The sequence below is a fragment of the Aphis gossypii genome, chromosome 2, assembly GCF_020184175.1.
Source record: "Aphis gossypii isolate Hap1 chromosome 2, ASM2018417v2, whole genome shotgun sequence".
Classification (NCBI taxonomy): Eukaryota; Metazoa; Arthropoda; class Insecta; order Hemiptera; family Aphididae; genus Aphis; species Aphis gossypii.
In genome coordinates, this window is record NC_065531.1 from 79,542,907 (window position 1) to 79,675,070 (window position 132,164).

Genomic DNA, 132,164 nt, shown 5'->3' on the forward strand with positions numbered 1-132,164 from the left:
CATATTAAATTTGTTATTCCCTTATTCATTTTAAGGTCTGCAGATATACAGTGAGCTATCGCAAAGTTATCTGGGCAGTTAATATACTACCTTTTAATTCTTTGATATTATTGGTATTATTTGTGCAATATAATGTATTAGTGTCATTAATTTTCAATTGAGTATTTATATTATTATTTAAGATAATATTATTGTTTTTGAAATCAATTAAAGCATTGTTTTTGATCAAGAAATCATTTCCAAGTATAATTAAACTGGATAAATTTGTTACTACATGGATATCTACATCGAAGTTTTTATTGTTAATATTGATTTTTATTTTGGTTATACCGATCGCACTTATTGGTTTATTATCCGCTCCTAATAGCTGCATTGCACTAGGCATTATTGTATATTCATTTGTTAGTAATTCTTGTCTAATACAGCATATGTTTGCTCCCGTGTCAATTGTTATTGGTGTTAATTTATCATTAAATATGGCATTTATGTGCAATGTATTTGATATACTATCTATTTTATTTGCTTTTTGAATTATGTCTCCTGCCGTAAAGTTTTTAATACTAACAACTGGATTTAACTGATCTTTTACTTTTTTTGTTTTATTTACGTATAAACTACAATTATTAGCCAAATGTCCGAATTTATTACAAATTTGGCATACAAGGCGTGGTTTATCTTTGAAATAACATTTATCTTCAGAATGATTGTTTTTTAAGCAAATTGAACATTGCCTTTTTTGGGTTATGAAGTTACTGTAATTATAAGGTTGGTAATGAAATCGAGTTTTAGTGTTAGGAGCATTGGGTATAAAGTTGATTTTATTTATTATTTGTTTTTGAGACGTTGTAATTAACGGGGAATAATTATCAGTTGTATTTAATTCTGCATTTGGTGTTTTATACTCATTATTAGTTGAGCGACAATTTATTGCAGAATGTCCAAATTTGTTGCATAATTGACATGTTATATGTGCTGAATTATTATTTTTATAGTTAATGTTATAATCATTGTTGGTATCGTTATCATTATTATATCTAAGGGTTGAATTATTTTTTGTGAATTCATGTATATTATTAAAAAAAATTTCTTGTTGCTTGTTATTATTTATCTGATATGAGATTAATTGCTCTACAGTTGTTTTTAAATTTTCGATTTCGTCACGTAATTTGTTGATTTCATTATCTTTTATTATGTCAATTGTATTTATTTTTTGTGTTTTATTTTGTATTATTTCTGATTCAATTTCAAATGGGCTTTTATTTATACTTCCTATGGTCATGAATTCTATGAGTTCATATTTACGAATATTTCTTTTTAATTCATCTAGTGTTTTATTTTCTAATATTCCTATACATCTTAATATATCGGGCTTTAAACCTTTAAAAATATTTCTTACTATTTCTCCCTGTGACATATGTTTGTCGATTCGCCTACACAATGATTCTACTTCATTAATGTAAGAGACGCTTTGTTCATCAGGAAGTTGTTTACGTTTTTCGAGTATTAATCTAAGCATATCAATTTGGAAAATAGGTTCAAATTCTAATCTAAATTTTTTTTCAAAATCAGACCATTGAATATTTTCAAAAGTATCCAAAATATTGTCATAGAACGTGAGAGCAGTGCCTTCTAAATATATAGAAATATATTGAAATTTTTCGTTTTCCGACCAATCGTTAATTATTGCTGCTCTTTTATAATTTTTTAAGAAAGAATCAATGCTTTCAGATATATTGCCTGAAAATTTTCCAGGTTTAAAGAAAGGTTTTCTATTGTCACCCATTTCTAATTTTATATTTGATTTATATTTTTATGTTGTTAATTATTGTGTTAGTATAATGTTTTTATAAAGCATTTAAGATTGTATAGTTAATTTATTATACAATAAGCATAAATAACTTATTGTGTAAATATATATATATATAATATATTATTCATAAGTATTAAAAGCAAACAGAATAGTTAAATTAAAATGTTTTACATAAATACTAGAAATATTGTCTGTTAATTTTATAATATATAATGATCATTCAAATATATATTATAATTATAAGATGCGCTCAAGCACACAAGTATATATAAATAAAGCGGTTTTTTTTTTTTTTGTATTAAATGCTTGTAAATTCTCTAAGACTTACAAGTATATATATTATTTTTTTTTTGTTATGATATTTACGGGTTAACATAAAATGTTTTACTTAAATACTAGAAATATTGTCTGTTAATTTTATAATATATAATGATCATTCAAATATATATTATAATTATAACATGCGCTAATGCATACAAGTATATATAAATAATAAATATAGCTGTTTTTTTTTTTGTATTAAATGCTTGTAAATACTCTAAGACTTACAAGTATATATATTATTATTTTTTTTTTTTTTATGATATTTACGGATTAAAATAAAATGTTTTATTTAAATACTAGAAATATTGTCTGTTAATCTTATAATATATAATGATCATTCAAATATATATTATAATTATAACATGCGCTCATGCACACAAGTATATATAAATAATAAATATAGTTTTTTTTTTTGTATTAAATGCTTGTAAATTCTCTAAGACTTACAAGTATATATATTATTATTATTATTATTTTTTTTTTTTTTTTTTTTTTTTATGATATTATGATATTTACGGGTTAAAATAAAAAGAAGTAAGATTTTCTTAAAATTTAATTTGATTATATCCCGTTTTTAATTAGTTATATATTTATATATACTTTTTTTTTTTTACTTATGTTAGTAATATGATATATAAGATAACTAAGTATTTTAGTAAAGTGTACTTGATCAATTCTCAGTTTATTTGAAAAAATGAACTGAACTTCTGTTGGGCGCCACTTTGTAATAACGCAAAAATAAAGAAATTAATAATATAGTAATTAAAAATATAAATATTAGTAAAAGTAAAAATATTAATATGTTAATTAATATTTTTATTTTTATGAAAGTAATAGTTTTGTTTTAATTGAAGTAATTAGAATAAATTGTATCGGCAACCACAAGGGACACAAGCCTTGAATGATTGCCTCAAATATATTTGTAAGTTATTAGAAGTCTATTGATTATTTTAGCCTATATTTTATTACTCTAAATTTGCGGAATTACCTTCCTCCTGATGGTCGGAGGGTTCTCGAGGTCGAGCTTCGAGAACGATCAAGTAAACTCTACAATGCTATTATTATTTAAATGTGGGTGCGCATGCACCTTACCTTGTCCGCAGCTGTCTCTGGTTGTGGTCGACGTGACAAGGATGTAGTTTATTAATTTTTTTATCACTCAAGAAAGAAATAATTTAACACTTTGACAAATTTCGTTATATGAAAAAGAAACAGCAAAGTTATCGCAGGCAATGTCCTTTGAGTGGTTGTGAGAAATTCAGCTGTGCTCCTGCACTTGTCTGTCTGGGTGGTGCTCATGCACTTCTCACTATGGAGGGTGCTCATGCACTGATGAGAGGAGACGATTTCGGTCAGGCCCGCCAGAGCCATCGGCGGCGGTCCGATCAAAGGAGTCGGTGTCCCCAAAGAAAATCGTCCTTTTCCCTGGTGAAAGCGACCCCGACCGGACCATCCCCTGTCTCCGGCGGCACATGAAAGAAGTTGCATGTGTTGCGCTGCGCCGTTATAATCCCGTACAGTGTCCTGTACGTGACTAGATAATAGGAATCGTTCCAATCACCAGTGACTTGATTTATTGGGGTTATTTTAGATTTTATTACATGCGTGCGACAACTTGACCGTTATATATTTTATTGAATGAAAATAACGGATTTACAAAATTCATGATATGTAGAATCGAGCATATCATTACAAACCCCTCCCCAGAAAATTTTTGAAAATACGCCACTTGGTCGGTCAATGAGTAGTGTGGCCACGGGCCGGCCGCAGGTTCGCGAGCTGCTCGAGACCGCGGCGGCATCGGAGACCGGCCACAACGAGGACGACGACGGCGTCAAAACACTGATTTGTGTAGCTGGCGGCACACGGGGCACACACAACGACGAAAATGTAAAAGGAAAAACTGTACCAAACACACAGCACACAAGGTACAATATTATTATAAAAATTATTATTAATAATATAATCCATTATTAAATAACGGTTATAATGAAATAACAAATTAACAAACATCACACTATGTACTCGTAGGTCCCAGGATCCAATATGTATTTCTATTTATTTTTAAACTATTAATGATATATAATATGTATGTTGTATATTATACAGAATACATTCCCAATGATATTATATGAAAAATAAAAACAAATTTTTCGATTTCATAAATAATATTTATTAAGTATATTAAATGCTATTTGTTAATTTATTACTTTGCGTTATTTATATTTCGCACAATTTTTTTTAAATACAACAAATATAATATAATGCATTTCTGTTATTAGGTATTTATAGGTGTATGATCAATTATTATTAAATTATCACGTTAGTTTTTGAATGTCATTTAAACTGTTTAAAATGAAATTTATATATTTTTTTTATACGTAATTCAAAATGTAATTATGGATAATTTGATGTCCATTAAAAGATCGTCTATGTTTTTTCAAATCAACAATGATTGACAATAACATTTCTTTTAAATTGTTTAGAAGCTTCGAGGGACTCATGCGTTTCATCACTTCATTTTTGTACGAAACCAGCATTTGCGTGATTTTCTCAACTAACCCACTTTGATCGGATTTGATGTAGGCGTCAATAAAAGAATTGATTCCTTCATCGATTCTTGATTTGGACAAATTCTTGTAGTTGACACCGGTCGTACTCACCTAAAAATTCGACGTAGAATATTACGGTACAAATGTACAATATGTTTTATAATATAATCATTATAATAGGTATATTAAAGGGAAGGGAGAACTAGGGAGTAGAATTTATCTTCTTATTTTAATAGAGTGTTCGCTCTTAGATATTTTGCTATAAGATCTTAAAAGACAGTTTAAAGTAATCATTAATAGTATAAAATTACAATTTAAAATTTATAAACGGAAAATTTAAATGTACATTTGAAAAATGCTTATGTTGAAAATTAATAAAACAATGAATTGATTTTCGTATTTCTGCTTTCAAAAATTTCAAAAACTTTATCACTGTTAATATTTATGAGCTAATCAAATAACAATGAAGAAGTCAAGTTAAATTCTAGGTGTTTGATGAATTGAATCCGTTAGAGGAATGTATTACGAAGAGAATAAAAATAATAAGATGGAGATTGACTCCTAGAAAAAGATTACATTACATTTGTGAATATTAATGATTCACTTTTTTGTCTAGTAAATAAAGTGGATGTAAAGGAGAGGTCTAAAATTGCTTCCTTTATGAACATCAGGTAAAAAAATATGAGACTTAGAAATGAAATTACTATTCAAAAGTAAATACAGTGTGAAATTTCAACCAAGATAAAAGATTTCTGATACCAAATGTCTCGATTTTATAATAGTGTATGTATACTGATTATTACCAAAACACTTTCCAAGGATACATCCATTGTTTTGTTTCTATTGCTGAGCCGACAATCATCTTCCGAAAAGATAACCATGTTACAGTCCAAGGATGTCTCGACTTTAATATACAACGTATTAACAGCAACGCTAGGATGATATGATTAATTAAAAATGTTTAATATATAAATTACGATTTATGATGCAAAGCCATAGTCAGGCCTCCCTGACTATCGTTTAGGGTTCAGACCTATCCCTCCCCCAAAGTTATAATATTTTATATCATATTCTTATAACATTTTTATAATTTCATATTTTGTTACATAATATAACATTTTTATACTTAACCCCCTCCCCAAATATTTTATTGACTCCAGCCTTGTTTGAACGTATTAACAACTAGTTGATAGTAAAAATACGTAAGTTATAAGTATGTATTTGTTTACTATCGAGATTTATGATGTATGAGTAATGCATGGATTTATTAACAAATATTATATATATTATATTGTATATGTGTAATAAGTATAAGTGTTTCATAAGACGTAGACTATATTATGAAAAACCATTACTATTTACATGAATAGTGAGTCTATTGACAAGAAAATATTGTCAGTGAACTTTTTCTGCTGTACCTATAGTAGGTCGAGTGTAAGCACTAATTATGTAGTTTATTGTAATGACCGTAAATTGTAATTCAACAATAAATTATTGTATACAGACTTTATTTCTAAAGGTGTTTTATTATTTTATGTATTTATGCAGCTATTATTAATATGTTTTTTTTATATATTTTTAAATAGTGTCAATAATTGCTTTTAACAGATTCCAATATTGCTTATCATTTAAATTAAATCTGTGTTATAAATAAATATTTAAACATTTATTCGATTTTTGTATCAGTAGATTTAGGCTAAAATGTATAATGTTCTAGATTCTATAAGACTCTTACGAGTCTTATTGTTGGCAATCTTAACTGTTTTGAAATAAGATTATTTAAGCGAATGGTGATGAAAGTTAAAATATTAGTATTTGGCTTTACAATTTATTATTATTTTTAATTTATCACAAAGACATAAAACTTACGTCATGTTACCGGCACCAGTAACGGGAGAATTATCGACAATTCCCTTCAATGTGTAGTCACCTTTAATTGCCAATGCAGGTATAGTGACTTCAAATAGAGTTGACATGGCGCACACATCAAAATCACATTTTTGTATCATTACATTTTCCAAACCTTCCAGTAAGATATTATTCATTTTAAATTCTGAAATACTGTAAAAATAATTGAACTGTTATTCAATATGTTACTCAAACAGTCAAATGGTAAATCGAAAATGTACATACAACGAGTAATAAATACCAGTTGCTATTGGGTATGTGCAATTTTAGAAATACAGATCTATAAATGAAAGTTGTTAGAATATTTTATAAAAATATAGATTAAATTTGATATATTATTTAAAATTTTATTTTGTGTTTATATTCTTGGAAAAAAAGAAAAAAAACGGTGACTTAATTTGTAGAACATGATCTATATAATCTATTAATACTATTGTTCTATGATATACGATATAGAATATTTCTATTTTAAGCTATTTGAGCTTATCTAAAAAATATCAATCACATTTACAAAAAAATTTCGTAGGGGGAAGGAGAGGGGATTATTTAAAAGTAAAAATAATCTTTAAAAAAAAAATATTTACATGTTGAAAAAAAAATATACCCCTCTGTGTATAGGTAATTATAATATATAATATGCAATATTAAATAAAAAATATAATAATGCTCCGGTTAAATAATATTATTAAATATACATATTGTATATTATATACAATATATTGAATAGACTTAGATTTTGTATTATATTTTATTTTTATTTTTTTTTTAGTACTTGCCTCATGCCGTTCGATTCTGGTTGAACAAAAACTGGCAATTCAGGAATGTGTATGTGCGCTAACGATTTCTGTTGATCGGAAACCATAACTTCCAACAGTGCCTTCAAGGATTTGTTCAGTATTCTCGAAAACATTGCCTGTCCTGAGTTGCACATTCCCTTTAAAACCGCTATGTCTATTTTGTATCACATCGGAAAAAACAAACACCGAATAATTAGAAAAAGATCCACACTACAGCATGTTTAATAATGGCCAAATAATATGCGTGCAATATGATGAATTCAGAATCATTATAATGTTACCCATGTTAATGTAGGTACAAATAAACTTTGCGCATTATCATATTGTTCATTTCGATAATTTTTTTTTTTTTTGTAGACACAGTTATTGATTCGATTTTTAGGTAACGCGTTGTTTAGTCGTCCGTTTAGTCCGTTTAGTGGTAACGTAAAAGTATCATAATGGTTCACGAATTATTTGGGTAACAGCATATTTAATAACAGAGCCGGAAGTGATTAGGAGTACCCAAAAGCGCAAATTATTTACTACCTTTCAGCTTAAAATTCGACTATCATAATATTCAATTTTCAAATATTCAGTCCCACAAGATTAAATAATTGAAGGGTACGGTGAAGGATGACTCATAATCACATCCAATCCATTTAACCACCCATAGATTTTCATCGAAATATGTTTGTGTATTTTAACATGACTATTATTTAAATTTTAATTGAATAAGGGCTTATTTTTTAATTTAAGTTTTAGTACTACTAGTTAATTAACCATTAATTTAACTATAGCTAAAGTGCTGGTTAAATAGCGTACTGTTTTTAAATAGTACATCGTAGCTAAATTCTTTAACTGGAGATTTAACCAAAATCAATGTACTTTTAAAAATGGTTATATTTTAATAAACAAATTTTATCTGTTGATATCAATAAATAATAATTTTATTATAAACTGATTACCATTTATCGGTGCGCTTCAGCATAACGTATTTTATTCAAAACCAAATAATGTGTACTGTATATAATAGTTATTTAGTTATCATAATTAATTTAAATTTAAATTAATCTCTAATCTAAAAAAATGACTAAGAGGAAAAGATTCAACAATTTGTTTATTATTGAAATGAAACTTTTGCATTAGAGCAATAAATAAATAAAAATGATGAAACATGAAATATTCAAATTTGTAAGTTATAAAAGTAAAAAATAGCTAGTAAGAAAGAAATAGTTGTAGAATATAATAGCTAAACATCCGGCTATTTATAAACTATTTTAAGTGGACCACTTCATAGATATGTGAAATTTTAGTAAGTAATAATGAAAATATTGATAGATAGAGAGATTAATTATTGCAAAACCAAAATATAAATACAAAAATATAGTGACAAAAAAGTACGGAATTAAATTCCATTTTCAACTAAATTGTTAAAAAGTAAAACTAATTATTAAATTGAAAACTTGTAAGTTATATCCTTCAATACATTTTATATGAATCATTAACTATAATGATGGTTTTAAAAGATACTTCCAATAATAGTTCTTAAACTATTATTTGCGTTGTGTGCATAGGTACGTACTAAATGATTTTTGATTTGACTGCAGCCTGTCGATAGCCATCAGAGCTTTAGAAGAATAATGCATCATATCTTCTATTGCCATGGTCGTATAATTGGTGGGCAATTCACTGAGTCTGTGAATCTCTGAATCGGAAAGCTTAACGGCTGATGTTGCATTTGGTGGCAGCGTATTACACAAAACGACCAACACGTGAGCGAGAACGCACGTGAATATTGCTTTTAACATCATATTAGTTTTTCTTCTATAAAAATAATACAGTTTATTTTTTTTTTAATTAATTTGTTATTACAGTACCGTGGTATAGTAGTGTGGGCTGAAATATATACAGGTATATTTATTTTTTTATTCCGTAATTAGAACTACTATCGTAATTATTATTAATTCAATATACACATACAGTGGAGGTACAGGATATTTTATGAACACCTGTTAGATAATATAAAATAATATTGAGACTACACTCAAGAAACTTCTATTATTATTTTACTTATACTCCTATGCAAAACGTAATTCAAATCCCAATCAGTTTATCAACCAAAAACATAATTTCAAAAACTTCCTGCAAGGAATCCTTTTAAGTACTAGATAGGTGGCTAAAAACTGGAATCACGTCACGTGAATAATTAAATAATTTAAATTCTTCACGTTTCTCAATAGTGGGATTTCCTTTTATATTTTTTTTCACTATTATTTATTCATTAAAAATTATCCACTATTATTGTACTAATTATTGCAATTTTTATAGTTAATTATTAACTATTGTTAAAGTTAAAAAATTAAAAAAGTATAGAATGTATAAATTCACTTATAACATATAAATAATATATACTAATAATAATGTTAAAGGTGACGATATAATGACGGTACCTGGTGTACAGACGGGCGTCGATGAATAATGAAGTGTATTTGGTCAGTCTGTCGGTTCAGAGTGATCGAGTGTTTTGATGAATTTGCTATTAACATTAAACTTCCTTAATGGCAGCTCTTATATATCATGTTTTCCAAGTCAAATTAATTTGTTAAAAAGAAATAAAAAAGTTTATGATCAAAGTAATAGGTGTACCTAATGCGATTACACAAATATAGTATAAAGAGTAGATAATGCATAGTGCCGATAATAAAACGGTAAGTTTTTAATAGAGACATTTTATCCCCGAACGTAAAAAAGTACATTAATTATTATATACAAAAGTATTATGTACTTAAATATACATATTCTTATGTAATAAATAGGTATTCGAGTAGTTTTAATATCATTATTTATTGAACATAACGTATAATACTATATAGCAAATATCTACTATGTTCATTGTTCATATCTGCAGTCTGCAGAACACTGAATCTACTGTAACGCTTGTTCATAATAAATTTTATTTTATTTTTTTGCTGTTTAAAAAAACTATATTTTCTTATATGATTACATTGACATTGACGTTAGGTTGAAGGTATTTCCGAGTATTATATAATAAAAGAAAACATACAGCTTAATTCATTTTTCGGAAAAATGTATTGTACAACCTTATAAGGAACACAAAATCAGAAAGTATCTTGCGATAAAACTTTCCGGTTGTTGTATATAATTCAATACCTTCATGATTAATTATGTAAATCTAAGACCAGATTAAATGGGTAGTGGGCATTTTCTCCAAGCATATAAGCTTTTTAAAAGTACGTAATTTTTACGGCAGTTATAGGTAAGTCTGCATAATATATATTTTAGTATAATACTTATGTATTTTGTTTATTATACCTATGTCCTATATATAGTATATAAATTATAATTTATGTATCGAAGGTGGGAAAAATATCAGCCGTGGGAAGCAACATGTCTGAATCCGATCTTGTGTGCATTGTTGATTTACGATTATTATTTTTTGTGTACATTGTACACTATACAAATATAAAATATATTATTAAGGCGTTCGAATATATTGTATTTTGTGTTTTGAAACATATCATTTTGTATTTAAAAAAATGTATTTTTACATTTTGTTTAACGCTATTATTTTGTGTATTTTTTGACATTCATTTATAGTTTTAAACTTTGAATTAGTACATTAAGTTTGAAATTGTTTTCAATGGTGTTACGCTTTTAAAGTTTATTGTATGATAATTTAAGAAAATACGTTAGAATTTATTTTAATTGTAATACTATTTTGTATAATATAATATTACGATAATACATTAAAATTAAATTAAAAATTTTTAAAGAACAAAGATTTATCGTTGTATTAAATTACTGATTTCCATAAAGATAATTTTAACTAAGAATAACTTTACATTTTAATGTATATTTTCTTAATGCGTGAATGAGTAAAAAAAATATTATGTGTGAGGGCGAAGGTACTAAAAATGTTTTTATTAGACTGATTATTTTTACGTTATTTCAAATAAAAGAATAATGAAATGGTTAATTATAATTTCAAATTATAATAATTACCACGTAAGTAAGCAGTAACTATTTTAGATAGTTAACAGTTAACGACTCGCTCCTATAAAATTAATATTTTATTAGTTACATTGTTTTTACTATGTGTTTTATCGTATAAATAAATAATGCAACTGGTATATCAAGTGCTCATTGATTAAAAATGCTGCTTATAATCAATGTTAGTTATTAGGTATAGTCGTCTAAAAGCTAAAAGAAAAGAAGATTTTAACATTTTGTACGTTTTAATAAATTTATAATAAATTATATTAACAGTATTATGCAATACAAATACTAATAATTACAAATTTCAAAAATTTATTGTGGAACTACATGAAATTATAAAATTAAATTAAATTAAAAATACAAAAAAAATAAACATAAACATATTGTTAATGCTATTACAAATAATAATGTAGGAGATAAAGAGTTCTCAAAAAAAAAAAAAAAAAAAAAATGAAAAAAAAAAATCTAAAAATAATAATATATTGATTGGTAATTAAATTATTTTGGTTAAAATTGGAAATAACCTTTGACGGTAAACAGACACAGACGTCTTTAAAATTAACTTCATATTAAAGTACTGTATAAAATATTAGCATACTATATTAATTAAGACAGTTACACAAAATATGGAGTGTTATTTAAAAAAAAAACAATACGTGTAGAACTATATTAACATTGCATGTTTTAAAGAAATGGTAATATACGACATATATAGGTATTAGGTAAAATAAGTACAGTAGGTACACGTATAATAAATTATATATTATTTATATCGTGACTTAATATATTTTATATATTGTAATATACATTTTCTTCACGAATAAAATGTAAAATAATGAATTAAAGTAAACTCATTTATGTCATCAGAAAAACGATTTCATGTTAGTGGGTAATTATAATAGTAGAGCACATAAGCTCAAAGCTCGATAAACTTTACCTTTAATGAACTTATGTATAGATATATAGTACATAATATATATACCTACGCAATCTTTAATATTAACATTGAATACATTATTTTTTTAGTTACTACTCGTATATCTACAAAAACAAATTTCGATCCCATTTATTCAATAATAAGAATACAGGACTGATCAAATTGAAAATGACGAGAAGCATTTTTCTACCAAGTCCAAAAATTACGATAGTCGGTAAACATTTCATAAAAAAGTGAGTTATGACTTTATGAGAGTTGGTAGAATTAAATATATTTGTAATGAAAAAATAGGGCTAAGATAAGTAATCGCTCTGTTGTCAGTAGTTGTCGAGTGTACCTTATTGTCACCGCAATGTAAGTGTTAAATTTAAATTAAATGATACATAGGTACGAAAGACAATTCTGAATATATAAACAGTACCTTTATTAATAGCTATATTACTAAGTATATTTATATTTATATTAAAATAATTAATTTTACCATTAATAATATATAGTAATTTGAATAATTTTACATGTATAAAATAATAAAATACTATACATTTTTTATACGTTAAATGTTTCAAGTATCTTCGAATAACATTTTAAATAGTATAGGTGCAATAAAATAACTAAAATCGTTATTATTCGTTTAAATATTTAATTTAAATCCATATTTGAATTTAAAATGTCTACAAAAAAAACTGTGCTTATATATTTTTATTATATATATTAAATTACTCCAACTCGGTAAAATCGTCATCTGTGATCAAAATAGTGACGGCGGTGATTGTCATATCTCACGATTTATCTCTTCTGCTTTTGCCGGTGCTTTCTTGATTGGTTATTATTTATAAAATCACCTAGTTTGAATTATTAATCCAAAACAATATGTGCCGTTTTAGTCCATCACGCCATTTGGCATTGTTACGCGGGCAATAAAATTATACGATATATTATAATAATCATATTTTATCGTTATTATCGAACGCTCATATATATAATAATATTATAATATACCATATTATGGTCGCCAAGAATAGAACGATATGGCAAGTTTGCACACGTCGCACCTCATTTCCACCGGTGCATGCCATCTGTCGGATCCGTTATCCTCCGTAATACATACCTATAACCTCCGGTCGCACAGACGGCGAGAGATTATAGTAGCTTCATTGTAAGCCTTCCGGCGTAAAACGTATATCGGTGCGGAGCATTTTTCGCGACGATCGGTATGTTACGTCAGACCGTGTCCGGAAAGCTCACGCGTTATATGCAGTAAATAATGTTCAAGGGATGACCACGTATAAGATGTGTATGCTAAATAACTAATAACATTTTATATAATAACTATATATAAAAAAAAAAAATTACATATAGTACGAAAATGCAGTATTGTACATATTTCAAGTGACGAGAACTGCAGGCACAAAAACAAAAATATAAAACATACCTATTATAAAATCGATAAATGCATGAATCCGCTGAGAATCTAAAATATTCGACAACAATTTCAAATCTGGTCTATGCGAGAGTATTATTTTAAAAACGTTGTTTTTTCGCATCTGTTTTCCCTTTTAAATTTCTTGACAACTTTGTGTGCATCACGTGTACCTACTGCTGGAAAATTCGAAAAACGTACTATTGTGAGTTATGATTATATGAATTTTATATAATTTACATGACATATGCGAAACTTTTCAATTATTTATGCTGCTCTAAAAACTAAATAAATACACTTAACATATACAAAAAGTCAATAGTAAAAAGTGTATTATTCCTTTACTCCGATTGTCGGAATCTGAAACGAATAATATCTTTATTATAATAATCAATAATCATATAATTTTATTGAGGATCAGAGATACTAAAAAAAATATTTTTATGGTTCATTATCCTTTATTATTAATTCTCGCAAATTTATGACGTGGCAAAAAACCGTATTCGTTCAGATGGTCGATTTGTCGTAAAACTATACTGCCATAATATTATTATAAAAGAAAAAAAATGATATTTCTGTTTTCGCTGGACTTTTTATCGTTATTACTTATGACTTATAAGTGTACTAGACGCAAGTTTAAAGCAAATATAATAAATAATAATACTTTTTGTGTTTGTTATTTTTTATAGTGACTTTAGCTAGTCACCTAACCTATAGTAATTACCTAACCAGCAATTTTGTTCTAGGATATAATAGGTAATAGATAATGTTAAAAAAATAAATCCTATAAGCCATAAGGACTACAGTTTGATAAATGTGTAATAGATGTTTTCGATATAAAAACATTCTTCAATTATTTATGATCGATCTTCGTAAACGTGTTTTGCTGTATTTTTCGCGTGAAGGATAAAGATAATAAACCCCAGAGTTTCATCATTTTAATAAATAATTAAATTTTTCTTTAATGGCTGGTGGTAGTTAAAGCGGCGGAAATGTCATGATCTTTTATTTTGTCAAAGCTGTTTGGTTTATATTAAGATTAACACAAATTATTGTGTAGCTTATGATGTAGGTAATAGGTATAATACAGTTTCCTGGTAATAAGTTAATAGCATTTCATTTTGATATTTTGTATTGGTAGCGATTTAAAACTTTAAATAATATATTTTGATTATTTAAATGTGACAATGATTATCATTATAATAAATTAATCTATTTTAAATCGTTTTAACTATACCTAATAATTAAGTGACGCTCCTTTTTATATTTCTTACAATATGGCGCTTCATAAAGATCTATAAGAATAATTTTAGTAAAAACTTAATTGTTAGTAAAACATTCCACAATTAACTACCTCACTTTTATAACCTTATTATAGAAATAAGAAAAGTTTAAAATCTTATACTGGTAAATCTTGCAAGTTGCTAATAGGCACTAAAGTAGGGTAATTTTTCAAATTATATTATAATGTTGTTAATTGTTTTATTAAATTATTAGTCTTAAATCCTAATAGAATGACGTGTAAATAGGTAATTCTATCAAAATAATTTTATTTATATTTAATTACTTTTATCACGTTTGCTTATTGTTATTATCTAAAATATCGTAAATATAACTTATAGAAAAAAAAATTACTTACACATAATGGCTTTTATTATTAGTCCTGTCGGATGGTGAGTTATTCAGTTACCCTATTTATAAATCATATAAAACTACTTGATTTTAGCTAATAATTATTAATATATATTACTAGCGAATTATTGCGTTTGAATAAAAAATGCTAAATTATATTCTACAGTAAGCATTATACGGTATGGACCAAACGTCAATTCTCCTAAAATGTATGTAGATTAATAGGTATAGCTGTGTCCGATAGACCGGATTTGTTAGCTTTTTCGAGGTAAAAGTAATTTGAGCTATAAGAACACACATAATATATTATATTACATTTTGATATCCTATCCGGCTCGGAAAATTCAATTAGCGTACAAAACGTAAGTACACATACATATTCAATACAAACATAGCTAAGGTTTTCGTAATAGTATTTTTTTTTTTTATTCGATTTAGGATTTTATCCCTGTAGACAGCATGTAATGTTTGTGTATATAATGTTGATATGGTGTGAAATATCATTACAGTATTTATATTTTATATTTTTATTATTTTATATTATGTATATCTTAGAAACATGTGGCATCTTAAATCCGATCTATAGTATTATCACTATGTTCCACCACATGTAGGTAATAGTTACAATAATTATTGATTACTCATAAAAAATATAATAATAATATTTTTCCCTACCTCTTATACATAGTACGTGTACCAAACCAGTCTCATTTTATCGGTAAATCTGGAAATTGAAATATCAGGTCACTGATTAAGTAAAATATACTAAACTAACATTTTAATTTAATATGCAATATTTTTGTGTAACATTTTTCAGTTTAACTCGAGATAAAATCAATCAGAGCGTTGTATCATTATTATATTTATATGTATATAATTTTATTTTAAGTTACAATTTGTTAATAATTTAAAGAAAATAAAAGCTATTGTTACAATATGTACGGTTAAACTGTTTAGTTAAGTATAAATACGGGTATATAATATATTTTGTGTCTTGTGTGCAATGTGCATGTAATACCATGTTACCGCAGTGGGAAAAAATTGAAAATAAATCCTCGCTGTATAATGAAATATAATGGAAATTAAATATTTTTAATAATTTTATACTATTTAAGTACGACACATGTACGTATACATATATCGAGCATTTTTATGCTATGAGTAACATTGCTGTCGTTACCTATTCAATTTAGCGGGGAATCGATTTAAATTAGAGGGTTCATTATAAGTTTTATAATCTGTATATAAAAAAAATTCTGCCAGAAAACAAAATAAATTTTTTATAGGTAAGCATTTCAAGTTTAAATATTTACGACATTTGATATTCTTAAAATAATTAGGTATTTCTCCTTAAATAATTTTTGATATTTTATTGTATTTGAAAAAAAATATTAATAGGTAACACCTAACAACAAGCTGATAGATACTTGAAATTTTCATCAAATGTTTATATTATTATTTTAATTATATGATAACATTTTAAATATGTTTTATTTGTTTTTGAGTTATTTATAGGCATGAAAAATTTCCATTTTTTTTTACATTTATGTTAAAAAATTATTTGTTGAGTAGAAATTTTTGAAAAATGAATACAAAATCTCACAAAAAATATTTTAATATCTGTATAAAAATTGTTGTATAGGTACGTATCGCAAAGTCTGACGTTGGTATACAACAGATATTTTTGATTATTGATTCTCAAACCGTTAAACAAGTAAATATCGACACCTGCGGCGAAAGCTTATTTAATTCTCTTTTTGGTGACCACGATAACGAGTACTACACAAAAAGATAATTTAAAAAAAACCCTACAGGATTTACACTTTATAACTCTAACGTTGCTTTACTCTGGAAAAACTTACCTCAGAAACGAGTACTGGAAGAAAGTATAACAGTGTTTTGCTACCTTTTACAAAAGTGTTTTTCCAACGTTTCAGTACGTATATGTACACTCGAGATTAGCTATAAGAAAAAAGGTAAAAGTATTTAAAAAGAAAAATAAGTCAATTTTAGTTAAAACAAACTGAAATGTAATAAACTGAATTTTATGATTAGAAACAAAACAATTAAATTTTAAGGCCGGTCGTTAACCATGACATTTTACCACTGTTCTACTGATCTACTGTTCACCACCGGTAATCAGGTGTCATTATTGTGACCGTCGCGCGTCGCCTTAAGTCGTTATTGAAATTTTGTTGACTCGGCATTCGTTGATTTTTGTTTCATATCAAATAATTATTTGGAGGTAAGTAATATAATATTTTTTTGAACCATATTTTATATAAAATAAAATATTAAAAATACATGGCACACCAAAACTGTCGGGCGACCGCCGAGCCAGCATAGTGTCTATCACAACGATCATCGAGAGCATTACACTCCTGCGAACCCATCGTTCCCTCTGGTTCACGCCTAGTCGTTGTCCTAACCTAACCTTACCTAAATGATCAGGTCTTCAAACGAATTCTTTACTTCGGCTCCCTCTCGGTCACTTTTCGATCCGTCGTTACAAATGTCCACAGCCGTTGATTTTTCGATACTATATTATACCTACGTTGACTCGACGGCTCTCCGTCCAGTGACGAATCTTAACCTCACACCGTCAGCAACAAGCGACATATACGACGACATCGTTAATATTTTCTTCCACAGTGCTGTTGTTATCATCAGATATAATCATTGAAATGATTTATTTGATTATTTGTCATAAAAATGCGCTCACGACGTTATCAACCGTTTTACTGTACGATTTTTGCGAGTTTTTGTGAATGGGCTGTGTACACTATTGTATGCACGTCTGAACTCTGTATTATTAATCTAAGTTGATTGGAATATCGTTCGACAAAAAATATTTATTTTTATATTTTTTTCTAAAAATGATTATTAAATTAAATTTCTTCTAAAAAAATAAGGTTATGTGGCCCATCACATAAGAACACATATGACAGGTATAATATATATGTAACAATATTATAAAGTGGAGGTCGTTATATCTTTAAACATTATTTTATTTTTTATTACAACTGTTCAGCTATTAAATAATGTGTAGGTATCGATCGTTGAGCAATATTGAGAAAAAACTACTATACTAATAACATGTATACAAGAATTATATTTAAAATTTAAATATTATAAATTTCAATAAAATATACATTTATCTATTGAATTTATCAACACACAAATATATATATAATTTAATATAATAATAATTAATAATTAATTTTATAATTATTAATTACGGAAAATTATTTAATTTTCAATTGAAAAATTATAACTTTAAAGCTGGGTACCTATATAAATGGCTGTATATAAATTATCTAGTTTTTAAATTATATTCTTTTTTACAACAAAATAAAATAATACCCCATTTTTTTAGAGTTTTGAGTTTGTCTTGAATATTAAAACCAGTTTAATGACAAATTTAATAAATGTGTTATTGAATATTTATTAAATGTTATAAATTTTAAATGTAATCTTTTTAAGTTTTAATTATTGATTAACCATAGTATTTGTTTGCCCAACACTATCGTCGTGGTTCTAACCCCCAGTACATTACCACCAAAATAATAAAGAGATTATTATAACGATGCAATTAAAATTTGGCTAAAAGGAAACGTGATGTTTTATAGTTTTATATTCTGTAGTGCACAGCCATACTGTCATACTGATATATAAATATAAAGAATAAGAATTTTCGCATGTTCTACGTAACAATTATTCCGTGGGTGTTTGTACAGTGCAATTCACATATACGACAAATAAATAATAAATAATAATATGTTACTGTTACACATAAAGGCTTATTTTTCCCGGCAACAGTTGAATCGATACGCAAAACCATTACGAAAAAAACCTTTCAGATATTTAAATTTGCAGTACACATTTTCCATGCAAGGTTTAATGTGACATAAATGACTAAAACGGAATTTACGAGGTTGTTGCTATGTCCCAACTGAGACGGTTTTGTTAAATTATTCAAATTATCAACAAAACGTATTGATGAATTATATGAATTTATTTATTTATTGATACTGATGCGCCTAATTATTAGAAAATACATGACGTAATTTACGGAGCAGCATATGCAGCAAATGTTACACCACGGAATTTCTTTTTTTTATTTCATGTTGAGAAATTATCGAGTGAAGCAGCTATAAACCCATCAACAGTTTTTCAGTTATTGCAGCTCATAATCAGGGATGAGATTTTATAATTATTAAAACCATACAAATACATGCTATATAATATTATGACCTTGAAAAATATTGCGAATAATAATATGCAAATAAAAATGAAAAAATACTTACAAAGAATAATCAAATTAATTATGATGTTTAAGTATCATCTAGGTATCAATATAAATTAAAAAAAACTTAATGTAAATAATTTATTAATCTTGAAAAAATTCCAAAATATACTTCTTTTTATATAATAGGTAATTGTAGTAATATAAAACGTTAAAAGTAATAAAAACGTGCATTTTAATAAAAATGAAACAATATAATAATATTATATACCCCCATGGTCCATAGACATGATAAATCAACAACTTACAACTGTATATTATTATTTTGTTGTAAATATTGTGATCGTTAATAAATCGAATTGATTGTTTTTGATAATATGAAGATAATAGATAGCAGCACATAACAGGGTTTAAGACACTTTCTTGAGATTAAGTAAACAACTGAAAAATATGTCAATACAGTGCAAAATAAATGTATCATAAATTCATAAATTTGTATACATTTGTATACTTGTGACGTACACATATTTACCGAGGCGTTACAATTCGCAACAACTCTTTTGTTAAATGTATTTCTACGAAGTCGCTCTTCAAAGGGCTAGTAAAATAAACATTATATTATTGTGTCTTTGCTATTTAAATAAGATTTATAAAGCAAACCATGCAGAAAATATTAATAGGTACCTCGTAATTAATAATATTAATAACTTTGTACATACACGAATATGTATGTAATAATATGGTGTTTATTTTATGTAATCAGAAAGTATAAAACTCTATTCGAAAAACAAAGATATAATCATATAAGTGTACCAACGAGGTACTATACGAAAATATTTGGTATTCACGCAAAATTAATATTTCATACATATATCTGAACGTGATATTATTTAGTCGTTTGGTTGTGTTTTATTTTTTCTGCAAATAATTAACGAACAAAATAAAAAGCGCAACTATAATAGAACAGGTATAAGGCCATATAGGAACAATTATTTCGATTTTTTTCTATTGAATGATGAAAAAAAAAAGGTATTCTAAAATGGCACTTTGGTAGGGGGTGTAGCGCCTCCTCTAGTTTATCTTCAACAGTTGTTTTAATCTTCCAAGAATCATACGTCATATTTTATTGCCCCACTGTCAATTGTCATAACAACTTTTTGTTTTTTTTTTCTGTACTCATGCCTATCTCGAGAGAGAATATAGAAGTCTACAATAAAATAAATTATTACACCACTATTAAATAATAGAATGATACCACCACTACAAATTAAAATAATATCATAATAAGAGGACGTCAGTGCAACACTATATTTTGTTTTTTCTACACGGCTCACTGGCAACTTAGCAAATTTGTGTTAACTTGAACCAATTACAAATTGTTAACTTTTTAATAATAGAGCGAATTGACCTATTGTCAATTACAACCCACACTAACTATATTTGTACGAGTACCTTTGATTTTTTACAATATTTTAATTTCTCTGTTGTATAGTGATCATTTTTAAATCGTAATATATCACATGCCTAGTACCTACCTATACAGATAATGTTCTTACCTTTAAATTAAATGCCTAATAATAGTTCAATTCATTTTATTACTAAAGGTGACAACAAATTTTGTTTTATGATATTTCTATATAATTTACCATGTAGTGTTTGATCCTAATTCCTAATAGAGAAAACAAATGCTAGGTAATCTCCTTAATTAATCTTATACGTTTTTAATTATAAGTATAAAATATTAATAGTTGACAGATAAATAACCATAATATGTTTTGTTTGGTGTATACTGTATATTGTATAATAACTATGGCGCAGTTTATTTAGTTTTGATAAATTATATTCAAAAATGATTGTGTTATAATACAAACAAATAATTCTATTTATTATAAAAATTCTTGTACTAACCTAACCTCATATTCAAACAAATTGTGATTATGGTATAGGACTGTAGCCTGTAGATACTATATCGATGTTGTCAACAATATGATAATAAATAAATATTTGATAATGAATTCAAATGAGTGCAATTTAAAAATTTTAGAACAAGGTTTTATTATTTGGTTAAAATATTTTGAACTATTGACCAATATTATTAAGAGTGAATAGTCAATAATAAATTTTTTTTTCAAAGAACAAGTTTAGCCATTATATTTTTATTGTTTTTCTTACTGTGAATATAAAATAAAGTTTACTAATTCCATTACTGTCATTAAATTACAATTACTAACTTCTGAATCGTTTAAAAAGATATACACTTACCGTAAAAAAGTTGGTAATAGCATTTAGTTTATTTTCTGATGGTTTTTTTTTTTTTTTTTGGAAAATTATAATGCGATAATATCTTTTAATTATCATTAACCTATTGCAAATTTAAATAACAGAAGAGAAGAATACAAAATAAAATATTTAGAAAATATGAAAATCGACAATAAAGTAAGTAAATAAAATAATAATTCTGGGTTGCTATAAACATTTAAAGAATCCGTTAAATTGAACTATTAAATTTTTTTGAACCATTAAATTAATCAATTTTTCATGCAACCCGGTACAATATACATAGGTAATAGGTAATAATAATTTATAATTTCTAAGTATGATACAAGACATTTTACTATATATTTTTGTCTGGTAAATAATCGATGAAAAAAATTTATTAGGTTAATTAACCCGTTTGGTTTTCATTATTGAATAATAAATATAACTTCTCCACGCTTAGTCACAGTAATTTTATATGTGATCATATTAAATCATAAATAATTATAAAAATTTTATTGAAGTTTATACATTTATACTAACTCATGTAGTTATATTTTGCAACTAAATTTATGAATCAATAAAATAAAATATATCCATTAAAAAATAATAGTATTAAATGATAAATAAACTGAACAAATCGCATACCTAATAAAAATTAAAAATTGAACTGATGAAAACAAACATAACCTACTTTTTTTATCCCCATAAGTATTATCCATAATACAATTATTCAACAATTTATGCTAATCATTTATGAATGCATTTTTAATCCATAAACTTTGTTTGCATTACTGTTTATTTTTCTAATATGATCGAGCTTATATATTTAATATATTATACATTTTAGCAATATAATAATATTCATTTAAACTAGTTTTTTATAATTTATTATTATAAAAAGCTAAATTACATTAGCCATATGCTTATACATGATTATTGTCTGTTAATTATTTATTATCATTTATCTTGAGGAATAAGAGTCAGTTTTTTATTGAAGTAATTAACCTTTTAGTATTTTTTGGTATTTTATATTATTATGGAAGTTTTGCACCTGTTATTTAATTTTGGATTAGTTTTATTTTTAACATTGTTATTTTTTGATTTACCGTATTAATTTTCAATCCCCTATAAAACACGACAATAGTGCTGTGACAGTGATAAATTATCAATAGATATAAGAATAAAAATTAGGGTATGATTACTATGATTACTATAATAATATAGGTAAGTCGTAATATATTGATGAATCAAATTATCTAATTTATAAATTACGTAAAAGTGTGTTTGGTTCACGAGGTTTTTCTATAAATAGTAATATATATATACGCAATTAAGAGTTGGAGCCATTTGCATTTAAATGAGCATTTGATTGAGTTCTTTAATTATATAAATTAGTAACCAGACAATTAACATTCAAGTCCCAATGCATTCAAACAACGGCATTGACATAGTTATTAGTTCAGTAAGTTATACATGAATATAGTTGGAAAATATAGATAAAACATTAAAATAAAACATCTTTGCCGGTGAATTTTGAATAAAAATTATAATCATACTTTGACTTGAACACTTGACTTCTGACACGAGTCGTGTATCGTTTGATTGGATGTTATTATTAGAATTGCCCACAGATGTAATAATATACCTGCAAGATAATAGGTACATAATATTCAGTATAATTTAATAATAATAATATGATATCGACCTTGATTGGTTTCTAAATGATATTTAAATTACATTTATTATCAATTATTTTTCAAGCATTCATTTTATAGGTAGATACCGCTTACATGTTTGACTATCGGTCGAACAACTCGAACAAGTATTCAAAAATCACTTTGGATAAAACTCAAATGCACTATATGGTATTATGTAAAATATAACGAAATACAAATTAATATTCTTCATTCAATATGATAAAGTACGTACCTATACACTTTATTTGATATTTACTGTTGAACATTTCTTTTCATTTTTAAAGTTATTCATTAGCATATAAATTTATGAATAAGTGTATCGTGAATATTCCGTATTCGAATGTTTTACGAACACTGCGAACATTTTTGTTTGCCTTGAACATTAGTGTGATGCGATAACGTGCGAATGCTGACTATAATAACATTGCGACTCAGATTTGTCGCGAATCGCTCCGGTCATTGACAAATGGCGAATAGCTAACATTTGGCAACATTCTCAGCTGTTTGTCATAACACGTGGTGTTGGATTGGTACATCGAACAAACATACCACGACAAAGTGTTCAGGCCAAAATTGAGGCATGATTTATTTTAGTGTTAAAAAGAGATCCGCTCGAGAACTCGCGGTAAATTGTATACATGAGTGCGCCTCGACGTGCGGGGATTGCGGAGACAAAATCATCTAAGTCGTCGTTTACGGTTCCCGGACGACGCCATTATAAAATGATTTAAAACATCTTACATTGTATATATGCAGTAATTGGTATGTGTGAGATGGGAATTTGTGATTTATGAGTAACAAGCGGAAAGGCTTTCACTTCTAAGTATATTTTTGCATAAACATATTTAATTAATAATAACACTTATGAATTTAGTAACATTTTAGGAAAATTAAAATACAATCGATACTATTTATTTTACAGATAATTCATAGGTATATCATAATGTATTATGTAGGTACAGTGGGCAGCAGATCTTTGTCTTTCAATTTGAATCAATGACATATATAATAGATACTTTAAAATAAGTTTAAATTTTAAAAATAATACTCTATTCTATGCTAAGCACAATTTGATAGTTGCTACGCACATGGCACCTTTAAAGTATAGAAAGGCACTGGTGCCAGATTTGAAATATGAAACATCTCTTGAAGACAACAGGAAATTTTGCAACAAAATCTAGTAAATCTAGTATTCAGATATTAAATGATTTAAGATATTTTTCGGAATCGAGCAATATGTACCAGTGGGGTGTTTGTGGATTTATCAAGTTTAGACGCACAAGTAACGTCAATAAATCGTTAAACAAAATCAAGAAAATGTTTTGTAGTACCTATAGTTGAATAGTCCTAAAACAATATGCTGATAAAAACGTGAACACTACTTATTCACTTTTGTAATGGACTTGGAGAATGTATGGTTACGAAAGATGAATTTATATAATATGATGGGAAGTGACGTATACATTTCGGATCTGGTCGTTGCCGTGTTAATTACATGCTAAGTATTAATTTAGAAACAATTTGGCAAAAAATATGCTTAATCTATCTCCATCCATATTTTTTGATACTACGTCTAAATAAAAAGCAAGCTAAAAACAAAAGTTGGTATGCAAATAGGCAGGTACCTACGTGCAAAATATTTGCCATTTTTTTTTTAAATACTTATGTGGGATAAGGGACTGAGGACTTATACATTTTTTAAAAAATGAATCTGGCATGTTCATGGAGATTATATTGCGAAATCTATTTGTAAATAAATGAATGTCCCAAATCTTAATTTTTACTAGGAAAATGCTGGAAAAACGTATCTCTGGTTACTTGTTATTCTAGCTCACTAGGGTTATTCGTTTTTTTTTAGTTATAACATCGATAATTAATCTCTAATTTAGTTAAAAAACATATTTTGTAGTCTTTACTTTTTTTAATTTTTATAAACGATATAGAAAATATATCAGGTATTTTAAATTTTCACTCTTTGCGGATGATTAAAAGATTTATTTGCCTGTGTCATCTAGTAAAGACGCTAACAATCGTCTATTAGATCTAAATAAAACTGATGTACTGCTAATGAATTTTCTATTAATATATTAAAATGTGTGTATATTTCTTTTTATTGTCATCGGCCATTATTGGATTTCAAATTTATGATATTTTATAAAGAAATAATAAAAGTGGATCAAGTTTGTAATATAGAAATATTTTTTTATAAAGACTTAAGTTTTAGTTAACATATTTATTCAATTTATATCAAAGTTCTTGGAGTAATCCGCTTTTTCAAAGAAATTGTGCTGAATTTAAATATATAAACTGTTATATTGCATTTTCCTGTACATTTTGTAAGGTCGATTTTAGAATTTTAATGTGTGATCTAAAACCCGTTTTCGTATAATTAAATTGAAAAACTCAATAAATTAAAAAATAAGTTTTATTCATATTTTTTGGTGTATAAAATGGGCTTTATAGGCATCTGAATTGATACCTGATATCGCTAATCACTCGTATAAAGTATTTCGATGTTGTATTAGTGTATAATTTCATTAATGGCTAAATAGATTGCTCTTCGATTTTATCAGAAATTGTTTTCAAAGCTTTAGCTTTTAATTTAAGAAATAAATTTACCTTTTATCCCTTTGGTTTAAAAAATTATTTAGTTAATAGTCCGATGTGTAGTTTGCCTAAATACTGTAATGACCTAATCAACTTTGATTTTAAGTTCTAATCTATTAAAAAACTAACTAGAGTAAAAATTTTAATCTCTTTAATTTGTTTGTGTTTTTCCTGATTATTAAGTAAAATTCTGGAAATTATAATTTTTTTAAATATAATAGGGATTACCTTCAGCAATACATTATATATAATTACTGGATTAATTGTATCGATTATTGTTAAATAAAATATAATTTATATAAAAAAATAATAATAATATATTAGTTTATTTTATAATTTATAATGAAATACTTAAGGAATAATAAATACTTTTTTTAGAAAAATTGTTTATATTTTTATTATAATTTGACAATGAATGGTGATAATATATTTTTAATTTTATAACTACTTATAGGTATAATATATAATTGTCAAGTTTTTATTTACATTTTATATTTTGTTTAACAATTCAAGGTCATAGTTTGGTATTTAATAAGATGGTTATCAATGTACTAAAATATATTTCAACTATATAATTTAGGTAAATGACAAAATGTGACTAATACATTATCATCAGTAACATTTATACACTTAATATACATAATTATCAAATAACGAGTACAACACTGAACTTTTCAACAGTAAACAATGGTATAAAAAAACTGGACACTTATCACTTATATGTATACCTTCTTATATTTTTACTCAAAGTACATTTTTTTTTTATGCATTGAAGGTAAGTATTTTTAATGGACTAAGTGAAGTAAAATACATATTAACTGCAACAAAACATGCTGTACATTAAATGTTAGAAGATACCTACAACCAATACTTTTTATTTTTAAAGGTGTTTTTATAACATACAAATATTATATTAAAATTTAAAACGTGCTATGGAGAAAAATGATATTTCCGTCGTGAATAAATAGAGGTATAGCGAAGTATTCATCTGTGTATTACATGTACAACGGATGTAGTTTATATGTGGAAGTTGCTCAGTGTATATAAGGAAGTTAAAAGATCGTACTTTGAGATTAAACGTGTAAAAACCGGAAACCTCATAGACAAAACGTGTGATATAAATACTGAATATTCTTGTCCGTCTTGTTCACCGTCCCATATGCAAAGTAAGAATTTTAATACTTCAGGCGAAATGTAGAAAAATTATATCCTTCCTCCACCTGTTATCTTAGTTGGGCACTACTATAGGGAATTTGAGGTTTTTTTATCATGCCTATAAAATATACTATAATAGTGTTAAATATGTGATGTGCTATTTTTAAAAAATAATCATGCGAGGGGGGATACGGTACGAAAATTCTCCTTCCATAAATACGCCACTGCGCATGATGTCACGTTCATCATATTGATGAAGATGTGAACGATGTAATCGGAATGAATCAAATGAAAAATAAATAATTTCAACATGTGAAATTAAACCTTAGATTATTGATTGAATTATCGGTAAGTCATATAAAACTAAAATACTAATTGTACGAAATTAGAAACATTTTTGATATTAAGTAATTTTTCTATAAACTTTGTTTAAATTGAGATAAAATATAATGATACATTAAGAATTAGTAAGTTTATGCTTAGACGCAACTTTAATAAATATTTAATTAGTAAATTAGTTTATATTGCTTAATTGATGTTAGTTACTTAGATTTTAATAATAATAAAAAAAAAATGTTCTTTAATAAATATTAAAACATTTCTATAAGTTATGCATGCAACAAAAATTTAAAAAAAATATATTCAATCGAGAATTTTTGCATGTTTATAATATAATAATTATATATAAATATTAAATATAATCAGAACGTTTAAAAAGTTATGGAAACGATCATTAGACTAATTAGGACTGTTATACAATTATATGATATAATTAATGAAGTTATTAAATATCATACATTATTAATGTGATACAGCAGTGTAATCTGTTATTACTTCATGTAGTTATTCAAATATGCATAACGTAATTAAGAGTTTCCATATACTTATTGAACACCTGGTATTTAAATATAATATAAAGCATATTATGCAAACTTACTGTTTACATATTTTGTTATATTACACTATTACAGCCTTTGCGAAGCTGTCAGTGTGGAAAATTACACTGATGCCATAGGTATATTTTAATTTTCTAATAAATTGGAAAATTATGTAAACATCAAGATAATGATTAGGCACATTACTGTCATGAATCAATTTAATAATGAACAATATAAAAATGTAAAGATTTAAATATTTTAGCAAACTGATTAAAAATGTAAATCTTAGCTTAGAGTTTTGATTTTCCAAATTAAAAGAACTATTTACGTAGTTAGTGCCATTATAGAGTCCAAAAATGGATTGTCTTTAAATTCCTGACTTTTAACAAATTAATATTTTCGAGCCTTATACATATATTTTTTTTTTATTTGTGAATAATTGCAAAACTGATATTAAGAACAATTTAATTTTCATTAAAAATGTATTTTTTTGTAGTATAATAAGATTATATAACAAATTGTATAGATAATTCTCAGAGAGGTATATGAGTGGAAAAAAATACATCACCGAGTTTCACACTATACCTAATACTTATTTTACTTTTTAGTCTCGTAAAGTCTTAACTTTATAAATATACATGATCATTTTAAAAGTGAACTTAAACTAGCCAAAATTTTATAAGGAATAAATTATTTTGTTATAATAGCCTGTGTTCCATCCATAAATGAATACAAATACATCCACACACTGCAGCATAAGAGTACATTTTTCAAATATTGTTTATTATCAATATACCTACGTGATATGGTAGTTGTCGTCACTCTTATACCGGTCAACAATCGTCTAAATCACGCAACTTATTAATTTGTATATTATAAATAAAAAATAGAATATAATAAAACTCGACTATAGCTTGAAACGTGCTTCAAATAATAGAATTGGTTGAACCTACATTTTATCTAGGGTTCAAATTTAAATTGATTCTTAAATAAAACGATACCAAAAGAGAGAAAAACAAACTTAATAATATACATTTGGATGAATCGTCGTACTGTTGTATAGCTCATATGTTAACAAAATTGTGTAAATCCTTTGCAATCCTAAATTCTTAGACCAAAAAACGCCTTAGTAATATATAGTATTTACTATTTACAATATTTCATATACAATTTGACAAAAAAATGGTTAGATTTTATTTTGTTCAACGATTGTTATAAACTTAAATATAGAATGAATGTGTTAAATTTGAATTCAATGATATATTATTATATACGAAAAATAATTCTGAACGCAGACGGTCTGTCAGCCTTTATGAAAAGTATATTGATGTGATGATATGTTTTTGATATTTTTATTTAAGTAATTTACGATACTACTAATAGTAATGATAGTAGATTGGTTTAAGGCAAACATATTGAATTTTTTTATATTATTAATATTTAATTTTAAAATTTATTATAAATAATACAAAATAATCATTATAAATTTATAATAGTTTATACGTATAATGTCCCCATGAATATATTTTTTTTAATTATGACAGGATAATTACCGAACATCGTTATTCATCGTTTAAATATGTAATTTTTCAAATTTGAACTTATTATAGGTAATAATTATACGTCTATAAAAAATAAAAGTTATTTATATATATTTTTTAAATTTTTTGATTTTAGTATGAATGACCTTCTTATGAGGAATCTTGTATTGTATAAAATTGTGTCGAGTTTTTATGAATTTCTAATTACAATATAGTTAAAAATTTCATCATTTTTCTAATTATAACATGTAGAAAAAAATTGTGTCCATGTATTTTTAATATTTTTATACAGATACAAGAATACCTTATGTAGGATAATCATACATATTACATTTTTAACTTTTTTGACACAACAATATTTTTTATTGATATTCAAAAAAAACAAATTAAGTCAAAAATTTCAACGTTTTATAAATAACTTAAAAATACTTATTGTAGATATTACATTTACATATCTTACCTGTAAAAAACGAAGATATTATACATTTTTTACCCGAAAATACTCGTAGCTTATAAATACTTCACTTGAAAATTCTAATTTTATACACTTATAAGTTATTACGTTTTTTGGTGAAAAATTTAAGTTTTAAAGATTTTTCGTTTTTGAAATAAATAAATAATTTTTTTTTTAAACAAACTGGTTTAGCGTAAAAAAGTTCAATTTTATTTTATTTGTTTTCATTTTTTTCTGATTATTAAGAAAATTATTTGGAATTTTTTACTTTTGTTCCTTATAAAGAAAAAGTATGAACACTATGAACTAGATCAAATTTCATATCAGAAATTGTCTTCAACGTTGAGAATCTAAGCATTTTTACTGTCCCAAAATTCAAAAGGCAAAAATTGATGACAGATCACTAACACAAAAACACAAATCATTATGATTTGAAATATTATTTTGAAAGTTTATGGTTGGTTTAATTAATTTATGAACCCTCAACCCAGTTAAACTATCAACGCTTTATAGGTGTACTATTTATATTATTATATTATAAATCATTGGAGAAAATAAAGCATGTTATAGAGAGAAGGGTAAAGGCTCTCACCAATCTTATTCACCATCACTTACGTTTAACACTAATTCACCATTAAAAAAAAAAAAAAATGTTTACAGAAATATCTTTTCAAAAAACATTATCAGAATAACATTATACGTTGTTTGATATTATTGTATTATACTTTGTTATTTCATTTGACCGCGGTCGCGGTCGCAATGCAATGCTCCCTCCGACGGAAACGCGCACGGTTATTCGCCGCAGACAGTTGGTCATACTCCCCCTTCCCGCGCGACAACGAGACTCGGACGACGATCCCGCATGGGCCGCCAAAAGCTTGGAAATCCGTCGCCGCGACGGTAGTTCACGCGGACGTCGTTTGCATCCGTTACCCGTGTACCGTCGTCGTCGTCGTCGTTGTCGTCGTCGTCATCGTCGTCACTGCCGTCGTTTTCGTTGCCGTTCGCGAGTTTCGCAGTGTTCCGAACAATATAATTAACAATAATAAAATATATGTGTATTTATGATATTATTCGTCGTAGAAGTTTCTAGGACCGTCGTCAACATTTTATAAGGTATGTGACACGAACAATCAAATATTTTTATTCCACTTTATAAAGTTTAAGAAAAATAAAATAATAATAATGACATGACATTTTCTACTAACCTATACACGTAAGTCTAATGTTTATTTTGAACATACCCTAGTCTCCAGTGACGGTGATTTTTCACTACAGACAGGTACACGGGAAAATAATTATGTAATCTGCAATCGTATACACTCGTTTTTTTTTTTATTTATTTATTTTTAGTTTAGTTATTACTTGGATATTTTATATTTTTTTCCGCTATAGTTAAGATACTAATAAGCAATTAAATTTAAAAGATTCGTTGGATATTTACACATCAAGTGTTTAAGTAACTAGTTAGTAAATAGTTACTATTGTCCATCAGGCCATACTCTTCTATTGTATTTTGTTAGTAAATAGGTAGTAGATATGTACGTATGAATGTAAAAAAAACTTTTTTTCTTTCAATAAATTGTTAAACGATTATGATAGATTTTAATATATATAATATTATATAACTATCAGGTACTTAATTAAATTATCTAAAAATGCCCAAGCTTATATCATTATATAAATTATAGTTTATTAATATAGGTAATTAATATTTTACATCCTATTTATAGTTTTATAGTTTAGTTTGGTAAAATATATGTTATAATATAATTATAAATACTTTACATAGGTATGTGACGATGCATAACTTTTATGTAATCGGTACATTTCATTCAATATGTATTATTCATAAATTAAAAATGTACAAGGTATCTCATAAAAAAGTAGACATATACATTTTATCAAGTATTAGGTATTGGAAGAAAAATAACATTTAGGTAAATACTATAATATATATTATATAAGAATATAGATACATACAAATAGAATTAAAATTAAAAATAAGTATCTAAAATATTTGAATTTAAAACATAAAGATAATAATTACTCCAAAATACTACTTACTTACTTACGAATGAAACGCATTCTATTTAAACAATTTGTAAAATCCATGAATGAAAACGTATAATATAATTAATCCTACACGATTACACATTTGTGTAATGTTCAAATTAACTATATTTTAAGAGAGTTAAAATAAGACTATTTTAAATTGTTACATTTTTATGATATTATAATTATATTTCATAATAATGACATAAGTAGGTAGTTGAGTTTACCCGAGTTCATCTATGTATATATTTCCGTATGTTCATATTTATATAAATTACCTTATTGATTTCGTCAACACACGTCGTGTGATTTTAACAATAAAAACAAAATTATGTTTACTTATAGAGATGTTAAGAAAAAGTTTTGCGAATTGTGAAAATTCTAAAAATACGATAGTCAACGTTTATTAAAAATACCTGTAAGTTGGGCATTAATAGTTATTACTTTACGTTAGAATCACTGTTCTATGGCGGATTATTAATTTTTATGTGTTCTAAATTTAATTAAATTACAAATCAATGATTATAAATAGGTGAAATCATTAAATATTTTAATAATTATATTTTAAAGATTTTGAAAAGATATATTTTGTAAGTCTACTATACCTACATACTTGAGTAACAAATAGATAACTATTTATTTTAAATTATATAATATAATCAAATATATATATGTACCATATACGTCATATTATAACGGTGTATAAACTATATTATTATAATATAGACATACATAAATTAAAAGTAAACGCTCACATTTTATTTTTAGTCCCAAAGATAATATTATGTAAATGGTTTAATAAAGAATATGATACAAAAAACTTCATTTTAATTATTAAAAAAAACAAAACAACTATTTTTGAACATATTATTTTAAATTTAAACTATTAAAGGTAAAAAGGGTTTTATTTAAATATTATTACGGAGATAACTGATAAAATAATAAAACATTTTGATGATTTTAATTTTCATTAATGGTTTGTGATGAAATTATTCAGATTTAAAATCATTTTTAGATTCTGAGCGGAGCAATGAATGTATTGATTTTACAAAGATGTGTGAGTGTGTGTTGTGTATGTGTTTTTTCCTATCCGTCATCACCTTTTAGGATAGTATAATAAAAATGTTTTGATTTTTAACTTTAGTGGTGGTTTCTAGTAGCAAATTGAATATACGAGTAGTTGGTACTTAGGAAGTGAAAAGTGGAAAATTCATAGTATTTTATTCAATGATCGGGAAAGCATCCAAAAAAAATGAATGAAAAACGGAAATTTTTTTGCTAAACTAATTTTTGATTTCTAAATTTTCACCAGAGAATTTTAAAAGTTTTGAAGTTACCAAGTGCTTTAATTATCATTTTCTGTTAAGGTATAATTTTCAAAATATGTTGACAATTTTTGAACTATTAAACAATTAAAATTATTAACTATTTTTTTTTTTAATTGATTAAAAATTTATAAAAATTATATACAAAACCAAACATAAGTTGTTCTTACATAAAAATTATTAAAAATACATAGGCAACATTTTTTTTATAAACATTTAAATTTAAATTTTTTAATTTGTAAAAATCGTAAATTTGTAAGCTACAAATGTTTTGTATTAAATATTTATAAAATCTTCAACTTTCATAGACTATGTTTGAAAATATTAAAATGTGATTTTGTTCATAATATAGTAGTATGAATATTATACTGGACATAAAAAATATAAATAATATACAATTAAAATTAAAGTACTTTTCATACATATATGAAAAAGTTGATAATTACGCATTTTAACGCGTGATGTAAATTATTTTGTTATAAATTAAAAATATTTGTGCGGTTTTAAGATCTTTAAGTGTATTATTTTATTATACACAATGAAATTTTCAAAGTATGTTAATTTATTTTAAGATATTTGTTATCTATATAGATAGGTACTAGGTATGAACTTATTCACACTGTATGATGATTTTTCCTCAACAATTAATAACAATAATATAATAAGGTATACGTATAAATGCAATATTTTTTCAAAAATTAAATCAACTTACCGTAATATAAAAATATTAAATAATTTTTAATAAGTATACTTAGTGTTTTATATACATATACATATATATATATATATTTATATATCTGACTGTCGACAGACCATCTCAGCTCAGAATAGTTTTCGTATAAAAATTAATGATAGATCATTGAATTCAAATTTAAGACATCCATAACAATGACCCTCTGAACCTAATGTACAACAGAGTGGTACCAAGTTAGTTGCCTACCATTTAAAAAAATTATATTTGATGTATATTAAATATTTTCAACTATAATGTTCACGACAGAAGTTTTACTACCTACAAAATAAGTATAATATTTAGGTACATATTATTTATGTGTTTTAACAACCTATACCTCTAAATAATATTTTAAATTTTTCTAAGAATTTTCAAATTCTATGGAAATCCTATGGATTCTAAAAATATTACAAAGACTTATTGAAATTATTTTCAAATTTTATGCATCGCGTGAATTTGTTATCATAAATAACCAATACTGTATTAGGCAAATCAAAACTTAATGATTCCATTTAAATACATACAAATGAAAATAAATATTACGTACTAAAGAAGACAATAGCTATTTTTTTATAGTATTCAATAATTTATGATCTATGTTAAGGTGCTTGAGAAGCAAGCTTAAAATTTGTTTTCTGAATTAGAAAACTACAGTTAAAAATGTTGGTAATTTTCCATATTTTTGAATATTATGTGATTTTTTTAGATTTTAGTGCTATTTTTGAACTTTTTAATACATTTTTACATTTTCGCTTGTTTTTGCATTTTTTTAACAAAAATAATTCATAATTAGATATTATTTATTATGTATTTTACAATTTGTAAAATTAAATAAGTACATAAAATACTCTTTTAGTTGCATATAATAATATTATTGTTGTTATTAAGTATATAAAGGCTCAAGCGGCTCAAGTGATGTAGCTTATTAGTAACTTCAGTATATTTTATGTAATTCATAAAAATTTATTAAAATAATCATAAATTTTTATAAGGATTCACCAAGTTATTTTTTAAAAAAATGTACCTATGCTAATAAACTACTATAACTAGAATATAATAAATGGACTAATTGGGCACTGTTTTTGTTTAAATATTATCTTGAAATAATCCAGTGTTACACCAATTATTATTTAAAATTTACCCGCAATAAAAAACTGTTCTTTTTAGAGTATTCTTATTCTTATTACCAGAATTTACAAAAATAACACTTACATGAAATACAATATATTCCTATGAATAAATAAATATTTTTTGTATTGAATTCTAATATCGTTTAAACGTGAATAAATGCAGGACACTTCTTTATTTCATAAAATGTGATGCACCTACTTGATTTTACTTTTTAGTTGAATTTTTGTTAAATTTGAGGGAGTGCGCTAAAAGTCAAACTTTATAGAGGCTTTAAATTAAAATAATTTTAAAAATACCTAATAAAATCCTTGCATAATTATAATTAAAAAAAATGATTTATTTGTTTATAATTGTTATTAATTTTATAATATAACATTAAATATTTATTACGATAGAGAAAAAATAAGTACTTACAAATTATCTTCTGTATAACTTAACTATCTATTGAATTTTAAAAACAGATGATTGCAATATCCTGGAATTAATTTTTTAGTCCATTCCAAACATATTATAATAAATATGATACATAACTTATAACTATTAAATACTACAAGTATTATACTATATTAAATGACTAGGTATTCTAATGTATTCTAATAATCTTAATTTAAATATCTGATATTTGATTTTAAAATAACTATACTTATTTGAAATTATGAGTGGCGAGGAAAATTAATTGATCAATAGTACACAACAATTGTTATATTAATATTGTGAGATATCACTTGTTTATCTTAACCTAACTTATTCAACGATGTTTTATAACTTAATTTAATTATCAATGTTACTTTTAGTAAATCATTGTTTGATAAGTAAAAATATAGGTTGAATTTTCGCTAAAAATATCACGATGTTATCTTATAATTATTTTATTTATAATATTATGTAGGTATTATGGATAACTATTATTAATTTATAATACGTTAATAATGACGTACAGTAGAACAATACCATAAATTGATTTGTGGTTTAGGTGTATAGCATAAAATTAGTCTAAATATTTAAAAAATTGTGTTTAATATAATAATATCCAATGGCAAAAATTTCATGTATTTGCGATTAATATTTTTTGAATTACAAAATAAAAAAAAAAACAATCGCTTAATAAGAAATCATTATTTTACATTTAAGTGCCCTGTAATTTTACTACGCAGTGGAACACAATACTCATAAATATATATTTGGTTTACTTATTTTTTTTATTCCAGTAAAAATATCTTGATTTTTCAACGCTTATTGATAGTTTCAAATATGTTCGTGATTTTGATGATTTCTGTGAAAATTTTAACTTCGATTTTAACTGTATATAGGTACTTTATACTTTTAAATAAAATATTGATTATATATCTATACAATCAATATTTTTAATTTTTGTAATAAGAATAACAAAGTAAAAGGAATATTATATATTATACGAAATTATATATAACATATACTAATTTCACATTTTATATCTATTAATTGCTATTACAAACATTTTTCAACATTTCATCTAACTACAGTTATTTGTTTTTGAATTATAAAAAAAGAATAATGAGATAAATTTGATCGAAGATGGTGTTGAATACATATAACTACCCTCAAAGTGGAAGATTGAATCATTTTTTTTATTGTTCCAAAAGGTGACGATCGACATTAAAAAACTGACACACACACACACACACACACACACACACATATTATACATCATTATAACACTTATATACTTTCATAATTTCACCTAGAATTTAAAGTGTTTAAGACAAAAAATTAAGAAAAGTATTTCAATTTAGCTATTATTAATATTAGTTACCTACTTAAAAAATATATAGTGGTAATTAATTAATCAGGGCGGAGAACACTCCCATATTTTCATTTTTCAATGGACTCATATTTTAGTATATAAAAATACAGTTTAAAGTTTTATTTAAAATGTTATTTCTATTAATTATACAATTAATTATATGTTAATACATATATTTACGTATTCAAATAAATAAAGGAACGATATAGTGGTTGTATTTAGAGTATTTCATGTTAAAAAATTTTAAATTTTTTGAACAGCCTAAATTAAACGTTATTTATTTAACATTGTTATATTTTATTAATAGTTACTTTGTAAATTTAGGCATAATTTATCATTTTCTTTTACTTTAGTAAATAAAATTACTTGCATAAGATTATACATTTTTACAAAAATTGTATAGGTAGTGATTATTGAAGTAGGTAGGTATTAAAAGTATTTTTAAAATAATACACGAATACATAATAGTAATAAGAAAATAGGTTTTTGCATTTTGTTATATTCTTTAAGTATCTTATATAAATGATTATTTTTTAAATTGTGAATAAAATCTTGTGAATATTCTATTATTTTTATTTATGTTTTAAATTTTTATATTGGTAACTTACATTTTTTTTTATCCTTTTGCTAGGTTAGGTTTGAAATCATAATGATTAATAAAAATATTGATGTATAATTTCTGAAACGGAACTTAAACGGAAATGTTACTACTAAAACTTCTACTCACCATTAACTTCACTATAATTAAAATAGTAACTATTTAATATTTGTAATATATAAATTGATTTAAATGTTGGGTGACCATCGTGTTATAGCCATACTATGAGTCTACTCCATTTTACATAGATTTAATAGTATTTATTGTATTTATTTTTATTCATAAGAGTTAATATTATGTTCATCTCTAGGAATCACGTTTTGAGTTAGTTATTACTTGTCTAGCAGTGTTGTCTTTTAAGTCTGAAACTCTGAAAGCAATTAATTACACTAAAACAGTTAATCGAAGTTTAATTTGTTAAGGTTTTAGTCTGTATGAGTTTAACCTAAACGAAACTAATAAAGAGGTAGTTTAGATTATTCATTAATGTAATATATTTAAAAACAAACCGAGGTAAATCACTCAGCTGTATACAGTGCCAAATTTAGAACAATAAGTGCCGCCCTAGGCCCTTTTAAATATGCTGCCCCTACCTCAAGAAAAAAAAATGTAGTAAATATTTATATGATTTTTTTCCATTTCTTACAAATTTTGCCACTGTGGGCCCGGGCTTCTTTACGGACCTAGGCGTAAAACCGGCCCAAGCTGTATAGTAGATATCAACTGTACCTTATTATTAAGTAGGTCATTATTATATTGATATGTTAAATTTGAATTCCATTATTATGTAGTATTAGTACTTATAAATATTTTGAAAATGTCCTTGAGTTTTGAAAATGATAGTCTAAGTAAAAGTAAATATTTTCAAATTTCTATGACTAATAATTTTTTAATTAAAAAATTCTTTTTAAATTATTTAACTATAACTGACAGTATGGTATGATTAATAATTGAATGAATAATAAAACAATATATGTATTTATTATTCATCCTGAAAGATAACTAAAAAATAAAATAAAATGATTCATTTATAAAATTGAAAATTAATAATTATATTTCATTTATGAATTTTAAATTGATTTAAATATCATATTATATTTAACACACTCGCATTCATAAAAATTTTCAATGAGTACATCAGTCACAATTTGTTTTATTACAACGATAAATTTATTATATATTATACTTAATTACTTTTGACCCATCGAATATTTTTTTATTTATATTTATAGAAAATAATTGACAATTTCTCATGCCTACAAATAGTTCAAAATAATTTTAAAATTATATTACCTATAGAAAATGATCTTTTAAACATTTGGTAAAAATTTCAAATTACTACGGTTGTTCGTTTTTAAATTATAACAAAATAAAAAAATCAATTTTGTTGAAAACTGGTTTAGCGTTAAAACAAATTAAATAAATTTCCGTTTAACTTTTATTTTTTTTCCAATTAAGATAAAATTAGTCGGAATATTTTAGTTTTCGCCCACAAACATAGGTGCCCGGAGGGGGGTCAAGCTGGGGCATTTCCCCCTCCTTGTTTTTCAAAAATATTTTTTAAATTGAATGTTTTGAGATAAATTACTATTTACTGTTTAACAAATCTTAACATTGCCCCCTCCTAGAAAAATTTCTGCAGAAGCCTATGTCCACAAAGTACTATTTACATCTAATATTCTAAAAGAAACCACTCTCAAAGCTAAAAATTGGCATTTTTATTGCCTCAAAAAGTGACGACGGACAGAAAATACCTCGGAAAATACATACACATCATTGTAAAATCAATGCATACACCGTTCTACTCAGAATTTCAAAAATCTTTTTTTGGTGTATGGATCACTGCTCGTAAATATTTTTTATGTCTACTTATTTTTCTTCCAATATATATATTTTTTTAACAACGTTAATACCGTAAGAACAATAGCCTTAAAAATAATATAATAAAATTAAAAATATGAGTATAGTAAAGCAGTATTAACAAAAACCAATGAAGTATATAACATTTATATTGTCCAGAACATCTGAGTTATCCAATAATACATAATATATTTTATTATAATAAAAAAAAAATCGAAAATATAGAATGAGACACCTGTTGCTCATCTTATTTTAAACGTAATGTTATTATATTCGTAGATTTCCTTTGACATTAACAGCACACAGCTTTAAAATTACCAATCAGCAACTCCAGATCGATTTGTGAAGTTAAAATAAAAATAAAATCTACTTCATATTATTATGTCTATTTTATAAATAATATATTGTACAGATATCAATGTTTTAAACTGTTTTCAATGCTGGTCATTAACTTGTTTTGACAATCAAAGTTTTTTAAAAAAAGATTGTTATTTAACAATATAATTTAAAATTTTTATTTAAGCATCATACAATGACTTTGTAAATATTCATAACTTATTAAAATTACGCATATACTTATGTAATAAAAACCGTTATAAATTGATAAATTCGAAATTAGTAGCTATTTTTAAACAGATTACACAATTTAAAACCATTATTTGACCTTTGCTGAGTAAAATTGATATAGAGCATTTACAAGTACATTTTAAAATATAACCATTCGTGTACATTTTTAAAATTTATTTATCATTTTTGATTTCTTGATAAAGTATTTTAACTGGGAGGTCTCTTCAATTCGTTATCCCTGTCCGTATATTATTGTATCAATTATCACTTGAGGTTATTATTCATATTACAACAGATGCATAATAAAGAATAATGTTAAAAAATATAATATATATAATAAATATATATATATATATCATTACCTATTTAACTATGTCAACAGAGTTATTTTGGTAATTCAACAGGTTTTTTGATTATTGCTTCACATAAATCCTGCCGTGTCTCGTGTCAAATCCTTTTAGAATAGTTCAAAGATGGTCATTAAAGTTTGTTATTTATTTCCAAAATTATTTGTATTTTCTCTAGGGAATTACTGCAATGTGTTAGGTCGTAATGGTTTGGAGAGCAGGTTGAAAAATAAATGTAAGATCATTTGACAACACAGACAATGTATATCTCACAAGACAAAATGTCGCCACATTAATATTATCATAAGAAGAACTTTCTTTGAGAGTTTTTAAAATATGCTGCTTCTTTATAAAAATAAGTTGTTTAAATTGAATAATCTTATGTTGGCGTTATATGTCAATAATACTAATCTGTAGTTACCTATTGTTTTATTTATTGATATTTTTAACAAAAGATTGTATAAATCAATATAGGTAGGTATTAGCTATTAACACCTTACCGTAATAATTTATTTTGAGGAATTATCTTATGAAATATGATAGTATGATTTATATCATTTTCTCATATTAAGAGTATAATATCTTTATCCATTAAATATGAAATGGAAACTAGTATTATTATTATTTTTTTAATATGTAGTTAATTATTAAAACGTTAAAAATCACTTTTTGAATGAATTGTTATGAAATGGGATATTTAATAAATACGTCATAAAGCAATTAAAGACTTTATTTGGACATCCAATTAGTGTTTTTGTTTTATTTATACATTGTTAAAATAAAACTGTACATCGAATAAGCCTTACTTTCCAATTATAATTATTAATGTTTAGTTATAATTTAATAGGTAGTTGGGTAGTTTTTTTAATGAACTAAAATTTTTATTTGATATATTATATAAATTGAAGAATTTAAAAAGATATTTAATACATAAAAACAACTCAATATTTTATAATTTTCTGGTCTCTAAAAAAAAAAACGAAAAAATATATTATTATGTAAATAAAATGCCAATCTGAATAACTGATGAAATTTTTAAGTATCTATGACTTATACTGTTTGACTCATAACAAATATTTAAAAAAAAAGTGAGGATAAATCGTTACCGTTATACAATTTTGTAAAAATTTAAAATTCAGACGCTCATAATATTTTTTTCCTATAATGACGCTTCGAGTTTTCTCTATAGCTATTTAAAAGAAGACTTAGTGTTGAATTGTTTTTATTTTAAATATAAATGCAAGAATATTCATGAATTTTCAACTAAAAAATTTCTTGTAAATTTTCGCAATTTTGACATGTTTAATAAAAAAAAAAAACATACATTGTATTAAATTTCAAATCTTTTTGGGCACCCAAAATTTTTTTATTAACATTTCAAAAAAAAAAAATAAAAAATACTTAGAAAAATCGAAAATTTCAGTTGTCTTTAGTAACACTTATATAAATATTTGGTGAAAATTTGAAATATTTTCAGTGATTCGATTTTGAATTACAACTATATAAAAAAAATCAATTTTGTTGTTTTGCCTAAAAATTCCCGTTTTTTGTGTTATCCGATTTTTTTAAAAACTGCTGGAAACTTCTTACTTCTGACCACTATAATGCACCAAGGATATTCAATATGCCACCGAAAACCACCCAAAAGTTTTAAATTGAAGCATTATTTCGACACTTTATGGTGCATACAGACACAAAAAAAACACTAACACATCATTGTAGAATCAACAAATTCGACATTCTGTTCAAAATCTAAAACGATTTTGAGCAAAATCGGTAGTATTATTTTATAATGCATAATGTTACTAAAGTAAAAACATTTATAAATTTTATTTTTAAAATCAAGCAAATTTTTTTTTTTTTAATTCTTGTAGTAAAAATATAAACCGGGCATTGTATTGCATTTTTAAATTTTAGATATGACTTTTTAAAATGTTTAACTACAGTCAGTTTTTAGGTTTTTATAATTTTGATGATTTTTTTGAAAACACCACTCAATAAAAAATGATTACAATAGGTTTATGTTTAATTTTTTTTTCATCATAGCAAAAATAAACAAATAATTTAACAGGGACCTTGTATTAGATTTTACTTTTTTTTGTTATCAAGGAAAAATTGTTATCAAATTGTATAGAATAATAATACTTAAACAAAAAAATCAAAAAAAATCGTAATTTGAAATATTATCTATAAATTACTTCGAAAAATACTAAATATTTTGAAAATTATTTCATACATAGTAAAATCTAATTAAAACTTTATAAATTTCAAGTACGTATAATTATTGATTATGATTAGTACCTAAATCGAAATTTCTGACCAAATAAGACAATTAATTTTATCAAAAACTGTTTTTGCATAAAAATTACCGGTTTTACTTAAATTTTCTAAATTTTTGTTAAAAAGTTCTAGTCATTTTTTACCTGTAATCCCCCCTTCAAATAAGTGTTCACAAGATTCAACTTGATGTCATAAACCAACCCTAATATTGAGAATCAATGTATTTTTACTGCTAATATGAACAACACACATCAATATTGTAAAATCAACTCAGAATCTAAAATGATCATCAATTAATACGTTAAAGAAAATATTAAATATTAAATAGATAAGTAATTATTATTAAGTTAATAATATGTTGTGATTAAATAATTCTAAAACCAATATGATACTAATCTACTGCTTACTCTACAAGAAATAATCAAATCGTGATTCACTGACAGTTTACACTGAAAATATCCAGTGTGTAAATATAATATGATAGCACGCAGCTTATCGGTCATAATAATTTCACTTTTATTGCTTTTTCGCAATCGATTTATTTGGTTCTTTCTAACACGATTTGTAGGCATAGATATATAGCCTGAATTTAGGATATAATAAGTGTCTATTTATATATTATGATATATAATAAGGAAAACAACTTTTTCCCCCAAAATACATGTGAACAGCAAATCCTAATATTAACTATACATAATATAATACGTAAAATTAGGCTCAGACGGCAACAAATATAATTAATATTATAGCATACATAAGATAGGTAAGATAGGTAAGTAGGTACTGTATTATGAATCGTATAATAATATATATATTTATTATACAATTTTAATTTTAATATGATGATTTAATGATAAATTTACTAACTCTCATAATTATAAATAATTTTGAACCAACAATGACGGATCATTTTTTTTTTTAATCTGTTTTTATTCATCAAACGTTCATATTTTAGTAATTCAGCAGGTGAAATGTTGTATGTACAACAATAGTTATAGGGTAGATATCTAATGTACAAAACCATACAACATTACATATTAAATTTGGTATAGTAAGTGATGTCAGAGCCAGAAAGGAAGGGTGCGTCGATAGATTAATTTTCATATTTTTGTTTGTGGATTTGTGCCGTGAAAAATTTTCTTTTTTTACGGTGACAGTCTTAACAGGTTGCTCGGTGGCGGTGGTGGATAAAAAAAAACAATGTATACCTGCATATAGCTATTTACGCAAGCGGGTGTTGGTAAATTGTGAAAACATTATTTTTTCTCGAGAAATGCTTCAGGTGAGAAACGTGACGTACACCTCGTCTGTCGGCTATATAATTTTTTGAAATTCGATTTGTAATATGACGAGCTTTGGCGGTTGAATAAAATAAAGGTATAACTTATGAAGATAACGCACGACGAAACACGCAATCGTAATAATATAGTACTACCTGTGCTTGCTATATTGTATTATTATTATTTATCGTTTGCTATTCGTTTGTTTGTCATTTCACGCGGGTGGTGACAAAAATTCTCCCGAGTATATACTATATACTATATATAACTATATAACTATATAACTATAGTATATAGCATAGATTGAAGTATGATTAATATAGAATATATATAATTTATATACACACACTCCATGACTCATGTTGGTTAATTAATAAATTTATTAATAAAGGTAAAACATATTATTGCTATCTAGCATTCCAGGAGTATAGCTGATAATTGATATTCAAATGTCATACTATAATATATAAATAGTATTTAATACGTATCCTTGTTTATAATACCAAACGGTATCCTTTGAATTATTATATATTTAACGTAATTACTCAATAATACTCTATAAAATAGAAATAATCAGAAATAACGTTTTCATAGTAAGTGATTTTTTTAAATTTCACGTCTCTCTAGGAGGGCTTGTTTCCAAGGTTTAGAATCATTGATATAAAGTATAGACTCTAAACTTTATATGCAATTTGATTCTGAATGTGACTTTCAATAATTTTTTGTATAAAGCTTTTATTCTTCGCCCACTATCATATACTCTTTCCGCTTATGATACGAACACAATACATACTATATACCAGCGGTGGCTAAACAGTCGATCGCAGACAATGTCAAAGTCGATCATGTGTTAGAATTTATTTCTAGGGATACGCGCGCTCTATGTTTCTTAATAATTATAGTTATTTAATTTAAAAAAAATTTCTATGAAAGTCGATCCTCAAAGTTGAAGTTTATTTTAGTGGATCGTGACCAAAAAAGTTTGGCCACCTCTGCTATATACATAATATTACTACGCGGTACACGACCAACATATAATATTAATTATTATGTAAGTGTAAACTATTACTTTTCGAATCGTGAATTATATCGAAATACTGTAGGTTTTTGCCTTGATTATCAAAGGTTGGATTTTCATTGTAGCTATCACCACATAGACGGTTATATCGGTAAAGGCTTCAGGGCTTCTGGAAGTTGAACTTGCAGCTCCTTTAAATTTCAATAGTTTCCCTAAAAATGGAATTAAATGTACACTGTACATAATACATCTATATATGGAACATCTAAATAGAATTCAGGGTTCGATCACTTTACTGTGGATAATTCTATACTACCAAATGTCCGTCTTCTGTTTATGAAGCTGTAGTTTTGCCGCACACAATGTTTAGAAAAGTTAACGTATGATGTAAACATATTAGATATACTGACACTGTTACACTAGTTCCACTCGGTTTTATTATCAGTGATCATTGATTCTCGATGGTAGAATCTATAATAATTAAAGGAAATAACTGTTATCAGTTGTGCAAAAAATAAGAAATTTAAATGTATTATACATATAATATCTATACAGAGTGTCCTACTATGTACTGGTCTTCGTTGCACATTTCTGACCGTTATACCGTTTCACTATAATAAATAAAATATAATATACTGAGCGGTCTATCATAGTTTTCTGTTTTCTATATTAGGTTTAAATGAAAAACCGAGAAAAAAAATATATTCAGTCACCCTATACAGTATACATAAATATTATATTTCTCTGCATTTATCGTGTCTAAATTTTGTATATATATATAATGGTTACTAATAATTATATAATTGAGTATCTGTGCCAAATAAGTGTAAACATAATATTACCAAGTAGGTAGGTATGCGTTTTATAATAAATGCAGTATATGAATTGAAGTGGAAACGATTTTGTTATGCTCTCTTGTTGAAAACCATGATTAAAAAAATAAAACAAACTGTAAACAAATATTATGCCGTGAACAATTCAAAAAAACCCTTTTTAGTATATTGAACTCAGTGTTGACTGTGGTAGTAAAAACGAATAACATTTGTAACGTGAGATGTGTCTGGAACTGTACTGTACCGTCTGTACCTATAGATATTCATGTATATATTTATAACGTTAGAACTTAAAGTAATAAAAATTCCTCCGTGATACATGTAAAACATACTATGTATATAATATGCATTGTTATTTTTTTACAAAAGGGTTAATACAAATATATATAATATTTTATAATTGTTTTTATTGGCACGAAGATTGTCATGAATTGTTTGCTTTAACAATCCTTGTTCAAATTTATAATATTATCCCAATTTCTGGTAAATGTATAACTAAAAAGAAACTTAAATTTAAATTTTAAAAAAAATGTGATAAAAATCTATGCATTTAATATAGTTAAGTATTTATTTGACTCCTGCCCATAACACAGCCACAGGCTTCAGTAGGCAAACCTATATTGTAATATTTACTCATATCTGTTTAGTCTTCATTGTTATTATTATATAAAAGTGATTCATTAATATTACAACGCAGGTTAATTAAAAGTCCATTTTTATTAATAATACAATATTTAATACTAAAATAATTTTTATATTTACTACAAGATAAAAATCTAATGCTTGAAGTATGATTTGATTATTTAAAAGTAGGTATATTGAAAATTTAAGCAAACCGATAAATATATTAATCTTACAAAAATATTTTGTTATTTGTGTGTATAGGTAAAATTATTAAATTTTAAAGTAGAAAAAATACATTGATTTATAACTTCAATACCTTGTCTAGTACGAAATTGAATCTACTTAGTACTTTGGAGAATCAAAAGTAAACAATTCCATGTACTTTTATTAATAATTGAGAAAAAGAAAAAAACTAGATTAACATGGGAATTTACCTATGCAAAATCTGTATTTGACAAAATTCAAAAACAAATAATCGTAATTATACGGTAGTTACAGCACATGCATTTTATGTGTACTACCTAACTATAAATATTAGTATAGTATGCAGTCTATGAATGTTTTGTGTTCTACCATACCTAAATGCTCACACTGGTATTTTATATAATTTTATATATTTTATCTTGGTAATTCTTTATACCTATCGGCTATCATCGATATAACTTATAATTAATGGTAATCTATCCGATCTACTTCGCCAATCATAAGTGAATTGTGTTGCAGTGTGGGTAAAAATAATCGGCATAAAAATAATTTATATAATTTAGTGTTTGTGGTGTATAGAACCTAATAGTATAGTAGATTATAATTTATAGTTAATAAACTTTTTTTTTATTCTTAAAATACATACATATTTTATTTTATTTTTTATAAAATGCATAAGTTTTTTTATATAAAATGTAGGTAGGCCGCATACTATACTACAATTTATATTACGGTAGACCATGTTTATTGGTAGACCGAATATTTTTTTAGTGGACCGCATATTGGGAGATGGCCAACTAAAAGTGTTTTGTAATAAAAAAATGTATAAAATAATCAATTTTCATAGCTAAAATTTGAGAAGTTAATAAAGTGTTCATAGTTTATACTGGAACTTAGGAAGCCAATATACATATATATAAAATTTTAATAAGTTGTCAGGTAAAATGTTGTATAAATATTAAATAGCTAGAAAAACATTGCAATTAACCTACCTTTGATGTAGATATTTAAATAAATTACTTATAGTTTGCATAAAAAATATATAAAATTCAATTATATTTGAAATAAGTATATTATTAAAATGTAATAGGTGATTATATTTTTTTCTAGGCATTTAATATATTATAAAATAAAATGTTAAAAACATTTGTTATTATTTAACATATTAACATATCGTTATTTCAACTGGCCGATATTCTATACTTGTGTACATTTGTAGGTAGATAGGTACTCATAAATTAGAGTTTAGGTTAGCCGTTATGTATTAATATTTATACATAAAAGTAAATAAAGGTATACAGGGTGATTTTTTTATCGTTGAACACTTTGCATACAAAGTGTATACAAAGTGTTCAACGATAAAAAAATCACCTAGTATAGTTAAATCATAATTTAAAATTGCAATGTTATTAAATAGCATCTATATATGTATAATTTGAACACTTCAATATTTGCACATTATAACACAACATATGTACCTAGAATATAGATTATTTCAATTATTATTCATAACCAGAACTCATTTTTACTTTTACTGCTATTTTTTTTTTTTTGTGTGTGTTTAACTTAATTTATTTATAATTTAATATACAATATATATTACCTATGACAATATCATAATAATATGTCAAATAATATATAAAAGTTATTATTTGAAAGCCCTAATCTGAAATTAGACTTGAAATACGTGCGTCGTGCATTTTATAATAATAACAAAAATAACAAAAATTAGAGACAACACAATATTTTATATTTTATTTTTCTACAGGTGGAAAATGCAATCAGAATCAAGTTCTCTCCATACTCTAACAACGAAACAAACCAAAAACAAGTAAGTTTTTAATAATTTAATTTCTGTTACAAACACTTTGAAAATAGATTACAACATATAATATTTCAATCTTACGTTCATATAATAACTTTATATTTGACTACAGAATAATTGTTTTCTTTTTTTAATTTTACCAATCTAAATACAAAGCTCAATTCTACAATATTTAATCTATGACATAATATACAAACATACCTGTACAAAATGTATTCGTTTCCTAACATAATTACTTTATATAGTTCCATAAAAATCCATGGAACGAATAAATACTATTAAATTTATTAGTAAGTGAGATCATTTATTTTATACCTTATCGTGAATAATGCGTTGTGTTTGAAAACATACTGAAAAAAAACAGTAGTGAAAGGGTATATAGCATTGGTCTAGATAATATAAATTTGTATTGATTATACTATGGACCCGGAGTCGTTTTATAATTAGTGGCGTTAGTGCTATTTATTCGATAAAAAACTGTATTTACCTAACCTAAGGCATTTTCCAAAAATTTAGTATATGGTAGTATAATATATTAACTAATGAAGGTATTTTACTAGGTAGATGATCCGATATGCGTATTACGACTATGACAATAAAATATGATAATTTGATAAAAACAATTAAAATACTTCATATTATAATATATTTGAATGAAATATTAATTTTAAGTTAATATAATTTTATACTAACCGAATAAATAACAAATTAGGACTTATCCAATTAATTATACAAGTGTATTTATACCATAGATATATAAAACATATATCTGTTTTATATTCCTATCTGTGATTTATCTATTCATCTACGTACTCTAGATAAGTATACCTGGATTATGTGCGATATGCCGATATGCATAAATGCATAATAGGTACACACTAAAATTAACCATAAAAGCAGAAAAATATTATTAATAAAAAATAAAAAGAAGACAATCATAGGGTATCAAAATAAGGAAAACAGTGTAGGCTGCATAACTGCAGAATTTTCTTATAATATGTATAGTAAATTAAATTATGAAAAAAAAATGATACAAATTTTCTCTTAGTACCAAATTACAACTATTTTAACATTATGTATATGTACATTAAACTTGTTGCAATTCCGTATGTGTGCGTACATATTATAACGTGTAGTCAATTTCTACTTTCACACGCAGTAATAATAGTAATAATAATAAAATAAAATTGAAGATTGAGAAATAGAATAACATGTTTTATTGTAGCAATATATATGCACATACCTATTCGTATACCATAAAATATGATATTTCCTTCATTTAAAAAACAATCAGTAAATAATCTTATGATTAATTTTTATTTATAAATAAACATTAAATAATTAAATTTAAATATACTTGTGTACATATATATGAAATTATATTTTCTGTAATTAAAAATTTAGAATTTCCTATTATATAAAATAATTTATACTTATAGACAAAATCTAACACGCGTCATGATTTAAAAAAATAATATATTGATAAGTATTTTATCTATTTTCTTTTTAATGTAACAAGTAATTATAAGTACATACTTTACATTTATATGTTTATTTAAATAAATAATATAATGCAAAATAATTTAAAATAATAACAGTTGACAAAACTTATATTAATGATTAAAGAAACTGTGTTTGTTATTTTAAGACTCGATTATAATTACCGTTTTATTTAGATTGAAAGTAGTAGTAAGAGAAACAAATTTTTGAAAACTTATGAATAAGATCTTTCCAGTTTTTTTGATTTTGCTAATAGATATTTTATTTGTTTGTTATACATACTAATAAGTAGTTCTTGTCTCGAAATAAAATCTGTAATGATAAATATTTACAAAAAAAAACCAACATATTATTAGAGAAACGATTGTACACTGAAGAGCTTAGTTGCCACAAATAAAATCTTCTGTGCTAGTTGTTAATATATTATAGATAGTATCTTATATATTTATAATGTCTTAATTTATACCTAAGTACAGAATTCAGAATCAAAAACGAATAATATGATTCTTACAAACCCATCCTTAATTAACTTATGACTTAATATTATTGATCTTGATAATTGATATACATAGAACTATTAATTAAAATGTTCTTTTCAATGTAGGACGTAGGTACAAACATTATTCCTAACATAACGTCGTTTACTAAAGTGTTATCATTATCGTTTCTATATTTTATAGCATATAATAAAAGATACTTTTGCAGCATGTTTTGTGTTACTAAAACTAATAAAAAATTGATTAAATATTAAATGTTTAATGTATAAAGGTTTTTTACAGTAATTATTCTGTATAGATAGTAGGTGCAATAAGAGTAATATTTTTAAAATCATAACTAAATTTGTGCAGGAATTAATAATACTAACATTTTTATTAATTTACTTGTAAATAAAAAATTTCTGTTCCTACTGTAGGTACAATGATTTGACAACCAATAATAGTAGATGTATCTGCAAAAGTTTTAAAATTAAATAGCAAAAATTATGTAATTTATAATGTTATACGCACATACAAGTACTTAATATACTAAAATATACGAATATTCCAATTTGATTCATTATATGTTATTTTTCTGAGATGAAAAATTCGTTCTTTATTTAGTAAAAGTAAAGTAAAAGTACATATTATTATAGTGGTGGAAAAAATATGACAAGACTTTGATGGGTTCTTAATGTTCTTATATTCTTGTATCCCTATTACCCTTGGTATCTACTGACTGGTGTGCGTAGGAATGAAGGGTAATGAACATGGTCATTACGGTAACCTATAAAATAATACGACAAACTTTTTAGTCATTAAAGTAGACGAAAATGGAGCAAAATCTAACACAATCAGGATAACAGGGTTGTATCCCTGGGTAACAGGGTTATTGGTACTCTAAAATGTTATACCAACAGGGTTAATAAATAGTTATTGATTCTCATGAATTGTTCGATAATCCTAAACATTTCTTAACATTCCCCGTAATTTCCAGCTAGTTACATTTCCGAACAAAAAATTTGATTTTGAAACATTTCATAAACGCTTAACAGTACCATTATAGGTATTTTGTTTTATATATATAAAAAAAAAAATGGGTAAAGATAAAATTTAAAATTTGCTTATTGTATGACCAACAAGGAAGATGATATTTATGAATTGAGCAAACGTAATACCTTATTCAACAATGAATAAATATCTAGAAGGCTAGAAAGTATTTATAGTTAATGTTTATTGTACGTACTATTGTCTTTTATTATACTACTTACAAATTGCGGCAATAAATTGGTTCTTGGAAATACATTTTAACTTGACAATTGCTATTTTCTCGACTTTAATGAGCAAACTAAATTCCGGTGGATTTTTTCATTTTTAAAGACAAACCTTCATGTTTAAAATGATTACCGGGTTAACTACATACGTGATCGCTACATCTACAACGTACATAGTTTAGTATTGTGGTTAAATTATTTATATAAAGGTAGTAAATGAAACATTTTTTTATTTATCAAGTATTTTAAAATAATAATATTTTTTATTATTTAATTTTATATTTTTAAATGTAATAATTTTCTTTTATTAGGTAATAACTTTTTACTTTTATACTTCAATAATTTTATAAACCCTATGTGCATATACAAGACAGCCGGATTATTGTAGGCCTATAATCTATAGATTTCCTACCCACAAATTCTACATCATTTTTACTATCATTTTATTATTATATACAAATTCTCTTAAGATATTAGATCTCTGAAAATGTTATTAAATTAACCATCGCTTCGATAAATCATGGTCCGTGGCTGACATATTCACATAAACCTAAAATTTACATAATATTTTATATTAATTTTTTCTATTTACTTGATTATAATACAATTATTTTTTATTATACGTATTTTAATTTGTTAATATCTTCGATCGATCGCGTCATCTATTTCTGTACCTACCTTCCCTTTCCTTTGGGTATACTTTAATGTATAATACCTACAGAGATATAACACATTGTATTTAAGTTTGAAGAAATAAACTAGGTACCTATATATTTTTTTTAACAATTTGAGATTTATGGAAAAAGATAACTTTCGAGAAAAAACTTAGGTACAATGTAATCATTTAAGTATTAAATTGTATTTGTCCATTCTCCATTTATCAAAAGTAATAAACTATATACAGTTTTTTCGATATAGGATTCCTTAATCAAACAGAATCATGGGCATAATATTATTTTAGTGTATAATATTTATTCAGTTTGTTGTATGAAGGTACTTGTATTCGTAGTAATTTCGTACTACGGTTTACAGAATATAAGTTGTGTACACTGTACAGTATAATCAAAGACTGTATAATATTAAGAAGTATATAGACCTATAATAGATAGATCGGAATATAGAATATTTTGTAAATTTATTTATTTGTAGATACATGATAGAAGATTCACTATAGCAAAACTTTTAGATATCATAATATTTAAGAAGTATACTATATTAATAATAGTTAAAACAATTATATAATAATTAATATGATAAAAATAAATGTATCGTATTTTAAATATTTATAGTTAAAGTAAATGGTAATCGCGGAATAAAAAATTAACAAATATTTAGTATGATAAAATTAAGATATAATAATAATTTATTAATAAAAAATAATATGTACTATTAAAAAATATTTAAGTTTTAACAGTTATAACTGTTTTAATTAATTCAGCATGTTAAAAATACTTCATACGAAAGTATCAAAACATAATTTCATATTTTTCAATAGTATACCTATGTACTGAAAAATATCTTATTGAGAAATAAAGCGCTTTTTATAAAAGTTGGTTTCGACAACTATACAAACATTAAGTGGTTAAAACTTAAATATATCACAATACATATATAACAAGTATTTGATAATAAGTATTGTAGATAACACTATAAATATGGAACGTTCAGCTTAACTGCTAATATTTTAAAATCACTTATTTGTATCTGATATATATAACAGTATTGTAGTTCAAATTCTTTAGTGAAACATAATTCAATTAATAATGTTTATTGAAAACTTCCAAATAGTCTGAATATAAGGAGTTTATGTATAGTACAACAATTTGGCATACAAACTGTTTGGTTGCGGTTTAAGAGTGTTCCGGTCGACGGACAGCGACTATATAGAATTTTAACACAGTACTAAAATAATTTTGGTATATAAATTGTTTATGATTTTATACATATATACACATGAATGCGATTTAATTTTAGATCATTATGTGATAACTGACTAAATTGTTAAAAATGCATGAACATTTTATTTATCAGTCTTGAATGGGTTAGTTTAATAATATTTTACTAAATTATTGATATAAAATCATTTTTTTTATATATAATACCTATATATAATAATATTTATCTCAACAAATGATGTGATTCCAAATAAAATTTGAGCAATTTTGAATAAACGTAGATTACATTTAATATTTAAATCTAAACATACTAAATGATAAATTATCTCGTTTAGCTGGACCTCAATTAATTCCAGTTAAAGTAATTTTTGTTAATAGCATAACTTATAATTTATAACGTGCTATTTGAATCACGAATGGGGGGCGTCATGATTTAATTTGGAGATTTGAAAGTAGCTGTCATTATCAAAAGCTCTCGAATGTGTTTCACAAAAACTCGTTATAATATCAAGTTTGACAATGTACTAAGTAGTTTTATTAATTAATGCGTAAAAAAATTGTTCATTAACTATAGTTTATGATTCATTGTACAATTTTAACGATCTTTACTAAATCATAACGGTTTTATTACCTAAGTCATTTCTTCTATATTGGCAAAATATTCCTTAGTCAGCGTGTTGTGTTTTTACTTGAATTTATACGATTTACTTCATTGCGTTCTGCCTAATCTAGTATCCGCTTCTACTATATTATTAACTATATTGTAATAAATCTCCATGTTTGTGTTCGTATTTATGTGATTATAGAGCTATTACTATACGTGTGTACCACCTTGTACCAAATACTCTTAACAAGAAAGTTTCGATATGTTTATAATCAATCAAGTCTAAAGTTAATCGAAATTTAATACTCTGTCTAATAGAAGATTATTGTTCCAATTTATTTCATTCGTCTTCCTTATTTAATATATTTAACGCATTTTGTAGAATAAGAAAACAACAGAAAAAAACGATGATGTAAAACTTTTTATTTCTTTAGAGACGATAGGTTCAAAATCAATCACAATATTTGTATTTTCGCTCCATGGTCAGTAGTAAACACATTATTAATTTTAGTTTCAATTAAAAATATTAGTATATAATAATATATAATATACATCAAAATTTCATATTACATTCTCTAATACTGGCACACTACTGACGTAAGTCGTAAATATATTTATCGTATTGTCTTTTTAAAATGTTATATTTTTCATTTAAGTATCATTTCGACAGTCGACTGATATTTTGAACGATGGTTACATAATTTATAGGTATAATAAAAAATATTAATATAATATACCAGTTTATTTTTTGTTTCTTTGCTGAAAACGAATATACTTATCACATACATGTAGTACACTATACGTAATTGACTGGAGCTGAGATACTAGCTATATTACATCACTCAATCCTGAGATGACACACGTTCCATTTACATATATGATAAAATATTAAAATAAACTGCCTATCAATAATATAATATAGATACGCGCCTACGCATATTGTGCAATTATATTAATAAAAATGCTAAATACCAAGTGAGCTGGCAAATTAATTCTCATGCAATTATATGATTAAATATTATAACGGATAATGGATGGATTATAATATAATATTATTATTGTTTAGTCTTTTTGGAAAATTTAAACCGCCCGAGTTATTTCTCCTGTATGTTATTACCTATACGAATCATATAATATTATCAATTGCTTTATGTGTATAGACTTACTTTGTTATTTGTGCGACTAACTCTATCTATTTTTACTGTCGTTTTGATTTTCAATGACATCTTCGTACATTTTTTCAGTAAAAATTACCAAAAAATAACAGATGTGTATAGTGGAGTGCTATGATAACTATAAGTTATAAGTATGATAACTACTGCAATAATACTTAATGTTGTAGTATAAAATATACCGTTCACAATAACATTAATTAACATAATTGATCATAAGTTATCGTCTCTCGTCAGAAATATAGTATAATAATAATTGAGTTGATTCATTTTATTCGTCTAAAATGGCCATTTTTTTTACCGATCGAATTTTGCTACAATGACGATATGTATAGAAATTATATTGTGTAAATATGTTATTAAGATTTTAGCCGATTCATTCAGCGGCTGCGGCGTAACAACAGATAGACCCGACGGCGGCTGTCGCTAATAAGACGTCAGCTGTTTCGGCGCCGGGCTTACGGCACTGCCTTCTTCCCGCTGTCGCCGACTCACCGTTTTAGTCAGCAATCTTGTCCATTATGTTTTTTGTTGTTTTATTCCCCACCGTCGATATAATTTATCTATCTGTATATGACTAGTCGTATACTTTTCGATCGATTAGGACAGAGAAATAAATGGATGGACCGAAAACAAAAATAATAAGAAGTCGATTTCGTTACTGACGACCTCGTCTGCGCGACGATGGCATGTGCAATAGTTTAAAATCCAATCATGTAATAAAATTACGTATATACACTCACGAATATTGTGTGCCGCGATGATGCGCCGTGTATTGTGACCGAAGACCTAATAAAAATATATTTAGAGTAATGCTTATGCGCTAACACAATTTTTTTTACTTTACCGAAACTTTTTCTTCGATAGACCAGTAAAGTAAAAAAAAAAATAATAAAACATACCTACTAATATCTTTAATTGAAAACCTGTAATTATAGAGTTATCTACTGTCTATAGTCTATATAGTGAATTGTTATACCTAACCATCAACTCTGATTTTTGACTGTATATTTCATAGGTAGATATTATAAGAATAATGGATAGGACATCGAGCTTATCAGCTGAGAATAAAGCACGACTATAGAAATAGCACGACGATGACAATTTTTTGACTGAGCAATGTTCTTATCATAAACCTCTTGACTGCTAGCCTTTTGAGCGGAACTTGTAGTCTACCGTGTACGTCATTCGCCACGACTATAGATAATATAGCTAAGCTCCCCTCCCAAAAAATTTCCATAACCCCTCAAACATTTCCTACATTTGGTTTTAAGCTTAATAAACTTTTTTTATAAATAAGTACATCTTAAAATATTTAGATATACCTATTAACTTTATCAGCTATTGTCATTATTCAGTACCATAAAACATTTATTATGTCGCCAATAACCATTAGACTATATACCGAGTACCAAACGATACTCTTATATCAGGATAGTTTATGGAAGAAACAGCTCCTAGACAAAACTTAATTTCATACCGAGTGTACAAATTTAATTTTAAATCTTCAATATTTTTTATGATAATACCTGATACCTAGTCCAATATTTGATGGTGTAACTTCTTTATCATTGATGTGTAGAATTACCTTCCAACCTAATTAAGTAAAATTATATTGTTATTGTCTAAGAAGAAGGATCGCTTCATCGTCTTCATAACTCCATAAAATGCCCATCCTATACTAATTTCTTCTTAAGCTTAGTTATACAATATACATATATAAAATATACATTTTATTATATATCAAATTGAACAATTATTATTTATAAAATATTTTATACTTTAATTGTTTTTCCTTATGCCTTTTATAGTTAGGTTTGAAAGTGCTTAATTTATGAAAAACGATAACTGGCACATATTCTATATTTCCATTGCATCACCAGTTATTCAGTAAATGTATTATTTGAATATTTTGGTAAATAAGTTGAAAAATAGAATTAGACTCTTGACCAGAATTCTAATTACTGATGATATCAGAGTCTTCAAAATGAGTAGCACAAATATAGTAACTTTTTATAATAGTAAACCCCAACGCTTCTTTCCAATTTTTCTTCATATTATCATTTTGTGGGACTTTAAAAATAGTTTTGGTTATGGTATGAAGTTCTCACGCACAACAATAGTTTCATATACTTATGTTTGAAAAAACATTGTTATGTTTTATTAAAATAAGATATACACAATTTAAATAGTTAAATAGTACTCTATAATAATATACTACTATAATATTATTAAATAGTAAGTAATGACTGATTGATTAGTAATTATAAATTGTCCACTAAAATATAAACAATAATTTATTTGTGGCAAACAATACCAGTTATCAACAAACAATAACTATGAATAGTTATTTATACATTAATTTTATTTTTTGAAAAAGCAGAAATTTAAAAATGATATGACAATTATGATACACGGTTTTTGATAAGAACATATAACGCCGTTTTTTTTTCTGCAACACTATATAATATTATGCCGCCACGCAACCATAGTATCTACAGCCATGGAATAAAGTGATATGATTTTTGAGGTTACAAGGATTCCTTTATTCTTTAGAAGTGATAACACAATTTAAAAAACAACAACACATTTCTGACTATGGAAAATATAAAATAACAATTTAATTATTTTAATTAAAATTGATTACATATTATTTATTAATCATTTTTCATGATATAATATAGTATAATATAATCCTATAATGTAAATATTATTATTTCAAAATTTTATCAAAGATAACATTTAAATCTTAAATTATCAATTTTTGTAAGCTATCCATCATTTTGATACTTATGTCTTATGGTATATTTAATATTAAATAACCAGATCAGCTGCAAAGCTCGGTGCGTCATACTATTGTAATAATGAGAAAAATCAAAAAGCTACAGGCTACATAATATTAGTTGAGTTCAAAAATTAAATTTTTATACAAGTTTAGTTTAGCATTGTATTAGTTATTTATTACACGTTATTGTTGGGTCCTGGATGTCCATGCCTTATGTTATATCGACGCAGTAATTTTGATATTTCATCAAATATTGTATATTATAATATAAATAGAATTTTTATTTCATACTTTGATTGTCACTTCTTTCTCAGGTTCTAAAAAACTTCGGTTCTTTCGTTCACAAATTATTATACTAGTTCATAAATCTGCAGCCCAAAACTCGATTACATGACATGTAATAACATTGTATTGTCATCGTTTCATTATAATAAATCTATTATTATTTTATTGGCACTAATAAATGTAGTAGTTTACTAAAACGTACGATAAATATAGTACCTATTATTGTTATCCCTCAACTAATGAACAATTATTATCTCTAAACTTTTTTTAAATTCAAACCATAAAATCAAAGTACACACAACAATTTGAAGGTTAAAAACACTGTGTTTATTTAATGTGAAATAGAATCGGTTATAACTAACAAATATATATAATAATAACGTAAACTTATAAACTTATAAACATATTAACGTTATAATATAACGAAAACTATAAATCCATGCGAAGTATCGAGTGGTGAGCAATAAAGAGGACCACTCCCGGAATGATGCGAGTGAGCAGCGGTTACGGTCCGCGATTGACAGGATTTAGACGGTAGTATCTACAGGGTCGAATGACTTGTCCTTCTTGAGCACCAAGAGAAGTTGCCTCGGCCAAAAGCTGAATGAGGGGTGAATGATCACGTGTTTGTGTAATAATTCGAAGTCACGGCCTGTTGTCTGACTCCGTGCCGGAATCCCTCAGGAACGATCTAAGAGATTAGGTTAATTAAAATGCTAAAAAATTAAAAAAAAAATTAAATAAAAATACTAACCGAACGCGAAACGTTGTTATTTAAAAGATCCATTTTAGTTTCGAATTTCGTTTGCTGCCGTGAGGTATACATCGGTCGAAGTTGAACACGTTCTCCAGACAATAGACCCGCCATGTTGTGCTTGATCTCGGAAGTTGTCACCAGACCGGATCAATATCGCACGTCGTGAATACGCTTTCCTACGCAAACAAATGACCATTCTCCCCTCATGCAACGCTTGGCCAAGACCGCTCCGCCTGCCGTCCAAAAACGAACAGATCACTTCGTTGCTGAGGGGATTACCGCCGTCTTGGTCACATCACCGTTCAGAACGTCACCCGTTACTTGTCTAACTTGGATCACTTTATCACATACTTCGCGATAATAGTAATTGTTTTCATCAAGCAAAGACTGTGTTTATTGAGTGCGCAATTGATCCCTCGAATGCGTGGTGATAACGGTGGTTACGAAATATAGGAGGCGTCGGTATAAAACTATACATACTGTAAAATAAAGATGGCGTTGTTGATCTTATATCGTACGTGCGCATCGTTTAATTGGTACAAAGAAAAAGAAAAAACGACTTACCGTCAACCGACGCGATGACCGGTTGTGCCGCCGAAAAACATGTTTACCAATTGATTTATACGTTTTCCAACCCGGCCTAAATGTATTGTGGTAACGGCTCACCACATCACTCCCCTCTCTAACCACTGATGGAGAGAACGAAGTTTTTTAAATTCTGTAGAAGATTGTCGACGGACTGCGCAGCGTAGAAGTGGATCGTCTCGAAGAATGAACGCCGGTTTGAAAAAATCTACAGAATCCGGTTACACAGTTGTAGCTTGTAGTCCTTGACACCGAAATAAACGACCTCATTCTTTGTTTGCAAAACCTCGAGCTGCTCCAACGAGAACTTTGTATCCGTGTGAAGTGTCAAATGTCTATCTTCGATAATCCACGACGTATTGAATGGCGAGTTGAGCAGCGAGTAATAAAGAAGACCACTCCCGGAATGATGCGAGTGGGCAGCGGTTACGGTCCGCGATTGACAGGATTTAGACGGCAGTATCTACAGGGTCGAATGACTTGTCCTTCTTGAGCACCAAGAGAAGTTGCCTCGCCAAAAGCTGAATGAGGGGTGAATGATCACGTGTTTGTGTAATAATTCGAAGTCACGGCCCGTTGTCTGACTCTGTGCCGAAATCCGTCAGAAACGATCTAAGAGATTAGGTTAATTAAAATACTAAAAAATTAAAAAAAAAATTAAATAAAAATACTAACCGAACGCGAAACGTTGTTATTTAAAAGATCCATTTTAGTTTCGAACTTCGTTTGCTGCCGTGAGGTATACATCGGTCGAAGTTGAACACGTTCTCCAGACAATAGACCCGCCATGTTGTGCTTGATCTCGGAAGTTGTCACCAGACCGGATCAATATCGCACGTCGTGAATACGCTTTCCTACGCAAACAAATGACCATTCTCCCCTCATGCAACGCTTGGCCAAGACCGCTCCGCCTGCCGTCAAAAACGAACAGATCACTTCGTTGCTGAGGGGATTACCGCCGTCTTGGTCACATCACCGTTCAGAACGTCACCCTTTACTTGTCTAACTTGGATCACTTTATCACATACTTCGCGATAATAGTAATTGTTTTCATCAAGCAAAGACTGTGTTTATTGAGTGCGCAATTGATCCCTCGAATGCGTGGTGATAACGGTGGTTACGAAATATAGGAGGCGTCGGTATAAAACTATACATACTGTAAAATAAAGATGGCGTTGTAGATCTTATATCGTACGTGCGCATCGTTTAATTGGTACAAAGAAAAAGAAAAAACGACTTACCGTCAACCGACGCGATGACCGGTTGTGCCGCCGAAAAACATGTTTACCAATTGATTTATACGTTTTCCAACCCGGCCTAAATGTATTGTGGTAACGGCTCACCACATCACTCCCCTCTCTAACCACTGATGGAGAGAACGAAGTTTTTTAAATTCTGTAGAAGATTGTCGACGGACTGCGCAGGGTAGAAGTGGATCGTCTCGAAGAATGAACGCCGGTTTGAAAAAATCTACAGAATCCGGTTACACAGTTGTAGCTTGTAGTCCATGACACCGAAATAAACGACCTCATTCTTTTTGCAAAACCTCGAGCTGCTCCAACGAGAACTTTGTATCCGTGTGAAGTGTCGAATGTCTATCTTCGATAATCCACGACGTATTGAATGGCGAGTTGAGCAGCGAGTAATAAAGAAGACCACTCCCGGAATGATGCGAGTGAGCAGCGGTTACGGTCCGCGATTGACAGGATTTAGACGGTAGTATCTACAGGGTCGAATGACTTGTCCTTCTTGAGCACCAAGAGAAGTTGCCTCGGCCAAAAGCTGAATGAGGGGTGAATGATCACGTGTTTGTGTAATAATTCGAAGTCACGGCCTGTTGTCTGACTCCGTGCCGGAATCCCTCAGGAACGATCTAAGAGATTAGGTTAATTAAAATACTAAAAAATTAAAAAAAAAATTAAATAAAAATACTAACCGAACGCGAAACGTTGTTATTTAAAAGATCCATTTTAGTTTCGAATTTCGTTTGCTGCCGTGAGGTATACATCGGTCGAAGTTGAACACGTTCTCCAGACAATAGACCCGCCATGTTGTGCTTGATCTCGGAAGTTGTCACCAGACGGATCAATATCGCACGTCGTGAATACGCTTTCCTACGCAAACAAATGACCATTCTCCCCTCATGCAACGCTTGGCCAAGACCGCTCCGCCTGCCGTCCAAAAACGAACAGATCACTTCGTTGCTGAGGGGATTACCGCCGTCTTGGTCACATCACCGTTCAGAACGTCACCCGTTACTTGTCTAACTTGGATCACTTTATCACATACTTCGCGATAATAGTAATGTTTTCATCAAGCAAAGACTGTGTTTATTGAGTGCGCAATTGATCCCTCGAATGCGTGGTGATAACGGTGGTTACGAAATATAGGAGGCGTCGGTATAAAACTATACATACTGTAAAATAAAGATGGCGTTGTTGATCTTATATCGTACGTGCGCATCGTTTAATTGGTACAAAGAAAAAGAAAAAACGACTTACCGTCAACTGACGCGATGACCGGTTGTGCCGCCGAAAAACATGTTTACCAATTGATTTATACGTTTTCCAACCCGGCCTAAATGTATTGTGGTAACGGCTCACCACATCACTCCCCTCTCTAACCACTGATGGAGAGAACGAAGTTTTTTAAATTCTGTAGAAGATTGTCGACGGACTGCGCAGGGTAGAAGTGGATCGTCTCGAAGAATGAACGCCGGTTTGAAAAAATCTACAGAAACCGGTTACACAGTTGTAGCTTGTAGTCCTTGACACCGAAATAAACGACCTCATTCTTTGTTTGCAAAACCTCGAGCTGCTCCAACGAGAACTTTGTATCCGTGTGAAGTGTCGAATGTCAATCTTCGATAATCCACGACGTATTGAATGGCGAGTTGAGCAGCGAGTAATAAAGAAGACCACTCCCGGAATGATGCGAGTGAGCAGCGGTTACGGTCCGCGTTTTACAGGATTTAGACGGTAGTATCTACAGGGTCGAATGACTTGTCCTTCTTGAGCACCAAGAGAAGTTGCCTCGGCCAAAAGCTGAATGAGGGGTGAATGATCACGTGTTTGTGTAATAATTCGAAGTCACGGCCTGTTGTCTGACTCCGTGCCGGAAACCCTCAGGAACGATCTAAGAGATTAGTTAATTAAAATACTAAAAAAAAATAAAAAAAAAAATTAAATAAAAATACTAACCGAACGCGAAACGTTGTTATTTAAAAGATCCATTTTAGTTTCGAATTTCGTTTGCTGCCGTGAGGTATACATCGGTCGAAGTTGAACACGTTCTCCAGACAATAGACCCGCCATGTTGTGCTTGATCTCGGAAGTTGTCACCAGACCGGATCAATATCGCACGTCGTGAATACGCTTTCCTACGCAAACAAATGACCATTCTCCCCTCATGCAACGCTTGGCCAAGACCGCTCCGCCTGCCGTCCAAAAACGAACAGATCACTTCGTTGCTGAGAGGATTACCGCCGTCTTGGTCACATCACCGTTCAGAACGTCACCCGTTACTTGTCTAACTTGGATCACTTTATCACATACTTCGCGATATTAGTAATTGTTTTCATCATCAAGCAAAGACTGTGTTTATTGAGTGCGCAATTGATCCCTCGAATGCGTGGTGATAACGGTGGTTACGAAATATAGGAGGCGTCGGTATAAAACTATACATACTGTAAAATAAAGATGGCGTTGTAGATCTTATATCGTACGTGCGCATCGTTTAATTGGTACAAAGAAAAAGAAAAAACGACTTACCGTCAACCGACGCGATGACCGGTTGTGCCGCCGAAAAACATGTTTACCAATTGATTTATACGTTTTCCAACCCGGCCTAAATGTATTGTGGTAACGGCTCACCACATCACTCCCCTCTCTAACCACTGATGGAGAGAACGAAGTTTTTTAAATTCTGTAGAAGATTGTCGACGGACTGCGCAGGGTAGAAGTGGATCGTCTCGAAGAATGAACGCCGGTTTGAAAAAATCTACAGAATCCGGTTACACAGTTGTAGCTTGTAGTCCATGACACCGAAATAAACGACCTCATTCTTTGTTTGCAAAACCTCGAGCTGCTCCAACGAGAACTTTGTATCCGTGTGAAGTGTCGAATGTCTATCTTCGATAATCCACGACGTATTGAATGGCGAGTTGAGCAGCGAGTAATAAAGAAGACCACTCCCGGAATGATGCGAGTGAGCAGCGGTTACGGTCCGCGTTTTACAGGATTTAGACGGTAGTATCTACAGGGTCGAATGACTTGTCCTTCTTGAGCACCAAGAGAAGTTGCCTCGGCCAAAAGCTGAATGAGGGGTGAATGATCACGTGTTTGTGTAATAATTCGAAGTCACGGCCTGTTGTCTGACTCCGTGCCGGAATCCTCAGGAACGATCTAAGAGATTAGGTTAATTAAAATACTAAAAAATTAAAAAAAAAATTAAATAAAAATACTAACCGAACGCGAAACGTTGTTATTTAAAAGATCCATTTTAGTTTCGAATTTCGTTTGCTGCCGTGAGGTATACATCGGTCGAAGTTGAACACGTTCTCCAGACAATAGACCCGCCATGTTGTGCTTGATCTCGGAAGTTGTCACCAGACCGGATCAATATCGCACGTCGTGAATACGCTTTCCTACGCAAACAAATGACCATTCTCCCCTCATGCAACGCTTGGCCAAGACCGCTCCGCCTGCCGTCCAAAAACGAACAGATCACTTCGTTGCTGAGGGGATTACCGCCGTCTTGGTCACATCACCGTTCAGAACGTCACCCGTTACTTGTCTAACTTGGATCACTTTATCACATACTTCGCGATAATAGTAATTGTTTTCATCAAGCAAAGACTGTGTTTATTGAGTGCGCAATTGATCCCTCGAATGCGTGGTGATAACGGTGGTTACGAAATATAGGAGGCGTCGGTATAAAACTATACATACTGTAAAATAAAGATGGCGTTGTTGATCTTATATCGTACGTGCGCATCGTTTAATTGGTACAAAGAAAAAGAAAAAACGACTTACCGTCAACCGACGCGATGACCGGTTGTGCCGCCGAAAAACATGTTTACCATTGATTTATACGTTTTCCAACCCGGCCTAAATGTATTGTGGTAACGGCTCACACACATCACTCCCCTCTCTAACCACTGATGGAGAGAACGAAGTTTTTTAAATTCTGTAGAAGATTGTCGACGGACTGCGCAGCGTAGAAGTGGATCGTCTCGAAGAATGAACGCCGGTTTGAAAAAATCTACAGAATCCGGTTACACAGTTGTAGCTTGTAGTCCTTGACACCGAAATAAACGACCTCATTCTTTGTTTGCAAAACCTCGAGCTGCTCCAACGAGAACTTTGTATCCGTGTGAAGTGTCGAATGTCTATCTTCGATAATCCACGACGTATTGAATGGCGAGTTGAGCAGCGAGTAATAAAGAAGACCACTCCCGGAATGATGCGAGTGGGCAGCGGTTACGGTCCGCGATTGACAGGATTTAGACGGCAGTATCTACAGGGTCGAATGACTTGTCCTTCTTGAGCACCAAGAGAAGTTGCCTCGGCCAAAAGCTGAATGAGGGGTGAATGATCACGTGTTTGTGTAATAATTCGAAGTCACGGCCTGTTGTCTGACTCCGTGCCGGAATCCCTCAGGAACGATCTAAGAGATTAGGTTAATTAAAATACTAAAAAATTAAAAAAAAAAATTAAATAAAAATACTAACCGAACGCGAAACGTTGTTATTTAAAAGATCCATTTTAGTTTCGAACTTCGTTTGCTGCCGTGAGGTATACATCGGTCGAAGTTGAACACGTTCTCCAGACAATAGACCCGCCATGTTGTGCTTGATCTCGGAAGTTGTCACCAGACCGGATCAATATCGCACGTCGTGAATACGCTTTCCTACGCAAACAAATGACCATTCTCCCCTCATGCAACGCTTGGCCAAGACCGCTCCGCCTGCCGTCCAAAAACGAACAGATCACTTCGTTGCTGAGGGGATTACCGCCGTCTTGGTCACATCACCGTTCAGAACGTCACCCGTTACTTGTCTAACTTGGATCACTTTATCACATACTTCGCGATAATAGTAATTGTTTTCATCAAGCAAAGACTGTGTTTATTGAGTGCGCAATTGATCCCTCGAATGCGTGGTGATAACGGTGGTTACGAAATATAGGAGGCGTCGGTATAAAACTATACATACTGTAAAATAAAGATGGCGTTGTAGATCTTATATCGTACGTGCGCATCGTTTAATTGGTACAAAGAAAAAGAAAAAACGACTTACCGTCAACCGACGCGATGACCGGTTGTGCCGCCGAAAAACATGTTTACCAATTGATTTATACGTTTTCCAACCCGGCCTAAATGTATTGTGGTAACGGCTCACCACATCACTCCCCTCTCTAACCACTGATGGAGAGAACGAAGTTTTTTAAATTCTGTAGAAGATTGTCGACGGACTGCGCAGGGTAGAAGTGGATCGTCTCGAAGAATGAACGCCGGTTTGAAAAAATCTACAGAATCCGGTTACACAGTTGTAGCTTGTAGTCCATGACACCGAAATAAACGACCTCATTCTTTGTTTGCAAAACCTCGAGCTGCTCCAACGAGAACTTTGTATCCGTGTGAAGTGTCGAATGTCTATCTTCGATAATCCACGACGTATTGAATGGCGAGTTGAGCAGCGAGTAATAAAGAAGACCACTCCCGGAATGATGCGAGTGAGCAGCGGTTACGGTCCGCGATTGACAGGATTTAGACGGTAGTATCTACAGGGTCGAATGACTTGTCCTTCTTGAGCACCAAGAGAAGTTGCCTCGGCCAAAAGCTGAATGAGGGGTGAATGATCACGTGTTTGTGTAATAATTCGAAGTCACGGCCTGTTGTCTGACTCCGTGCCGGAATCCCTCAGGAACGATCTAAGAGATTAGGTTAATTAAAATACTAAAAAATTAAAAAAAAAATTAAATAAAAATACTAACCGAACGCGAAACGTTGTTATTTAAAAGATCCATTTTAGTTTCGAATTTCGTTTGCTGCCGTGAGGTATACATCGGTCGAAGTTGAACACGTTCTCCAGACAATAGACCCGCCATGTTGTGCTTGATCTCGGAAGTTGTCACCAGACCGGATCAATATCGCACGTCGTGAATACGCTTTCCTACGCAAACAAATGACCATTCTCCCCTCATGCAACGCTTGGCCAAGACCGCTCCGCCTGCCGTCCAAAAACGAACAGATCACTTCGTTGCTGAGGGGATTACCGCCGTCTTGGTCACATCACCGTTCAGAACGTCACCCGTTACTTGTCTAACTTGGATCACTTTATCACATACTTCGCGATAATAGTAATTGTTTTCATCAAGCAAAGACTGTGTTTATTGAGTGCGCAATTGATCCCTCGAATGCGTGGTGATAACGGTGGTTACGAAATATAGGAGGCGTCGGTATAAAACTATACATACTGTAAAATAAAGATGGCGTTGTTGATCTTATATCGTACGTGCGCATCGTTTAATTGGTACAAAGAAAAAGAAAAAACGACTTACCGTCAACCGACGCGATGACCGGTTGTGCCGCCGAAAAACATGTTTACCATTGATTTATACGTTTTCCAACCCGGCCTAAATGTATTGTGGTAACGGCTCACCACATCACTCCCCTCTCTAACCACTGATGGAGAGAACGAAGTTTTTTAAATTCTGTAGAAGATTGTCGACGGACTGCGCAGCGTAGAAGTGGATCGTCTCGAAGAATGAACGCCGGTTTGAAAAAATCTACAGAATCCGGTTACACAGTTGTAGCTTGTAGTCCTTGACACCGAAATAAACGACCTCATTCTTTGTTTGCAAAACCTCGAGCTGCTCCAACGAGAACTTTGTATCCGTGTGAAGTGTCGAATGTCTATCTTCGATAATCCACGACGTATTGAATGGCGAGTTGAGCAGCGAGTAATAAAGAAGACCACTCCCGGAATGATGCGAGTGGGCAGCGGTTACGGTCCGCGATTGACAGGATTTAGACGGCAGTATCTACAGGGTCGAATGACTTGTCCTTCTTGAGCACCAAGAGAAGTTGCCTCGGCCAAAAGCTGAATGAGGGGTGAATGATCACGTGTTTGTGTAATAATTCGAAGTCACGGCCTGTTGTCTGACTCCGTGCCGGAATCCCTCAGGAACGATCTAAGAGATTAGGTTAATTAAAATACTAAAAAATTAAAAAAAAAAATTAAATAAAAATACTAACCGAACGCGAAACGTTGTTATTTAAAAGATCCATTTTAGTTTCGAACTTCGTTTGCTGCCGTGAGGTATACATCGGTCGAAGTTGAACACGTTCTCCAGACAATAGACCCGCCATGTTGTGCTTGATCTCGGAAGTTGTCACCAGACCGGATCAATATCGCACGTCGTGAATACGCTTTCCTACGCAAACAAATGACCATTCTCCCCTCATGCAACGCTTGGCCAAGACCGCTCCGCCTGCCGTCCAAAAACGAACAGATCACTTCGTTGCTGAGGGGATTACCGCCGTCTTGGTCACATCACCGTTCAGAACGTCACCCGTTACTTGTCTAACTTGGATCACTTTATCACATACTTCGCGATAATAGTAATTGTTTTCATCAAGCAAAGACTGTGTTTATTGAGTGCGCAATTGATCCCTCGAATGCGTGGTGATAACGGTGGTTACGAAATATAGGAGGCGTCGGTATAAAACTATACATACTGTAAAATAAAGATGGCGTTGTAGATCTTATATCGTACGTGCGCATCGTTTAATTGGTACAAAGAAAAAGAAAAAACGACTTACCGTCAACCGACGCGATGACCGGTTGTGCCGCCGAAAAACATGTTAACCAATTGATTTATACGTTTTCCAACCCGGCCTAAATGTATTGTGGTAACGGCTCACCACATCACTCCCCTCTCTAACCACTGATGGAGAGAACGAAGTTTTTTAAATTCTGTAGAAGATTGTCGACGGACTGCGCAGGGTAGAAGTGGATCGTCTCGAAGAATGAACGCCGGTTTGAAAAAATCTACAGAATCCGGTTACACAGTTGTAGCTTGTAGTCCATGACACCGAAATAAACGACCTCATTCTTTGTTTGCAAAACCTCGAGCTGCTCCAACGAGAACTTTGTATCCGTGTGAAGTGTCGAATGTCTATCTTCGATAATCCACGACGTATTGAATGGCGAGTTGAGCAGCGAGTAATAAAGAAGACCACTCCCGGAATGATGCGAGTGAGCAGCGGTTACGGTCCGCGATTGACAGGATTTAGACGGTAGTATCTACAGGGTCGAATGACTTGTCCTTCTTGAGCACCAAGAAAGTTGCCTCGGCCAAAAGCTGAATGAGGGGTGAATGATCACGTGTTTGTGTAATAATTCGAAGTCACGGCCTGTTGTCTGACTCCGTGCCGGAATCCCTCAGGAACGATCTAAGAGATTAGGTTAATTAAAATACTAAAAAATTAAAAAAAAAATTAAATAAAAATACTAACCGAACGCGAAACGTTGTTATTTAAAAGATCCATTTTAGTTTCGAATTTCGTTTGCTGCCGTGAGGTATACATCGGTCGAAGTTGAACACGTTCTCCAGACAATAGACCCGCCATGTTGTGCTTGATCTCGGAAGTTGTCACCAGACCGGATCAATATCGCACGTCGTGAATACGCTTTCCTACGCAAACAAATGACCATTCTCCCCTCATGCAACGCTTGGCCAAGACCGCTCCGCCTGCCGTCCAAAAACGAACAGATCACTTCGTTGCTGAGGGGATTACCGCCGTCTTGGTCACATCACCGTTCAGAACGTCACCCGTTACTTGTCTAACTTGGATCACTTTATCACATACTTCGCGATAATAGTAATTGTTTTCATCAAGCAAAGACTGTGTTTATTGAGTGCGCAATTGATCCCTCGAATGCGTGGTGATAACGGTGGTTACGAAATATAGGAGGCGTCGGTATAAAACTATACATACTGTAAAATAAAGATGGCGTTGTTGATCTTATATCGTACGTGCGCATCGTTTAATTGGTACAAAGAAAAAGAAAAAACGACTTACCGTCAACTGACGCGATGACCGGTTGTGCCGCCGAAAAACATGTTTACCAATTGATTTATACGTTTTCCAACCCGGCCTAAATGTATTGTGGTAACGGCTCACCACATCACTCCCCTCTCTAACCACTGATGGAGAGAACGAAGTTTTTTAAATTCTGTAGAAGATTGTCGACGGACTGCGCAGGGTAGAAGTGGATCGTCTCGAAGAATGAACGCCGGTTTGAAAAAATCTACAGAAACCGGTTACACAGTTGTAGCTTGTAGTCCTTGACACCGAAATAAACGACCTCATTCTTTGTTTGCAAAACCTCGAGCTGCTCCAACGAGAACTTTGTATCCGTGTGAAGTGTCGAATGTCAATCTTCGATAATCCACGACGTATTGAATGGCGAGTTGAGCAGCGAGTAATAAAGAAGACCACTCCCGGAATGATGCGAGTGAGCAGCGGTTACGGTCCGCGTTTTACAGGATTTAGACGGTAGTATCTACAGGGTCGAATGACTTGTCCTTCTTGAGCACCAAGAGAAGTTGCCTCGGCCAAAAGCTGAATGAGGGGTGAATGATCACGTGTTTGTGTAATAATTCGAAGTCACGGCCTGTTGTCTGACTCCGTGCCGGAAACCCTCAGGAACGATCTAAGAGATTAGGTTAATTAAAATACTAAAAAATTAAAAAAAAAAATTAAATAAAAATACTAACCGAACGCGAAACGTTGTTATTTAAAAGATCCATTTTAGTTTCGAATTTCGTTTGCTGCCGTGAGGTATACATCGGTCGAAGTTGAACACGTTCTCCAGACAATAGACCCGCCATGTTGTGCTTGATCTCGGAAGTTGTCACCAGACCGGATCAATATCGCACGTCGTGAATACGCTTTCCTACGCAAACAAATGACCATTCTCCCCTCATGCAACGCTTGGCCAAGACCGCTCCGCCTGCCGTCCAAAAACGAACAGATCACTTCGTTGCTGAGAGGATTACCGCCGTCTTGGTCACATCACCGTTCAGAACGTCACCCGTTACTTGTCTAACTTGGATCACTTTATCACATACTTCGCGATATTAGTAATTGTTTTCATCAAGCAAAGACTGTGTTTATTGAGTGCGCAATTGATCCCTCGAATGCGTGGTGATAACGGTGGTTACGAAATATAGGAGGCGTCGGTATAAAACTATACATACTGTAAAATAAAGATGGCGTTGTAGATCTTATATCGTACGTGCGCATCGTTTAATTGGTACAAAGAAAAAGAAAAAACGACTTACCGTCAACCGACGCGATGACCGGTTGTGCCGCCGAAAAACATGTTTACCAATTGATTTATACGTTTTCCAACCCGGCCTAAATGTATTGTGGTAACGGCTCACCACATCACTCCCCTCTCTAACCACTGATGGAGAGAACGAAGTTTTTTAAATTCTGTAGAAGATTGTCGACGGACTGCGCAGGGTAGAAGTGGATCGTCTCGAAGAATGAACGCCGGTTTGAAAAAATCTACAGAATCCGGTTACACAGTTGTAGCTTGTAGTCCATGACACCGAAATAAACGACCTCATTCTTTGTTTGCAAAACCTCGAGCTGCTCCAACGAGAACTTTGTATCCGTGTGAAGTGTCGAATGTCTATCTTCGATAATCCACGACGTATTGAATGGCGAGTTGAGCAGCGAGTAATAAAGAAGACCACTCCCGGAATGATGCGAGTGAGCAGCGGTTACGGTCCGCGTTTTACAGGATTTAGACGGTAGTATCTACAGGGTCGAATGACTTGTCCTTCTTGAGCACCAAGAGAAGTTGCCTCGGCCAAAAGCTGAATGAGGGGTGAATGATCACGTGTTTGTGTAATAATTCGAAGTCACGGCCTGTTGTCTGACTCCGTGCCGGAATCCCTCAGGAACGATCTAAGAGATTAGGTTAATTAAAATACTAAAAAATTAAAAAAAAAATTAAATAAAAATACTAACCGAACGCGAAACGTTGTTATTTAAAAGATCCATTTTAGTTTCGAATTTCGTTTGCTGCCGTGAGGTATACATCGGTCGAAGTTGAACACGTTCTCCAGACAATAGACCCGCCATGTTGTGCTTGATCTCGGAAGTTGTCACCAGACCGGATCAATATCGCACGTCGTGAATACGCTTTCCTACGCAAACAAATGACCATTCTCCCCTCATGCAACGCTTGGCCAAGACCGCTCCGCCTGCCGTCCAAAAACGAACAGATCACTTCGTTGCTGAGGGGATTACCGCCGTCTTGGTCACATCACCGTTCAGAACGTCACCCGTTACTTGTCTAACTTGGATCACTTTATCACATACTTCGCGATAATAGTAATTGTTTTCATCAAGCAAAGACTGTGTTTATTGAGTGCGCAATTGATCCCTCGAATGCGTGGTGATAACGGTGGTTACGAAATATAGGAGGCGTCGGTATAAAACTATACATACTGTAAAATAAAGATGGCGTTGTTGATCTTATATCGTACGTGCGCATCGTTTAATTGGTACAAAGAAAAAAAAAACGACTTACCGTCAACCGACGCGATGACCGGTTGTGCCGCCGAAAAACATGTTTACCAATTGATTTATACGTTTTCCAACCCGGCCTAAATGTATTGTGGTAACGGCTCACCACATCACTCCCCTCTCTAACCACTGATGGAGAGAACGAAGTTTTTTAAATTCTGTAGAAGATTGTCGACGGACTGCGCAGGGTAGAAGTGGATCGTCTCGAAGAATGAACGCCGGTTGAAAAAATCTACAGAATCCGGTTACACAGTTGTAGCTTGTAGTCCTTGACACCGAAATAAACGACCTCATTCTTTGTTTGCAAAACCTCGAGCTGCTCCAACGAGAACTTTGTATCCGTGTGAAGTGTCGAATGTCTATCTTCGATAATCCACGACGTATTGAATGGCGAGTTGAGCAGCGAGTAATAAAGAAGACCACTCCCGGAATGATGCGAGTGAGCAGCGGTTACGGTCCGCGTTTTACAGGATTTAGACGGTAGTATCTACAGGGTCGAATGACTTGTCCTTCTTGAGCACCAAGAGAAGTTGCCTCGGCCAAAAGCTGAATGAGGGGTGAATGATCACGTGTTTGTGTAATAATTCGAAGTCACGGCCTGTTGTCTGACTCCGTGCCGGAATCCCTCAGGAACGATCTAAGAGATTAGGTTAATTAAAATACTAAAAAATTAAAAAAAAAATTAAATAAAAATACTAACCGAACGCGAAACGTTGTTATTTAAAAGATCCATTTTAGTTTCGAATTTCGTTTGCTGCCGTGAGGTATACATCGGTCGAAGTTGAACACGTTCTCCAGACAATAGACCCGCCATGTTGTGCTTGATCTCGGAAGTTGTCACCAGACCGGATCAATATCGCACGTCGTGAATACGCTTTCCTACGCAAACAATGACCATTCTCCCCTCATGCAACGCTTGGCCAAGACCGCTCCGCCTGCCGTCCAAAAACGAACAGATCACTTCGTTGCTGAGGGGATTACCGCCGTCTTGGTCACATCACCGTTCAGAACGTCACCCGTTACTTGTCTAACTTGGATCACTTTATCACATACTTCGCGATAATAGTAATTGTTTTCATCAAGCAAAGACTGTGTTTATTGAGTGCGCAATTGATCCCTCGAATGCGTGGTGATAACGGTGGTTACGAAATATAGGAGGCGTCGGTATAAAACTATACATACTGTAAAATAAAGATGGCGTTGTTGATCTTATATCGTACGTGCGCATCGCTTAATTGGTACAAAGAAAAAGAAAAAACGACTTACCGTCAACTGACGCGATGACCGGTTGTGCCGCCGAAAAACATGTTTACCAATTGATTTATACGTTTTCCAACCCGGCCTAAATGTATTGTGGTAACGGCTCACCACATCACTCCCCTCTCTAACCACTGATGGAGAGTACGAAGTTTTTTAAATTCTGTAGAAGATTGTCGACGGACTGCGCAGCGTAGAAGTGGATCGTCTCGAAGAATGAACGCCGGTTTGAAAAAATCTACAGAATCCGGTTACACAGTTGTAGCTTGTAGTCCTTGACACCGAAATAAACGACCTCATTCTTTGTTTGCAAAACCTCGAGCTGCTCCAACGAGAACTTTGTATCCGTGTGAAGTGTCGAATGTCTATCTTCGATAATCCACGACGTATTTAATGGCGAGTTGAGCAGCGAGTAATAAAGAAGACCACTCCCGGAATGATGCGAGTGAGCAGCGGTTACGGTCCGCGATTGACAGGATTTAGACGGTAGTATCTACAGGGTCGAATGACTTGTCCTTCTTGAGCACCAAGAGAAGTTGCCTCGGCCAAAAGCTGAATGAGGGGTGAATGATCACGTGTTTGTGTAATAATTCGAAGTCACGGCCTGTTGTCTGACTCCGTGCCGGAATCCCTCAGGAACGATCTAAGAGATTAGGTTAATTAAAATACTAAAAAATTAAAAAAAAAATTAAATAAAAATACTAACCGAACGCGAAACGTTGTTATTTAAAAGATCCATTTTAGTTTCGAATTTCGTTTGCTGCCGTGAGGTATACATCGGTCGAAGTTGAACACGTTCTCCAGACAATAGACCCGCCATGTTGTGCTTGATCTCGGAAGTTGTCACCAGACCGGATCAATATCGCACGTCGTGAATACGCTTTCCTACGCAAACAAATGACCATTCTCCCCTCATGCAACGCTTGGCCAAGACCGCTCCGCCTGCCGTCCAAAAACGAACAGATCACTTCGTTGCTGAGGGGATTACCGCCGTCTTGGTCACATCACCGTTCAGAACGTCACCCGTTACTTGTCTAACTTGGATCACTTTATCACATACTTCGCGATAATAGTAATTGTTTTCATCAAGCAAAGACTGTGTTTATTGAGTGCGCAATTGATCCCTCGAATGCGTGGTGATAACGGTGGTTACGAAATATAGGAGGCGTCGGTATAAAACTATACATACTGTAAAATAAAGATGGCGTTGTTGATCTTATATCGTACGTGCGCATCGTTTAATTGGTACAAAGAAAAAGAAAAAACGACTTACCGTCAACCGACGCGATGACCGGTTGTGCCGCCGAAAAACATGTTTACCAATTGATTTATACGTTTTCCAACCCGGCCTAAATGTATTGTGGTAACGGCTCACCACATCACTCCCCTCTCTAACCACTGATGGAGAGAACGAAGTTTTTTAAATTCTGTAGAAGATTGTCGACGGACTGCGCAGGGTAGAAGTGGATCGTCTCGAAGAATGAACGCCGGTTTGAAAAAATCTACAGAATCCGGTTACACAGTTGTAGCTTGTAGTCCTTGACACCGAAATAAACGACCTCATTCTTGTTTGCAAAACTCGAGCTGCTCCAACGAGAACTTTGTATCCGTGTGAAGTGTCGAATGTCTATCTTCGATAATCCACGACGTATTGAATGGCGAGTTGAGCAGCGAGTAATAAAGAAGACCACTCCCGGAATGATGCGAGTGAGCAGCGGTTACGGTCCGCGTTTTACAGGATTTAGACGGTAGTATCTACAGGGTCGAATGACTTGTCCTTCTTGAGCACCAAGAGAAGTTGCCTCGGCCAAAAGCTGAATGAGGGGTGAATGATCACGTGTTTGTGTAATAATTCGAAGTCACGGCCTGTTGTCTGACTCCGTGCCGGAATCCCTCAGGAACGATCTAAGAGATTAGGTTAATTAAAATACTAAAAAATTAAAAAAAAAATTAAATAAAAATACTAACCGAACGCGAAACGTTGTTATTTAAAAGATCCATTTTAGTTTCGAATTTCGTTTGCTGCCGTGAGGTATACATCGGTCGAAGTTGAACACGTTCTCCAGACAATAGACCCGCCATGTTGTGCTTGATCTCGGAAGTTGTCACCAGACCGGATCAATATCGCACGTCGTGAATACGCTTTCCTACGCAAACAAATGACCATTCTCCCCTCATGCAACGCTTGGCCAAGACCGCTCCGCCTGCCGTCCAAAAACGAACAGATCACTTCGTTGCTGAGGGGATTACCGCCGTCTTGGTCACATCACCGTTCAGAACGTCACCCGTTACTTGTCTAACTTGGATCACTTTATCACATACTTCGCGATAATAGTAATTGTTTTCATCAAGCAAAGACTGTGTTTATTGAGTGCGCAATTGATCCCTCGAATGCGTGGTGATAACGGTGGTTACGAAATATAGGAGGCGTCGGTATAAAACTATACATACTGTAAAATAAAGATGGCGTTGTTGATCTTATATCGTACGTGCGCATCGTTTAATTGGTACAAAGAAAAAGAAAAAACGACTTACCGTCAACTGACGCGATGACCGGTTGTGCCGCCGAAAAACATGTTTACCAATTGCTTTACAGGTTTGCCAACCCGGCCTAAATGTATTGTGGTAACGGCTTACCACATCACTCCCCTCTCTATCCACTGAAGTAGGAAACGTTTTTTTTTTCGATTTGGTAGAATATGGCCGACGGACTGCATAACGTAGGATTTTAAGGTCTCGAAAAATGAACGCCGGTTTGATAAAATTACGGAGTCTTGTTACCCAGTTGTATCTTGTAGTCCTTGACTCCGAAATAAACGACCTCATTCTTTGTTTGCATAACCTTGTAGCTGCTCCAATGACAACTATGTATCCGTGTGAATTGTCGAAAGTCTATCATCGATAATCCACGTTATTTCGAATGGTGAGTTGAGCACTAAGTAATAAAGAAGACCATTCCCGAAATTGATGGAATGATGCAAGTGAAGAGCAGGTACGGTCCGGGATTGACGTGATTAAGATGGATAAATTTTCAGTGTCAATATGATTTGTCCTTCTTGAGCACCAAGAATCAATCACGTGTTTGTGTAATAATTCGAAGTCACGGCCCGTTGTCTGACTCTGTGCCGAAATCCGTCAGAAACGATCTAAGAGATTAGGTTAATTAAAATACTAAAAAATTTAAAAAAAATTAAATAAAAATACTAACCGAACGCGAAACGTTGTTATTTAGAAGATCCATTTGAGTTTCGAGTTTCATTTGCTGCCTTGAAGGTTACATCGGTGGAAATTGAACACGTTCTCCAGACAATAGACCCGCCATGTTGTGCTTGATCTCGGAGGTTGTCACCAGACCAGATCAATATCGCACGCCGTGACTATGCTTTCTTACTCAAACAAATGTTCATTCTCTCCTCGTGCAACACTTGGACAAGACTGCTCCGCCTGCCGTCCAAAAACGAACAGGTCACTTCGATGCTGATAGGATTTCCACCATCTTGATCACGTCGCCGTTCATGACCGTTCCCCGTTATTTGCCTCACTTTAATGACTTTTTCGCGGTATAGGTCGTATTTATCGAGCAAAAACTGTGTTTATTAAATTCGGAACAGATTCGGTTACATATATAACAAAACTCCACTGCGAGACGATGCCTGTCACGAGGTTTACATACTATAAAATAAAGATGGCGGTGTCCATCGTGCGTCACGCGTCGTACGTGCACACCGTTGAACGTGTGCGAAGCGAAAGAAAGAACGACCGTCGCCGACGGACGCGGTGGCCGGTGACCGGTTGTTCCGCTAAAGAAGATGGTGACCAACCTAACTACCTTCTAGATTTTCAATTGTGGGGTTGGCAACACTGTATTATTAAAGCAAACGGGACGAACGGTGAAACTGGTTCGTATTGCGCGCTAATTTTAAACGTGTGTTTTTCGCTTGCCCCAAACCTGTTTACACTCACTGGCGAAAATACTGCAATGTGGCCTGACTCTTACATTTATTTTATATAATATATCGTTTATGAGAATATCTGCTCGAAAATAAGCGTCAAATTTAAATACTTCAAAATCTATCATGAATTTTATGCTTTTAGTGTTTTCAATGTTTTCGTTGAACTGGCTTCATGTTCAGATTATAGCGTTCAGTTTGGTCGTGACACCGTATATTGGGATTATTTGGATTCCGCCGGCTATTAATTCTACTAAATTATTTTATTTAATTCCACTGACTGCTTTTTTTTTTTTTTTTTTGATTATAGTATAGGTATAAGGTATACATAAGTTACCATAATTTTATTCCATTTAACTTTAATCAGTTCAAAAAAAAATTCAAATATTGTCGTAAGACATAAGTCATATTTATTTAAATAGTAAAATAATATAATTTAAATACTTAGTTATTTAGAAAATATTTTACAATTTATTTAAATAACCCCAAAAAAACAAAAACAGTTCAGTAAAAATAATAAATCATTATTTAAATTGTCAAGTTAATTGTAGTGTTAAGTTGATTTTTTTTTAAGAGTTATTGTTTGATGTCAGTTCTATACATATTTAAATAGTTAAATCTGTTAATTTTTCGTACCTATTTTCATAATCTTCAAAAATTGTTGCAATATATTTTGTTTACATTCATATTTTTTGTTTTTGCTTGTTTTATTACTTTCTAGTCCTTTTATGATATTATATAAGAATCAGTTTGTATTTTTAAATTTAATGTAAGCATTTTATATTTTTTTTATTAAAAAAAATAATTTATAAATATTAATGGGTGGAATCAATAAATAAAAAAAATTGGCGGAGTTGATTGCTGCGCAATGTAGAGATTTCTTATAGATAAAAAGTCAATTCCTGCGTTAACGATTTACGCCCGTATATTATAGCAGCTTAGTACAGTATCCGGGGAATTGGTCGCAGAAAATTGATCGTAGGCGAATTGATAGCGAATACAATTGATCGCTAAGATAATTGATCGTCAAATGAATATTTTTAGTTTTTTAGATATTTCATTATACTTACTACATAATTAATACACACATTACCAAATTATATGTTTATTATTTTAGAATAATAAATAATTCTTATTTTAATAAGAATTAAAATATTCTTAAAGTACCTATTTATTTTTCAATAACGAACAATTAATCCTCTTTACAATATTCTCATATTAATATTAAAATGTTTAGTAGTCAAATATAAATTTTAAATTAAACCAAATTAAAATTATGCATTACATGTTGATTGTTTATAATTACACATAAAATATGATTAAAAATATAATTTGAATTTGAAGTTGAAATTTAAAGTTATATGGCTATTACAATTATAATTCCTTGGCTCAGTCTTGTGAAAAATACTTTTGAAAAAGTTTTAAGATACTAATACCAGTATTTGAATAAAGAAATATTAAAAATACTTTTAAAATACTATTATAAAAATGTATTATACGGATATATACAGAGTATTTGAATACAAATATGAGTATTTTTTTTTAAATTTAATGTAAATAATATTTGTATATAGTATATTATATATCAGCATTAGCATATGTATCTATTATATTACTTTTAATCTTAGGTTTTAATATTTCACTAGTATCTATTTTGAGATAAATACAATGTGTTCACATATTTCAATCATATATATTTTAACCATTATTGATAAAATAATTAGATTTTCATTTTTGTTAAAAAAATTTCAATTCTGAATCCTTATAAAATGTTGTAGCATTTTTTAAATTTTGAACATTGTTATTAATTATTTACTATACAACATTTTTACTGTTTTTTAAAAATTCAATCTCATTAATATGATGTTTTTTTTTATATACATATAATTCGAAAATAAGATAAAAATGTATGTTTGATACTAATTAATAATTATGAAATTACATTTTTGGAGTTAAGACTTATAAATTAGGCCAATGATGTACATATTATGATAATCTTATAGTTATTCATACATGTTTTACCATAATATTATACTTTATAGTTTATATAATTATCTAAAATACACATATAAATAATATATTATTTGTACTTATACAAGTATAATTAAAAAATAAATAATAATACCTACTGCAGGTAATTATAAAACAAATAATAACCATTATATTTATTAATAAATTGTTTATACTTTATACTATTATTTATTAATATTTGTTACAATATAAAATTAAAAATAATAATTAAAAAAAAAAAAATGTGTTAATCTTAACAAAAATTTACATTACTTTTTAATTACAATGTTTTTTTAAAAATTTGAATCATTCATCTTTACTCTTTTTGCTTGTTAAAACATATGTGCCCATACTAAATATCATTTCAACGGTCGCACTTGGAAGGAGGAAGGGAGTATTATATTTCTAAAAACTCTTTTTAAAATTGAAGTTCTATTTAATGTTAATGCATACTTTTTTTTTGTTGGACTATTATTAAAAAATCAGCAATTCTATTTTCAATCATCATATTTTGATGTATGTATTTTTTTTTTTTTTGATGATTACGAAAAAAAGATTCATTAGTATCATTTTCTTGATCGCTATCACAAGTACTTGAATTATCATCATTTAATTCTTTATCAACTTGATAAGCTTTACCAGAATTCATTTCACACGTGGCATTTTTTAATTAAAAAATGGCAACATTTTTCTAACTTCATTTTTATATTCAAGCAGTCTTGAAGGATGACTTATAGCTGCGACAATAAGGAAAATATTTTCTTCTAGTGGCCCAAATCTTTTATTTACACTATCTTATAATATCACCAAGGGTTAACAATATACTATTTCTTTTCTTCGCATATTCTCAAGCTTTTATTCAACAATTAATTTATTGTAGGCAGCAAATAGTCAAAGTACATGTTGTTTTCACCCCAAAATAATTTGATCTTAAAATATTACATTTTGACTATTAAATATTTAAAATAATTAAAATTAATTTTAAAAATAACTATAATAATTTAAATGTAGTTGTATAATTTATTTTGAAAATAATTATTAGAAAAATATTAAAATGTAGGTTGTATACACATTTGGCAAGCATTGAACAAATATAGTTCAAACATTCCTATTAAAATGTATGTATTAAACTATTTAAGTGAAAGTTCAATGCTCATCAATGTGTACCTATGTGCTAACTTAGTATTTTATTATTATAATGTTAACACTTGAAATCTATGAAGACATAATATGTAAAAATTTAACCTTATTGATAACTTATATTTATAACTAAACGAAATTTTTCCATAAAGTCGGCATCATTATTATTAATCCTGGAAAATTTAAGTTCATCACACATGGCATTCAATTTAGTAGGGCTTGATTCTCGATATGTTAGTAGAAATTTGATGAATGAGAGTTCCACCTTGTACTATTAGGAATCTTTAAATATACTCCGATGTTATCTTTTATTATATCAGCAATTTGGATATATCTACTTTGCTTATTAAAAAGTGTTGTAATTTTCTAAATGTAGCTCTATTTTGCTTTTTGAACAAATTATTTTGAAGAGCAACTTCAGCATCCTGCAGAAAAATTAAAAAACAATAATTATGACCATCAGTATTATTATTAACAGGTATTAAAATGATAGATAAGGAGATTGGTGACAGTGATTGCCTGACTTTATCTAACACACGCGTTACATAAGAATTCAGACATATTTTTTGTCCGATGTACCAATTGCTACAGTAAAGCGATAAGAATTCTGAAAACAGATTTGAATTTGTTGTCAAGTCTATTTGAGAATGATCAGTCCACATTTTTGATATTATCTACCAAAATTCTAAAATCATTATATTACAAACGAGTAATTAAAACTTGTCATATTTCAATATTTAAAAAGTTATATTTTAATATCAAAAATGTGAACCGGTCGTTCTCATTAAGACTTGATGACAAATTCAAATCTGTTTACAGAATTCTTATCGCTTAACTGTATCAATCGGTACATTGGATATAAAATACGTCTGAATTCTTGTTATGCGTGTGTTAGACAATGACAGGAAATCACAGTCACCAATCCCCTTAATAAAAATGGTATAAAATTACCTTAGAGACAGTTAAACTTAAAGTGTGGGCTGCACAGCGATGATGTTTTGGCAAACTATACTGAATATCAGTATTAAAACTCAAATCATTTTCTTCCAAAATATCAAACACAGGAATTACAGATATTCTTTTATTGCTTTTTTCATCAATCATCATTTTCTTGTAAAATATTTTCATCATTTGAAACTTGCAGTTCAAATTCATCATTAGAACAATCATCAATAATAACAGAAGAATTCAAATTGAAAATATTTTGATCATAATTTTTATTGTATACTCTAAAATTATACAATTATAATTAAAAATAGTTTAATTGACATTAATTATAGTAACGGGTGACATAAGCTAATACTTTTAACTTATAAGTTATAAAGCATTATTTTATGTATTGTATCTTCAAATATGAATGTAGAAAAAAAAAGCTACAGAAAAAATCCAGGGAAAATAAAGCCATGGGAAAAAATATATTTTAATAAACTATTAGAGAATACAATCTAGGGAATGGAGTTAAAGATATACTACTAAATAAAAAAACTAAATTGAAACTTTTAACACAATTAGAACCATTGTCTGTGGTTGAATAAATAATTTTGTGATTATGTCCAATTCTGTAAAAACTGACTCCATAGATTTTGCTAAAACATCATATGAATGCTTTTCTTTTAAACATTTCATTGCAAATAGACACAAAACTACCTAACCCTAGGTAAATCATTTTTATATAGTTATAATTATAAAAAATAGTTGTATTAATTATAGTAAATTATATTATTAAATATTTAAATAATGGCTGTATAGCCATTTATTGCATATTATATACTAATACATAGAGTTAGGATATTGACGACTTTCGCATTAACTTTTAGCAAAAATTTGATTCATACTCCTTGGATGCAGAATGTTCTAATTTTATTTTGATTTTTTTTTTTGCTTTTTAAGGTATTTTTAGCTATAAATGCATATTTTTTATTTTTAGATTTTAAGAAAATTTGTATAACATTAAAAAAATCATTTTAATATTATTTTTATAGGGTTTTTGATGTTATATATTGATAAAATAAGTATTCTTAGAGACATTCTATGATCATACACACTTTAATTGTTTTTATTTATATTTTACTTTTAATTTATTTCTAATAATTTTAAATAATGTTTAAAATGTAAATTTATACCTACTATTGTATATTAATATTATAATTCATGTTTTAAATTACTATTACACTCATATCTCTTATAAAAAATATTATTTATAAATAATTTTTTCACTTATTTTGATTTTGTAGATCATTTTTAAGTTCATTTTTTTTCAAGTTTTTAGGGTACTTCAGCATTTTTTTAGGGCATTTTTGTGTGTTTTTAAGTCATTGATATCCTAACTACTTGTACACATCTAGGTGTTAGATATAAATCAATTGATTTCAAGATAATATCCACAAAATATCATGTTATTTTTGTTCAATGAATGGCATTATTTTTATCATTTTATTCTGAAGGAAATTCCCTTTCTTTTGTTAAAATATAACTGTTTAATAAACTATACTTTCAGTCTCACACATCTATACTCTATATTTTTAATTTTTATATATTTAGTTATAATTATTTTTTAAATATTTTTCCCATAAGTCATTTTCAGTTGTATAATAAATAAAAACATATAACCTGTGTATTAATAATTTTATATACATATATATATATATTATATAATATATATGTGTGTTTATACAATATGACCAAATGTGTTAACATTTTTATATAATACTTAATTTAATACTTTAATTTTAATTCTTATATATTTAATTTTTATAGTTTAACTTTTTTTCAGTGGCTTATTATTCCCATGGCTTTTTTTTCTGTGGATTATTTTTCCTATGGCTTTTTCTTGAAATTTTTTTCTAACTATCCTTTAAATATATTCTAGTAAATTTAATAAATTATTAGATAATACGATCTAGAGAACGGAGTTAAAGAAATAATACTAAATACAAAAAACTAACTTGAAACTTTTAACACAATTAGAACCATTGTCTGTTGTTGAATTAGTAATTTTGTGATTGATGTCCAATTCTGTATAAACTGACTCCATAGATTTTGCTAAAACATCATATGAATGCTTTTCTTTTAAACGTTTCATTGCAAGTAGACACGAAACTCTTAGGTAAATCATTTTTGTTTAACCAATGCATAGTTACAATACCAATATAGGATCTGAAACAATTTTTTTTTAGATACATTTTTCCTGCTATACCCAAGATGTAGAACTCTAAATGCAATATTTTGAATAATATTTAAAATATACTATACTCTGTTCAAAATAAGAAACGCCTTTGATGGCAAGTTTCTGTGCATGGGCATGGTTTCACTAACACTGGGTCAGTCGGACCGAGTTGGTAGAATAGGTAAATAATGGGCGTCATTCGGGTGGCGACGAAAACTGGTCGCCACCGTAGGCCTTTCTTATTTTGAACACAGTATAGATATATAATATTATAGGTACCTACCGAGTTACTTATATATAAAGAGTATAGATTATAATATCTATTATTTTTGTTTAAATTCTTACTTTTTGAAAATTGACCAACAATCAGCTGTAGTAGAAATATGTTTGACCAAACTTAATTCCTTTTTAAAATTTGTTAACATGGAATACATTAGAATTTATCCTTTTCATTAATGTAAGACATGGCTCATATGTTTAACTTAAAATATCCTATTTGTAAAATAGATTTAAATTCAGGATATTCTAATAACGAAAATGGCAAACACTGGTTAATGATCAACTCTTGAATCGTTCTAGCCAACTCCGCTGAAAAAAAAAATCAATGAAAAAAATGTAGGTACTTAACTGTTATTTTCAATTATTAATTATAAAATTTACCTACCTTGTGTTGTATTGTTTTTAGATTCTATATTATATACTTTTTTTTTTGCATGGATAAACTTTCTTATAATGTTAATTGTACATTTGACAGTTTTGATTCATTTTTTAAATTATTAGTTTCAATTTGAATTTAAGAAGAACTTGCATCAGATATATCATTAACTAATGCACTGCCATTATGATCATAGAGTTTTATTGAGTTGTGTTTGTGTTGTGTCTAGAAAAATAATTAAATAAATATAAAAAAACATTGGTAGAGGTACTTGACAAAATATATTTCTGATGTTTTTACTTAGGCATAACTTGAGCATATTTTTGTTTAAACTAAAATTAACAAGAACCTTTTTTATAGGAAATCCGAAATAATTTAAGTAGGTATTGTCGCGATTTAAGATTTACAGGTTACTTAACGGAGCATTTATTTATGATTTCCATTGTTTTTCTTCGATTATGGCCTGTAAGAAGCACACCTGGCGCCCAAATGGTCATTAATATTGTTAAATATCTCATTTTATGAGAATATTTTTATTTTGCCATGGGCGATGACCAGACCACACAGAATTCTTATAATTTGAATTGGTGGTATCCATATTCAGAGTTTGGATATTCCTTATTACTTATTAGCTATTGGTATAGCAAATTATAATCACAAAGATATAACAGTTACTAGTTACTATTACAAATTCTTGAAGTGGTTCAGAACAACAAACATATCTGGTTTATCCTTTTCTTTAATTTCATTAAAGTACTGAATTTTTCTCTTTTAGAAGACGTTAAATGTACTTTTAATTTTTTATCATTATTCAGATGATATTTTTTCATTTTAATTATAAACTTAAGTCTTTTACACCATAACCATACATCACTATAATATATTATAAATTATAATATAATATAAATAAAAAAATTAATGTATAATATATTAATATGTGTAGTTAATTATTTTACTTTATAAATGTTTATGATTAGTTACCTTTTATAATTTTTACTGTAATAAAGCAATTTTTATGTTTCCAGTGTCCATTAAAATCAACAAATTGAGGACCAAACAAAGCTTTTATATTTTCACTTTTTTATCCCTCTGCATACTTTTATTCTATCAAATTTAATTAAATTTGAAACTCTTTCTAAACTGCAAGTACTTGAGGTTATACTACAATAATTATCAATTTGATGATTCCATCTTCACTCCATTTATATAAAAACAAGGTTCAAAATCTATATAAAAAAAAAAAATATCTAATTTTAATAAAATTAGAAAAACATTGAATTATAAATTTCAAAATATAATTTATGTGGTGAGAGTGTATATATTTATTTTAATTATTTGATTAAGAATATGTTGCATTAAAACTTACTACTTTTCTACAACTCGTGTCTTACATACATTAAATGGACTTAGAGTAAAATAAGTTTTTAATATTATTGATTTATTATGTTTTGTAACATCACAAAACCAATTACTTGTTGATTGAACTCAATTTTTCAATCATGCTGGTTTCTTCAACTATTACCTCAGATACATCATAATGGACTATAAAGTCATCAGCCAACTGAAATAAATTAAACATTTTTAATATTGCTTGTATAAATTATGGAAGTTTAATGTAAAACATACTTCTATACATTGTCGCTTAGGACTTGGTGGTTTTATATTTAAGTATAACACATTTCTTTTTTGAATACAATAATTATGTTCTTCCAAAATTGAAGTTACTAATGTATCATTAACCTTGAATAAACATTATATATTTAAAATAAACTATTTCATAATATTCTTAAACAAACCTTATCACAGATATTATAAGCTAAGTCAGATGGAAAAATTGAAGGAATGACCCCTTTTTTCAGCTTTGGCTGTCTAAGACAGATCTGATAAAAAAAAGTATACATAAAATATGTATTGAGAGATAAGACTACAAGAGTAGTTATTTTCAAATAACAAATACAATAAATTATTATTTATTTACTTACCGAATACTGACTAGAACCTTCACCTGATGTCCAAGTAGATATAATATCATTTGGGTTAAAATGATGAGCACAAACTCGAGAGTTTCTTTTCAAAACAATGCCAAATTTTTTTTCCCAAGCATTACGCTCATTTTGTGGGACTCCAAATTTACTGGTTGAGCTTTGTTGGCAACCAGGGACACAACATTTATTGGATACCATACTTAATATTTAATAAATATATATCAAATAATAAAATTTCAGATTTTCTATATAACTATACAAACTATAAATTATAATAATTATATTAATTATTAGTATAAAATATAATACCATAAACAGCATACACAGTTTGCCTCCAAAATATTTAATATATAGTTTAGATTCTATATACTGAGAGCGCTAGCTGTCCTTCTTCCTATGGTACACACACAGAATTTATATCTGTGGATGCACAGCTGATTTTTGGGATTAAACGGTGGGCACGTCCACTCTGGAGACCAATTTCTTATTTATTAAATATTAATTAATATTTCTACCCGACGTTGAGTGACCTGTATTTCTTAAATCGTGGGTATTGTCGACGGCCATCACAGGTATATTGATATATCTGTGATGGCCACTGACTCGTTGGCAGATAAATTGAGACGGCGGTTGCGACGCTTATCAGTAGGTGTAGCCCAAACTAGTCGTAGTGTGTTTCGACCGCGCGTCACTCACTTCGCCAATTTGTTTGTTAAAAATATATGAAAATAAACGACTCTGCCAACAATGATTTAATAGATTATTGTGATATGGTATGGAATATACTAATATAGATGGATATTTACTTATTCACGCCAGTATAATTGTGTTCGTATACTTTTGTATTTTAAGTACGGACAACCACTGGTTTTTCGTTATCGCGCTGCCGCCGCCGCCACACTATCAGCTGGCAACGACTGTATCATTGTCGTGCGGACGGGCGGAGCAAGGAATGCAAGTACACCACCTGTGGCTTTACAACCTAGTGTTTGTAATAGAAACAAATTGTTTATTCGATTATGTAACTAATTGTAAATCTTTTGGATTTTGAAATTAATCAATTCAAAAAAATAAAAATGGCATTTAACATATGTTTTCTTATTAACTATCGTACACTTGCATTTATTGTAATCACGGTTATATTTCAATCAGTTTACATAAAACTGTGGTTCACAGATGTATAGAATAAACTATTTTTTATTCTATATATCTGTGCTGTGGTTATATTATTAAGTTTAAATAAGTTTCAAGGTTCTCATTGTTATACAATTTTGTTTTTAAATTCACAATAAAAATTAACAAACACATCGTTTTATTTGTTACATTAAATAGAAAATATATAATAAAGAATGGATAGGCCATATTTTATTAGGAGCGTACAGGAAATACACAGGTCATCGGGTCACGGTACGCATGCGTAATATGGTATCAAGCGCGTAACTCAAATATAAGATAACATTGATAACATATTGATTAAAAATGTTGTAAAATATAATAAATTGTGTATTTGATATTTGTCAAATTAGTCAAAGGCAGGTATATTTTAAATGTAAGTGTTATGTAATAATTAATGAACAATAAAATACGAATGTTCATTATCGTGATCTTTTAAAACCACATTTTTTTTATGTAATAATGTATCATTTAGGTTTTTTATTTCATCCGAAGTGGGTCGTGTTACAGTATATTTATTTAGTTGGTTTGAACCGTTAATTTTTGGTTGAGAAGACTAATTTTTTTATTAGCGGGTTCTTTCGGTTCTGTTTTGTGTGGAATTATTTAATTTTCATTTGATAAAACATTGATAAATGCAGTTATGGTGTCTAATTTTTGCATTGTGACTTTAGGATGTTCGAGATTATAAACACCTTGAATTAAATTACTTGAATGTATTGATTTGTTTTTAAATCTGATATCAAGTATTCTGTATGTTCTCACTTATTTGTATACTTTTTATGTGTACTTTCATTTCTTTGCTTATGTTTGATGTTCTGTTGCAGGAGTTAATTCTATAATTGATATATTTGTATTACATTAATATAATTATTATAGATCAGATATCAGTACACAATACATATCATCAGTGATAATTCGGAAATTTTCATCGATTACGTTTTTATATTATGTCACTTGTAGATATTGAACTTTCTCTCTTCCTCAAAAATGACCACAACCTCTTATGAAGCTTATAATATTTATTGTAAATCACACCAAACATTTCCAATATTTTAGGTGCAGGAAAACATTTTGAATGATGTCGAAAATAATAGAGGTAACAAAAGCTAAGGTTTATATTGGGCACTTTATTAACATAAAATATGTAAAACATATACAAAATATATATGACAAAAAAAAAATTAATATAAAAATCAAAATCAGAAATTTACAATAGTTTGAATCATTAGAAATTATTAAACAGAGTAATTACATTAGATTCAGATGATTCGTTTAAAATATCTTCGACGTTCACAACAATATCTTTTTCAATATTGAGAATACTTAATTCACTAAACGGGTCTTGATACATAGTAGACCTTAAAATTTAATTTAATATCTATTGATCCTTTGCATTGCTGAAAAATATCTCTCACAAGTAGATGAGCTGACTGATAATGTGACTGCTACTTGAAAAAGTTAAAATACACTTTGAAAAAAGTGGTGCAAGACTTTCCTTAAAATATTTGAATTCATGGTTTCCATGTGAAACCTGTCTCATCACAGCCATTTAAAGCTTTATACTTTCAGTTGTTATTTCTAAAACATCCTAAATAAACCAATAATCAATAATTATAAATATTACATTTAAAATATTATTTTGAATTAATTACCTTATAATGGTCAATTAAAAATGAGCCTCCTTCAAAATCCAATTTCATTAAATTATCAATTGATGTAGCAATCTGAAAATTTTCAGCTGAAAATCTTTTTTCCATATTAATAATAATTGCATCTACGATGGAGAAAAAAGTTTTTTTTTTTCCAATATGACTTTACATCCTTTATCCCAATAAGGTTATCATCGGCTCCTGTTATTGTAGTAACATCAACATCTTGGAGATATGTAGGTTCTTTTTTACTTCTCTTTAATTGTCCTAAGAATTAGAAAAATATATGTTATACTGCAGATATTCTAAGTATTTTTACTAGTAGTGGAGGTATTTGTTCAAATATTGTTGTCATTGCAAAATTTTATGATATTATCCCAAAGCTCATTGAAGCAATGACCAGACCAACAATTTTTTTGTTAAGTGTTTATTATGTCTTTTTTTTAAACTGAACACTTAATATATTAACTATTTTTAATACTTGACTTAGAATAAATAAGTGTAAAACAAACTTAAAATTTTTAATGGTTGCAAGAACACCTAAAACATGTTAATTAAAAATAAAGTTAAGTTATTAAAACTAATTGAAATATTAAAATATAAATTATACCAATGACTTGTGCCATGTTTTTAGATTCTTCAACTTCTATTTCCTCAGTTAAAACACATTCTATGGTTTTAAAGTTGTTTAAAACAGCATCATAACTTTTTAATTGACATATCCATTGTGTATAGCTCAGTTGTTCAATTTTTGTTTTTTTTTTTAAATTTAATTTTTTTTGCATTTCAATTAACTTAGTATTGGTGGTTGGGTAAGAAAAATAAACATACACGGCTTGTAGTCCATTGAAAACATTTCTATTGCCCTACAATATGATTAGATGAATTTAACATTTATATACAAACAAACTCTTCAGCTTTATATATTAGTATAGATTTATATATACACAATTTTTACCTTAACACGTTTGCAAATATTGACTATAACTAGGTTAAGTTCATTTAAAATTTAATTTAATTTAAAATTTGATTATGATTAAAAGATCTACAATTCTAATTTTATATTTTAATAGTTACCTTTATTGAGAGATTCCTCGTTTTCACGGTGCCCACAGAAAGAAATACTTTGACGTCCAAAATAAAGACAAAATATATCAATCAAACATTTAATATATTCACGATTTTCCTGTATATATTTTTGGTGAGCAGTTGATATTTTATCTACTACACTGCCACTGTATTTAAATGCATGAAACATTTTCCCCCGCTAGCCACTAATAATTTTTATTTAGATTTTTTAAGTAATTTTCTTAAACATTTTGAAAAAAGCGCTCTAGGTTCGTGGAACCTTGAAGTGATTTTTGCGGAACCCCAGGGTTCTGTGGAACACAGTTTATAAAAGACTGATATATTGTATTAACGTAACCCTCCCCCGAAATTTTTTTCTAGTTGTGCCACTGTTGTTAACTCCCATAAAATCTCCAGCAGTAAGATGGTTGCATATAATCTTAGAGCCAAATGTAGTTTTTCATGAATGGGCGTATTAAGGCATTATTTCTAAAATTGAGAAATAACATTTCGATTTAGAACTGATAATAGACAAGTAACAGACGGGTCACTATAAAATTATTTAAATTTACCAGTCGGATTATAAAGATATTTGATCGCTTATAAATCCTAACACTTGTATAACTATATCTTTTGAAATTCTGAACCTTGCTCGAAAATCTTCCATTAGGTATCTCAGATGTTCATATGATCGAGTCGTACACGAATCGTGTAATCTGACGTTACAGGTAGTTGATAAAATTGACGATTTCTTGTCATCGTTGTACATTAAATGGGTACATTAAAATGAATAGAGTACAATACACGATAGTGTCGTGCCGTAAAATATCGCGCGATATTTCGAAAACAGTTGCGTGCACCTTGACTTTACCGCGTGCTAAAATAACGCCCGTGTATTCTCAGCCTTAGACATACACGTACCTACCGATCAACTATAAGGATAGAGAATTATTATGATTATAATATTATTGTCAATATAGCTTCAACGAAAACAATATTATTTTTTATTGATGTCATTTTTTTTTTTTTTGAAAAATCATTAGTAAAACGGTCTTGATGGTATTTAAATTTTGTTAAAAATGCTTTTAACAGATACTCAGAATTCTTAAAAATAGGTACTTAAAACATTATCTTTGGAATACCATTAAAATTCTTTAAAATAACAACTATCTATACGAATAATTTACAAGATTGTTCCTCGTATGATAGTTGTTACATATTTTTATAATTTTTTTCTGCATGGTCTCTATATTTAACACCCTCATAGTATTTCCCGCGATTAGTTGTGTTATATCTGTAACTGTATAAAGATCTTTTAAATGACTCGTAAATGTTCTCATAGTGTCTGGGACACAACTCGTATAACGTACATTGTATTTCGGTTATCTCGTATTTATGGAAAAATATCCAATCCAAGTGATTATAATTATTCTCAAATTATCATATTTTTATCAATAAAATGAACAACTATAATACCTATTATATTATAGAAGAGTATCAACAATCAGTTCGGTTTCGTGAGTCGATAATAATTCATCTTCTATATACAACATAAGCTGATATATTATACGAATATACGATTTATATATAAGACAACATTATATTAATTAAAATTATCAATATGGCTGAAAAAATGTTCAATCTAAACATTCTAAACTATTCGTTTATACGTTTAGTAATAATATATAATATATATAATATATATATAGGTCAATTTAGATAGACTCGAAGAGCTGCTGCAGCGAGTCGCGTGAGTCGTTTTGATATTGCTATAATAATATAATAATATTTTTAAGTTTCGTAAGTTTTGTATACCGCCATAGTCCGTACTGATATCGTGATAACAAAGTTAAATCAATCCGTTTTTCATAAAACGAGTGATGTTACGCGGAAGTTCCTGCATATTGTAAATATTCGAATAATCTTTGTATACGCGTCGCGATTTGGAAGAAACTCTTATAGTTTATTGTACGCAGAAAAAATAGAATAAAATAAGGGAGACCGGCAAAGTCGTATAATGTTGGCGGATCCGATTCATTTTATAAATCGTGATTCCACAAGATTTGTTTGTAACAATATTATTGTCAATGTTTGTATGTAATAGGTACATATACTTGCGTGGGCGCGCACTCACGCATTTTTATATTATATAAACACAAAAGTACAACCGTAACCAATTTATTTACAACCATTATCAACGAAATACGATTTTAGATTCTGAGTAGTGCAATGAAACTATGTATATTGGTTTTATAACAATGTTTTCTTTTCTTTTTTTGTAGTGCCTACCCAGGTATAGGTAGTATAGTAAAAATATTTATATACATTCACAACACTTAGGATATGATCTGAATGTTTAATCAGATATTCAGATGTGTTAAATCGAGCATTCAAAAAAAAAAAAAGAAAAAAGGGCATTTCAAGTCATATAATTAAGTTGTTAATTTTTACAAAACCCATCCGTTAAATAAAATGTGATGTATATTATATGTTATAATTACTACGTATTATAAAATACTATATTATTATTTGAAATCAATTAAAATGTATTTTAATTTGATTACCACTCGTATAATTTTTACGTATTATTGCGTACTTATTATTATAACGTCATTAAAAAACCATAAGTTTAACTGTAAGCGTTCGTGCTATCGTTAACGATTTTAAATGAATAGAGTGTTTGGTTCATAAACTAATAATTATTATAGTTATCTAATTGAATGTTGCAATATTGAAGGCTTTTGAGGGGTTAAAATATACATTTTTTTTATACTTGTAACTGAAAAACTTTACGATCCTATTGTTGTAATTTTAAAAGACAGATAATGTATTTTATATGAACTAAATTTGAAATATGGTTTAACAGTTTCTATCATAAGAATATTGCTAAAATAAGTGAACAAGATGTTCAAATATTAATTGTTGTATCATGACGATGACTAAAAAACCTGAATAACAGGAGGTATATTTAATTAGAAAAGTGTTCGAACTTGAAACGTATACGTACTTAGATCCCAGACCGATTTCTAGGTAGGTATACTCATTTTTCGTAACTCATGATTAATGTACTAAAATAGTTATTTAACGTAGTATTAAAATGCAAAGCTATACAGAAACAACAATCCTGACAAATGATACCCAAGTAAATATTTATCACAACACTGAGCAAAGCTACTCAGAATGGTTCGTTAAAGATACTTACCCTCATTTGTTCCTTGAAATAATAAATTTATTTAAATTCTGATTTTTGGAATTTTAAGTATAATATACTTAAGTACCATATTTTTCAAATACTTGGTTTTTAAAGGTTTGTGTTGTGGGAATACTATAACTTATTTTTTTTTTAAATAGTTTTTTTTCTAATAAATTGTTCGACAGATGAGATTTTCGGAAATGTTGATGTTGAGATAGGTAGGTGTATAATATAAATTCAAATGAGTAATTTTTGGGTTATTTAATTTTATGTATTAAAGATAATAGTATTAAAAGATTTGGAGTGCGTTATTATTTGAAAATTTTAGTAATTTATATTAATCATTAATCTGTTAACATTGTATATATATATTTTTTTAAATGGTCTTATAGTATAATAAATAATATTACTAGATCTAATATGATATATTTTTGTAAAATAATTTTTAAAGACTATTATCCTTAGTAAGTATACCCATTTTAATAATTCGAAAACTACTCATATTTAGATTTAAATACACCGAAATTTTCACAAAAATCATCTTCTTGATAATTTATAAATAAATTGTTGCTTCTTATTTGTAAAAAAAGATATTATTACCACAGGACACTTCTTAAATGATAGAAAAATCGAAATTATTCATTATTAAAGAAAAAGTATGGCCAAGCTTACTTGATAAATCACGCTGTGTAATGATATAATAGCCGTTCTGAATTATTAAAAAAAAAAAAAACTGAAGTATGACTTAACATAGAAGATAAAAGTAAAAAAGTAATAATATTGATGCAAAATAAATAAATAAATAACTACAACAATGTGAATACATAAGATTTTATTTTTATAAAATAGTACAGATTTGGTCTTACAGTATTTAAATTTTGGAACCATACCAAGCCAACAGAGTATGTTTATTGTTTACCCCCCATTAAAAGCTTTAAAATTTATTACAATGACTAAGAAATAAAAAAAGTTATCTGATTAGTTTGTAAATGACGTTTCTTTACTGATAGAACAATATAATATACATGCTATAAGTAAATCAACATAAAAAATTATATAAAAAACTATCAAATTTATTTACTTGATATAATACGATAAAATACGTGTTTTCTCTCAATACTCGAAAATATCTTTCATTAAATCGAGAAAAATTGGACCAAGTATTTATTATAATATAGTTTAACAAACAAAATGCAGAGCTTCTATTGTTAAATGGTTTCTTATATAATATTTAAGAGTTTATTATGATAGTATAGTAGGTATACTATGTATAGTTTCTATTTTGTGCTAACAATATTATATAAAAAAATCTGTACACGAAATAACACTGAAATAGTCAATTGATAAATTTATTTTTTTATAATGATAATATATTATATATTGACAGGAATTTATTTGATAAACAAGCTCTATACCTACGAATGACATTTAACGTAGAATTAGTTTTTATGATTTAAAAACAAAAATGTTCGCAAAAATCAAAATTTTTAATTTTATTTAAGGATATAAAATTGATAAGAAGGAACTCTTGAAAATAATATCTAAGATAGTAGGTTATGATAATGATTATATTATGATATATAATATATATTATATTGTATGTCAAAAAATCATGTAAAATCAGTGGTGAATTAATGTGGGAAGGGGGGTCCAGGGGGTCTGGACCCTTCCAGAATCTGTTATATTAAGTATGTATATTGTATTATTTACTTGTTTTCTTAAAAATAAAAATAATACATTTGAAATAAATATTTTTTTTAAATTCCCCCATGATAATTTTGAAAATCTGCCACTGTAATATCTTATAATACATATTATATATTTCAGAATTTTAATATTATAGGTACTAAATAAATAATTCTTATACCTATCTTCTACTATAGAAACCGTAGATACTATCGGTTGACGGTATTTATTGTTGTTCAAAGGTTATTATACATTGTATATTTTTCCAAGATAAACATGTTCTTACTGAAATAAAATATACTTTAAGCAATTGTAATGTTCAGAAAATATTGAATTATATTATTAAATTGTTACGGACTTTGAACTCGTAAGCTTCTTGAAAAATTATAAATTAACTATTTTTCTTTGCCTCTTACAGTCCAATTAATTTAACGATAATTTACAATAACTTGACATTGCTGGTAAAGTATAATAACCGATTTACATTTTAATATGTTAGGTTGTCACTTTCTTCTTGTACTTACCAATTCTGCGATTGCGCAGAAGTAAATCCAATATAGAATATATTATTGAAAAAAAACCGAGAGATGAAAAAGTTCAATTATTTTTGACACATATTGAAACATACATTATTTCAAGTTGAGCGTGAACGCGTTTAGGAAATCCCAGAAATCATTCACTAGAAATTAGTTAATTACGTATTCCATAAATTAAATGTTGTTGACAAATAGTAAATTTGCTAGTTTCATATATTTATTAGTGGTATTCAATAGTAAATAGTAATATTAAACAAAAAAATACTAAAATTTGAGCGTTAGATGAAAATAAAAAAAAAAAACCGATGAAAAGATAGCTTGTTAATTTTTTTTTGTAGTTGACTTGATGAAGATACACTATATACGGAGAAAAGTTTTTAAAGGCAATTTTGTGTGTATTATATTATCATGTTTAAATTATATTTAACATATATTTACCTATTTATTATTTAAATTATTTCGTAAGCTACGCGCCTATATTTATATTACAAGTAATCTATATGATTTACCCAATTTTTATAACCTGTTGTTAAAATATTATATTATGACTTCTTTTGTTATATTTGAGGAATTTTATGAAACGCATTTGATTATAACGATCGGTTTTATAATAATCGCATCAGTGTCAAACATGATTACTATTTTTTTTTAAACGTATAAAAATTCGTTGAATCTGGATTATTTTTATAGATTTTGACGTAATAACATTCTTTACACGCATTTACAAGGAATGGAATACTTACTCAATGCGTAAAGTATATCCGCAATTTGACTTTCTTTTACAATTTTAAAGTAAATAAATACATGACTTAAATTGTTATTATAATGTTTTATGACCTATACTAAACAATAATTGACAGATTTGCTAGTTATTCAAATGTGTAAAGAAAACAATTTAATTTGATTAGAAAATTAACTCGACGATATTTTCCAAGCATTTTTATTTTATAGTTTATTGTACATAGTGATATAAGATGATATAATAAGAGTGAACTTCTATAATAGTATGTGACATAATATAATCGTGATGAAGAGTCATTACTAGCTACCACAGACAGCGACAACTACCTCGTATATTAGTGTGTAACATGCACATTCAAAATAAAATAAAAATCAGAAATTTGCTCTATCGTATAGTGGGTTTCGACTTTCGTGTGTAACACTTCATTGAATAGGTTTACTTGCACTCATTAATATTAATCTTAGTTAAATTATAAATTATATTTACTTCAATGATATTTGTATACGTTAATAAATAATTATATGATCGGAGACTGTCGGTCAATCAATATTTCTAAGGAGATTTTATATAATTTATTTATAAAATTATGAGTATTTCATTTTTTTTTAATTATTATATTTTGTTGTACTTATGTTTTTAACAAAAACATAACATGTACATTGTACACATTGTAAAATAATTATTGTAGTATTGAACTATATGTCTGTATTATAGTAAATATACTATTATTATTCAGTTATGAGTTAATGAATACGTACAGCAAAACGGCGTAAATACCTATAAATTAGTAGATTGAAATAATAAATAGAAAAAATGTTTAAAAAAATTAATTACGCATAGAAAATAGTGATGTACGAATTGTACAAAGTTTTAAGTCTCAACAATCTAGAAAGAACAAATCTGTAGAGTAAAAATCATTATTTTAATTTTAATAATATTACATTTTTTTGAATGTTGAACTTTAAATGTCTATGAAAAATGTACCTATGTGTTTTCTATATTTTTAATTTATTATAAGAAATAAAGAACTGTAGCTTATTACTTATAAAGAACTCACGTTCCATTTTGGCTATACATAGATCACTGTTTATAATAATACATATACATAGTGGAACCTCGAAAACTCGAATCAGTTGGGGCGAAAGAAATTCGAGTTATCAAAAATTCGACTTATAGAAAATATATGAAATGTATATTGTAAGGCAGGTGCCAAGAAATTCTTTCGAATTATTGAAAATTCGACTTATATATATAGAGGTTCGAGTTATCGAGGTTCCACTGTACCTATGTATATTTTATATATATATTGACATAAGATTAATGATATTAAATTTTTTTACGTGAATATAATTATATTCAAAATTATTATGTTGAATACTAAACCTATATGTATAATATATATAAATATATTTATAAAATAACTTGATGAAAATCTTATTAAGAAGTAGGGCAGTCAACAATTCTGTATTATATTTTGTGACAACCGTTTTCTTTTTATATTTGCATTAATACATATAGATTATAGGTAGGTACTGAGAAAAATCTATACAACATTTTTTTAAAGCTTATGATTTAATAAAGCATACAACGATGAATAATGATGGGTGTATTTTATTTGTTGATGATCGTAAATTCTTCACGTCAGTGAAGACGATTCACCAATCGGCTCACGCAATTGTTATGCTATAATATTTTATTGAGTACCCGCTGTAATGCGGGATTTACTATACAGTTAATGTCTGTCATATTTATAAAGTATTCAACTTGACAGTAAATTTCACAGTTGTTCATCAATTACATATATACATATATATATACATATATATACTAAATGTGCACAAGTATTAATACATATAGCTATATTATACATATATAAATATATGATTTTATTGCATTAGTAATTTACTAGAATAATAATAACATTCAATAAACATGTACTTTACATTTTGGTGTAATTATTTTCAATGTTTTATCTATTTTATGGGGAAAAAATATTTTCTATTAAAATGTTAATTATATAATGTGAAGAATATTATTTATCAACGGTTTCTAGTATTTCATAATAAAAAAGAGAAAAGGACCTATAGGTACTACGTGTGTTTTATAACGAATTTAAAGTCAACACTCAACAGTAGCTTATAAGAAGTGTAAAATTGCTCCTCTCTTATAATGGCACAATGTAATCAGATTTCCTCTAAATCTTCACCAATATTTTGTAAATATTTGCATTCTATAAACGTAAGATTATTTTTTATTTTTAACTCAACTATCCATTTATTGCATGTTGGTTATTTAATTTTAAAATGATTAAAGGCTACTAAAAACGTAAAAATAATTTAAATTTATAATATAGGTAGGTATACGTCTTTTACTATAATTTTGAGAAAAATCTATTAATTATACATTTGTTTCAACGGAATAAATATTTGAGTGATACTTATATCTTACTATATCTCCTATACTATTCACTTCAAAGTTAAATTATATTGTCATCAATTATTGTATCGTCGTCGTGCCAGTTTTTGATTTTATAATTTTGCTATACAAATATTATATAAATATCAGTAGGTACATATAAATGATAATAGTAAATTTTATAATGCGAGTTTTTATGAATGAAATAATAGTTGGGCTTGAATCATTCTTGTTTTTTTTTTTTATAAATTCCCTTTTTTAATAAATCGTAATGAGTAAAACAATTCGGAAGAAAAAAAATATATTATAAATTTTAACAGTACTAGTATGTAATTTTTTTTAAATACACTCTAAGCCTTAAAGTATATTATGTATCTAAAATTTAAGTAAGAACTAATTAAAAATCGTTCAATAACATAACGAGAACGTATATCTATTTATGTAGACTCGTTTAAATAAATTTAACAATCTGATTCTTTTTCTTATTTTTTTTTCTACTGGGCTTGCGATTTTTTTTTTTTTAATTACTTTCAAATTGAATATTACGTCAACCCAAAACGTATAACAATGCGTTCCAAAAAATATACCAGCTAAAGCTAATTTCACGACTTGATAAACTTATTTCGAAGTAGCAGTATACATAATATATATAATAAATATATAATAATATATTTATAATATACACGCTTAGTGACTGCTGGTTGGTCTTTTAACAATGAAAACTTATTATAATATATCGGTTTATTTATGTGCTTAAAAATCTACTTTTAATTTTATAATCTGCAATAGAATATTTTTATATAAACTTAAACGATCTATGCAATACACATGTCAAGTGCCGAACTAAAAGTTTTTTATTATGCATATATTTATATAGTATGTTCAAATATTAGTTCACATACGTTCATATATCAAGTTTAGTGAAATAAATATGAGTATAGATAGGAATATAAACGAACTTAGTGGTATACACAATACAGTGTACACTGTACTTGTACACAATATAGTCAGAAGTCTAAACATTTAACAGTGATTATTATTATTTATTAACAAACTATTTTGTTCTATATATTAGATATTTATTATTTATGCATCAGTGTATTATTTGTTCAAAAAAATATTATTATTCTTTCTTATTTAAAAATTTAAACTTAAGATTGTCTTTAGTTTTGTTTTCAAACCTACACAATACTACCATTATAACAGATTTGACATTTTATATTCAATTCGGTATTGTTGTATCTTACTAGCGCACCACAAACTATATGTATACGAACACTGTTTTGAAAAATATATAAAATGGCAGAGACAATGAGTATAAATAGTGTGGGAAAATCACCTTGTTTAAAGATTCTTGTGTAGTAGTGTTTCCTATACAAAATTCGTAATCAAGGTGAATCGATGGGCATTTGTTTTCATTTCAAAATAATGTATAGTATACAGAGTATGCATTTCTGACATATCTATAAGTATATCATTAGTGTGAAAAATTCATATAATTTTATTATTTACAATATATTATATTTACATTTTAATCATTAAATGTTTCAGCTATATTTTAAGACTATTTTTTTAGATACTTAAATTATTTTTACCATTTAAGAATTCTTTAGCAGTGGTGTGTTAAACAGTCTAAAAATTATAATAAAATCGGGTGGTTTTCATTTAAAAACAATTTTTATCAACATTGTACATTTCTTAAACAGCGTAAAATATGAAAAATAAATTGAAAATCGAATTTTAAAGTATACTTAAAATGTTTTAAAATTATAATTTGATTAAAAATGTTATTAAAAATCAAGGACGTGATTAGTGAATTACTCTATTTGTCATGCGTGATTTCTAAACGAGTGTAATATGTATTTAAAGTCATGCTGTGTGTGTATGAATAATGGTGTACACTGTACAGTTGTTAAAATCGAATTTTAAAGTGTTGAGGTTTTATAAAGCAAATATAATGTAACGATGACAGGCGATAAAAGACGAAACTAGTGTATTTATATGGTATATTATACACATGATAGTAATATTATTATCAGTTTATGTCTCTTATAACTTTATACACATCCATTTTGATAAACACATCATCGCTACAGAGAGAATCAAAGAGTGATGACGCGTTAAAACGACAACGGTACCACTACGTTGTTAAAAATGTATTTATTATTGTGTTTATTTTTTAAAATCACAATACTACGTATCATTAAATTATTTTATTAAGGGTTTCCTAGGATTTTTAAAACATTTTTTCATATATTGAGAGCTCCAGTAGTCGATATAAGATTTTTTTGGAGTGTGCCCAAAAAAAGGGGCTATAATTATTATTAACTCATATTATTATATGTTATTACAACTACGAATATAATACCTTGTACCTGCTAACGAGGCCCTTAAATTCTCCGCTAGAAAGTACAATAAATTCTAATTTCTAACTAACAATTGGAGAGGCGTATGAAACTGTCCATTCCTACACAAAGGCTGGTAAATAATTAAGGTAAAAATAATAATAAATAATAACTTTAATATTAAATCAGAAGAGGAAAAATGCAGAGAATAAAAATTGTATACAAAATTGCTTATTTATATCAATTTTGGCGTTTATACTAATGCTCTATATTATATTTGAAACGAATACATTAATACATTTAAATATATTTAGTTTTCACATTATTTTCTTTGTAAATGTCCAATATAACGAATGTGGCGTAACTATTCAATATCTTTCGTTTAACGTCGCTACCACTCTGCTACCGACAGCTTATATACGTTTCTTCGGTTTTTTCTTTCTATTATTTATTCTTATTCTTCTTCTTATTATTATTTATGTGAACTCAACATGTGGTCCAACGAGTCGAGAGAAAATCTGTTAAAATGTTCGCGTGTTATTTGTTTTTTCCTTCATTGAAAACATTCTTTAATTATATCAATAAATCTTGTAAGTTTACTGGGAGTATGTATTAATATATATATAATATATATATATATATATTACAGGTGGTTTTCATTAGATGTCCCGCTGCAGGATAATATCCTCGAAGTAAATCCTATAAAATAATAATACTATCGACATAGTACGAAAACGTAAATAATAATTATTATAGACTGCAGTAATGTGATTTCCATATATTGCTTGTACAACGGTTTACACCTTCAACACCGTTAACAAAATATACGAAATCCCAAACAGAAATCATATAATATATCGCACATTATGATAACAAATAACAATATTATCACCTCTGTCGTTGTCGTTACTATAATTTGCATTATACATTTATACACATATTATCGCTTTGTGACGTTTTTCTTTAACGGAAACAGTTGTATCATATACTTACGTGTCTCGTTTCACAATAAAATTATTTAATTTATTTAATTTTTTATAAATATACTAGTCGTGGAATCCAATTTCGCCTAGAAAAAAAATAAACAAGTATAAAATGTTGTGCTATACATAGGTGTATCTCGGTTTAGTATAACCTCAGTTCACGTACATATCGGTGTCGGTGTACTTTGGTTTATAAAATAATTCGATTGTTGCGGATTTCATCTATTACTTAGTACATTTTTGAACATGGTTCAAACTATTCTTTACATTTCTCTGATATCTTTAAGAACAATCTATTAAATATATTTGTCAAAATCGGTCAAATAACTTAAGAATATAATAGTATATATATTATATACACTACCAAAGTACCGACACACATTAGATTTTGATTCTGAGCTGAGAGATGGATGATAATGTATTGATTTTACGACGATATGTTTTATATTTTTATTTTTTTCTGCAATTACTCATTAGTCACCGTTCGGACTGGTTAAAATTTTTGAATTTTCATCTTTGAAAGTGGTTTCTGGTAATAAATTTAGTCTAGTTAAAAAATAAGAAAAATTGTACTTAAAATATATTTTAGATAAAATCAGTTTTGTTTTTTTTTTATCTCAAAAACAAATCACTTTAAATACTTGACATTTTTCACCATATATATATATATATATATATATTAGGACTTTCTATACATGATACAATTTTCTAAGTATTTAAATATTTTTCTTTTTTTGCACTATTTATAACCTAACCTAACCTATAAGTAGATATTTGAAATGTTTGTTATTTTTTTTCAATGAATATCGATAAAAAATTCATTAATCATTATAGTTGAAAATATTAAAGATACATCGGAACATTTTTTTTTTTTTATCAGTATTTGAAGTTCAAATTTTTACAAAATCATGTAAATTTGAAAACTATTTAAAACATTTAATGTATATTATGATGTTTTTTGCCAAAAAATAATTTATCCTATAGTATCACTCTAATAGAAAAAATAAATTACTTCAAGAACAATGTAAATATAATATCACTTCATGATGAAATATTCTTAGTAATATAGGCTGACGGATGGATTTCGAGCAGAATTATTCGATAACCGCGTATGCAATGTTTTATAATTTAATTTAAATTTAACACATGTTTTACAGTGTCTTACTTTTCAATAACGAAGTTTACTTTACTTGTACCTACAGCAGAACGATTACCTATTTTCTCTCATTTCTCTCGTTTTACCTATATAAAATGATAAAGATATGGTCTTAACTTTAAATACTGCACGAGTATTATAACGTATATAATTGCAATTAAAGAAGTTTACAGTATGAATATTACATGTCTCGGCGTAAACTCATTAAAATATATTAAAAAAAATTAAAAGTATGGTCTGCATTTATTTTCGACTCTTAAAGGCTCGTTATGCGTAAAATTGATGGTGGCGTGCAGAATATAATATGGGGCAGTAGACCGAGACGAACGCTGATGCGAGGTACCCTTAAAACTGTTACTACTATATCAGCTTTACAAGGGCTACTATACGGGCGCTACAGACGACATGCTATTACAGCCTATACCTTATACCATTTTGCGTCCGTGTCGCGCCTGAACGTCCGTTATAATCTATAGTGCTGTACACTCCGACTCGTACACACGACTTTATTATTTATAATACATTGAATCTAGACGTTTGAAAAATATATACCTAATAAATTTAAAATATCGTACATCATGTTTTGTACTTAGCACCACGTAATTTACGATTATTGTGAGTTGTTTACTAGCTTTTACTTTTCTGTTTTTCTCAACACGACTTTTAACTAACCTATTAGCGAGTATGTGCAACAACGTTGAAATATCGTCTGTAGTCTTGGAAATATTGTTGGCTTTTATCGTAATAAAATCATTATTTTTAATGTTTTTATAAATATTTTCTTTGAAGTGCTCATATTATTATTGTTAATGACGCGTATTTCTAGAAAGTTAAATTAATTAGAAATCTTAGAATAGATGACCTAAAGCTTAAATTATATATATATATATATATATATCAATATGCTATTGACACAGGACAAAACTTGAAATACTTTCACATTTCTTTTAACAAAAAAAAAAAATAAATAAATAAATATAGAAATGTGATTATAAATTATAATATTGTATAAACCTAGGTATATTTATGAATTATTGAATTGTTCCATTGAAGGACTCCTTATATTTTTCAATCACTTATCATTTTTTCAAACTAAAAATAAAAATTTAGTTTTATTTATTTATTAATAGATCAATGAGCATGATATTACAAACAAGGAATAATATATTGATACATCGTGACTTACATGACATTAACACATATGACACGTTGATGTTGTTTTCAAGAATGTAATCGGCTCTGTAAAAATAAATAATAATTTTTTTATGTTGTTTTATTTATTATACAGGCAGTTTGACAGAAATCCACGAACTGGGTTCTTGGCAAAACAATTCATTATTTTAAAATTGTGTACTCACGTAGAAACGGCCAGCTGCCAAAAGTTACTCGTTTAGTATGTATAGCTATGTAAGAGTAGTACATTTTATATACGAAAATACGTTCGTTTTGAGAATTCACTTTATATTTATTGGTAACATTATCAAATAAAATTACAGTTTTCAGTTCATATGAAGTATAATACACCTGTTGTAGGCACATAAAAAAAAATAATAAGAAGAAGCACCTGTAGAAATATTTTTATATTTATAAAATGCATTTGTTTCAAAGGTAAATACTGTTTTTATCAAAATATGTATAAGGAATTAAGTAGTTTAAATTACTATAGGTATAAATAGTTTAAAAAGTATGAGCATATTTTGAAAATTAACCAATGTCTTTTTTTTGGACGTATACAACTTATAAAGAAGTGAATGAATAATAAATAATAACCTACAATTAGCACAATAAGTTTATATGTCGAGAGCAATAATATGATATGAACGTTTTGATCAAAACAGTCACCTATTGGCTATTACAGTGATTCTTGACTAATTTATTCCATTTTATTATTACCTATTACTTTTTTTTTTTGAAAAAAGTTTTATATTAAAGTTCTGTAAAAAGTCGTGACACCACTTTCTTTTTAACCTACGGTTAGGATTTTCTATGAGTGCAAGGAATGGTAAGATCTTTTATGAGATAGTTATGATGGTTTAAAGCTGTTTGTGGAATCATACAACGTATATTAAATGCCAATATAAACATTCGATAAACATTTCAAGTATCTTATGTTTTAGATTTACACACACACAAAAAAAAAAACAAAATCGATTTTGTCAAAAACTAATTTTGCGTGAAAATTCCCGTTTTCCCTATTTTTTTCAACGATTACTTTGAAAAGTATAGCCAGAATAGGGATTTTTGAATGTTAAAAAGCTCCCAGAACTACCAACTAAATTCAATTTTTGGCCAGAGAAGATATTAAAGTTGAAAATCAAAGCATTTTTTTTTACTTTAAAATATGTACACATACAAAAAAAGCTCACACATTGTAAAATCAATACATTCATCTCTTCGCTTATAGAATCTAAAATAGGTGTTAAAAAATATGAGATTTTCACTTTTTGACCGACACAGCATTTCTTGTCTAAAACATTTTTCTTTATCTCTGTCAAAAAATTTGATTAATTGAATTGTGTTGCACAGTTTCAAATATAAAATATTCCTTCTAGGGTAAAATATATTTATTTAAACGAAATTTCAAAACTAAATTACTTATAAAATTATACATATTTAAAAGGATTGTTATGTGTAATAATTAAGTAGAATATCGTAGAAATTCGTTTGAATATATTTAGAATGTAAATTTGTCACTCAACGACGTAGTTTTAGAAGATGTCAAGTCTGATGGACATTACTGCAGGGGAGTAATTTGGTTGAATTCCAAAATATTATGTGTGGTCTTCTTGACGTTTAGCACCTACATGAAAATCGATTCCAAATAATATGTTTACGTATTTTTGCATTATTCATTTGGTACACCTACCGGCTACCACATTAAAATGATTATAAATAATAAAATATCATATGATATTCATATGTACATCAGATTTAAAATGATTTATACGTTGTCGTGGCATTCAGACCTAACATTTTATTTTGCTTCTATGTTTAGATGATTAATTATAGTAAATAAATGGGTAGAAAATAAAATATTAATCTGAAATAAGAAATTAATTCAAAATTATGATTAAAATATATTTTAGTTAAATTTAACATTAATCACAAATTTAAACTAATATATGTTTTAATATTTTAAATCATTTTGAATTTGGTTTAAATAGATGCATTGCTGAATTATTAAAATCATTTACAAACGACGCCGATTATAATTATTATGTGTCGTCTGTTAATAATTTTTTTGTTCCATTATTTCTTTTAACTTAAAATATATATAAATGTATGAAATAAATACGACAATAATTTTTAGCAAATTTAAAATACATTATGTATACTACACAGTATCTAAAAAGTGTTAATAATCTATCGCATGCTATTGTGCAAGTATAGATTTTTATTTTAAATACATCGAAAAAGTTCAAGTATTAATTAAATTGTTAATAGTAAAAATTTTAAAAAAAATCAGTAAAATTTTTAGTAATTTTTTTTTAATATTGTCGAATTTTTACAATACTTTATAACACATTATTATTCACCATAATTCTGAAAATAAATAACATAAACATTGAATATTGATTAAAATAAATTTGAATCACGCTAATCAATTCTTTATAATAATGTTATTAGCCACTGACAAAGCGATAAGGTTTTTTGGGGACCATGGTCCAATACTTTTTGAGGTGGTGGTGGGTTGTGAGTCGTATGTATATTGTATATAGGTCCAAAGCTCATGAAAACATTAATAATTGTAATCTGAAGTATCAATTATAAAGAATATAAAACTGAAATGAAGCACCAAAAATCCTTAAAAAATGTATTTTATTCGTTATTACTATCATATAACAGATTTCTCAGTGTATGTAATAGAAGTCCATTGCCAAAAGATTCACTTGGATTCCAGAAATTGATAATAAAAAAAGGTCTTTTCTTGTTATAATGAACTACAACCAGGCTTTAACTTAGAAAAACTATATCTTATATTGATTAAGAGAAAATAGTGAAAATGTAATGAAAATAGTGATGTGATATCAAAAAAGAAAATAACAACAAAGATAATGAAACTGAGTTAGAGCTTCCTCAAATTCTTCAACTTATAGGCTACTTTGATTTAATCACAGCATTTTCTGATTTTCATATAGCATACAAAACAATGTATACAGTGTCTGCTACTTTTGTTTATATTGAAAGATGTTTTCCAAAAGTTAAACTTTATATCAAAACATGAATTTGATATACAATAAACTAAATCTGATTAGATATGTTAGTGTTATTAACTATGAAGAATAACTTTAGATTAAAGAATATAGCGAGTGGTTGTATGATGTTAGTCAGTTCATATTATACAAAATTAAGAGTATTATTATAACACACACGCAGTAAACCAAATATTTAGTTTATGAAAACTGTTTTTATAAATTAATTTAAATGAATGGATTTGTATAATAACATCGTTATAGTATCTTTCAATTTTCAAACGAAATCCTACATGTTCATTATTTTTAAAGTACCTACTATATTAATCATCTAGAAATATTGTTAAGCATTAACTTAATATTAGACTAATTATTTAAAGTTTTGATCGATGGAATGGAGAAAGGAAATTTTAAAAATGAATAAGAAGTGTCTAACATTTTACATATTACAACACAAAATAAAGTTTAAAGTTTAAATAATTATATACCTAGTTAATACCACAATAATCGGATTAATTCTGGTGTACGTTACTTGGGATACTTTATATTTATTAAGACTGTATGGTACATGTATATTATAATATTTAGTCATAATATAAGGTTGAGCTTAATTTGTGTTGAAACCAATGATATTTACTATATTACTCGTATCTTATATGTATTAACTATTGCAGGTTATATATTATTTTAATTTTTAAATAATTCATAGGAACTTGAAACGCGAAAAAAAAGTCTCCATTAGCGGTTATGTTAAGTAATATATTATACTAAGTAATCAATCTTATGTTAATTTTATAATAGGAATTATAAAGCTATATATTATCTTTGTGTGCAGTGAAGGTATATAAATGTGTTATATCAATTTACTATATCGATAACTGAGAGTCAAAGGAAGCCTAAAAACACTTCCATTGACTTATTTAAACAAACACAATAGAAATAGGAGTGGACATTTTTCACGTGTATGGTGTATACTAATCAGTAGCCACTGGCTGTTTTAGAGTGTAATTAAATTTGAAAGCAATATAATAAAACCTTTGCTTTTTAGAAATATTGTTACTGTTGACTCGAATTCAGTTTATTGTAAGGTATATACTATATATAAAGTGATTCATCTCATTTTTTTTTTTGTTATATGATTGTATTTTGTTCGAATTCTGATTTTTACATTTTTAAGTACACTTTAAAATCATATTTACTTTTTTACTTTTTTTTTTTTTTACTATTTTTTTCTTTTCATTTAAGCAACATCTTATGGTGATGTAAATGTCTTTTTTTTAATAAAAACCTCTTTATTTTTATTGTAAATTGTTAGTAAATTCATGAATAGTCTCTAAGTTATTAAATTTGATGAGGCAAGAATTAAGGATAATAGTCCATAATAATGGTTTTACTTACGTAAAATATAAAATACATGTAATGTTTAGTCTAATGCGTAGTGTGTGTATACCTTTACACTCCAATAATTTTTGCAATTTATTAAATTAATATTAATTAGTAATTAATATCATTTTTAAACCATCATAATATGATATTAATAGTATGAGATGTTATATTCCATCGGATTTCTAAACTTTATACTATTAGTTATTAAATTTGTAATATTATTTTTATACTACTATATTGTAATTTTGGTATCTGAAGTATTATATTATTTACCTAATAAGCTAAATAAGGTGTGTTGCTTGCATGGGCCATCTCCATCTTTTAAATAAGGACAGTAGGGGAGACTGGGTACGATTGTAACACGGGACGATTGTAACACTAGCTATAACTCGTTCCACAACCAATACAAAAATGTCAAATAAATACGTCAAATGTCCCACTGTATGATAATCAATGTTTCCTAATCAATTAGTTGATATCATTATTATAATGGAAAATAAAAATAAAAATGTGTTTTTGATAACTGATAGTAAATAATGTTATCAGTTAATTTTTATTTTTTTGTGATTGTTAAATTATATTTTTCGTTATGTTGTATACGTTAACATAGTCAGAAACTTGTGTAGTTTTATGGAATATTATTCAAAATACACAGATCATTAAGTATTTTTCATAATATTAAGGTTATTAAAAAAATATTGAATGGGTACAAATGTAACAGTTCATTGAGGGACAATTGTAACATTATTCGTCATTCAATATTTCATTAGGTTTCTCATCAGACATTAATTTATATTAATTTATATTGTTTTATTATACTATTGTTATAAATAAAGTTACTATGTTGGTTTATTTTATTTTTACTATTGTTATAAAAAAAGTTACTATGTTGATTTATTTTATTTTTCCTATTGTTATAAAAAAAGTTACTATGTTGATTTATTTTATTAATGTTATAATTTTAATAATTATTATTATTCATAGATCTTTAATTTAATTTAATTTAATATGAAATGGTTAAAAAGATTAATTATACCATTTAAAAATTATAAAATGAAATGTGTTACTTTTGTACCTTGGCCCTGTTACAATTGTCCCTGTTGGGGGTACAATTGTAACATTTTTTTTTTTTTTTTTTACCTTCCTTAATTTTGAAAATTGTGAAAATTAAGGTTCAATTCTCACTTATTTATAAAAGTATTAAGTTATTTTAATGATTAAAAGTGTAACTAAAGAAAAATAGCTTAAATCTTGGAAGAAATAAATGATTTTGTTAAAAATGTTACAATCGTACCCAGTCTCCCCTAAATTGTGTTTGGCAGAATCCATTTTTTTTTTATAAGTTTTAATAATATTGTTGTAAATTGACATCTTATAAAATCTATAAAATGTATAGATAAGAATATCTATGTTCTCTTGTCAATTTTTTCGTTACTTTAATTTTAAAGCGAACTATGAGTATTTAAAAAGTTTATTCTTATAATTCACTTTAAAATATAACAAACTTTGACGAAATAACACAAATAAAAATCTTTTTAAACTTATAAGTATACTAATTAAAAACTACTTCGTATTTCATTTTATATTGTATATATTATATTTAAATAGTCAATAAATTTATCTCCTTAAAATTTTACATTAAAAAGTATAGTTTTTACAGTACAGTTTATATCACCGAACGAAAATCTTCATAAATTACGTAAAAACATCTACCTATGTATATTTGAAAATGTGTTTCTTAAATATATATCCAAAATTCAAATAAATTCGCTATTAAAGAAAAAATGGGATCGAGTAGGTATGCTTGGGAATTCATTCTATATCGTGTTACATAATACTATTATAATAGAGTATATAATACTACACATTAAAAGTTTTAAATCTGTCCAATCGAAATCTGAATTATTACAAAATAACTAAAAATGCACTTGGATTAAAACTGTCATGTAGTTTTGAGTTTGTACGTTGATTTAAATAACTCTAATAATTTAAAACTCCAATAATCTATGTTTTGTAATAATTTCCATTTAAAAATAGTAGGCACTTACATGACACATGATGTGTCCCTTTTTCTGTCATAATAATTATTTTTTTTTATCATTTTTGGTATGCAAAATAATGAAAAATAAGATATAATCAGTGGTATTACGATTGTACCGTGTCTAGGTAATAACAATTTTTTTAGATTAAATTATAATGTTTTGGAATTTATATGTTGTTCAATTATAACAAAAAAATGTACGATTGTATAACACTGGTAACACAGTTATGCGAGTAGTACATAGCAGGTTACCTATATAGTACGACGTTGTGTGTCGTGTGTAGTATAAAACATTAAAATAAAAATGTCGTTAATCGAAAAACACGAATAAGGCGGATACCCGGTACCTAGTTTGATATACATTTTCTAATACACGACGTCAAATCGTTAGTCGACGTGCTATAATATACGTTGATAAATTTGACGTTCTGCCGCGTGTAATAATCATCGCGATATTAAATTATCTCGCGTTCTCGTCGAATATACACGCGTGTTGTGTATAGGTATATGTAGTGGAATCGCAGAGCTATAATTTATATACGGTACAGCGGTTAGGCGTACTTAAACGTATAAAACGAACGGCTGTGCTAAAAATCTTCTCGCGTGATTTCGTAACATTATCGGGACGACAGACGTCGTCGGACGAGACGAGGCATAACATTCGTCTTCGTTAACACAGACCTCGGTACGATATATACATAGAGAGCGGAGAGGGAGAGTGAACGAATAATAATAATGCCAGTCGAGTGGCCCCCGCGGCCTTGACGGGCGGCGTCGTGGGGCTGGAGAGATAAGGGGAGGGCACACGCTGTTTCATAAAATATAATCGCTCGTACGTATAATATATATTTGTCCAGCGAACTATGACGACGTGTCTCCGGCGCGACTGTACGGACGACGTGTGCGCGCTCGCGAACCGCCTCGTTGGCTGCGCGTTTCCGGGGCATTAGGTCCGACACGCACGCACCGTCGTCGTCGCCGACGGTATAGGTCGGCCGGTCGCCGTTTTGGTGTATATTATTATGTGTACGGTTTTTGGCACACCGTCCGAAAAGCCCATCATCGCGCGAGCTCGACGCGATTAATTCAATAAAAGCGAGAGTCCTCGGGGAAACAAAAAAAAAAAACGTATATATTGTGCGTGTATGCGTATATATCGTTTACCACCAAACGACGTTTTTGAAACCGTGTCAAAACCGTATGCAGAGCTTACCCGCACCGCTGCCGCCGCCGCGTCGGCGTTCCACTCTTTTTTTTTCCCTCTGTATCTATATAGGTACGCGTAAAACATATATACAGTTATATTTCTTTCGGGTTTTTTTCCCCTTTTTCTTCCTTTGTTTCGACCTGTTTCCGACTCAATTACCTCGTGCGCCCCACCCCTCGTGTGACACGACGTCGACAACAGCTCAGGTGGTTCTCGAGTCGTGTCCTAACCTGTGCGCGCAGCATACGCGTATATTAACGTCACGATATTGATATAATACATCATAATATTAATATTATTGTATACGATAAAGTATAAGACCTGTAAAAAATTGCCGAGTCGTAACATTTTTTTTTTTTTTTTTATTGGTTTTGAACAGCATAATTATTTTTAATCCTGTACAACCGGGTCAATATCATCATTATTCTCGGAGGACAATAACAGCCGGTTCAGTTCTCCGTCCTGCGCCGCCCTCGCCCGGTCGGTCAAAGCGACGTCGTTGGCGGCCAAAGCGTACGGGTCCGTTTTGGTCTTTCCCTGCACCGACGGAAATATTAAATACAAAAAGATTATAATACCTATTCGAGTATTACGGAATAATGCACCTCGGCAACTTTAATACGGAAATGATAATGAAATATTAAACACAAAAAGATAATGATATAATATACGACCGGTAGGGCATAATGCACCACGGCAACTTTAATAATATAATTACTTCTCTATGAGTGACCATACAGCAGTACCTATAGCTACGCGTGTGTTTACCACAACGTCGCGCTCGGGATTCGTGCGGAGGATTTATCGCCGTCGATCGATTTCCCGTCTCGTTTATTAATCGACCTTTGTGATGTTTACCGCCGTTATTATTACCTCCGTCGTCACATAATTTACAAACGCGTAAATTAAAAACGAAATAAAAAATTTATCGATTGTTTTCCCGACGACAACAATAATACCTACGTCAGATCCCGCACCCTCTACTATTTATACGACGCATTAATAAAAGGAACTGAGTCACGTACGTTTGCGTGATTTTAAAGGTTTTTATTATGCTTTTATTCGCTCTTCTTTTTTACGCTCTACTGCTATACGCGATATAATTCGCAAAAATAAATTATGGAATAGCGTTGTGTTATTAGGTTATTAGTTTATTACTTATCTATTTAAACTTTTGTAACCTTTCGTTTTATGCATGACCCCATAGATTCTCAGATTTTACAAATTAATATTCATAGCCGTCGTCGAACAAAATACTATGTTTATTATAAAGCTGAATAGTTCCCGGTATTGTGAAAAAAGTAATTTTACCTAAAAATGGCTCTCCGATTTTTTAAACACGCATTTTGTCTAGCGCCCGTCATATTCGTTTGAATAATTTATTTTCTTCGTAATATCACGATGGCGTTATGATTTATGAGTCGATGATGAATGATGAAATCGGAATTCAAGGAATGGCCATTGACAATTTTAAATCTCGAAACCGTGGCTGTGACTAGACTTACCATTAACTTGTGGATCCATATGTCGTAATATATGCACTGGAAATCGGGGTCGTAAGCGGTCTTAATTGCTTCGGTAATATCGTCGGGATCTAATGAATCGCCTTCACGAAGTGCTTGTTGCATAAAATCCACAGACAACGAGCCTTTACTTTCTGTGTCTAACGTGTGAAAGGCCTGCAGCAATTCGTCCGCAGTCCCCGGTTTATACCTAAAATAGTTATTAATTATAAATACCAAAGAAGACTTTCTTAGTTGCTGAAATAAGGTAATAAGTATCTATAACGATATCGTATGTCCTATTGTGGATTTATCTGCTGGAAGTGTTAGGTTAAGTTAGGGACTGAAAATAAAACGAGTAATTCATTTAGCCATAAAAAAAAAAACGTCTTGACCATATATTCCGGTTCTCATCATAAAATCTAATATTAACTTCGTTGAATATCGGCTCATAATTATCATTGTCACTTTTCGATTGTATTTATATGACGTACACGTTTTAGGGATTTTATATAAATTATAAAATGTATGTATAGGTAATAAGTATTTCAAATATATTTGTACACTGTACATAAAAAGTTATTAAAATAACAAAACATTAGACACCTAAACGCCCTTATTTGTTTTTCCATATGCGGTACGAATACATTTATATCGACGGTATTCGGTTCATTTTGACTTTCCACTAAACTTGTGAATTCGATCAGTTCTTCTTCGGTCGGGACACATCCTAAATAATAATCAGTATCATTACAAAAACTTTTAGTCAAATATTTATTGTTATTCCGAAAATGCATACAAAGTTTAGATCATAGTATTTCGATGTAAACATAATATATAAAACATGTTTAATAAATTAATGTGGGACATAATTTTATGGGTTAGCGTTGCAATTTTTCAGTTTGCATAAACGCTTGCAAGTCAAACTAATTTAGTAAAGTTCATTAATACAATTAATGTAGACTCGTTTTATAAGTTATAGTAAGGTTACATCATCTTATTTACGCGTAGGTATAGTACCTAATATCGAAAATGGATCGTGTTAATTAATATTAATGCGTTTCGTTGAACATCTAGACTAGTTAAGTTAAGCTTCTAGATTTTAATGCTTAAATTATAACGTATTATTTTAAACCTTATGCAATTAATATACAAGAGGTTTAGAGTTTATATAAAGGTGAACATGACAAAACATTGATTGTAGTGGCGCGTCGTAATTAATTATCGAAATATAAAACAGAAAGTTGAAAAATATTCATTATTTTAATAGGTACCTATTATAATTATTTAACACGTTTAACATGTAACACACATTATTTAAACTATTGTATTGATACAAATATTACTTCGAATTTACGAAAACTCGATTAAATGTACAGAAAAACGGTATAATATTCGAGATATTGAACAACTCGGAATAATACATTTAACCAAATAAGTATATTATATTATTTCATTTTATCGCAATTTCTTGTTTGAAATCTTAGTTTCTTTTGTTGAAATAAAATAAAACAAAGATAAAAATCAGACAACTGTAAACATGTAACTGAAAATCATTTAATCCTATAGAATGAAATACACATAAAAAAGCTATTAAGATAATAATTTAGATTGTTATATATCTGTTAAACTGATAAGTGATAACCACATATCATTAAGACAACCAATTAATAATATAGATTAGATACTGTATTTTTTTTTTTAGAAAACTTTCCTTGTTCACTGGCTCGCCACAAAATATTTCATTTGGTTGGTGCAACTATCCAATTTATCATGTCCTCACGTGGTCACTTAATATCCTTAATGTTATTTTAAAAACAAAACAAAAATGTTTTCATTAAACTATAAATTAGTAATTCAACTATTAAACTAATTAAACTAAATTGCTTATTTAATCCCTTATATATGGTTATCAATCACCTTACATTTAAGAGATCATTATATATATATATTATTTTTAATTTTAGTTTCTTTTTACCGTTATATTCTAATTATTTAATAAATTTAATTAAATTTCTTCGTAGTTTTCCTATTTATACCTAATGGCTAATACCGATGATAATCGTGTATTTTATTTTATATTATAATATTTTGTCAGTTTACTCTAAACTATTTGATAATTACAAAACCAATTTAAACAAATACTTGCATAATTTATGTATAAGTATTATATTTATAATTTAGTATTAAAATATGCCTACCTATCACATAACATTTGAAAGTGAAATAACTCGATTATCTTGCATAATGTATTTCGCAGCTGCTTTGAAATTTGTTAATTGATCAGTTGACATAACCCATATATTATCTCCAAACACACTAATATTATTTCAGCTTTGAAAAACTAACTACTATTGATTTTTTTTATGCAATTTGAAACCTTGTATAGTTGTATTTCACCCGTTGTGGTCCTCGACAGTATTATTAATTCGAATACTCCTTTGAATACAACGATTTACAAACTCTCTCTGCGATTTTGCTTACTACTGCAAAAATATCATTCATTTCACACAATCTTAGTTGAATTGACTGCCTGAACATTATTTTCGCTCCGCAGTTATAATAATATCCACGCGCATAAAATACATAATAACACTGAAAGGGGTCTAAAAGGAATATAAAACTTTTAAAGAAATTATTCGATTGGTTTTTTAAGTTTAAAAAGCTATTCAGTTTTAAATGAAGTATGAAAATTTGTCGGAAAGCCATTTTCAATGTATTCTTATTGTATGTTCCCGATTCCGCTTCCATTTCATTCGCTTTTCGGTACTTATTTAATATATTACTTTTCTAAATAGTATTAAATTGCGTGAAGACAATAATTTAAGTTATCATTCAATTGTATATAGTCATTATACTCATAATATATTAAACTAATCTATGGACACTTCAATTTATTGATGTTATTATATACCTACGCAATATAGTCGTCGTAGGTACTATCTACTAGACATATTCTGTATAAATCTTTATTCTTATTTAGTATCCAAATTATATAACAAAACCTTCCATGTATTGTAATTGGACGCGGATCCAAGGGGGGAGGCAAGGGGCCATGCCCCTCGTAGATTATGGTATACACTGTATGTATATTTGCATTGTTTTGCCAATAGCGTTTTTAGCGAAATTTTATTTAAGATGACACCCCCCCCCCCCCCCCACCGTAAATGTGTTCTGGATCCGCGCCCGATTGTAGTATCCATCTATTTTCGATTTCTGATCTATTTAAATTAAATATGATGAAAGTATCTAGTGCATTATGTGTAGAAAGTATAAAAATAATTCATGGATTTAAATTTCAGAATTCTATAATCATACTAAGTAGATAAAAAAATGATACCTAGAATCAAGGAAAATAATTGATTCAAATGGAAGATGGAACCGTAGATATCACTGTTTTTATATCGGTTATTAATTTTGATTACCTATAATCAAATATGATGCACTTAATTGTTGTTATTAAATTGGAACAACAATATTATAAATCACTCCCCTAATGTAAAGTATTATGTTATTAATGGCCTTAATAATAATTTCATTTTTTTATCTCATTGTTAAAAAAATATTTTTTTAACGTTTTAAAAGTTACAAAACCTTAAGTTACTTATTTATTGATACTTTTAAAGTCTTAGCTTAAAAACCTACAAGGCAACTCACTACAAAAGTATATACTATATAATATAGTGTAGCTACATACGTACACACTTACGAATAATAATACTTGTTAAACAAATTTCTGTTCATCGGTATTTATAATATAGGTCAACTTTTATATATACCTACCACACAACAACAAAAAAAAAAAAAAAAATTAATTAAAAATACCAACAAAAAACTAAACCAAATCGGTTTTTGTTAATTTTTTTCCAACAGAAAGTAAATATTATAATTTATAATACGTGCCGATAGTAAAATTAAACAAACATTCAAGCATAAAAAAAATAGGCTCAACATTTTAACTTGTAATTTTGAGCATCACGTATCAATATGTTTTACCTATATAATCAGCCAATATATTACACAAGTGAATTTTTCAAATGTTGTACCGCACTAGGTATATACAATAAAAAATATTCAAAATACAATAATTAGGTATTTGCTAATATTTTATTATGTTGACCGGTAAATTTAAATTGTAGGTACACATCACATTAGAATATTATTTTAAAATTTCCTGAAATTTCATTTGGTAGCACCATCAATGAATGCCACGGCTATCTACTAATTGACATACTTCAATTTTAGAAGATAACTTTGATTAGTGTACATAATTAAAGGTGTTATTTTACATCATTACTTATTTGCTATTAAATAATTATATACCACCATCCCTCTCCACTAACAAGGGGTTAGGTTAGGTATAATAGTAGGGGGTATAATAATTATTATGCGCTACTATATCTACTGTTGTAGGTCCATTCGTTTACGAATTCTAATCGAACAGAAATAATATTAAGGCTTAATACACGCGGAAAATTATATTAGATCATATGGAATTATCATTTCATCTCGTTTACTACACGGGACGGTGAATCGCCTATCCCAATCTTTTGGATTTCACAAAATAAAATTTAAAACAGTTTTAATCGTTAAGAATTGATATAATTGCGTAATATTTCGTCCATGAAATGAATCATCACAAACGTTGGCACTTTGATAAATCAAAGATCTCACCCTGGAACGTGTATTGATATTTAGTGGTACAGAGCAGATGATCTCTATTGGTTTTGTGAATTTCTTTTTTTCCGCAGTTGCTGCAGGACTTTGATGTAAACATCTATCACTGAAATCGATCGCTCTACGTCGATAAACGACGGTCTTTGTTATTTCAATGGACGGGTCGACCGAGGTTTTTTCTTTTTCCCACCAAGCACTCGACGTCACGAAATTATTTTGTGGCGCCAGTGTGTTTTTTTCCCTTGCCCCCTCCCCATTCCACTTACAAAGTTCACGTCAAACGGTCCCATGCAGGTATTCTATATTCACGTATTCACCAATATAATAGTTAAATAATAACAAAATGAAAAATACGCTTGGTAGGTATTTATTTTTTCGTTTTTTACATTAAGTGTACCCACTATGCGAAAAGTTAAATACCTAGCCTACCCATATCATAATGACTATATAGGTATATTTATAAAAATGCAGTTGGAGAAACAAATAATTGTCTGGTCACTGTCTCGTAGCTAATACTGTCTGTTTCTCCAACTATGTTCTGTATGAATGTGTTATTGTGTATACTGTATGAGTGCATAACCAATAAAATATTAAGTAAATTAAAATGTACGATTATCCCTGATTAAAACAAACACATAATATACGATTGTATATGCGTGTATGAACTTGGTATCTTGTGTAATGGTATACTTAAATAAAATACGAGTATATGAACGTAGTTGAGCATATTTTTTTAATAATCATTAATTAATTTAATATAGTTTAATTTAATTAACTTAAAAAACCTATATTAGGGATTATATATTTGTAACTCATTAATTTGTCTAGCATGCATACCTATATGACGAATAACCTTGCCTAGGTCAGTAGTTGGTATCGTGTTAATATTTTCATTGGTAAACAATGAAAATGCATCCACAATAATTTTTTGAAGATCATTCTTTATTTCTAAAACAAAAAAATATCAAGCGATGTGTTATTTAATATACATTAACACTGTATAAATGACGTATCCGAAAATACCGAAAGTCGAAATAACTGAATCACTGCTATTCGATATGTTATCTTCAGCCATTTTAATCTATTAAATAGTTTTATTGAATATTAGTTGTAAAAATTGCCAATGCGTTTAATATAAAACAATATTATATCAGCTGTGTGATTTATTAAAACATTGATTTGAGTTTTTTAAGCCAAACTGAATTAAAAATTATGCTGTTTAAATTTTATCAACAGAAATTTTTTTATTTTTTTATCATCAACTTTATAGGTTACTAACTTATTTGCTATTAATATTTTTATTTTTTTGGTTTTTTCTCAATAGTTTTTTCGTATAATCTTTATTTTATAAAAAAATTAGATAATATTAGTGAAATATTCCTATTATTTTTAATTAAAATATAATATAATTTAGTTAAATAGTAACTTGTTTCTGAAGTACAAATTACAATAAAAATATCTTGTTCATAAACGTTTCACTAAAATTAAGTAAATATTTTACCCTTTATGGCTTATTATGTTTTTTTCTACTATAAAACGTATTAGGTACATTGGAAATAAGTTTATCAAAATCAGTAGGATTGATATAGGTACACTTCATTATCATGTTAAAAGTTAGTAAATACGTGATAAAATTAATATTTACTTAGTTCTTCATTTTTTAAAAAATTAACATTACATATTTTAACATTGTTTAATTAGATCCTATAATTATACATGGTAATTAGCAAAATCGTAAGTATGAAATCATACTACTTATTTATACCTCCCTTGCTTTTACAACAATTTTCCTTCCAATAAACTAAAAATTACCTCGGCACTGTTATTTTTAAAATATTATTTTTGGTTTCTTAATTCACCAAGTGTCAGTAGCTTGTAGAGTTGTAGCTTGTGATTGTATTAAAAATATCTTGATGTTTATTCATTTTACCATAACGCACTTTGGTAAATATATAGGTACACTACAACATAAATTGATGTTAATTTGGTGTTAGTAATATTATAAGCTTATATAATTCACATTTATGTTGGTGTTAAGTATTATTATTGTTATTTGAATGTGTATTAAGAAAAATGCATAGATTTGAAGAAATGTAGATGATGAGTAATAATAAACTAATATAAGTGGACTTTAATAGAATAGGTAAGTGATGACAAAATACACATAGTAAATTAAAAATATATGTATAATTGAAATTGTTTTGGTAAGCTTTCTACTATACATGCTAGTAGAGGAAAAAAATAAATGTTTCCAAAGATGACTCAATATCTGTACGATATTAATTATTAATTTATATTAGTTTTATTATTTGCCAAGGTTAACGTTAAATAAATATATCTATAGTAAAACCAGTTAAATTATAAATATGCAACTCCATTTTATAATTTATTCATATTATTTGAGACAGTTGAATAAAAATCAAATAACATAATAATTTTCTAACCAATATGTTAAAAAAAATATGATTACCTAACCTAACGTTTTTCCTTATCTCATAAAATTAATTATTATTGTATTTTAATGAAACAATCTTGAATGTTTTTAAAAGAAAAACAGCAATAAATTGCTTAAATTATCTTCATTTTGAAATACGATTTGTAAATCTTCTTTCATTACAGCTTTTAACAGACTTAACAATTTTAGATTTTAATCATCACAGCCTCTATAAAGCACCTGTATTAACAACATTCATTGAAGTAATCAACACTGATATTGTTAAAAGCAAAACGTTTTATGCATATTATGTTTGATCATTTTTTTTTATTAAATCTATATCTATTAATATTTTTTTAATAAATATATCTTTGAGTAGTATTTATATAAAGGCCGTTAAAATATATATGGTATATTGAAACGATTGTTACTGTTTTCTAATTCTTAGCTAACTTAATAATAAATAAAATTGTTTTATCACTATCAATTAAACAAATTATGTCTTCAAATAATAAATAATTGAAAATATTTAACTTTTGTCGGAAGTTTTATAATGAATTTATAAAATACTTTAAAAATTAAAAAAAAACAAACTTTTCTTCCTTTCATCTAAATGTAGGATTACAGTACACGAAGGCATCCTGTAAACTCTATCTACGGAGAATTTCAATTTAAATTACTTTACGTGGACTGCGTGCGCGAATCAAATTAATTCCACATTTTTCCCCCTTGAACTATCCTTTTATATTCGTTTTTTTTTAAATTGTATTTTAACGCTGACTAATTAGGAAGTTCGGATTCTATATACGAAGAGGTCCAATATCGAAATATTTTATTTCAAAACATCGTACTATTTATATTTAACGAAAATCAAAGTATAATCTTTCAGATAAGTAATTACAAAGTTATTTTAAAAACTATTAGTTTTCAGTAAAAAAAAAAAAATAACTAACAATATTACCAATATGTACCTAACTATATATATAATCTTTAAGCTTGACGCAGACACAAGTATAACATTAAATGTAGAATTAATATACTCGTAACAAGGATGTAACTATAAATTGTATTGTTGAGAGATAAAGTAGTACCTAATCTTTTTTTTTGATTGATCAATGATTATAATGGTCATATTAACATATTGCGTACAGTATAATATTATCATCGAAATGGTATAATATAAGCAAAGCTATTCAACTATTCTACTAAAAGATTTGTGAGTTATTTTAGATTCTGAGTAATGAATGTATTAATTTGATAATGGTGATTGTTTATTTTTTTGTGTGTACTGTGTATCTATGTATAAATGATAAAAAGTCGAAAAAATGCTTTGATTTTCAACTTTAAGGGTGTTTTTGGATAGTAAATTGGATCTAGTTTGTACTTTAAAGAGAATAATACTAAGAATTATAAAAAAAAACAAATAAAATTGTAATTAAACTTTATACAAATAGTTAAATTAATTACTTTAATAGAAATATCTCAATATATACTTAATAACAGAGGGTGATTGACAATTTCCGCTCAGTATTGTTTTTTGTTTACAATTATATTATCATTAAATTCAAATTTAACACATCCATCACAGTGAGACCCACTCAAAATCTACTGTATAGCATAGAGGTACCCATCACTTACCCATATTGTTTATATCATTGATGTTATAATTTTGCTTCAAAATCAACCCAATATTATTTTTTTTGTCAAGTATGAACACCTTCTTAATCACTCTCTCTTAACCATTTGCCCTTTTAATAACTGATAACGAGTATTTGTTTACAGATGAATGTGGAAAATTAGGGCCTCGTTAGTAGTTTTTAGTTAATAATTTTATACCTATTTAATATGTAGGTATAGTACTATTATGTATCCATAGTTCACAATCTTTTTTTCTTTAAAATTTACCTCATTTTTAACAAAGCTTCTTAAATGATACATTCAGTTTTTTACATACTTATTTAAATATTATGAATTCGAATTTAACAAAATTATTATAATATCATTTTATCAGCATATCGTGTATAAAGTATAAAGTAACTATACAAAAAGTCAATGTCTTATTTATTATTTTTCATATACTGCTAGGATGATAATATACCACATACTTACTATATTTTAATAATAGGTAAAGTGAAGTGCATTTATTTGAATATTTTTATTGAAAATAAATGTGACATTTCGTAATATGGATTTTAGTGCAGGATGTTACATATACCAGCGGCAGCTGCAACATCTATATTTTGGTTCTTGAAAAATCTATTATTTTTAATATATATGTATATATTGTTGTTAGGGGAATGAAATGAAAATTTTTTACGATTCTCTAAGATTAAAAATATTAAATTAATTTAATAGATCTAAAATGTATTTTAATATACAACATGTTCTTATGACTTTGCACGCGTGATATTTAAATGATATGACGATTGAAGATAAAATGGAATTTCGATTAAATGAAAAAAAAACGAGTTTCTTTATTTTAACTGTCACTTTTTACACAATAAAAAAATGTTTATTCAATTAATAATTGAAGTTTAAAATGAACACAACTATTAAGACGGTAACAACTTTATTTTTCAATGGAATCTGAATGAGCTTTTTTTTCTAAAAATTATCAATTTCGTTTCGCTAGTTTTAACTATAAGATTCTTAAAAGTTAATTAAATTCATTAGTAGTTTTAGTAGAAATAATTTGAATACATTTAATTAACAAGAGCTAAATATATTTTTTTTTATTATTATCTTGAAATGCTATTTCATCTTTTTATACACTTAACTAGTAACGTAATGATATACATACAAAAAATAAATTTAATTGTGGACTAAATGATTATACAAAATAGTTTGTAAAAAAAAGTTTATTATTTTAATTTTAACATATAATCTTAAATTAAGTACTATCTGTAAAATTATTTTTCATAAAATTAAAATTGATAATTTTGCATTAGCATTTTCAGAAAAAAAATTTCTATCAGAATCCATTTAAAAGCGTTGTTGTTATCATTTAAAAAAGTAGAGTTTATTTTGCTATTATTACCTTTAGATGCATTGTATACTTTAACGTTTTAAAATTATTACTTTTTCAAAATACAATGTTGTATCGAACCATAATCATTAAAAAATAGTAAATCAATAGATCATAAGTATTGGATTCGGATTATAAAGCATATGCTTCTTTTTTATATTTGAGATAGAAATCTAATTTTTATATATAAATTCGTTTCACGTCATTCTAATTCCAAATAAACCACTTAGTATTCGCTTTTTTTCGGTTTTTTATTATGTTAATGTTTTTTTTGCTTTTTCATTTATTTCAACTGTAGAATTTTTATACGTTTATTACGTTACAATAGTAATAATAAAAAATTGAATAAATAAGAAATGTAAAAACCCAGAATGCGTTATAAGTATTGGATTATTATTGTTTTCGTTATCGGCTTGTATATGATACGTACCTATTAAACGTATAGATTATCGATCTATATATTATTATAGCAAGCAGTACCTATACGGTCAGTATATGCCTATAACATCGATTTCGACCACTTCAAAATTTAAGATATTATAGTGTTTTAATTTAAAATCTCTTGTATGAAGTACGCACCGATCACTTAAGTGGATGTATAGAGTCGTTTTCTATACATAAAAATATTCCATTGGACAATATATAGTCAGTTTCACTATACTGCAAATCTAAAGAAATACATGGTAATTAATTATTTTTTTAATTTAAATTAATTTTTAAATATTTTTATTCATTTTTATAACCAGTTCGTATTAATTTTTAGTCATATTTTTTTTTTGCTTTTTTTTTTAAACAATCGTGTGCTTTTTTAATTGCTTATTATGCTTTGAAATCCGAGCCTTAATCATAAGATACATGTTTTATAATATTACACCTACACCTACAATCTATGTATTATGCTTTATCATTAAACAATGATTAAAAATATTTAAACCACACTACAGACTGTATTTAAAAGCAAATTTAAATTTAAAAATAATAAATTAATAGATTTTGCACTTATGTAATCAGTTGTTTACATTTCTATCGTTCTACATTATGTTTGTGAATAATTGTGCATCTTAACCTCGAGGAATCGTTGGTAAGTCTAGATCTCTACTCTATCTCCAACACAATTGAATTCGATAACTATTCAATTTGTTGTAATCAATTATACAACAAACACGCAAAATATCTTAACTAATAAGCGATTATCAATTCAATTATGTTATGTAATACGCTTATTTGAGAAGGGAGCACTATGGTACTATGATGTACTATTATGTTCCGTACATTATTCATTAATTTTATTAACATTTATTGATTTTTACTTATGGGTAAAATTTAAATTTCGTCATTATTTACAAAATCGTACACTGAATTACTTGTCATTTAATAGATTTTATTAAATATTTTTAACTGTACTATACACTTATAATATGATTGATAGTATATGCACTATGGTATTTTTAAAAATATTAATTAAAAAAATCGTTGTGGTTTGACGTATCTATATGTTAATAATTATTAAAATAAATTAAATATTTTGATGAATAATAATGGAGTGTATAATATATAATATATTTTCTTAAGTTATTAATAGTTTAAATATTATTCACTATCGTGATTCACTTGAATTTTCAATTCAATAGTACAATAGTTTATCATAATGATTTTTTTTTTATAACTTTGTGTATAAATAACTTGAGACATAAAATTTTAATTATCAACTATTTTCGACTATTTGACGAATTGTTTACGGTTTGTTTATTAATATTAGTTACTATGGTATTTTATTATAAGACTTTGATTGTTAGCAAATTTATGATAAATTAACTTGTTAAATATCAATAGAATAGAATCAGAAAGATTTTAAAAAGTGAGTTATAAAAAATGTCAACTTCATATTATATTTGACATGGAACGTGAAATAGGTCGAAATATCCATAAATTATTATTATAACCACATACAAACCTATCGCGACAAGTGGAGACGAACTTCAATATTTTCCCTCGAATCCTCCATGATCATTTTGATCATTGCCATTGTTGAGTTAGCGACAGTCCATTCAACATTTTTTTTTCAATACTCATATCTATTCTACGGTCTAGTATTTATCAATGTATTATTAACCGTACTCTGACTCTTCCCTTGTCATTTCGTTTTAGATTTATTCTCCGCGTATATGCCCCATATGCAATAACAAAAAAAAATATATCCCTACAACTCATCATACATTTCAAGCCCTTTTCCTACAAGCTTTATCTGAAAATTCCGTTATTCTTACATCTGGTCATTTATGTATTCCTATTCGGTATTGTTGGTTCGAGAACGGAATACATCAACCAAAATCAAACAACTAGCTGAATGACCTATACAGGAGATGTTTACCATTCTAACAGCATATTTAAAAACCATATGATCGTATTACATGTTGACAACTAGAGGAGTCAAATTACTCATGTTAACTATAGTATTGGATTTTACAACGAGCTCGTGACACTAAACTTTCAGTAATGGATCGGTTACACGTGTACATAATTTGATATGAAAATGTAATGTCACTATTAAGTACAATCGAACATGAAGTTTTATTAAAAGTATTAAAAAAGAATGTAAAGTTTCCTGTTTCTGAAATTCTCGAATTAAAAATACACATGCACAATTTTTTAAATACTTAAGTTCCCTATCTGTAATAAATTATAATATATTATTATTTTGTTTCCGCGTGTTATGTAATGTACGTGTAGAGCAATTAAATGTGAAATATCGATCATTGTATATTATTTATAGTGAAAATATACCTCTGCATGTGTATTCGTATACTTATTGGTAACCTTAAGATTTTTTTACTGAAGTGCATTGGAGTGATGTAATAACCAGTTAATAATATTATTTTTCTATTTAAATTACATACCTTCAACAGTAAAATTATCACGTAATAAATAGTATTTTTATGTTTACGAATTAATAAACCAATTACCTACGATTTATGACACTGTACCTTAACTGAAATATATAATTTACTACCATTTTACTACATAATACTAAATGTTTATTTCTTTACTAAATTAAAAATTATCTTAGTTATACAAATAAATTCACACATTCTACACTTAGGTATAAATAGCTCTTAAACTTTGTGTAAGTGATCTTTGTTTTAACGGGAGTACATTTAGTCGGGATTACATTTCGCCAAATAAAGGTCAGACGATTATAATAGTACACGTTTTTATAACGTATACTTTTTATATTATAACATAATCAAATAACAAGGCATTGATATGATTTAGTTAAATATTATAAACTTTTCTCGTATACCTACTATGAGGCCTTCTAGTATCGCATTACATTGTTGTATCGAACTGCAATAGGTACTTAAAGATAATATGAGCAATGAGCATATTAAGAATCTTATACATAATGATATAACATAGTAATTTTTACTAAGGTTATTATTATTTAATTGAAACATTGTATTGTAACTATAAATGTTCATATTTATTTAAGTCAATTTTACTATAGGTAGGAAATACATATAAAAGGTAAAAATATAATTATATAAACTTGTTTTTAAACGTTTAAAGCTATTTTTAATATTATTTTTTATTTATTTTCAAGTTGAAAAACTTTGTTTCCTTGTCATTATATTATTTATTATTATAAATCAAGTTAACATTAAATTGTTAAATCGAATTGTGCATAATATAAAAAACTAATGTTTTATAGATTTGATAAATATTCAAGAAAACTTGTAATAAAAAATGATTTAAACTTTATAAATATGATAACGATGTATGTAATATATTTTTTTTTTGCGAGTTTAGTCTTTAAACAACGTAAAACTAACAGTCAAGTATATATTATATGGAACAGACAACATAAAAGTAAAAACATTTACGTATGTATACGTTTAACAGTCTTAAAGGTTTTTATGGAATTTTGAATCCAAATAGGTAGGTACACTTCGCTGATTTTACTATTATTTCATTTTAAATGTTAATAAATGTCTTTATACGCATATAGAAATGGGCTTGTAAAGAAACAATTCCTTTATAATTGCATGTTGTATTATTGTTTATCCTTTGATCTAAATTCTAAATAATACCGTTATATGTATTTTGACGTAAACATAAATAGTATATTAGTATTTATTTCATAATTATTACTTAAAAAGAAGTTTATAATATGTAATATAAATACACAAAGCTACACATTTTATTCACTATTACTTATTATAACTTATTGTTATTTTTATTTATGTATTTATTATTATTATTATACATACCTATAAATTGTTACCTTTTATTCCTATTGATAAAAAAATATTTATTTATCTTATAAATGATATCTGCCTTTGGAAGATTAAGTCAGGGAATCTTAAAAACAATAATAAATAAAATATATAAATGTATTATTAATACTCCTAAAAATTATTTTGTACTATATTACTATATATAGTAAGTTCTAATTTTATACATTCACATAATATGTAACTATATAGAATGTAAAACATTATAAATTTCGACCTAAATATATCATAACATTATAATAATATTTTAACTATTTTTAACATTGATTTAATTATTGCATTTTTAATAAATAAAATTTAAAAAATATATTTATAATTTAAGCTATATTGTTGTTTTTATGTATGTATTATCCAATAATTATGCTTTATATTTATAGTGTCTATTACAGTATACCCTGTAGTTGGACAGTACACAGGAATTATTCCATATTGTTTTTTTTATTCTTTGTACAACATATGCGTCTAACAATTTATGTCTTAATCAGTGCACTACAAAGTTAATTTAATTCTATTTAGCTGTTAATGATCTAGGTACCTATAGGTATCTTCCTCCGCGTGACCTCACATGTCTCGCTACACTTGTTATAATGACTTAACTATTTAACACGCTCACTTAGTATTAGCGCGTTATTGAAAAATATGACACTTAAAGTTTACAGATATTATTGTGGTGTGTTGATATTTATTGGCATTTATAGCTACATAAATATAAGAAAATTATTTTCATTGCTCGGAAATTAAATTACACGACCTATAAAAATTCAATTTTATGGGCCGACCATATACTATACTATATTACTTATGTAATAGATTTTCAAAATAAAATATCCATCATATAAAAATATTAAAATATTTAAACTCTTTTTATTAATTCATCTTATACGTGCGTATAATGTATATTATGTACGTATGTATGTGTGGGCGAGTGTGTGTATTAATTTATCTAGTTTATATAATTTATATCTATACTCTATAGATTTACATTCGATAGGTAAACATAAAACATTATTTGTAGTTTTGCATTCGAAAAATACCTATCGCTTCGTATAAAATATAAAAAATATTACACATTCCCGTAGTCATATGTTTAAATATAGGTACTCGCACCTACTTGGGATTTCGGTTATAATATGATGTGTTGACGTATATATGATATGCAGAGCTGCAGTCGTAAATTCGCCTTGTTCTCAGCATTCTGGTGTGCCGACCTCGTTGTTAGATTTCATTAGTATACACACATACTTGAAAAGCCATAATACCGTCTCACCCGTCGGATGTTTGAAATAGAAGGGCGCATCATCGTGTAGTAATACGGTGTATGATGATGGTACGTATATATATAAAAAGGACGAGCCGGGGAAAACAATATTCCGACTGTACAATGTCGGTGGCCGTTAAAAGCCGAGTGGACAATAAAAATGCACGTCACGTGCATCGCGCGAAAAGATATCGTTGTGTGCGAAAACCAAATCACAAAAACGCACATATTCACATTAACTCCCTACGCTCATATACGTTTCTGCGACAAAGGCAAAGGCTTAAGAAATATATATATATAATATATACGACGGGTGTTCGTCTGTTCTGCAGTGTATATCATAATATACATTATATGCATTTGCGCGGGCGCGCGTGTGTGTGTGCGGCATGGTTAAGTACGCGAAGGATTAACGTCTAGTCGTGCAGGGTCGGGGCATGATCGTAATAAAGTTCAAAAACAACATTGTTCATTGGCCATCGCAAGCGTATATTATTATGTGAAAGTTTTATAATATTCCGGATTGTCGTAACGACTTGTTGTTGAACGGTTTCTGATATTTTTCTTATACCCATTGTCCCTCTGTGGGGATTTGATTAATGCGACTCAGAGACTATGTATACATATCTATTACGTACCTATATATAATATATATATATATATATCGTATATCTATGGCTGGCTATGTTATATATACCTATACAATAGGCTAATGACGATAGTAATGTAATTCGTAGTGCGTCGAAACACTTTTATATTTGTGGGTGTGTGAGTTAAGTCGTATTTGTCATATTATTCGTTAAATGAATTTGATATTATTCTTCGGTAAATGAATATATTTTTATATTATAATTATTTAAAATCCACGAGCGTATTGTTTTTATTTTACCGTCAAGTCGTTTATTATTTTTTACGAAAAATATATCTTTACTTTCAAATACATTCGAGTATAATATAATATATTGTTGTGTTTAATATTTAAGATTTAATTACTAGTATATTGGCTAAACAATCAAATCGTATATTTTAATTAATAATGAAGTTTTATAGCTATGAAATTCCGTCTTCATCAAGTGATCTATTAAACGCTAACAGTTACGGACGTTTAGTAACTTCCCTTTAATTTAGTTACTACATTAAATTATTTTAACAATGTTATAAAATATTTATTAGTAAACTTAGAACATTCTACGTATCTATCATGATAGATTGAAATGGTGTTTATTAGTTATAGAATATTTTTGACTTCTCGTTAAATTATTCTATTTATCATTACATTTTAAAATATAACTTAATATGCAGTATAATATAATATTTTAATATCATATTATAGAGATTATCATTAATACTATTGTTATTTTAAAGTGGGAAAAGTGAAAGTTAATAAAAACTAAAGTATTAATTAAATCTTAGAGATAATAATTGTAAAAAAAAAATTGTTTATATTATTTTTATAAACGTTTTGAGACTAAGATACATTTTTATTTAATAGATTTTATAAGCTTGGAATTATATAAAACATATTATAAATGTGAGTTAATTTATCCATTGAAATATATCAATTATCGATATATTATCGTCTAACATTTGCTTACTAAGTATGATATTAATTGTTCATAGTATAATATACCATGGTATATAGATTATAGATACTTGACACTAGTAATGCTATTAAATTTGTACAGTAGACTTGTGTTTATTCTAATTAAGTATCTAGGAACCATTTTAGTTAATTGGGATAGTCTCGCTTAGTTATGATTATAATCATAATAATAACGCCATTGTTACGAACGCTTATGTTGATATTCTAAATAAGAACTGAAGATTACGATACATTTGGTTTTTTTGTCTAATCCACTTATTCTGATAATGTATTCTTTGTGTATTGTTTGAACCACAATAATTTCCTTTAATAAAATCAAGGTTTTTTAGAATGGATTTTTTTTTAAGTTGTTGACTGTGTTTAATGATTTTACTATTAATTCTATCTTTAAATGTAATAAGATATGAGTACCTATCAATTTTCTCATAAACATTAAATTTAGCTGCATCGATTTAGGCATGTCGACATTATTTTTTATTATACAATTCCATATAAATAATTTTAAATAAGTAGTTGAGTACCAAAAAGGTTTCCCAGAGGACCTCATCTTTTTGTATTCTTCAATAACTGTCACCTTAAAAAAATATAAAGAACTTTTCATATTATACATAGTAGCATAAAATGAAGTTGACATAGATCAAACATTTAAATGTCAAAGTATTGATTTGTAAATATTTGAATATTTCATAATTTATAGGTACTATGGTTAAAAATTGAGTTGCTAACAAGTTTAAAGCACGTTGTAAATCTTAAATCGTGGTTTAAAGTAAAAACAAAAAAACAATAATATTTGTAATTCATGCATATCAA

General features: G+C 28.1%; 3 protein-coding genes and 5 long non-coding RNA genes across 23 annotated transcripts; all 8 read right to left on the reverse strand.

Moving 5' to 3' along the window:
- Positions 1–4,283: 4,283 nt before the first annotated feature.
- On the reverse strand, positions 4,284–9,940 carry LOC114122756 (uncharacterized). The gene is made up of 6 exons (XM_027985511.2): positions 9,824–9,940; positions 8,956–9,197; positions 7,371–7,545; positions 6,556–6,747; positions 5,490–5,619; positions 4,284–4,797 (listed from the first exon to the last, which is right to left on the reverse strand). The coding sequence occupies exons 2-6, from the start codon at positions 9,182–9,184 to the stop codon at positions 4,510–4,512; spliced, it is 1,014 nt and encodes a 337-aa protein (XP_027841312.1). The 5' UTR covers positions 9,185–9,197; positions 9,824–9,940; the 3' UTR covers positions 4,284–4,509.
- A 13,274-nt stretch (positions 9,941–23,214) lies between these two features.
- LOC126550023 (uncharacterized) lies at positions 23,215–24,669 on the reverse strand. Its single transcript, XR_007604044.1, has 3 exons — positions 23,814–24,669; positions 23,622–23,742; positions 23,215–23,529 (listed from the first exon to the last, which is right to left on the reverse strand). It is a non-coding gene; the product is annotated as an uncharacterized LOC126550023 (long non-coding RNA).
- Positions 24,670–59,213: 34,544 nt separating this feature from the next.
- Positions 59,214–62,662, reverse strand: LOC126550465 (uncharacterized). Its single transcript, XR_007604575.1, has 3 exons — positions 62,514–62,662; positions 59,425–59,906; positions 59,214–59,361 (listed from the first exon to the last, which is right to left on the reverse strand). It is a non-coding gene; the product is annotated as an uncharacterized LOC126550465 (long non-coding RNA).
- A 279-nt stretch (positions 62,663–62,941) lies between these two features.
- LOC126550466 (uncharacterized) lies at positions 62,942–70,250 on the reverse strand. 13 transcript variants are annotated; one of them, XR_007604585.1, is made up of 3 exons: positions 70,102–70,250; positions 65,744–66,225; positions 62,942–63,147 (listed from the first exon to the last, which is right to left on the reverse strand). It is a non-coding gene; the product is annotated as an uncharacterized LOC126550466 (long non-coding RNA). The 13 variants fall into 13 exon arrangements; XR_007604580.1 differs by lacking the exon at positions 65,744–66,225 and adding an exon at positions 67,008–67,489; XR_007604584.1 differs by lacking the exon at positions 65,744–66,225 and adding an exon at positions 68,272–68,753.
- A 1,293-nt stretch (positions 70,251–71,543) lies between these two features.
- On the reverse strand, positions 71,544–75,303 carry LOC126550464 (uncharacterized). 4 transcript variants are annotated; one of them, XR_007604574.1, is made up of 3 exons: positions 75,155–75,303; positions 74,588–75,069; positions 71,544–72,000 (listed from the first exon to the last, which is right to left on the reverse strand). It is a non-coding gene; the product is annotated as an uncharacterized LOC126550464 (long non-coding RNA). The 4 variants fall into 4 exon arrangements; XR_007604573.1 differs by lacking the exon at positions 74,588–75,069 and adding an exon at positions 72,064–72,545 and having other exon boundaries at positions 71,545–72,000; XR_007604571.1 differs by lacking the exons at positions 74,588–75,069; positions 75,155–75,303 and adding exons at positions 72,064–72,545; positions 73,891–74,230 and having other exon boundaries at positions 71,545–72,000.
- Positions 75,304–82,084: 6,781 nt separating this feature from the next.
- On the reverse strand, positions 82,085–85,254 carry LOC126550467 (uncharacterized). Its single transcript, XR_007604589.1, has 5 exons — positions 85,152–85,254; positions 84,812–85,027; positions 84,493–84,735; positions 83,927–84,137; positions 82,085–82,210 (listed from the first exon to the last, which is right to left on the reverse strand). It is a non-coding gene; the product is annotated as an uncharacterized LOC126550467 (long non-coding RNA).
- A 645-nt stretch (positions 85,255–85,899) lies between these two features.
- On the reverse strand, positions 85,900–86,985 carry LOC126549866 (uncharacterized). Its single transcript, XM_050200260.1, has 5 exons — positions 86,785–86,985; positions 86,599–86,682; positions 86,429–86,542; positions 86,169–86,363; positions 85,900–86,028 (listed from the first exon to the last, which is right to left on the reverse strand). The coding sequence occupies exons 1-4, from the start codon at positions 86,983–86,985 to the stop codon at positions 86,271–86,273; spliced, it is 492 nt and encodes a 163-aa protein (XP_050056217.1). The 3' UTR covers positions 85,900–86,028; positions 86,169–86,270.
- A 2,527-nt stretch (positions 86,986–89,512) lies between these two features.
- On the reverse strand, positions 89,513–119,922 carry LOC126549867 (uncharacterized). Its single transcript, XM_050200261.1, has 9 exons — positions 119,766–119,922; positions 119,580–119,690; positions 114,672–114,795; positions 114,069–114,276; positions 112,966–113,100; positions 90,223–90,478; positions 89,782–89,879; positions 89,616–89,687; positions 89,513–89,551 (listed from the first exon to the last, which is right to left on the reverse strand). The coding sequence occupies exons 1-9, from the start codon at positions 119,815–119,817 to the stop codon at positions 89,513–89,515; spliced, it is 1,095 nt and encodes a 364-aa protein (XP_050056218.1). The 5' UTR covers positions 119,818–119,922.
- Between the last annotated feature and the right edge of the window lie 12,242 nt (positions 119,923–132,164).

Excerpts from the sequence above, each read along its gene's own strand:
- LOC114122756 (XM_027985511.2), bottom strand. The coding sequence starts at position 9,184 with ATGATGTTAAAAGCAATATTCACGTGCGTTCTCGCTCACGTGTTGGTC. Across the intron at positions 6,748-7,370 it reads CCAGAATCGAACGGCATGAG|TATTTCAGAATTTAAAATGA; the intron begins GCAAGTACTAAA and ends TTATTTTTACAG. Across the intron at positions 5,620-6,555 it reads ACTGGTGCCGGTAACATGAC|CGTTGCTGTTAATACGTTGT; the intron begins GTAAGTTTTATG and ends ATATCATCCTAG.
- LOC126549866 (XM_050200260.1), bottom strand. The coding sequence starts at position 86,985 with ATGGTATCCAATAAATGTTGTGTCCCTGGTTGCCAACAAAGCTCAACC. Across the intron at positions 86,683-86,784 it reads AAGGTTCTAGTCAGTATTCG|ATCTGTCTTAGACAGCCAAA; the intron begins GTAAGTAAATAA and ends TTTTTTTATCAG. Across the intron at positions 86,364-86,428 it reads CTAAGCGACAATGTATAGAA|TTGGCTGATGACTTTATAGT; the intron begins GTATGTTTTACA and ends AATTTATTTCAG.
- LOC126549867 (XM_050200261.1), bottom strand. The coding sequence starts at position 119,817 with ATGGCTGAAGATAACATATCGAATAGCAGTGATTCAGTTATTTCGACT. Across the intron at positions 90,479-112,965 it reads ATGATGATATTGACCCGGTT|GGCAATAGAAATGTTTTCAA; the intron begins GTACAGGATTAA and ends ATCATATTGTAG. Across the intron at positions 89,880-90,222 it reads AAACATGGCACAAGTCATTG|GACAATTAAAGAGAAGTAAA; the intron begins GTATAATTTATA and ends TCTAATTCTTAG.